We start from the raw sequence: 124031 nt of genomic DNA on the forward strand, positions 1-124031 counted from the left end.
ATTGATTTGGAAACTTTTGAATCTATTTCACCTGAAAATGTATGAGCAATTTCATGTGCAGTTTTTCCATATATTAAAATTTTATAGGGAAAAATAACCAAAGACCATATCCTATAGGAATAATGCTCCTCCTGAAACTCTTCCATGTTTAGCCCTTACCCTGCTAAATTTCATTAATGAACTAGTCCATCTTCCAATTTGGACAGTACCATTAACTATTAAAAGGGGTGCTTACCAAAAAGATACCGACTGAAAGGCGAACAGTGCAGATCATGATCTGACTGCACAGATGTGCATATTTATTTATTTTGTTGTGTTTAACGTTGCACTGACACAATTATAGGTCATGTGGCAACTTTCCAGCTTTGATGGTGGCAGAAAACCCCAGGTGCCCCTCCATGCATTATTTCATCACGAGCTGGCTCCTGGGTAGAACCACCGACCTTCTGTAAGCCAGCTGGATGGCTTCCTCACATGAAGAATTCAATGCCCCGAGTGAGGCGTGCAGGCTGATCATGATCTTCACTGGTCGCAAAGGCAGAATCAATAATGTCCAGCATGATAATGGTTAGATTTGCAAATAACCGGTATTTAAGGAATGTAAGTTTGAACATATTAAGACTTAAAAATGAAAGAGATTATTTGATTTGGCACTTTGCAAAAAGGTTTAAAAGTTAAATCATATTTCAAAAGCAAAATTGACAAAACTAAAAATGAAGAAAGCTTTCTATATTTATTAAATAAATATGCCTTATATACATTAATAGTACTAATATGAAATACATAATGTAATATCACAGAGTGTACAACATTAACTGTTACATTTATTTCTGGAAGCATACAGAGCAGGTTATTACCCTTTCTGCGTCTCTTTGCAGTCTTTGACCTTTTGTCACAAATCAGATAACATTCATGCATCTTTGTCGAAAGTAGGACAAGTATGATATAATCATCCATTGCATCACTTAGACAGAGGTTTCTGCGAGTTTATGAATAGAGAATAATTTTTAATACTTAATATTAAATTATAGCAATATAATGAATCATAAATTAGTATTTAACTACCCATACAGTACAATATTGCTTTGAGCCAGTGTCACATATCTATAAATCACAGGTTGGATTAGTACTGTTGTACAGTTAAAAGACACATCTGGAAGCTGCAATTGTGCATCTTTCTTAGCATACACTTTAATGTTACAAACAGCTGTTAATACAGATAATCTAGGAAAACACAGTGAACTGATTACTTCACCAAGAAATATATATAGATATAACAAATAATGTACTCTTATGTTTGTTTGTTTTTGTTGGGTTTAACATCACACCGACACAAATATAGGTCAAAAGGTATTTTTCCAGCTTTGATGGTTGAGGAAGACCCCAGTGGCCCCTCCCTGTAATATTTCATCACAAGCGAGCACCTGGGTAGAACCACTGACCTTCCCTTAGCCAGCTGGATGGCTTCCTCACATGAAGAAATCAACACCCCGAGTGAGGCTCAAACCCACACCGGTGAGAGGCTAGTGATTTGAAGTCAGCGACCTTAACCACGAAGGCCCCCATGTACTAGCATGTGTCAGATATGTATTGTTTAATAAGTGAAAAGGTTTTATCAAATAAAATGGTGAAAAAATAGCAAGTAGCAGACTTTTGCATGTAGTACGTGAAACTGGTCATTAACTGCAATGGTTTAGATGGTTTTAATCAATTGTTGAAGAAGAAATTATCAAATGGGGAGATTAAGCAACATTTATTCCAGATTTTCCACAATGTTGACACTTGTGTTTAACAAGCAAATTCGATGAATTGGAATCCCCCGCCGAAAGGGTCAGAGTTGAGGAACGGCAAAAAAATATATCCTGCAAAAGGTTAAGAATGTTACCAAGAAGCAAATAATTTCATTAGTCAAATCAAATTAAAAGAAAATGAATGGTTTGTTTGGGTGGGTTGGGGGGGGGGGAGTGAGGATACAACAGTTTACATGTTGATTATAAATATTGGTAGAAAACGAAAAATGAAAAAAAAAAAAAAAAAAAAAAAAAAAAAAAAAAAGGGGGGGGGGGGGGGGGGGGGGGGGGGGGGGGGAGGGGGAAGGGGGTGACCAATGTAAGGTGATGACCAGGTGTAGGTACACAACATCACATGTTTATAATAAATGTGCATGGAAAAGAATGGAAAAAGTTTAATGAAATTCTTCCAATTGGTTGGTTTGTTATGTACAGATCAGTGGATTTTTAAACAATTAAAGGGCAATAACTAAATGGAAAATTGACCAATCGAAAAAAAAACTTGAAGGGCATCGTCGCAGTATCTTGGTTCATGTCTATTTCAAGTTTGATGAAATTCTACCTGCTAGTTACTGAGAAATGGCTGCAGACGGACATTTTTCATTAAATCAAGGGCAATAACTCTGAGGGAAATTGACCTATCAAAAAAAAAACTTGACGGGCATCAGCGCAGTATCTTGGTTCATGTCTATTTCAAATTTGATGAAATTATTCCTGTTAGTTACTGAGAAATAGCTGCAGACAGACATTTTTTATTAAATCAAGGGCAATAACTCTGAGGGAAATTGATCAATCAAAAAAAAAACTTGACGGGCATCATCGCAGTATGTTGGTTCATGTTTATTTCAAGTTTCATGAAATTCTACCAAGTAGTTACTGAGAAATGGCTGCGGACGGACGGACGGACGGACTGACGGACGGACTGACGGACGGACAACGCCATTTCAATACCCCCCTCCCGATTTCATCGGCGGGGGATAACAAATAAACTATTACAAGGATCTCAGATGATTATTATTTGGCATCACTATTATAAATTCTAACACGGTCCGATTCATTTTCCTATTAAACAAAGAAGGCAGAAAACAGTGAATTATTATACAACAAATCACTGTTCTGACGTCACAATTATTACATCATGGCGTCTTAACTGCATAGCGGCACGCTGGAAAAGAAACCGATTGAAAATGGGCAAATTTTTAATGAATGTTGTCAAGGATGTACTTTAAAATTCTTGGTAACGTGTTAGAATCGAAATAATATATCTCATTTAGTGATTTGCTCTTGAATAAATCATTGTTTGTCGTTCAGATGCGTATTATTATATCACTCGAGCTGCGCCCTCGTGATATAATTCCTTTGCATCTGAACTCCAAACAATGATTTATTCAACGACAAATCACTGGATGAGATATATTATTTCTTAAGTATAACACATTATTTTATGATTTTTTTGTAACTTAAATTTTTTGCTCATTTTTAGTTAAATACCAATTAGTGGTGTTCTAAAAACAGACAAAGTACCAAAGTTAGCATGGCCGCCGGTACTTATGAAGTTCATTTTCACTTTACTGTATATTTAATAACATGCAAGCAAATGTTAGAAAATTCTCTGCATTATAACTTACTCCAGGATTCGTCTTCAACTCTTTAACTAGCCCCTGTGTGGTAGTCCTCAGACATTTTTCCAACATATCTAATGATGCTGATAATTCCATTTCCATTAAAACTACCTTGTTATCTAAAACTTTCCTTACAGGAAAACAAAATGGCAAGTTTGATGAGGACTAAAGCAAAATGCATGATAAAACATGTAAAGATGAATTAAAAAGTAAAACAAGTTTTTAAATCATAATTATGTCTGAAAAGTTAGCTTTCAACATCCATGTTTAATATACCACATTTCTACCTACTGTTTGATATATACACTATTAAAAGAAATTAGATATATATGTAACAAACCATTTGACAGAAAAAATATGTTCTTTGAACAATCGATATCTCTTTGAGTAAAACAGTATTATAAGAAAAAATATGGTTAAGAACTGCAAGCAGCAGTGAAAAATATAACAATTTTATGTCAATGACAAAGTCAAGCTTGCAGACAAACTTTGTAAGACAAACTTTTGAAAGTGCACACAGTACTCTTAAGAATTCCCTGCATAAGGTAAAACAAGCAGCCAGAGGGCCAAGACAGCCCAATATTGCTAATCCAAGTCCTAAATTGAAAGCACATAACCAAGCAAAAAAAAATAGTCTGACCTCATCAAAATCCAAACTTAAAATACATCACATTGGTATAAACATTCAAAATATAATCAACATTTAAAAAGAAATTATGCCATAAAAGAGGACAATTGATGAAAATAGTTTTGCAAAATAAGGCGCACATAATTCATGGTTAGGAGGTGGTGAAGAAAATGGTGAAATACATCTGTGAAATCAAGGATACAAAACTCTAGGTTATGAAGTCTGGTTTGGTCCATAAAAAATTTGACTGAAACCTTCTTGATATACACATTCTTTCATAAGGATTGGCAAAGAAAAGAAGGTGCCAGAGAGAAATCATATTGAAACATTACATTGTTTTGATTAATCAAGGGCATGTAACTCAAGACCAACTGATCTGACCCGCAATCAACCTTGCAGAAATAAGACACATTCTGTATGAACATGATCTGGACAAGAAGATTCTTGAGTGTTAAAATGGTAAAATAAACTTATTTCATTCATCAATGGCCCATCTGGTCCACTCTGACAAACATGTAACAAGTATCTTGGCACAATAACTCCAATTAACAACTGTAAAAATTCTGGAAAAAAGGAAATCATAACTTGTTGTCTAGTTCACTGTCATTTTCATCTTGATTTATTTCTTGCACATCTGTTACATTGGCTGAACCACTCTGACTATCTCCTTTATCCACTTCTGAATTATTTTTTGGACTGGTTCTGTGTTTTAGTTTATTTACCACTTGAACCTGCCACTGGTCATCTGAAATTGTCCTGGCCCAGTCTGGAATGTTTGATGTGGGAAGCTGGATGTTTGACATCACAGACAAGATCTTATCTGCATGATCTGTAATAATACATGATGTAAACCTTTTAAAACTGGTACTAAATTAAATGTGTATGATAAATACATGCATGCCTTTTGTTTCTTGTGTAATATTGAAAAAAAATTCAAATAAATATTTGGAATACGAAACCAACACCTATTTGCATTTATAACAGGTCCAGTACCAACCCTTTCTATTTCAGACTTCGACTGTGTGAATGACCAGCAAGAATGACAAATATTTAGTTTTTACCAGTTTATATTCTGGTAACAGTTGTCTGCTGCTACCATGCATTTGATTATAAGGTAATTCACTAATAAACAATCATCCTTACTTATGTCATCTTGTGCATGGCTGGTCAGCACTATTTATGTAAAGTTACTCATTTATGTAAAGTTACTAAGTCTTGCGTTGTAATGAGCTGCCTAGATACAATTGCTGCGACAAATGAAATTATAATTATTATCATGCTGCACAAGTGTTGAGTAACCTCATTTAAGGCCTAATTTAGGGTTCATGTATATTTGTTAATAAGTTTGTACAGTAATGTGACAAGATCATATAATAAATGTACTATTTACTTTGGAGATGGCTGATTTGCTTTAAGTGTAGGCCTTCTTCTTAATTAGAAAGTGGGCCAGATTTCGAACCCTTATATCGTACTTATTATAAATTATACTTCCAAATTAGATTTGTCCCTATTCCACTCTGATGGCTTACCTTATAGCTTCAAGCAATGAGATGAGTAACTTCAAGAAGTTAAACAGACCACACTACAAGTAGATACTATGTTACATACCAGGCTTACTAGAACAAGCTAAATCGTATGATGTGTACCTCTTTCACTATTTCCACACTGAAAGCACTTCCCATTGTATTTCATACATGTATTCATGTTATTACAAGACATCAACATTAAATTTTGATTTTTCTAAGCATCCTGTATTTCCCAGGTAGCTTACCTTTTTCTAATGAATTATTTGTTTGTCTCTCCTGATTCCATAAGATATCTTTTCTCTCTGGTCTTGGTAAATCAGGTACCTACAATCATGCAGAGAAAATATATGTGAATATTTCTTCTTCGGATGTGAACCCTTTGAAACTCCCCATATCTTGCTTTCTTTGCAGTCACCAGTGCTGCTGTGACATATATCTATTAACTAGTCAAAACATATTTTCGTTTTTGTCAGGTATAAAGTCACAAACATACAATTTCGGTTACTAGTATACAGCGACTTTTCCAGCTTTTTATGGTGGAGGAAGACCCCAGGTGACCCTCTCAGCATTGCTTCAGACATGGACAGGCACCTGCGTAGAACCACCAACCTTACATAAGCCAGATGGAAAGCTTTATCACATGAAGAATTCTACATCCAAACAAACATTTGGACACAAAGTGGCGACAAACAAGTGAATCAAAGTCAGAAGACTTAACTGCTCAATGACATTAACTAATCTTTTCAATAAATTCAGGTTTATTTCAAGTTTGTCGAACAGAAAATTAACTAGAGCTATCACTAAAGGTGATGAATGTACCCCCCGCATGCACTGACACAGTACTTTGCAATTTGACGCACACAAGATTGCATAATTAAGTGGACTGTATGTATATAGACTGTGTGTATACAGTATAGTAACAAAAAACAAAGTCCCATAACTATGCAGAATATTTATCTAAAAGAACGTAACAGGCACCATGTACAACTAGGGTTGGTACTGATCACTTGTGTGAAGTTTCATTAAATTGTGTGCAAGGGTTCGGAAGATTAGGCACGCATAAGATTGCATATGCAGACTGTATGTACATAGTATGTTAGCAAGACAGACAGACAACCTGAAACCAGTATACCCCCCTCCCCCCTTACAACTTTGTTGTCGGGGGTACAATCAGCCCAAACCTATTGTATTGCAAGAGTAATCAGCTAGAGCACCAAAGGAACATTTCTGTTAAATTATTTCAAAATCAGAAAAGTGGTTTAGGAGATGTCTTTTGAAGATTTTTATATTTTTATTTCTTGTAGCCTCTATGTGCATCCCACCGGAAAAGTTTGAAATCCAAGAAACAGCTAGGCCAAATTTTTTCACTTTCTTCCAAATTGTTTCAGAGGAGATGTCATTTGAAGAAAGTGTTGATACACTGTTGATGCTTATGGATGACAGTGAGTGATCAAAATAGCTCACCTTTAACATGTTGCACTCTGGTGGGCTTAATTGTTTCCTGAATTGTTTGTTATGAGAACGTAATCACATCAACGTCTTTTATGGGAGGGGAGTATAAAATGCTGTATTACTTAATAAACTAAAGCACTATCTATGTGTGCCAATTTTTTTTGTTGGGTTAACATCGCACCGACACAATTATAGGTCATATGACAACTTTCCAGCTTTGCTGGTGGAGGAAGACCCCAGGTGCCCCTCCCTGCATTATTTCATCACAAGCGGGCACCTGGGTAGAACCACCAACCTTCTGTAAGCCTGCTGGTTGGCTTCCTCTCATGAAGAATTCAACGCCCCGAGTGAGACTCGACTGAAGTCAGTGACCTTATACGGGTGTCAGGACTTGTTTGTAAGTGCCAGATGTAAAGGCAATATGCAAGAAAACAGCCTTAGATCTTGACCTTCATACTCACCTACTGATAAAGTTTAAAAGCTAAAGTCTCCACAAAAAGTGAACCTAAACAAAAAATTGAAAATAACCAATTTTTGTAATTAAAAAGGGCCATAATTCTGACAAAATGCAAGAGAGAGTTATGGTTCTAAATCTACTTACTAGTCTAATGAAAATTAAAAAATGTATAAAGTTTCAAAGCTATAGCTCTGACAGCATTCATAAATAAAAATGATAAACCAGTTTGCAAAGTGTCAAAACTATTCCTCTTATAGTATTCAAATAAAATGGAGAAATTCAAATTTTCTAAGTACAAAAATGGGCCATAATTCTATCAAAATGCAAGTTAGAGTTATGGTTTTTGGCTTACTTACTAACTGAATGATGATAAACAAGTATGCAAAGTGTCAAAGCTATAGCTGCTAGTTTTTGAGAAGACACTGACATAAAACAAGAGGGTCATGACGACCCTGGATCGCTCACCTGAGAAATATGAGCTACATGTTTCAAATGTCAAATTGATGATTTTTAGAAAAATTTTGGAAGATTTTCCAATGTACAATCAAGTAACCCCTGGGGCGGGGCCAATTTTACCTCGGGGGTCATGATTTGAACAAAGTTTGTAGAAGTCTACTAGGCAATGTTACATATCAAATATCTAAGATCTAGGCATTTATGAAGTTTTCCCTATGTACAATCAAGTAACCCCTGGGGGGGTCAAGATTTGAACAAGCAAATTCGATGAATTGGTATCCCCCGCCGAAAGGGTTTGTGGTCAGGAATGGCAAAAAAATATATCCGGCAAAAGGTTAAGGATGTTACTAAGAAGCAAAAGAAGCAAATAATTTCATTTGTCAAAATCAATTTAACAGAAAATGAATGCTATTTTTTGGATTGGGGAGGAGGGGCAGCGGGGGTGACTGGGTGAGGGTACAAAACATTGATTATTGTCATTGATCATCGATGTTGATTATAAATATTGAAATATGGATGGAAAATTAAAAATGAAAAAAAAAAAATGTGGGGGGGGGGGGGGGGATGACTGGGTGGAGGAGTGAGGTGGGGGAACAGTACAACTTTGTATGTTGATAAATATTCATGAAAGTCTGAAAAAAAAATAATAATAAAAAGGAAAGAATTTTTTTTTGGGGGGGAGGGGAGGTTGGTCGGGGGAGGGGGTGTGACGAAAGCAAGGTGGTGACCAGGTGTGGGTACACAACTTCACATGTTTATAATAAATGTTCACGGAAAAGAATGAAAGAAGTTTTATGAAATTCTACCAATTGGTTGGTTTGTTATGTACAAATATGTAGATTTTCAAATAATTAAAGGGCAATAACTCTTAGGAAAATTGACCAATTGAAAAAAAAAAATGACATACATCATCAAAGTATGTTGATTCATATTTATTTTAAGTTTCATGAAATTCTACCAGCTTGTTACTGAGAAATGGCTGCAGACGTAGATTTTTCAGTAAATAAAGGGCAATAACTCTAAGGGAAATTGACCAATCCAAAAAAAAACTTGATGGACATCACTGCAGTATGTTGGTTCATATTTATTTCAAGTTTCATGAAATTCCACCTGCTAGTTACTGAGAAATGGCTGCGGACGGACATTTTTGGGCATTTTTCATTAAATCAAGGGCAATAACTCTAAGGGAAATTGACCAATCCAAAAAAAAAACTTGACGGGCATCATCGCAGTATGTTGGTTCATGTTTATTTCAAGTTTAATGAAATTCTACCTGCTAGTTACTGAGAAATGGCTGCGGACGGACACACGCACGCACGGATGCACGGACGTGACGGACGGACAACGCCATTTCAATACCCCCCTCCCGATTTCATCGGCGGGGGATAACAAATTTTGTAGAGGTCAACTAGGCAATGCTACAAAACTGACTAGTCAGTTCTTTCCCCCTAGTTTTCCCTTCAAGTACTGGATTCTTTCGGTATTGTTATTTGGGATACAAAATTTAATGTCTATTCATTTTTCATTTAAATTTCAGATGAAACAGGTATTGTTTTTCATTTGAATAAACCTGCATGTTTCTTTTTTGTAACTTCAATCAATGTTTTTTTTGTCAAATCAAATTTTTTAACTTCTGTTTGATTGCAATTACTATTTAATATCTGTCAGGTGCTGGGAAGAAATTGACTGGTCAGTTCTTTCCCCCTTGCATATACTTGACCTATCAGGTGGGGGAAAAAATTGACCATTCCCCCCTAGCGTATATTTCACCTATCGGGTGGGGGAAGAAATTGACCAGTCAGTTCTTTCCCCCCTAGCATATAGGTGGGGGAAGAAATTGACTAGTCAGTTTTTTCTCCCCTTGCATATACTTGACCTATCAGGTGGGGGAAGAAACCGACCGGTCAGTTCTTTCCCCCCTAGACAGTACTTGACCTGTCAGGTGGGGGAAGAAATTGGCCGGTCGGTTCTTTCCCCAACTAGCCAGTACTTGACCTGTCGGGTGGGGAGAAGAAATTGACCGGTCAGTTCTTTCCCTCCTAGCATATACTTGACCAATCAGGTGGGGGAAGAAATTCGCCAGTCAGTTCTTTCCCCCCTAGCATATATTTCACCTATCAGGTGGGGGAAGAAATTGACTAGTCAGTTCTTTCCCCCCATGCATATACTTGACCTATCAGGTGGGGGAAGAAACTGACTAGTCAGTTCTTTCCCACCTACATTTGTAGCATATACCTGATCTATCAGGTTGGGGAAAAAATTGACTGGTCAGTTCTTTCTCCCCTAGCATTATACTTGAACTGTCAGGTGGGGGAAGAAATTGACTAGTCAGTTCTTTCCCCCCTAGCCAGTACTTGACCTGTCAGGTGGGGGAAGAAATTGACTAGTCAGTTCTTTCCCCCCTATATATAGTTAGTACTTGACCTGTGGTGTGGGTAGAAGAAATTGACCGGTCAGTTCTTTCCCCCCTAGCCAATACTTGACCTGTAGGGTGGGGAGAAGAAACTGACCGGTCAGTTCTTTCCCCCCTTGCATATACTTGACCTATCAGGTGGGGGAAGAAATTGACTAGTCAGTTCTTTCCCCCTAGCCAGTACTTGACCTGTCAGGTCGGTAAATGAACTTGACCTGTCAAGAGGCGAACTGACTGGTCGAATTCATTTCCCCACCCGACAGGTCAAGTACTGACTAGGGGGGAAAGAACTGACTGGTTAATTTCTCCCCCCCCCCTGACAGGTCTAGTACTTGCTGGGGGGAAAGAACTGACCGGTCAATTTCTTCCCCTTCTAGCCAGTAGTCAATTTCTTCTCCCCAACCAGAAAGAACTGCCTGGTCTGGTCAATTTCTTCCCCCACCTGACAGGTCAAGTACTGGCTAGGGGGGGTAAATAACTAACTTGTCAATTTTTTGAAAGAACTGACCGGTCAAATTCATTTCCCCACCCGACAGGTCAAGTACTGGCTAGGGGGGAAAGAACTGACTGGTTAATTCCAACCCCCCCCCCCCCTCCGACAGGTCAAGTACTTGCTGGGGGGAAAGAACTGACCGGTCAATTTCTTCCCCTTCTAGCCAGTACTTGCTGTTAGGTGGGCGAAGAAAATGTCTGGTCAGATCTTTCCCCGCTAGCCAGTACTTGACCTGTCGGCTGGGGAGAAGAAATTCACCGGTCAGTTCTTTCCCCGCTAGCCAGTACTTGCTTTGTCAGGTGGGGAAGAAATTGACCATTCAGTTCTTTCCCCCTAGCAAGTACTGCCTAGAGGGGAAAGAACTGACCAGTAAATTTCTTCCCCCACCTGACAGGTCAAGTATATGATAGGGGGGAAAAAACTGACTGGTCAATTTTTTCTTCCCACCTGAAAGGTCAAGTTCTGGCTAGGGGGAAACACTGACCGGTCAATTTCTTCCCCCACCTGGCAGGTCAAGTACTGGCTAGGGGGGAAAGAACTGACTAGTCAATTTCTTCCCCTACCTGACAGGTCAAGCACTGGCTATGGGGGAAAGAACTGACTGGTCAATTTCTTCTCCCCAACCAACAGGTCAAGAACTGGCTAGGGGGGAAAGAACTGATTGGTCAATTTCTTCCCCCACCTGACAAAACAAGTACTACCTAGTGGGGAAAGAACTGACTGGTCAATTTCATTTCCCCACCTGACAGGTCAAGTACTGGCTAAGGGGGGAAAGAACTGACCGGTCAATTTCTTCCCCCACCTAACAGAACAAGTACAGGCTAGGGGGAAAAGAACTGACTGGTCAATTTACTTCCCCCACCTTACTGGTCAAGTACTGGCTACGTGGGAAAAGAACTGACCAGCAGTAATTTCCTTACCTTAGAAGAAATTGAAACAGGAAAAAGGCAAATATATTTCTTATTTTATATGAAATTTAAATGAAAACCGACTATCGGAAATGAAAAACAGGCTAGTTAAGAATAACCAAGAATAACCAGTTCCAATTCACTAACAGGGGAAATAATTGACTAGTCAATTCTTTCCCCCAGGGAAGAAACTAACTAGTCAGTTTTTTCCCCGGGGAAAGAACTGACTAGGGAAAAACTGACCGTTACACCTGTAAACCGGGGGTCATGATTTGAAAAAATTTTGTAGATGTCTACTAGGCAATGCTACATGTCAAATATCTAAGCTCTAGGCTTTCTGGTTTATTTTAAGAATTTTTTTGAAGATTTTCCTATTTAAAATCAAGTGACCCCTGGGGCGGGGTCAATTTTAACCCCGGGGGTCATGATTTGAACAAATTTTGTAGAGCTCTAGGCCTTCTGGTTTTTTTTTGAAAATTTTGAAGATTTTTCTATGTACAATCAAGTAACCCCATGGGGCGGGGTCAATTTGACCCCAGGGTCATAATTTGAATAAATTTTGTAGAGGTCCACTAGGCAATGCTACATGTGAAATATCTAAGCTCTAGGCCTTCTGGTTTATTTTTAGAAAATTTTTGAAGATTTTCCTATGTAAAATCAAGTGAACCCAGGGGCGGGGTCATGATTTGAACTAATTTTGTACAGGTCCACTAGGCAATGCTACATGTGAAATATCTAAGCTCTAGGCCTTCAGGTTTATTTTTTAAAACATTTTGAAGATTTTCCTATAGAAATCTAAGTAAAATCAAGTGACTCCTGGGGCAGGGTCAATTTTGACCCCAGGGTCATGATTCGAACAACTTTAGTAGAGGTCCACAAGGCAATGCTACATGTCAAATATCTAAGCTCTAAGGCTTCTGGTTTTTGAGAAGAAGATTTTTTAAGATTTTCCTATGTAAAATCAAGTGACCCCTGGGGCGGGGTCAATTTTGACCCCGGGGTCATGATTTGAACAAATTTGGTAGAGGTCCACCAGGCAATGCTTCACACCAAATATCTAAGCTCTAGGGCTTTTGGTTTTTGAGAAGAAGATTTAAAATTTTTCCTTTCGGTTGCCATGGCAACTAGAGCTCTGCATGGAATTCAATTCTTTGAACAATTTTTAAAGAAGACCATCCAAGGAACATCCCTGTGAAGTTTCATCAAAATTGGCCTGTTGGTTTAGGAGGAGATGTTGTTTAAAGTAAAGTGTGGACGGACGACGGACAGACGTACACCGGACAGACGGATGCCGGACGGTGAGCGAACACAATACCTCACCCTGAGCACTTTGTGCTCAGGTGAGCTAATAACAAGAGCCCCGCCAAGCGGGGCAATATACGCCCGAAGGATTACATCATACGATGGGAGCAAAATTTAAGGAACTTGACTGTTGTAGCCCAAAGGAGTGGAACAACAAAAGGAAAACTTCAAAAAACAAATCTAAGTCCACAAAAAAAACATTCAAAGTCCACAAAAAAAAAAAATCCTTATCAGGTACAGGTATGTAAAAATACACCTAAAAATTAGAGGTACCATCCATGTTGTACCACAGAAAAGTGATCTCGGTTTTTCCCTACAGCCAATAATAAAAAAGTTTCAAGATAAGCTATTTATAGTAACATAAAAGGGAAGTAATTAAAAAAACAATTATTGTAGGCTATATACCAATAAAAGAATTTGTTCTTTGTTTCATATAAAATTCAGCTATTTCAGACCAATTTTGTTACAGTTTATAGATTTTCACTCCATCGTAGACCTATTTTCCACAAGATATTCATACTTTTGCTTCAAGAAAACGAAAAGAAAAAGGGGTGTTGAATAGTATGCAATGAAATGCAAGTCAGCTGAAGTCAGGTACCCTCATATTGTCGCATTCCAGAAAGCGGTCCGCAGAATAAACACCTACTTTCGTTTTCAAGTAAACAACTCAAAAACATGCGAGTATTAGCATGAAACGTGTCCTATTTTATGTAAAATTCATTCCACGAGTGAAATAATGCCCATTTGGTCCCCGATTTACGCGCAACTGCGCGAAAAATGGAAAAATTAGGATCTATTTATTAGGGACTTCTTTCGACTACACCACGGAAGCACATTTTGGACCGAATTACTGCATTATAACCTATAAGAGATATCTTTTTATCAAATTTCATAACATTTTCATCTCTATTTTCAAGAAAGATGTAATACCAAACATGTTAACAAGTTACATTGTGAAAATTCGAGATTTTAGAGAAATATAGACATTTAAGTGAGGCCACCCCCTACCCATTTTCTGGGCTAAATTTAGGCTCTGTGGTCGCTTCATTGTAAATTTTGGTAAAAGTTTCACCTGTATGCATTATTTTTCACTTTGATTCTGAAATATCATTCATTCCGTCATGAATATGACTCAAGTGGACCCATTTTGTGCATTTTCACACATTCTGGAGACAAAATATTGGCCTTTCTATTGCAGAAATTGCTGCCGAAATAGGCGCATCTACTCAAAATATGGTCAAAATTCAAATTTAATGATTATTTTGCATTGAAAACATCATTTTATAACATATACAATCGATTTAGGACTATGAAGACTAATTGTAATGTGTTTCTAGAAAAGTCATATTTCAGCTCTTATAGGCTATATACCAATAAAAGAATTTGTTCTTTGTTTCATATAAAATTCAGCTATTTCAGATCAATTTCGTTACAGTTTATAGATTTTCACTCTGTCGTAGACCTATTTTCCACAAGATATCCATACTTTTGCTTCAAGAAAACGAAAAGAAAAAGGGGTGTTGAATAGTATGCAGTGAAATGCAAGTCAACTGAAGTCAGGTACCCTCATATCGCCGCATTCCAGAAAGCGGTCCGCAGAATAAACACCTACTTTCGTTTTCAAGTAAACAACTCGAAAACATGCGAGTATTAGCATGAAACATGTCCTATTTTATGTAAAATTCATTCCACGAGTGAAATAATGCCCATTTGGTCCCCGATTTACGCGCAAATGCGCGAAAAATGGAAAAATTAGGATCTATTTATTAGGGACTTCTTTCGACTACACCACGAAAGTACATTTTGGACCGAATTACTGCATTATAACCTGTAAGTGAACAAAAAAGAGATCTGCCAAATAAAAACAAGAGCACTGCAATGCAGAGCATTATACACAAAGCAAAGTCATACATGACCTTTGACTCTTAAGTGTGACCTTGAACTTGAAGAAAGTCATCCGGAACATGCACTCTGCACGTTGTCTTGGTGTGGTGAACATTTCTGCAAAGTTTCTTTGAAATCCTTCTAGCAGTTCAAAAGTTACAGAGCAGACAGGAAACAAACTGATATGACTTTTGACCCCTAAGTGTGACCTTGACCTTGAAGCGAGTCATCCGGAACATGCGCTCTGCACGTGGTCTTGGTGTGGTGAAGATTTGTGTCAAGTTTCCTTGAAATCCTTCAAGGGGTTCAAGAGTTACAGGGCGGACACGAAATTGTTAATGGACAGACGGACGGACGCACTCACGGTATGATACTTAAGTGACTTTTCAATGTTAAATTTTAGCCACATAAACCCAAAAATTAGTCACATTAACCCACTTTTGGACACTTTTTAAAGTGACTGTCATATAAACAGAGTCCAAACCCTAACTTGCTAGACACTCAAGTACCAATTTGTTAGCACGGACACACGGACGGACAGACGGACACCAGCGTCATAACATAATACGTCCCTTCGGGCGTATAAAAATCTAAATCTAAATCAACACCGATGTCAACGATCAAGTGACAGCAATAGCTCACAGACTTTTTTTCAAAAATCAGATGAGCTAATAATAATTTCTGGAACATTTATCTTACATGCATATATCCGGGTAAGTTTGCAGTATTTGGATAGTCTGGATGTCTGACTTGATGAACTAACCCTTCTGGTATATTACAACCTACAGCTTCTGGAATACTGTCTGAGATATCTGCTGAATCATTGTCTGGCATGGGTTCTTCTGTCTTAAACAATGGTTTGGTAATGTCATAATGACAGCTTAGATCATATTGTAAAGTTTGGTGAAGTCTGAACATACATTTGTACATCCATAAAAGAATTTAATCCAACATTATTATACCAAACTTACATAGCGCTTTTAATGACAAAAACATTCAGACGTGCTTACATACAGAAGTACATATATATATAATTATATTTGCAGCCACTCAAACGCACCACATTCATCTACCAGTACAGATACATACAGAGCCGCTTATTGGCCTGACCAGAGGTACAGAGAGAGAGAAAGCACTCAGAAAAGAGAGAGTGAAAGTTTTGATTCAGGTATATATATGAGTAACCTAGCCAAGCTCTTTGCAAATAGACAGCTTGGTTCTATAACAAGTGCCCTGTAACAATAATTCAATGAATCATGCTAAGACCTCTTTCCTGGGAAGAACCAGTAATGGCCTCTTTGTTGGGTTGAATGCACTCCAGAGCATTTCCAGTGCCTGGCCCGGGATTTGAACCACGGACTCTATACAATGATATATAATGACAGTAAAGCATGTTAATACACTATTGTGGTTTTTAATCTAAATCTCACTGTTTTTTATTGTGATTATCAACATCACTACTTCCTTAAATTTCCTTTTAAGAAAGAAAACAGTTCTATCAATAAATAACAATAAATTTATTCAATATGGTGACAAATTGTTAAAATCACATTCTTTTTAAGTTTAAATTAAGTAAAAAGGTATCTATTATTTAACTGTCAAAGTAGTCTACTGGGAGTTAAATATTTATCAATGACCAGTAATGTAGTACCTACCTGCTCCTCCTCCTCCTCGGAGTCCAAGTCCAGACCTGTAGGACCACCATCCTGTGCCAAGGCCTGATAACCTATATAACCTCCATATCCTTGATCATCATCATCATCATCATCATCATCACTATCTGACATATCAACATTAATCATCACATCTGGATGCTCTACAATCATAGAGGTACTCAAGATTAATTTGATATTAATCAGTAGTTTCTTAGTCTTTATAATACTGTATAGTGTATTACTCAATTAGTATTTTTTCTACGAAAAGTATGTTTTAATATTGCATGAAATAACTTATTTACAAGTGACTGTATAAAATATGCTATTAATTACAACAAGAGGGCCATAAGGCCCTATATCGCTCACCTGTGTACCATTGCTCTTTATGATAACATAAAGTTTTGACATAGATCACATAGGCATACACATTTAAATATCATGATTGTCCGAGTCCACCTGATGGCATAAATGAAATTTCAAATCAGTATCTTCATTGGTTACTGAGATAAACCAATTTTAATTTGAAACAAAGGGAAGTAATTTGACATAAAATCAGTCCATAGTTATCTACCCTGATAGTCTCAGTCCAACTAATGACAATAATGAAATTTCAAATGAGTCCTATAAGTACTTACACTGAGATAAATCCATTTTTTTATTAAAATCAAGGGGGGTAATCATAAATTGGTATAATTATGCAAGTAGAAGATACAGAGTACAAGCCTTTAAAACAATATACTAGAAAAGTATTCATATTGATAAACGTTCAATCAAGAGTTATCTAACATGACTATTTCTTACCATGGAAGACAGATAACGTTTCAAACCAATCTCATTTGAAGCTGCTAAGGTACATACATTTACACAAAAAAATAAAGGGAGGTAATTTGTCATAAATTCAGTCAATATGTATCTACACTGATTGTCCAAGTCCATCTGATGGTATAAATGAAATTTCAGATCAGTATCTTCATTAGTTATGGAAATATACCCATTTTAATTTGAAACAAAGGGAGGTAATTTGGCATAAAATCAGTCCATAGTTATCTACCCTGATTGTCTCAGTCCAACTAATGACAATAATGAAATTTCAACTGAGTCCTATACTCAGGCCATACCAAATTGATTAATAGTTCTTTGGAAAATTTAAAAAAAAAATTGGAGCAAGCAAGCAAATTTTTTTTTTTCCTCTCAATTTTGATTTTTTCAGAGGCGGGTAGATTTTACATGGAGCGAGCGGGTATTTTTATTTTTTTTCTCCTGCTTGGACCCTAAAAGGAGGCATAACCAGCTATGATTATACATGAAGTTAACATTTCTTTAAGAATAACACAGAAATCAAACATTTACAGTGTGACTAACACAGTAGATAGCTTTTCTATATGTTTTAAAGACTATATGAATGGTTTTGCAAATAAATTCTTGCCAAAACTCACTGAATCAGTTTGTTTTTATTTTGTATTTATAATTACTAAGGGATGAGTGTCTCATTTTTAATTTTGATTGTTCTACATTAATTTGAAGGCGTGCCCATTTAACGGCAGAGGATGCGGAATATTTAAGACAAAACGGGCACCCAAGTGGAATAACCTATGTTCTGAAACCCAGTTAGATGGCTTCGACACATGAGCAACTTTGTGCCCCTAGTGAAACTCCAAACAGTAGAGGTGAGGGGAAAGTAATAAATCACTTGACCAATGAGACCAAACAGAGTTGGGCACACAAATGCTTCGACATTGCTCGAATCCCATTGGAATAATTTCTTAACAGATCAGGCTAGCTTAAGTTTTTGTGGTAGAGGTTCATTTCAGTCAAAAATGATATCAGATGGACAAAAAATGATCCCAATATCGCCACTCTTAAAAGTGTTATTTGTTGTGCTTTGATTGACCAAGAAATTTTTAGTTGGGAAGGTCTGTTTTTTGGTTTCTTCCTTTCAATCAATTCACAGCCAATTAATATACAAACAGGGAAAATTGGGGTTACAATACAACAGAAATTATCTTTATATCTACACTACTTATTTGAAAAGCTAAACATTTTTTTAAATTGAATATATGCATTTTGATAGAATATCTGACTGTCGTACTAAAGAAGTTACGTTCAAAATGATTTGGGACCCGAGACAATTAAATTTAGTGTGATGGATCAGTCAGGATCTGTGAACAAACTTTATTTTTAAAGAAAGCACTTTGCTTTGGCTCTAGATCTAACATATTGAACTAAACAACCGATAACAAATAGTTTGAAAACTTTATCTGAACAAAATTTCTATGTTTAATCCAAATATTTTTAATTGAAACCCCGTGCACGTCTTACAAGTCGGTCTCTGTTCTTCTCACTGTATTCTGTATTGAACAATCGTAGAAGGTGCCTACTTCATCACCTACCGGCACATTGAAGGCCAAGTGTGGCATTAGCACAGACACTCCAGATTTAAAACAAATGATGAACAACATCATAATTCCTGACTTTTTGAGTTTGAATCATCAACTACATGTATTACGAATGCATGAATTCCGATCAATATCACTTTGACACATTAAAACAGCGATAAAACCTGTCATTCCGGACAATGTAATCTGAAAAAAAAGAAAAAAAAATTCGGAGATTTTTACGTACGTGCGGGCCATAACTCTGGAAGTCATGAAGGGATCTGGCCAGTTTTCTAAAGGAACCGAGATATTATTCCAATACAAGTTGTGTGCAAGTTTGATTAAAATCAAATACAAAATGTGGTCTCTATCGTGTTCACAAGGAAATTGTGGACGAACGGACGACGGACAAAGGGTGATCACAAAAGCTCACCATGTCACTACGTGACAGGTGAGCTAATAAAAAAGCATCTCATTTTCAGCTGTAAAAAATTGCAGATATAATTATAGTTAATGCCCTTGCTTGTGTATAACAAAATTGTTGTGGCTTAAAAACTTTGGAAAAACAATTTCAGTGAAAGCAACAGTCATTAAAGTAAAAGACTGTGTCAGAAATTTGTAAATTTTAATAAATTTGTACAATGGTTAGTGAATAGTTGTTTTATAAACTGATACATATGCAGCACCACACATGACAAAAGATAACAACAGCAATCTGTAATAAACTTTTACTAACCAGCATCTTCAATCTCATTTTCATTATGTGAAGGGTGATCTCTCTCCTCATCTGGCTGAGGCACTGGACCCATCTTCAGCTAAATAATAAGTAAATTTACGCAGTAACTCCTCCTTGATTAACCTTTTCTTACATCTGGAAAATGAACCAAGAAGTGATATATAAACAGAACTATTGGCTGTTGCAACAGATCGGTAAATATCATTTTTGAAAACAATAACATAGATTACATGAATATTTAGATCTACTCTGACATTGATCAGGTCGGCGTGACGTCACTTCCTAGCAACCGATAAATCCGAGATACAGCAAGGTGAAAGTATCACGTAGCAACCCGTAGCGATTATAGTAGCGGTACGGGTCGCGATGTTGTTTTCGAATAAAATATATAGTGTTATTTCTAGAGCGACGCAGCGGGGCGCCCCGCCCTGCCCTTTTTTACTGCCGCCACGCTGCCCGTAAAATGTGCCCTGTTGCCTTTGATCTTATGCTAAATCCCGCCAAATTCCCTGTTGAAATGCCTCGACGATTTTTGATCAGCAAATTACGTCACGGCGAGTGCACACAGGTAATGAGAATCAATGAAGTGTTAAAACAAATTGATAAAGAGTATGGATCCTGTGAAATGTCAAAAAAGCGTGCGTAAGCTGCCAGCTGATTACCGAGCACGTGAAAAGTGCCCTAGATTTCTTTGGGCAAAATTTAAATTAGACCGTCGTTTAGTATATCAAGTATATATCAGTGCAGTTTGATTCTACTGTAATTTAAACTAGAAAATGCACACATTTTAATGATTATCGAAAGTAAAAGAAAGTTTAGAATGTCCGTTCACGAGTCTTATTACTCCCGATGTCGTATGCAATTTTTCCATATTTCCTTCAAAAAAGCTGACAGTCCGTGTATTTTAATTGATGAGAAACATCAAAATATGTGGAACTATCTCTGGTTTACCCAAGTGGGTCATTTAAACTGAGTAAAAACTACTTTCAGACAACATTCCGAAAGTGTACCAGTATCCGGATAGTATATTTTGGATATGCGATTTAGTAAACTTTAACCTTACTGTAATAGCACTTTTCTGTTAATGAAATATTGATGAAAGACCTGGTAAATACATTAGGACTTTTGATAATTATCAGTTCACAATGTGACCTGAAACAGGCCTTTAACTATGTTGTTTACAACATGATCTTGGTTTCAAGATTAAGCTTATATTAAGGCCATCCACTATTTCACATTCATATGAATAAGCTGACATTCTTGGTGACATTTTTAAGAGAAAGGCTTGAATGGTTTAACCTAAACTATAAAGTAAGTAAAAAGCCTTTGTAAACTTTGTTACTAGTTTTGGGAAGATTTAGCACTTTATTCTGTGACATTTCTTTTAAGTGTGCAATAAAGATAAATGGAATACATACATGTATTAACTATAGACATCTAGAAATGCAACTACTGCTATGGTAACCTTCACATCTAAAAGGGCACCCTGCCCCTTTCGGACAGCACCCTGCCCCTTTTTGGCAGCACCCTGCCCTTTTTGAGCTCTAGAAATAACACTAATATATCATAATACATTTTTATTTCTTAATTTTTATTTTTCCCTGTCCATTTATAATGTATTCCTGAAAGGTTTTTCTAGTTTTACGGGAAATTATTGATTTATTAGCGTGTCAATAATGGTCTAGTAGAAGTGACATATGTTATGTATTGTCAAGTTTTCGGCGATGTTGTTTTTCAATAAAATAGATCATAATATAGTTTTATTTGTGTTTTTTTATTCCCTGTTCATTTTTTTCTCTAATTTTACTGGAAATTATCGATTTATTAACGTGTCTAAACTCTGGTGGCAGAAGTGACATGTTGTGTACTGCCAGTTCTTCGGCCCTTCGGATGGCAAGATTCCATTTGCGTAATATATAAGTTATATCTATGTACATATACATTGTGTGAGAATCCTAAAAATGAATGTGACATTTATATTTTATATCTATTTTCTTTTGTATATATTCCAAAAATATTGTCCCTTTAAAAAAACAGATTCTATTTGAATGAAATATTTTGGAACTCAATTTTTTACATAAAACAATGGATGGATTATACAATTTTTGTATTATGTAATAAGGGGTTTATCACTATGGTGTCATTAATCTCTTTAAGGTATACTGTTATGCAAATAACAAAAATGTGCATCCACCTGCCAAGTGTCCAAATAACATAAGTCCCTGGAGGCATAGTGTACATCAAAGGGATAGGAACAGGAAATCAGTCTCTTTGATTAGTGATGGGCATCCAGGATCTGGACAGAACCGGTCAGAACTGGATTTTACCAACCTGCCACATACTTACTACTCGTCTCCATAGTGATCCCTGTGACTTATGATTTTTATACTGTGAATGTCTAATATAATTTGAAAAGTAGATCCCCCGGAAGCACCGAGAACAATGCAAACAGTGAAAATTGCAGACTGGGTTTGATTGAATCTGTTCATGAGCATTAATGGAAAATGCAACACTGCCCGCGCTCCCTAGCACCGGCTTTTAAAGCGGTATTCAATGTTCAAATTCAAATGAGTTGAAATCAATGATCCCAAATTTAAAGGACCAGAAAATATAACAAAACTGAGATGAAGTCGGAACGACTTTTTCAAGACTCTTCACTTATGAATTAAGACAAACTAGCTGTTCATGTTGTAGAGATATATGTATACTTTATATTTTCATATCTAGATCTATATTTTTTTTTAAGATTGTCACATTGAAAAAAAAACTGATTTTATAATAAATGAAATTTATATACATAATTGTTTTGTTTTATCCTATGAAATGCTGAAGAAATTATTAGAATAATCCTCTCTCCATTATTCATCACACATTTTTCTGGTTAAATATAGGTGTTAATATTACGATACCTGCTAATTAAATCCCACATTGAAGGTGTTGATAGAATGACAGTTAATGTTAATGAATCAACCTTTACAATTATTATCTAGTAACACATTTCACAAGTCCAAATTAGACCTAGTCCAGAGTTGACAGGGAGTGTTTAGAAATAATTTTATCAAAAATGAATTAAGTGAAAGAAGAAAAATATTGACAAACAATAGGCCTATTTATTAAAAAAACAAACATGAAATTGCTGGAAATGTATTTAAGACAAAAAGGTTTATGAAAAAATATTAATTGAGATTTTATAATTGGAGGCCATCTACAGAACGACTGGAATGGAGAGAGAGACCCATTTACCCAGTTTATTTTCACGTCCTTAAACTGTAAGGGGCTCGGATTTCTTGCGATTATTACGGCATGAATTAAATAAATTTATAATAAAAACTACGGAAGTGCTGACTGCAAATGTAAATATACTTTGCAGTTGGTATCCATTCAGAGCCGTCAGGATTTTGTCTGCCGCATGCACGACTCCATTTAAATCAGCGATGCATTGTTCAATTTCACGTCAGGAAACTAAAAGAACGATAGGTTTCTCTCTCACAAATGATTATAGGTGCATTCTGTAACATTGTAAATTTTTGGCATCTTTTTATTTTTCCATTCAATCACTTTAAATTAATAAAAACAATGATCACCCGTGATACACACAATGCTTTCACTTTACAAAATGGCGTCTACTTTCACCTCGCTCTTGTTGCTACGCAACGTTATCGGTGAAGTGCCCGGATATCCGACCTGATCAATGTCTAAGCTGTTTTCATGTTATTCACTCATATTTGTACATGCATACAACTGCATATTTGATGCATAACCCAAGGTCTACATCACGCCCTTCTATTCCGCGCTAGCTGGAACACTGCTGATTATTGGACCTCTTGACTAATCTATCACTTCTAAGTCCTGTTATCCGAATAGGAAGCATCCGAATGTGCAAATTGACTTAAAACTTCGTATCGTTCATCTGTATGACTATAACAGCAAACTAATGCATGGTTTTAAATATTATAAAGTTATTTCTTGTTTTGATACCTACAATTGTTACTGCATGCTGTAAATCATCAAATATTTGACTTGCGCAAAAATGGGTGATCTGAGTCAAAAAGACGCATTGAGAAATATATCGCGACTTGCAATAATGTATACGGCACTGATGTTCATCAAAAGCTATGTAGTGTCTAGTCTGTTACACTGATCTGTCTTATCGAATAAAGAGTCAGTTACAAGCCGATTAAAAACGTACAGATTTCTGTACGAATACCATAATCCACCGCGCGAATGCTAATCTAAAAATAGCCAGGCTTTCCCAAAGAGAAATGTGTAGCTCAGGTTAAACCTTAGTATTGAATGCATATAGTACATTGTCTTATTAATTCTGAAAGGATTGTTCAATATTACATAACACAAAAAGTTAAACCTACAACCATGAAGGTTTAAACAATACACATTGCAATAAGCGCTTCCAGTCAGCTATATTGTCCATGTTGTAGAATAGGTATAGAAATCTAGATCTACTGGTAACTTACTATAAATCATTCTCTTTGTACGCAGGTATCTAGTATTGATAATAGAATTGTAATTAGGTATAACTAATTGAAATCTTCTGCTGCAAAACTCAATGAATTAATGACTTTCCATATCCAGTGGTCAAATTACTAATGTATATCCATCATTTATTTTTTCTAACACATTCAACTTTTTGGGTTTAAGGATACTAAATTGTGTGTTACTTTCTTTATTTTTATTTATTTTTTAAAGAAATATCTAATGTTTTTGTAAATTCCATCTAGCAGCCGACAAAAAAAGAGATCTAAAATAAAAGGGAGCTCTGCCTGACGTTTACATCGATATATACACTCAGCCAATCAGCGATTGCTGTCTTTCACTAATTTTATACCTGGTGCGTCATTATCTGCGGCCTAAAGGCCGCAGGTATATTGGAATGCAACAAGTAGTATAGGTAGCAGTTGGTAGTTTCCAGCCACAGATTCGAATTGGCCAGGGTCAAAATCTGTCATTAGAGATAAAACTTTGAAGTGAAGGCAGTTTTGATGTTTGAAATATTTGTTGATGTGAGTTTGTGATTAACAAGTTTAAGAATGGTATGTTGCAGAAATTCTGGCAGATGCGAATGTAAGCTTGATGGCATCATTTTCATATAACTGCTTGAAATGCATATATGCCACTATCAGCATTGAGCGTCTCGTGAACTGTCAAATGTCATATAGGCCTCACACAGTTGAAAATAGTGAAAAAAGTAATCGGTTGACAGGTATTTTTGTCCAGCTCTGCAAGTAATACTTGAAACTGAGTACAGAATGCAAGTGGCCATTTGTCTCTATCCATTCCCCTAACATTTTAAGGCCAGTTGGAGATATGGCTAATTTGGGCTGAAATGTCATGTATTTTCGCGGGCTGAAATTATCTTTCAGGTGGCTTGTGGATTTAAAAATCTATGCTTTGTATGAAGTTTACTATGTATTTTATTTCTTCTTCAAGTAAGATGTAAACGGGTATCTTTTTATTTTCAGGTCTGCATCTCGTAAGATATCGGAAGCCGTCTGACTTGGCCACATCGCTCGGAAGTCCGAAGTACTAGAAAAAACCGCCATCTGCTACCATAGCACATGGGGACTGGGTGATTTCACGTGACTTTTTTCCGATATGTGATTGGCTTATCGCATTTATGGAACGCCGTTTTTGCAATATAGCTAGCACTCTATATGATATATAGAGAAATGTTTGTGACTTAGATTCCTCATTCATTATTTCATATAATTTATTCAAACTTTCAGCAATGATCAATATTGATACCTTGTTGTGCATAAGGGTTTTCATGTTAATTGCTCTTCAATTTCCTAGATTATGGTCCTGTGTTGTCAAGCAAGTCCAGGTGAAGGCATGAATCACATTTGTGAAAGCTCTAGTATTCCAATAGTCAAGAAATGCGACCAGTTGTGCTTAAAGTTATGTTATACATGAAAGGTAAATATAGTTATTTTTGCTCAAAACAAAACTTTCAGAATTAAGAAATACATAGTTCATATATCTACTTGTAAATCATGTAGAATGGAGTTATATTTCTTACATTAAAGCGTAATGGTATAATAGAAACAAAACAAGTACGTTATTCACCCATAAGTTATACTGTCAACAATTTCTGGTCTGTATAACTTATGGCCGCAGGAAATCTTTCGACTTGTAGTTCTTGGGTTGTAACAGTCGTTAATATGTAGTATCTAACGCGTGGAAGAGTCTATGTAGTGTCCCCATAAATCCAATGAACAACTCTAACTTTATCTGCGATTATGTAAAAAAGCAGTCAGCACCACAGGGGGTCCCCACAAGAAGATGTGTGCACTGGAGTTGAAAGAACTAATCCATGCATCAAAGGTAAATAGAAGCGAGTAGTTTGGCTGGAGCTTACCAATGCCTACTGCTCAGTACTATATATACACGCTGTTTGAGGTAGCATTGAACCTGTACCATATTCCAAACTACATCCAACATATACGACTTTGCCAGGAATCTATATATTGTAAAAAAAAATACTTACCATATCTTCCAGTGTGTGCACGAGTTGTAAGACCTTTTTAAAGCTGCATGAACAGGCTATAACAGATAAGTTAATTCCATCTTTTTTTTCCAAAATGTCATATCTTATAAAATTACCTTCTTACAAAACATCCTTTCTGCGAAAAGAGCACAGCTCTCACTTTCCCTATATTCCCCAATGTTATTGACAATGATATAAAATTTCATAGTTTTCAAATTTAAAGTTTATTCAATATCAAGGCTTATTCACCACTTACAAAGTTTAATTCTGACAAAACAAACAAAAAATATTACTGTTAAAAGGCTAGGGAATAACCTCAATATCTTCTCCGTATATTCCCCATGTATTGTTTTATGATCCATGATAAAATGGAGCAAGAGGATTCCCAGCATTCATTGAGAAAGATATTAAGCGCTGGACGTCACTGGAAACGAAAAGAAAACAACTGTCAGAAAAGGCGGTTCTGTAGTAAGTAAAATGGTATCTAACTGAGAGGTAGGTATACCAGTATATAGAAATTATGTATAAAATTAGTTTTAATTCTGTGATATACTGTATATATGCTCATCTTGACACTCATATGTCTTTTTAAAACGATGTATGATTATTTTATGGGTAAATGTGGCTTTTTTATGTTTGTAATCATGTACAATTTTGTAGAATAAAACTACACGTATATTAGTCTTATCTTACATTATCTTATATATTCCATTCTAAAAGTTATTAGCAATTGCAAAAAAATGTTGAAAATATTATATTTCTCCATGTGGAAGTATAGAATACATCCGAGCATATTAGTTAACCATTCTTATCTGGTGCTTGCTCAATCACACCGAGCCAGCAACATTTGCTTTTTGTCGTGTTTGGCGACCTGTGAAATTTCAACTTGTTCTTTTGATCTCTGAATTACATAAAACTCGTATAAATCTCGTTCTAACTTCATTATTGCTCATCGAAGACTTTTTTCTTTTGTTTTAATTGAGCTTTATTTCGATCTCTTCAGATCGTTCAGCATGACACAAATGTTGTTTTAGTGTACCGCTAATCTATTACGCTTTATCATTTCGGTGGTACCAATACTCTTGCTTTAATAGCTTTGGGTATTGTTAAGTCACCTATTCGATATGATGCCTCCTTTTTAATTGTTAAGTGTCTTTTGGCAGTTTCTATGATATGCAGGCTCCATAACCTCAGACACGCTCTCAGTTCCAGTTTGTTTAGTTCTACCAATTGTTTTCTAGTTTAGGGCCAAACCATTATTTTAACAGGGTGCCATACGCATTTTTTTTTTCATGGAATCATACTCTAGTGTATCATTGAAGGTTCCATGTACACCGCGGTACGAATACATCTGCAGTTGTCTCTAAATAATTTTTTGATACTTGTAAATGTGGAGTGTTTCTCAACCCGGGGTTAGGGGGCATGGTCTGTAGCTTGCATTTCTACTACCGTCCATGAACAGGCTCGATCAAACCGAGCCTGCATTTTCATTTATGTCGTGTTGGAGACCTGTGGTTTTCCACTTTTTCCATTTCAAGTTAGAAAACAATGCGACATAACAAAAAGCTTTTAAAAGCATTTTAATATACTGTTTCAAATATGAGCATTTTCAAAGTAAGGTATAAGGTCATTTTTGGTTGCGGGTTTATCCCGCAAACAAAGTTAAGTGTATTTCTGACAATCGTGTAGCATCTTTATTTGATTCCAAATCACAACTAAAGGAATTTGTTCATGTGTTTCACAAAGTAGTCCCATTCATGAACAATGCGGATGAATTATCAATGATCAAGCATTTCTTATTCATCCTCTATCCATTCACACTGGCCATTTAGATTATATAAGATTTGTCAATGATTAGGTATTCAAGCCCATGGTTACATCACTAACTTCCAGTATGTAAGGTCAGGCAGAGTTTATCTTAGATCAAGGCATATTAGTATTTGTTTCTTATACATGTATATTTATAGATTGGCATTTAAAATGAAAATAAACCTAGCAAAACCCGCAACCACCAGACATCTCAAGGCTTTGATTATACCTCGCATCCTAACTCAATACCCGTAAAACGGTACCTCCAATACACAAACGCTTTATTCCGTTTTAAAATGGAAACTAAACATATGCGATGCCCAGTTGAAGATGTTCCCAAGCTACATCATAAGGGGTTTACTTGGTTTATACATCATTGACAGATATCAGATTATTATGTTATACTGCAGTAGAGAAAATTATGCGCCTTTGTATTACATGGAAATACTTCATTCAGTTGTTTTAACAGAAATGTTCGTTACTGTTATGCAGGTACAGACACATTTAGACACATGTGAGATTTCATTTCTAAAGTCATTTTCATGCACTAAGTGTGATTTCACCTCCCTGGACTTGATGGCTAGAAACATGAACAACCAGGAACATCTATCTGAAGGGAAATATTTTTAATGAATGCAATAATATTCAGTAAAGAATTACGCACAGTTTAGAAAATTGCTTATAATGACTTTTTTAATTTGCCGAGATTCTTATTAATTCTTTAAATGAAATACTAGTATGAAATTAAAGAAATAAATTTATTATAATGAATTTTATTATGTTGTTTTTCCTTCGTATATTTGGACTTCAGGGTCTTTTCATTGCTTTGGTAATAGAATTTTTAATTACAAATTATTCAAACACGTTTTTTTAATATATTGCTGGAAAAGTTTTACCATTCCCCAAGTACAAAAATGAAGTTAGAAAATTGAGGAAAAATCTTTTTCAATACTAGTACACTTCATGTACAGAGAACAACAGAGAAAGATGTGCAGATGTACAATTAAAAATCGGGCTTCGGGTCAACCCTATCAATTCATTAAAAAGGAAAGATAAGATAGGAAAAATAAGATGAAATAAGATAATACGACTAGATCTATTCTGAGTCGACATTACATGTACAAATAATAGAAGCTTAATTTGAAGAGCTTTTTATCTGACTATATATAAAGTGTATGCTAATGTAAGGTGTCTGCAAATAATAATTGATAATTAACAGTGTAAAATCGTTGAAAACATGCTCATCGGATGATCCTACCAAATGTTGTTTAAAACTGGTTAAAGGAAGAAATAGTTACGAGGTGATCAGGAAGATGAGAAGGTGCCACGATTAAAACATCTTTAAAAAATCAGAAAATCACTCATATCAGATTTGAAATGACCTGGTTATCATATTTTTTCATGGAGTTATTCAGTTATCATTCAAGACAATATAATAGCACTAAAATATATAACAAAAATTTAGCTTTATCAACTAACGTACAAACAATATGTATACAAGCTCTATCTTTCTTGCAGTTTTTCCATTTTCTCATAACAAAACGGTTTACAGACTAATGTGTTTCTAGTTTCTAGAGGAAGAATGGCTTAATTTCCTGGGCAGATATGCTACAGTTGATACAGACATCATCATTGTGGGAGACATTAATTTCTATCTCGATATTCCATCAGACCGAGCTACTGTCAGATTTACTAGTGTACTTCAGTCATATGGCATGCATCAACATGTGAATGAACCTACCCATGCCCGCGGTCATACATTACCGCAGAATAATATCAGGTGTCGAGGTCATCGATCCAGGTCTTTGTGACAATACTTGTAATACTTCACAATACCATTATGCAATTCACTTCAACGCCTGTATCACAAAACCAGTTCCGGTTCGGAAGACGGCTTCTTTCTATTGACGTAAGCTCTTTCAAACAAGACGTCTCAGCATCCCTTGCATTGAATACATTTCCAGAAGGGACAGACGTGGATTAACTAGTGAGTGCATATTCAAATGGAATATTCCTACTGATAGATAAACATGTTCCCCTGCACAAAAAAAACTATCGTTCTTCGACCTAGCTCCATGGTATACAGACGAACTTCATAAGGCTAAACATTTAAAACGCAAGTTTGAGCGGAAATGGCGTAAATCTAAAGTAACAATCAACCATCAACTTTATAAGGACCAAAGTGCTACCATAAATAAACTCCTGATTCAGGCTCGAACTGACTATTCCTCTGATAAGGTAAAATCGTGTGGCACTGACCACAAAGGTTTGGCCAAGATAACCAAAAATCTACTAGGAGACAGTCATGATGCTGTCCGTCCTTCCAACTCATCCTCAACGAACTTGCGCAGAAGTTTGGTGACTTTTTTCATCGAGAAAACTGAAAACATTAAGAATGACATTATTTCGCATAGCCAAACTGATTATAATTCAGCAGATTTGAATTGTTCAGAACATCAGGAAGTAGCAAACTGTCTTGTTAATTTAGCTCCTGCAACGAAAGAAGAGGTAAAACAAATCATACAAAAATCTCCAAACAAATCCTGTGAACTTGATCTTTTACCAACATGGCTTTTGAAGAAATATCTTAATGAGCTCTTGCCGTTGATAACAAACATCACTAAATGCATCAATGGAATTAGGTTATGTACCAAAAGAGTTTAAAATTGCGAGGATAAGACCTCTGCTTAAGAAACCAGGTCTTGAACCAAATATTCTCAAATTACAGGCCTGTGTCTAATCTCCCTTTCATTTCAAAAGTCTTAGAAAAGATAGTAGATGCGCGTCTTCGGCGACACTTGACTGAAAATTAGCTACATTAGGGTCTGCAGATGACTCTCGATTATATCTATCCTTTAAGCCGATAGAAGCTGTGGCTAGAAGTGAGGCATTGCGCCGCACTGAGAGTTCTCTGGCTGAGATTTTCTCGTGGATGCTGAAGCTCAATGCTGATAAAACGGAGGTAATGTTATTCACATCAAAGCATAACTCTTAAGTGCATTGAACACGTCTAGGTGAAGGTCGGTGACTGTGTGATAAAATCCACAAAATGTGTCGGAAATCTTACTGTAGTAATTGACAACAGTATAGACCCTTGTTAACAGCCTGTTTACCTCACGGTTAGACTACTGTAATGCCTTGGTAAGTGGTATTCCAAACAGCACCCTTAACAAGTTGCAACATGTCCAGCGTTATCACTTAGACGCCCTGTCGGAATCATATAACACTGGTTCTGAAGGAACTCCATTGGTTGCCAGTGAAATGCAGGGTGCAGTACAAGGTTCTGATCCACGCCTTTAAGGCCAATCAGTCCCCTGACTATATAAGAGATATGACAAAAATGTATAAACAGGTCAGAAACCTAAGATCACAAGACACGTTGTCACTGGTTATGCCAAAAGCTAAAACCGTGATGTATGGAACTCGCAGCTTTTCGTTCACTGCTCCCAAGCTTTAGAACACCTTCCCGTCAAGCTCGCTGGCTGCTTTCAAAAGCCTGCTAAAACCCCACTTCTTTGTACAACATTTCGTTAACTGACCAGTACATTCTTTTCTTTTCATAACACAGCGTACAGCAGTATTTTATCCTAGGGTCACTTAAATACTTTTAAATATGTATGTGAAATACATTTACTGTTTGTGTTGAATGCGTACGTGTTTGTACTGTTTGCAATTTATTCTGTAAACCACTTTTGAACGTGTAAATGTGCATGAAAAAGTGTTCTATATAAATGTGATATGACATATATATATATTATGGACTTAAACTAAAATTCGAGATAATAAAAGTGTGGAAAGGGTCATTTTTTAGCTTATGTAAATTCTTACATATCCTTTTAAACACATTTAATCGTCTACCGCGTTTCTTACAAACGTCACAAATGTGAATCTCAAAATTATTTTGTAGTCAGTATGCTGACATTGCTGATTTGATAAAAGAAAAGTAAAAGAGCTTTTAACGAAAGTTTTCTTGCCAACTGCCATAGCCGTTGGAATTGATCAGGATTTGCCTGGGCCGAGTACTGGAACGACTTGGTACTTACTCATGTGAATACTGAGAACTGATTTTGTAAAAGTACTCGAGTATTACTTGAGTATTACTCACAGTGCTCATGTGTAATTTATGAGTACCAAAGAACAGATAGCTTAGGTTTCACTGGGCTGAAAGGCCGGACGGACCGTCACTATGCTCAAACTATACACACAGATTCAATTTACTAATGATTTTTAGCGCAAAAAGATGGTCACAAGAATATACTTCTCCATCACTTAGATATACACAGTTTTCTTTTAAATGATAGTAGTTTCTCCATTTCGTCGGATGATTTCTCATCAGCACACAAATGCATTTTGATGAAACTATTCCTAATTTTCACTTCATCTGTTTAGCAATTGATATTTATTGTCTTTAAGACAGTTACTTTTAATTTCTGTTGAATTTTGTTTTAAATTTCAAGTGCCTATTTAACAAAACGAAAGAGAATATTTATTATAAGAAACAGAAAGGTCACTGAAAATGTTAAATAAAAGCTGTTTTCCGGGTAAATCTCGTAATTTAAAAGTAAAAGCCCTTAAAAGTAAACCATTACTTCATAATTCTTACACGAAACATATGTTAATATAAAATAAATTATCAATTCTCAGAACAAACCATCACCGAAGGCCTTTGATTAAGCAAATTAATGTTAGGAATACTTATCTAGTGTTGCTAAACATAAATTATTATGATGTTCAAAGGTTCACCGTGTCAGATTAGTGTCTTTATTTTCTGTTTGATGCCTGTTTTCGTGTATTGTGATAATACCATCATTTGATTAAAAGATATAAATTTCCGAGATATAAAACTTCTAAGAGCTTAACGCAAAAGATCATAACTTCATATAAAATAAGATTTTAATTGAGAAATAAATCAGTTTTATGTAATGTATAATTTCACACCGACATGCAGGTAATTTTAGAGTATGAAGTTTGTCTTTTCGTAGAAATAAACATGAAATAACTACCTAAATAAGAGAGGAAGTATTTGGATGAAATGTCGTGTTGATAGTTTGTATGGCGATGTTTTGTCGTGCTCGACAGGTGCACCAGTTCTAATTAGTGAAGGCTTTATGGGGAGTTTTCTGTTCCCTGTGATGCACTGTAATGTTACTATTTTATCGACTAAGAACGTAAATAGTTTTATTTTTCAACCGGTTCGGCTTATGCTTATCAGCTAACAAATTAACAAAATCACGAGAAATTGAAAATACACAATTACGAAACACTTCAAAGTAATATCTGTCACAGAATAACTGAAGTCTCATTGCTATATTATATGTAACACAATACGTTTATTATTGAATGCCTAATTGATATATGATGTTAATAAACGTGTATAATTACCCTGTTACATCATTTTCGTCTTTGTGTAAATGACAAAGTATAATGGGACTAATAAGATTCTAATGTCTCGTCCATTGTTTTGCAGAAACAATGACACCTTAAACATTAAAGGGTTTGAATCTGCATTTCAAAATATATGCAGTCCGTGTATCGTAAACCATAACTCGCATATCTCATATAAAAGGTTTAAAAGAAGAAAATGTTATGGAAAATGCAGCTTTTGTAATTCAAAACTTTATAAACGAGCAAGCCTCTCCCTTGTCGCATGATTTTGTTACAAGAAGACATTCTCCATTTGATTTGAAGTATAGCAATATCAATACATTCAGATATTCTGGTGTAAAGCTCTTGAACTCACTGCCGAATTCTTATCTTTAAACTAATTTAGCAAATCAGTTTCTGTCTGGAATTGGATTAACTGTAATGTGCACCAAACTACAAGAAGGTATTTCAAAACCCGATTTTGTGAAAGATTTTGGGTCATGGTAATTTTCCAACTGTATTTGGTAAAATTATAAAACGTTTCATTAAAAGAGGTTACGACCCAACTGTTTTGAGACACACCGCATGTTTATTGTTCAACCCGTTTACAGTTGGACACTACCCTTCCCTCTTTGACTGTGTCTGACGGAAGAGGGGGTGGGGGGGGGGGGGGGGGACTCTGCGATATGCAGTTCTTAAATCCCACCTGGACTGAACTGTTTTGATTTCTGTCTTCTGGCCTGTTTCGTCGGGCCCTTAAGGGTGTTTCTCTTGATGCTCTGCCTTCTGCAAAGACATTGAGTACATACGTTTTTGGTCCTTAAGGTGTGCTTTTTATATAATTATACACGAGCATTTTTTGTGTTTTACATGTCTTGCCTTTTGTTTCGATTGCGTGTGTTAGAGATTCACCTGGCGGGTATTACTTTTATTTACACCGTCCCGTGCCTTTGGAACATGGTGGGGGTAAGAGTGAGGATGGGTGCGCACCATAAACCGGTTTAAGCTCCACAATGGTGTTTTTGCCACTGATCGTTCCAAGGCCGTGCCCAAGTGTGTTCTTTATTTGTTTGTTTTGTCCTCGTGTGTTTGCTTTGTATGTTAGTGTGTGTATTGGAGGCGTTGTGCACATCTGCGTGATGTGGGTTTCGTTTTGGGGAAGCTGCGTCTTTGGAACTTGGCATTCCCTGTTTGATATTTATCCTTGTTTTTTAGATATTTTCTGTATCAGTATATATACAAGCATATTTTTTCAGTGGTATATATACTTTGCTTATGTTTATATGTTATGTACACGGTTACCATTTATGTACTTTTTGTTTTGCATAGCGCATACAGGCAGTGTCAATCTAATCATCCGACATCAGATTTGCGGGGATACACCATTTCTTCTTTAACATAAGCCAACACCAAGTATTAACCAGTTCGTTTCAAATTAATTGGTTTTAGCAGGTGTTTAATGAACTGTTGGGTTTCCATCCACAGTATTAGCATTGTGTACAAAACTCTTATATGTTGGCTACATATGTTTTTTTAGTTTTTGATCTACTCATCAAATTTAATACTCCAAAATGGGTGAAATAGCGCACCAAGAGAAATTAAAAATAAAGTTTTCTTTACATAAAATATGCACATTCTAGTATCTTGAATTTGAGCGCCTTTGTTTGATCTTCAGTTTACTTACTATATTCAAGGTTAAATAGAAAAGTGTTTAGAAGAAAAGTTTAAAAGTAGCATTAAATATAAAAATTGGAACTTTCATGTGTGTCAGAGATGGGAAAAATATAACTGTGATAGGTTTGGTGACATAAATGTTTTTGCTAATAAAAGTGATATCTTAAATGTAATCTTACCTAATGTTTTCAATGATTTTGTAGAACAATGGCATCGTGATGTAAATCGTGATACTGCTCGTAACGGTGTAGGTGTATTAGGCTGTATTGTACATTTAAACAGAATTTTGAAGTAGAACAGTATTGTAAGAATATTTTCGAGTACATTTGCTAAGTTTAGGAGAGTGGTACAGCCCCAATGCATTTGTTTTAATTGTACCGCTACGGTTGAGGATGAACTTCATGTTTTACTACATTGTCTATGTTACAATACTATTCGTACAGATTTACTGTTAGAAGCTTGTAGAGTCAATAGTCTTATCTTATCGTATCGTATCGTATCGTATCTTATATCACGAGCACCTATTTATAACATCTCAACGACAGTTGCTATACTTTTACATTTGGGTGTTTCTGTAGTTAAAGAATATATTACACTGATTTGAAAAAAGATATAACAATCCAAGTGCAAATGATATATAAAGGTTTCAACCAATAAACCCTGTTTCATGAAACTTGAATGTGAAAGTAGATTTTTCTGAGGGGCGGGGTTGGGGCCAGGTATATTCTACTACTAAAATTATAGAACAACTGTAGCTACAGATACATATCTCTTATGTTTAAGCATCCGCCTGCAGGTTAACCAAAAATGAAGTCGCCACGGTTCACAGTATCCTCCTCATGTTGAAAATATTTACTGTCCCACTCAAAGCTGTTCGTTATTAATATGTTGCCATGTTCCATTAGAAATGATAAATTATCTTTGAAAACGTGTGCAGTCTTATGTTTTCAATGTTCATATTAATTGAACGTTAACTAGCAATTATGTTGTCTTTTTCCATGATGATTGATTTCTGCCATGTCGCGGGGCGAACGCAACAAAACGGGACAAACACGACAAAACGAGAATACGACAACACGACAAATGCAGAAAATATCTTTCTGTTGTTCTGTCAACACGACAGAATGACACTTCCTGTAACTGTCAAGTCTCCTAGCCTGGTTTCCGACTGGTTGTGACACTATCGCTCTACAAGTTTATGAAACGTAGAGAGTAAACACGTGCACCAGTCTATGCGTCTCCTTGTAGCAATTATCTCCCTTCTAAAACTGTTTGGTTTAATATTTGTTTTTTTTCTATAATTTTTTTTTATTTTGTTACAAACCAAATTTTCTAGTTAATTACATTCATCTGTAGTCTATGAGAAAAAAATTTTTTTGCTTCAAGAAAATGATATATTTTGTTATTGCCGGGACGCCAAAATCATCTAGGGAATGTTAAATTCTTCCGTAAGTATTGTTTGTAAACAGATACATTTTGTTTTTGGATTTTGTGTTATATTTCAAGGCACTTTTTAAAACAGACATCTCTTACAATGATTATAAATAAAGCTTTACGTGTAAGTTCATTGCAGATAAGCAGTTGTTGTGCGTAATGTCTGATGGAAGATACCAACACGACAACTCGAAAAAAAACACCCAAAAAAACTGTCGTTCTTTCATACTGTCGAGATAGTTGGGCGTAGACACGACAAAACGACAGAACGACAGTTTCCTGTCCGCCTATACGACATGTCGATAAATTAATTTACAAGTTGTTTTCTTTTCAGACAAGAATAAACCAAAACCAATTCAGTACAGGTTTTTGCATTAAAATGCACAATTTGTACTAAAGCCTGGGGAAAAATATACATTTAAATGTTTGGTAACAAGTACATATTATCATTAACAAAATCTATGTTCTATCATGTACTTTTTAATGGGAGCTGTATTAATGTATCTAACTTACCAAATTATGAAACAATTCTAGCTAAACATACAAAGGTTAAACAGAAAAGAATTAAACAGGTTTGTCAACCAGCTTGGTTTACAGAAGATATTCGACAAGCAATACTATTATAAGCATAAAGACTTTGAAAATTTCAAGAAAACTAGAAATAAGTTATCTTCTATGATACGGAAAAGTAAGAAATCTTTTTATAGCAACGCTGTAAAAGATAATAAATCCCCTAAACTTCTGTGGAAAAATCTAAAGAATATTACCAATAATGACAAAGAAAACCAACAACTTAGTATTCCTAATAAACTCATAATTGATGATAATGTCGTAACTGATGAGTTGGAAATATTAAATGCCCTTAACTACCATTTTGTAAATGTATCCCATATAATTACAAAAATACTTTTAGTTGATACAAATTTCACAAAATTTCAAAAATACTTAGATGCGAAATTGCGCCATGTACAGTTTGATATTGAATACATAACTCTATTAGATGTAAAAAATATCATTGACAAAACTTGACTTATCAAAATCTACTGGTCTTGACGGTATCGGACCAAGATTGTTGAGATATTGTGGAGATCATATTACTTCTGCAATTGCATCTATTATAAATAATAGTATATACAATGGTACTTTTCCTGATAAATTAAAAGAAGCAAGGGTTATTCCTAAATTTAAGTCAGGTAACAAACAAGACCCAGGAAACTATAGACCTTTTTCCGTACTTAATACAATATCTAAAATATTTGAACGTCACATTGCTACACAGTTACAGGACTTCTTTAAACGAACAGATATAATACACAAAAATCAATCAGGATTCAGACCTAACCACTCCTGCCAGACTGCTTTAACATGTCTAATAGAAACGTGGCTAAAAGAAATTGACAATGGGGAGTACGTAGGGGCTATCTTTCTTGACTTTAGGAAAGCTTTTGATATGGTGGATCATGAATTACTGATTTATAAAATGAAACTTTACCAAATCAGAACATTGGATATATTTAAATCTTATTTAGCTAATCGAACACAGACTTTAGAAGTAAAGAAGCTGTATTCCAAAAGAATGACAGTACAATCCGGTGTCCCGCAAGGATCCATACTAGGACCCCTTCTTTTCCTGATATATACCAATGACATGGCGTTAACTTCAAATACTACCAACATTGATCTATATGCCGATGACTCCACCCTACATAAATCCGCCGACAGTATTACAAAAATTCAGTCTGAACTTCAGTATAGCCTAAATAGTGTCCATAACTGGTGTAAAATAAATAACATGTCACTTCATCCTTCAAAAACAAAATGTATGGTATTGAGCACTAGAGTCAAAATAAAACATATTAAAAAACTTGAGTTAATTTTAAGACGGTTCGTCATTGAAAACGTGAAGTGTCAGAAGTTCTAGGTGTATATATCGATGAAACTCTGTCTTGGCAATCCCACTTAGTACCGTGGCCAATAAACTAAACTCAAAAATTGCTCTACTTAGAAGAATTGCATTTTCTTAACAGATGAATGAAACTATGTATTAATGCAAATTATGTCAACCATGGAGTATTGTTGCAATGTCTGGGGACTTTGTCACAAATCGGACACTGATAAAATTACATCTTTGCAGAGACGCGCTATAAAAATAATTACAAAATCAAAGTGTAGCAACTTTGATGAAGTATTAAGAAATTCAAAACTTCTATCTTTTGAAAACAGGAGATTGTCCTATATACATTTCAGATCTACTACATTTTGTTCATAATGATCATTACAGCCTGCGCTCAACCGAAAACATGGATCTTTCTATTGTTAAACCTAAAACGAACTACCCGAAACAAACATTTAGCTACAAAGCTGCACACATATGGAATTCACTTCCTTCTTACATTAAACTTCGTAATAATAATATAACTGCTTTCAAGCATGATTTAAAGAATTTTCTCTTGTTACAATAGTTTTTAGCAATTAATTACTTGTAATTACAAGAATTTTGTTGAATTGATGTCACTGTATTCGTTTCCAATAATAATAATATTCATATTATCTTATTATTCAAATCTGGAACTATTTATTATCGTATGGGACAGACTTTCTTTTTTGTATGTACCTTAATTGTCATGTATAATCTTTGTGACGCATGGTAATTCTTTTAAAACATAGTTATTGTTATATTACGTTTTTTAAGACTTCTTTAATTTGAGACATGTTTGTCGAGAAAATTTAAGTAATTCTGATATGTGTATTTTTGTATAAATGTTAAATTATAAATTGACTGTATGAGTGTGTGTATGTGTGAATGTATATCAGTTGAAGGCCATACTGGAAATAAATTGTATAATATCTGTATTTGTACACTTAGTATGTCACCCTCAGAAAATAAGTTATTATTTTTATTATTAATTGACAAGTAAAGTAAGGGCAAATGCCCAATCTGCTTTTCTCAACTTTGCAAAGTGAGTGTCCTTTTTTCAAACAGGGAAATACTTACTAATGCTTTACTTAGATTTTTACCTAATTATGAATTACTTCATATGAAATGTATTCATTATTACTAAAAAATTTAGTAGCTTTTAAATTTACTTTATTTATTAAATTTATATTGTGTTTTGACTTTGCAATTCTATGATACAAAGAAAAAATAAACGTAATTAACGTCTAGATTTAAATTTCATTAAATAGCCCAGACTCATTAAGTCACAGAAAGTTTTCATATTTGTCTCCCAACATATGGAAACATTATCGCAGTTTAAATAATAAAACCATCTGAAAGCCAGTGAGTGGACATTTTCAGACAAGACTAAACCAAAACCAATTTATTACAGGTTTCTGCATTAAAATGCACAATTTGTACTACAGGTTGTGGTAAAAATATATATTTAAATGTTTGGTAACAAGTACATATTTTCATTAACAAAATTTATTTTCAATCATGTACATTTTAAGGGGAGCTGTATAAATGTATCTAACTTACCAAATTATGAAACAATTGACAAGTAAAGTAAAGGCGAATACCCACTCTGCTTTTCTCATCTTTGCAAAGTGCGTGTCATTTTTTTCAAATAGGGAAATACTTACTAATGCTTTACTTAGAGTTTTAACTAATTATGAATTACTTTCATAAGAAATGTATTCGTTATTACTAAAAAATGATTTAGACTTATCGCTTTTAATTTTACTTTTTTTATTAAATTTATATTTTATGTGTTTTGACTTTGTAATTCTATGATACAGAGAAAAAATAAACGTATTAAACGTCTAGATTTAAATATCATTAAATAGCCCAGACTCATTAAGTAACAGAAAGTTTTCATATTTGTCTCCCAACATATGGAAACATTATCGCAGTTTAAATAATAAAACCATCTGAAAGTCAGTGAGTGGACATCGAACAATTATATGTCCCGCCTACCGCGCTTAGCATCCAATTGTCGCTAGCAGGTAACCAGGTAACGATTTAATAATGATAGCTGGGGTTTTCAAGTCTTCTATGAAACATTAAAGACTCTGAGACATTCAATAATTATCACAGCATTTGACGTTCAGCTTAGGCTTACTACTACGGCTAATGAATTTTGACGCTGGCAAAAACTTTGTTATTTTAAGACACTTTTTTTCAACGAAGACTTTTTTGTTTTAAGGGATGTTAACATCGTATTTTGGTAGATATCAGGCATATTATATGTTACCTAGTCAGTATCATACGATGGGAAGAACATTCGGTCCGGATTTAATTATACCGACCGTCCAACGCCAGCATTTTTATAATCCGCAAGAGCAAAGCGTATTTTATCCTGATCCAAATCATCTGCATCATAATCAACAAGAGCAACAGCAGCAGCAGCAGTCACAAAAAGAGGAACTTGGAAAGGCGAACACCCTAGAAAGAAAACAAACCAAAGAAAAATCGGAAAGGGAACATTTTAGACAAGGACAGAACAACTCTGAAATAAAATTTTCTATTGAAAGAATTCTTTCAAGCGAAGGTACTGGTAACTGCAGGGAAAACTTAAAAGAAAAGATAAAAGAAAAAAATGAAGAGGATGATGACGATGATGAAGAAGAAGCCGAATGTAACACTGAAGATATTAAGTCAGAGATGGACACAGAGGAATCGGTACATTATGAGTGGCTTCATTGTACAAGATACAAACCACCAAAACTGCAACGTAAGTTCTTTTGATATTTATTGTTGTTTTATGTAAAGTGAAATCTAACTACATGAATACATGAATTTGTAATGGTCCTGAATATAGTTTAAAGATGAATCGGCGAGAATTTACTAATATTTATCTTCCCATCATACGACCATACCATACATTTCTATATTGGTCAGTGAAATTGAGAACGAATTCACATGTTTACAAAGAAGTAAATGCTCATGATCTATAAAAATATCCTGACGTGAATAGTGTTATAGTCGTTTCGCCGCACTGTAGAGAAGTAAACATTAAATGAAAATGTCACTAAACTTGTTCCGTATAATACGTATGGAATCCCGGTGCGTGGTGCTGTTTGCTATTTGCTATTTGCTTTCTGAGTTTTGCTTTTTTGCATTTATGTTTGGCCTCTTGCGTTTTGCTATTTGTCTTTTGCTAGTTTTTTAATATATGCCTATAGCTATAAATAATAAAATCTGTAAAAAGATCCTTTGGAAGCAAAGAATGCAACCAAGAATAATAATAGCGGATTCGGTTTGACTGAGTCTGTTCATGAGATGTAATAAAATGTGCAACACCTCTCAGGCCCCCTTTAGCACCGGCTTATGCGGGACTCTATTACACATATGTTGAATGGATTCCATGATCCAAAAGGACCAGAAAGTATAACAACACAAGGTATCAACGTAAAGCATCTTTAAAAAAATAAAATCGGTAATATTTTGAATTTCAATAGCAGTGAGATCGGCTGCATTTTACGAAATCCCTATACAATATGTTTTATTCTTTTAGCGTTTTGATTTTTGGTATTTTTGCGTCTTGATTCTTGCTTTTTGTGTTTTGTGTTTTGCTTCATGGTTTTTGCTTTTTGCGTGTTGCTTTTTGTGCATTTTGGGTGTAGTAACATGTACATAACTGCGTGATATGGAATCCCGGTGAAAAACGCAAAAAGCTAAAAGCATGTCGCACCGGGATTCCATAAATACGGGATATATTTGAACTCATATCCAGTTGAATGTTATTATAGACTCGCATATCCGTATTGAACAGAACAACATTATTTATTTATTTATTTTGTTCGGTTTAACGTCGCATCGGCACAATTATAGGTCATATGGCGACTTTCCAGCTTTGATGGTGGAGGAAGACCCAAGGTGTCCCTCCGTGCATTATTTCATCACGAGAGGGCACTTGGGTAGAACCATCGACCTTCTGTAAGCCAGCTGAATGGCTTCCTCACATGAAGAATTCAACGCCCCGAGTGAGGCTCGAATCCAGAGAACAACATTATGTTAAATAAACTAGCGATATATAAGCGAAGTGAAATGGTATAATCCCACTTGCAGTTTATATCTATGTACATTGCTTAAATTGAAGTACCGACTTTAATAACAGACAATGTTTTTAAAGAACCTTAATTATCTAATACATATTTTCATTTATTTAAATGTCGGTGATATAACTGGATATTTTATGTTGAGGAATATTCTTAAAATAGTAAAAATTCATTCTATGAAATTTATCAAAATACAATTTCAAATCTTTTTACGGAAGTGCTAAATTAGGCAATTTCATTGTTGCAACACTCTGTCTACCGAACGGTATTTACTTGTATGTTCAGATGAAACAGACAAAAGTTAAGTAACTAAAAAAGTTCAATTAATTAAATTCATACTCCAGGTATAGCGCTTTTCATCATCGTTTCTTCTGTGTGGTCGTCGAAAATATTAGTTGCGATAACTTAATAATCAATACAACTAGTTATTGCAAAAAAGTCGAATTTTTATTCAGTTATAAGCCGTCACTGATTCAGTATATACTAGCTAGTTCTCATGATTTAGTTAAATCTTTGATAAAAACTTTAATTGGTGCCTTAAACATTTAGTTTCATAGCGCTTCTGTATTCAAGACTATCTGAACACAAGGTCAGTAGAAGTTACCAGTACGAAGTAATATCCTTTTTTTCATGTTTTGAGTTTTTTTTTATAGTGTGGTCTTTCCTAAACTTCTTATTCATATGAATCTGTCACCTGAATTGCAGGATAAAACGTCAAGTTATTCATATCTGTAGTCAGTGTCACCCGGGAACAAGAGCGGGGTTAAATCGATCGATTGAAACCCAAACAGGTCGCTCCAAGGCGGAAACCCCGCCTCGTTTATATGGATCTGTGTAGTGTTTTCTGATAAATGTTTATTGTTGTTCAACAATTAGTGTGTTCCGTGTTTGTTGGTTTGAGGGTTTGTAGTATTCCTGGGAAGGTCAAATATATTGTAGATGGCGTTTCCTGGGATTCCGTGTTTTTTCTTCTTATTCTTTACAAAATTTAAATCAGACTTAAAATGAACTGCTTCACTAAATTTACCTTTCTACATATGAAAAAATGAGCCGTGCCATGAGAAAACCAACATTGTGGGTTTGCGACCAGCAAGGATCCAGACCAGCCTGCGCATCCGCGCAGTCTGGTCAGGATCCATGCTGTTCGCTAACAGTTTCTCCAATTCCAGTAGGCTTTAAAAGCGAACAGAATGGAGCCTGACCAGACTGCGCGGATGCGCAGACTGGTCTGGATCCATGCTGGTCGCAAACCCACTATGTTGGTTTTCTCATGGCACGGCTCAAATTGTATTTAAACCAAATTCACAAAGACCTATAACAAGTCCCAGTTCAAATAAAAAGTTATTACAGCTATCGCCACAAAACGCACTACTTTATGATCGGACAAAGTAAAAGTCAATTTTTCATTTATATTCAGACACTATAGAATACAATAATACGTTTTTATTTTTAACTACATACCCGAAAGTACAAACGGGACATACTCCATCTTTAATATCTGTCTGTTTCGAGGCGATTTGGTGGTACAGCGTATCTGAACTCTGCGAGAACTGGTTTCATTTTTATAAAAGTAAAATTGTGGTATTATACCGCTCGTTGATAAATATTGTTATAAAATCTCATTTTTTCTTTTCTCTCAACATGTATATTTTCCAGTCCAGTACTGTTCAAATTTTCAAAGTTTACTTTTACAGATAATTTTGATAACAGAGTGCCAGTATGAGCTTGCACAATTATCTTCTTCCAAAATATTTGTTATTCTATACTGCTAGAGTTTACAATTTCTGCCAGAAATCAAAATTCTTAAACTCAAAACATGCTCAAAATTCATGTAAGAAAAGCATAGATATAATGACATGTCATTTGCAGCATAAAATTTGCATTGTCACAAGTTTTGATTGCTCTTGCATTTCGTCCGGCGTTGGTCGAACAAATTATGTACCATTTACCGCAGATTTATTTTTATATTGTTATGAAAAACTTTTAATTTGAGCATTTGTCCAAATACGCCGCTGCATTAGAACAAATCACACATCTGGATGATATTCTTTATACGGACACTTCTTTGTTTTGTCTATTTATATTCAGGAAATGCAGTTAGATAAAACTGGCAATAATTCGGATATCATTGCATCATCGCTCTATTTATGACAATACTTTACATAGTACAGTTTGTGACAAGAGAGGTAGTGATATATTTATTATTGTACATTTCCCTCTTTTGAGTAGGCAACATCTTATAGGGTATATATTTTTAATTTATACGATTTGTCAATAGAGTATTTCATAATGGACCTTATAAATTTACCGTTAACATTTTGCTAACTTTTACTATCGTATCAGCTTTCTGTATGTGTTTTGGTACATACTAATCAGGTACAAATCCACACATTCATTACTATATTGTTGCGGCATCAGAAAGCTGCGTTCTCGGAATGTGACTTTCACAATTAGATCTTCATTCTTGATTTCTTAAACGTTCTTCTCTTGTTGCTCTTTTTTTGCAAAGGCATTTAGGACTTGCATAAATGGTTCATTAAGTTCGTTCTGTGACATTGTGTCATTAAACTCAACTTGTTTGATCATTTTCATAATAATCGACTGCAAATAATACAACTATTTTTGTTCTTTTTTTATCAAACAATTTGAGTTATCTTGAAAACTGGTAAAACATTTTATAAGATGTTCGAGACCACAGAGATAATTCTCCGCGCCCACGGGCGCGGACTATTTGTGATGCCTTTTTGTGAGTGCAGTGTGCAGTGTATGTCGTAAATGAAGATTTTTTTCCTTTCGATTTGCAAAATTTCAAATTTTTATTTTAAATGTCTGATCTGTCCAATAATATGACATCAAACAATACAAACGAGAAAAATAAGTTTCACTAGAAAAAAGAAGCAGGAAAGAAATCAAAGTGCAGAAAAGAAAGAAATTTGTGTCGGACATCACTTTGAAAATTCCTTTCGTTTTAGTTTGATGAATGCACCAGATTGCACCAAAAAGAAGGTTACCTTTTTCGTGGAATTTTATTTTCTATTTTATTTCAAATATTGATTTATTATATTGTTGGCATTATCTTTTATTCCAACGGAATTCCGGATACTGCTTTTTAAAGATAATTTATGCTAATTTTTAAACATTTTTATTGTGTTACTTTTATTGGTACTGTATATAAGTAAGTTATATACAATTACTTCTGTATGAAAAAAGTCAGTAAAATCTTTGTGCAGGTATAAAATATATAAAATTTCAATTTCCAAGGAAAACCAGCAGTACACCTCTGAGTTTTTTTTCAATAATTTTAATTTTTCACTGCAAGCGCTTTCAATTGTACATATATTCAGGCCTGAAGTTTCACGCCCCTAGGCGAGATAAAATGATGTTTGTTGTGTTTCATTCATTGTACATCTTAGTCCTTCCTCATCATTTAACTTGAAAGTATCATATAGAGTCCACATTCCTGATCAGACATTTATCAGAATAATGGTCTTGATAACATCTGAGCTAAGTTTCGGATGAACAACTATGTAAATCTGAATTTAAGCACAATATTGTGTATACAATACATTTCATTCCATGTACCAAAACTTAGAAGTCAATTTCGCATATGGGTCATGATAGACAATAATTAGGTCACTAAATACAACAATAAAAGTCCTGCTCACACTGTAAAGACAATGTTTTTCTCCAACATTCATAAAACCCCATCAGAATGTCTGTTTGCCTAGGCTCTACAACAAAGGCACAAGTATCGTTATATCATCTCCTGTTCTATCAGTATTACATACACTGCTTTGTTTGGCGCGGGGTTTCCTTTTGCTGCATCTTGCAGCAACTTTCGTACTTGTAACCAATGGAAATGGGAAGATTCGATCATCTTTGAGAAATTCAGTAACATAACCGGTTTCAAAGTACAGGAAGGTCCTTTCATAATATTTAAAAAAAATTATTGTAATGCTGTAACCTGCAAAACTTTTAATTAAACGTAGTTGAATGAATAGTTGGCATATTCATATTTTATGAAAGCTGACGCAAAGACTTTAAATCAAAACAGCAAAATGAATGGCTAGAATCCATTTCATATATGATTGAAACGTTAATAGAAAAAGAACGAAGGTTATTTCTTCTTACGAAAACATTATAAGATAAAATTCTGATCTACCAATCTGTACAGAAACAAAAACGCTCTGATTTCCCGAAAAAAAATTACATACTGTATCTTGTCTCTCTAAACGTTAAAAGTACATTATTTGTTATTTAGTTTTACACTATTATATTGACCCAAGACTGAGTCAAGAGAGGAAGTAACTATACAAATGTACACCTTGTGCCATTTTATCATCATTCTACAGGAAAATATTTCTAAGACATTATATTCCTCGTTTAACTTTTCCCCTCATACAACAAATACAATTTCAACGCAACTTAACTGGAAAGAAACACTAAAGAAATGAAGAAATAATGTGCTAATAATGATGAAAAACAGTTACTTTGGCAAACTTATTACATTTTTATCATGCGAACGTCAGTATTTCGACCGACAACTTAAATTCAATTTTGTTTACTATTTTCAAAGTCAAAGGCTTGAGAAGACTGGTGAAGGCGGGTTTTGGCAATGATTGTGTACCTTTATATTACTCGCTGATAGTTGGGGTTAATAAAATCTATAAAGAGATCCTTTGGAAGCATAAAATGCAAACAAGTAAAATAATTGTAGACTCGGTTTGATTTAGTCTGTTCATGAGAGGTACTGGAAAGTGCAACACCCCAACGTCCTCTAGCACCGGCTTAAGCGGATTTCTATCACATAGATTGAGTTGAGTCCATGTTGCTTGGTTGCGTTCTAGGCTTCCGAAGGATCGCCTTATAGTTATTTTCAGATTGTATTCGTGTTGATATGTACAAGTGTTGAACCGCTGTGTACATGTATATATTTACACGTACTCCATATGTCCATGTGGGCGCTGCGATCTCTGAATGTGGCTTTCCCTGATGAAATTTTGTCTTTGTTTCAATGGTTCGATATTTCTTGCTGCAATAAATTTAAGGATATTATTAATTTTAGTGTAAATAGGCCTAGGGAAAATAATGGTAATGACAGAAAATAAAATTTCAAATGGTATCATATGTTTTGAATTAATTGTAACAAAAGTAAAGATAAATTGCCTTTGAAATATGATTTTGTCATTGAAAACAAAATTGAGACTAAATAAAAATCGAAGGAGCGGCTAGTCAAATTTTGATTATTTTGAGAATTATTATAGTAATAGCTCTGTCTTTAAAATGAAATATCAAATTATAATAGTGATGTAATATGTTTGTTAACTTGAAATTGATCTATTCGTAATAATACGATGCAAGTAATATTATTTCTACTGTTTTAGAGTCAAATTATCCATATAGACTATGACGTCTGTACAAGTACGCTTTGACAATGTACTTTGCCAGTGTGCGAGGTTTGTTATTAATCAAATAAATCAATTTTCCAGAATCAGTCTTTGAGTCGAAGTCAATTGTACCACATAGTTCACTAAAATATTCACGACGTATGTGTCTATAGAAAGAGCAGCATATCACAAAATGTGTCTCGTTTTCGATACAGTGGTCATTACAGAAACGACATATTCTGTCTTCTACCCTTTCCCCGATGTACCGACCAGTCTCAATACGTAGTGGTAGAATACCACATCTTAGTTGGGCGAGAAGGGATCGTTCATTTCTTTTCAGATTTAATTTAACATAATTTTCTGTCTCAAAATCTGTTTTGAATGAAACATAAGTTCTCAATTTAGACACACTCTCAATACCGTTTTTCCATATACAACTGTAATAATGATTTATCTTTGAGAGTGCTAAGTCTAGATTGATAACGGTTTTGTTGTTGAAAGACTCGTCAAGACCAATTAAGGATAACATTTCTTTTAAATCACTGCACCAATTATTTATACACAATCTGTAATCCATTTCAAATACATTTCTTGTCAATCGTTTCTCACTAAACGATAATAGTCTGTTTCAATAACGGATAATATTAATCCACCGTCTATAGTTTCCCGGAAACCATGCGACGTCTCCTGTGATGGCAAGTACAGGTGCGAAACGATGGACACCTAGAAAATATCTGATTGCCCGATGTTGAATGTTTTCGAGACATTGAAATTTCCGGTATCCCCAAGCGCTCGTCTTCAGATTTTGCCAATAAAACAATGTCGTCTGCATAAATTAATGTAGATATCTTTTCCCCTCCTATATCGAAACCAATGTTCAAATCATTAATTTCCTTCACGAGGTCGTTAATGAAGATGGAAAATAGTGTCGGGGAAAGATTGTCCCCTTGTTTTGCGCCAGACTTACAGTCAAACCACTCTGTCAGTTTGTCATTAATCCTAACAAAGGAGCTAGAATGTTGATATATGTTTCTAATAGACTTGTAAAGCTTCCCGTCAATTCCATTAAGAAGTAATTTAAAAAGCATCATTTCACGATTGATAAAGTCAAAACATTTCCGAAGGTCGATAAAGGCGGCGAAGACAGTCGAATTGTATCGAAAGTATCGAGAAAGCTAATATAGCTAATAAATGGCAGTTGTGGGCACTTACACAAAGGGTATCGAGAAAATAATGTAAATTATCGCAATAATATTTCCAGGAAACCTTCCACTATTGAAATAATCTTTTCAGAAAACTTCGCTTTATCAAGATAATTATTTTACGTATCGCGATAGCTACCTAGCTAGATATCTATCTCGTGACAGAAATATGCCACCATAGTTTGGAATATATTATTTCTAAACCAAAACTTTATGTTTTCGTGGCTTAATCCGTTTCGTTTAAGCAAGGAGTCATACTACTGAAATCCTTTGACGTCATTAATGATGTCATTAGTGAAGCAGTCGTGTTCAGGTTGGGAAAATCACGTAGAACAAAATAGTACCAATATCTAAATTATGATAAAAATGTGTCTTCCGGGGCTGAATTGGGATCAGGATTTTGGGTAAAAATGGGCATGAACGTTTGGTACGTTTTTGGTAATTATATCGAGATGGTACATGACCGTTTGCTCTGATCACTCCTTGTAATATAGATAATAATGAATGAAGACATGTAAGCGATGTGCGCGGAAAGTTTCATGCTTTTAGCTTTCATTTGCATAGGAATATTTATCTTCCTTGAATAATGATTGTTACACGAGCGTGTTGCTCGGAGCATGTAATGTAAAATTTATGTTTGGGGAGTGGGGCGAACAAAAAATATGTGTAAGATTTTTCAAGCTTACAATTTCATAGAAATATCGCCACTGTGATATCAATTAGTTCTAACGAATGATGTCGTGCTATTGAATTTTGCCCTTATACACGGGTATGAAACGTTACCTGCGGCACAAAATGTGCCGCACTGAAATGAAGGAATCGCGCTTCCGACGGCGCAGGCATTGCGCAGGATGTTTACAAAAATAACGGGCAAGGTGAGTAAAATTGAATGTTTTTGGTTATTGTCGTTTTACAGTAAAAACGTTTAAGAAATCGGGAAATGCAGCGGGATGTAGTTGTGTCTTGCCAACAAATCCATGCCCAGTTTGTGAAGAAATATGTAATATTGTTATTTTGCGCGTGTTTTTCATCGGTTACAGTAACATGAAAATTACAAAAGCAGTGAATATTCCGAGTCATTTCATATCCTGCTGAAAAAGGAATGATGTATTTCTCTAGTATATTATATAAAGACATGATACCTGATCGATTGAGTTAAAATACATGTCAAGGAAAAAGCATATCCCCTCGTTCTGCTGACTTTTCAGTCCAGTGCCACAGGCATCTCGATGGTGCCGCAGACATCGTGAGAGGCGCAGTCATCTTGAATACTATTGTAGTCAGTAGTACGTGTAATTTCAACCTCCTAACATGTATTGAAGTACAAAAATATCAATAACAATGTTGTTCCTCCAGTTATTATAGTAGTAAGACAAATCTTCTCAATCCGAACTTTGTAATATAAATAGCTATTTTAAAAAGTTTGCAGTATTTTTCTCACAGATTATGGGAATGGGGCCAGGGAAATTCACGTCATTTTGTATCGATTTGGGATTCATTTTCTCCCGTAAAATAGCAATATTCAATTACTAAACATCCGATTTGTAACAATTATTAATGCTTACAATTCAAAGCAAGGTATGAAAACCAGCATCGGAGCACAAAAACTGTCATAACTTTTGTCATTTTTCAACCAATTTTAATGTTTTTGATTCAGCATCGAGTTTTATTTTCTTTACAAGTTGGGCGTACTTTTTTATTAGCGGCGAGCAGAATTTCACGCACCCCCTCCTTCCCCCCACCCCCCTCCAAAAAATAATAAAAATAAATAAATAAATGGTGAGATTCGCAGTTTTGGCATTCCGAGAAAAAGGAACGCAATAAGACAAAAAAACACACACAATAAAAACATGAAATTTCTTTCGCTCATTTCGCGCCATGTTTTTCTATAACAGTATGTCAGCATACATTTCACTGTTAATTTCATAAGTCAAGATATTCAGATACGAACGAAGAATATTTAAAACGATACTGTTCCCAAGTTTTGTGTAGAAAAGAACCAATGAAAAAATTGTCCAAAATGTCTAATTGTTCTAATTATTTCTGAAATTCTACAAAAATATTAACGTATTTTACTTACTCTTTGTCGTTCAACTATGATTTAGGTCTGGGCACTGACTGTATATACATAAACTGTTCGTCTGATCATAAGGAAAAATGATTTTCTTTCTCCTTTTAATATACACTGAATGCATGTACATCCATCTGAAAATATAATATAAACAAGATATTTAACTATAATTTCATTGCTTCTTTTCCACACAAAACTTGGGAACGATATCGTTTTAAGGAAAGTTTCATGTTTTTACGTTGTTTTTTGTCCTTTTTTTGCGTTCCTTTTCTTCGGAAAGCCAAAACAGTGATTTTTCGCCATTTTTTTCGGGGGTTGGGGCGGGGTGGAGGGGGACGAAATTCAGCTCATCGCTTATCAAAATAGTACGCTCAAATTGTAAAAAAAAAAAAACAACAAAACTTGATGTTGAAACAAAAACATCGAAATTGAAAACAAAACAAAACAAAACAAAACTTGATATTGAAACAAAAACATCAAAATTGGTTGAAAAAAATGACAAAAGTTATGACAGTTTTTATGCTCCAATGCTGGATTTCATACCTTGCTTTGAACTAAGCATCAATAATTATTACAAATGAGAATGTTTGGTAATTGAATATTGTTTTTTTAGGAGAAAATAATGCAAATTCGATACAAAATGACGTGATTTTCTCAACTGGGAGGCACCTGGTCCCATCCCCGAAAAGAGCAAGAAAAAATATTGCAAACTTCTTAAAACAGCTATTAATATTACAAAGTTCGGATTGAGAAGATTTGTCTTACACAATAACTGGAGGAACAACATTGTTATTGATATTTTTGTACTTCAACACATGTTAGAAGGTCGAAATTACACATACTACCGGCTACAATAATATTTAAGATGACTGCGCCTCTCACGATGTCTGCGGCACCATCGAGATACCTGTGGCACTGGACTGAAAAGTCGGCAGGACGAGGGGATATGCCTTTTTCTTGACATGTATTTTATCTTAATCGATCAGATATCATGTCTTTATATAATTTACTAGAGAAATACATCATTCCTTTTTCAGCAGGAGGTGAAATGACTCGGAATATTAACTGCTTTTGTAATTTTCATGTTACTGTATTCGATGAAAAACACGCGCAAAATAACAATATTACATGTTTCTTCACAAACTGGGCATGGATTTGTTGGCAAGACACAACTACATCCCGCTGCATTCCCCGATTTCAAAAAGGTTTTTACCGTAAAAAGATAATAACCAAAAACATTCAGTTTTACTCACCTTGGCCGTTATTTTTGTAAACATCCTGCGCAATGCCTGCGCCGTCGGAAGCGCGATGCCTTCATTTCAGTGCGGTACATTTTGTGCCGCAGGCAACGTTTCATACCCGTGTTATAACCAGAAAAAATCCAGTATGCATAAGAATATCACATTCCGTGGTAATAATGAGAATTATTAATGATGGGCGAACGAAGTAGCCTTCAAATTTGAATTGTATAGAAAAAAAAGACAACGTAAAAAGCCCCCTTGGAAGAATCCGCTAGTGGACTTAGCCCCGTTATATCAATAAACCCTTCGTAATAATTTATGTATGGATTGAGTTGACTTTAAAATGAAATAAGAATGCTTGTTATGTTAATGCGAATACGCAGAGGTTGATGGAAAGAGTTTTTATTAAAACACAATGAACTTTGTTATATATTATGTATTTTGGTTTCAGTACAGCTGTTGCTGGTGAATATGTAAGATATCTTACGCACATGATAGCATCGAAAAGTTTGGCTCAGAATAATGAATATGAAAGGTCAAAGATATGTTAAGAAATATCAACGGAATATGTCGGATGTTATTCCACTATGATGGTATTGGCTACCATAACTGTGTAACGAAAGTAAGATTAAATTTCTACAGAAATGGATTTGGGCATGTTTGGGAACATCAGAATTACCAGAATCCAGAATTATTTGTCAGTATGTGCAGCGATCGTCTTTGATGTAAGAAAGTTATCTTAAAAATAAATGGTTATAGCACTAAAGAACATCTTCACACCTATTGATTACTGTGCATTTGTTTGTTTGTTTTGGGTTTAACGCCGTTTTTCAACAGTATTTCAGTCATGTAACGGCGGGCAGTTAACCTAACCAGTGTTCCTGGATTCTGTACCAGTACAAACCTGTTCTCCGCAAGTAACTGCCAACTTCCCCCCATGAATCAGAGGTGGAGGACTAATGATGTCAGACACAATGTCGTTTATCAAATAGTCACAGAGAACATACGCCCAGCCCGAGGATCGAACTCGCGACCCCGCGATCCGTAGACCAACGCTCTACCTACTGAGCTAAGCGGGCGGGCTGATTACTGTGGAAAGTCGTTATTTTGGTAAAGGCACAGACAGAAGATTTCATTTAAATTACAAAAAATGTTGTTAAAAATGTGTTTCACTTGCATTTGCTGCCACTCTCCTTTTACCATGAGTAAGTTATCATGCCCACTATAATTTTGTCCGCCGGTCATCCTTAGGCGGTGCTGTTATTTTTTTTCCTGCTTATGTGTGTGTGTGCGTGTGTGTGTGTGTGTGTGTGTGTGTGTGTGTGTGTGTATCTGTACATGTTTGTCATGGGCGATGCCACACAGTGTTGTTTTTTCTTACTTGTCTGTTTATCTATGTATGTTAATACATAAAACCTTATATTGAAATCCATAAATTGAATATGATATTGTCCTCCTAAAATGAAAATATTAATAGAAATATTGCTGTTTATATATGCAATGCTTTAAAATTAAGTTTGTCTGAAATTGAGAAAGTTTAGGTTTTGCATTATTGTATGTCTTACTTATTTCATAACTGTTGTATTTGTATCTTGTAGAAGATTTAGTAAAAAAAAAACAAAAATTTTTTTATTTTATTATAGCTAGGATCTTGGTCTTGCCTTGACCTGTCTGATAGTTGAGCATAACAAATTGATCTATATTAACTCTGTCCATGTCTTTATTATTCCGTTAAGGCAAGATACATGAACAGTCTTGTATTAGCCTATATCCATCAGTTAAATATTATATAGGCCTACAAATCTATTTTCTCGAAAACAAATGTTTTTACTCACATGAATGCTATAATACAGTTAACATTTACCCGGATCACCTACAATAGTAGTTGTTGTAAATGTTCATATCTGTACACGATATGTAACATTCACACGATTTCAGTCGATTTTGTGTGGCCAGTCAATAAAAATTCGATACGTTTATTCACTCTCTATCACTGTTTATCATATTGCAGGTTACATTATAATTATTTCGTTTTCAATGTGAGCGATTTTGCACATTTAATAGTCATAAAATAACTGTCTTTTGTCGCTCCGTTTAACTGTTTAGTTCTTGTCAGAAGTCAAATGACCTATTCATGACAGTATAATTTTGTATAAGCGTCCTGCTGTCAGGGCGTCAATCCTAAAGTCGATATAATCTCACTTTAGTCGTATAGACATTTTACTCATTGTTACTGATGAAAACCCTAACCCTTCCATTATGTAAAAGATAAATAAATGAATAAATAAATAAATATATATTTTGGGCAGATATGTGTATTCCGTAGAAAACAAAAACAACAGTAGACTAAATATGGAGGTAGGGATAAGCATAAATGTACACATGCATACCGAATGAGCTTATGTTTAGCAAAACACAAAAATAATAAAAACACAGATGTAGAAAAAGGACAGAAGCATATAAACAGAAGAATATAGCAGTGCTACGCCTAAGAACGGTCAGTGGTAGTGGGGAGACTACTAGCACCAAAAAACAAAGACAAATATCAAACAGGGAATGCCACGTACCAAAAACGCAGCCTCCCCAAAACGAAACCCACAGCACGCAGACCACACCACACCACAAACACACATACACATACACATACACGCACACACACACCAAAACCTTACTCTTTAACCAACACCAGTTTCCTAAATGAAAACATTTCCTAGCCAGGCATGATGCTCTTAGAACAGACTGTTTAATAGATTATTAAGAAATTTAAGCAATCTAAATTCGGTCACATGACATCTTTTGAAATATTTACAGTAGATTTTAATAAAATATTCAGATGTTAATAGCTATTACTGTATAACTGCACAAGGTAGTTCTTAATAACTTCAGAGCCATAGGCCCGAAGGTTATTATTCACACTGAAGGCACTTATACCATAATCGCGCAGGATAATCAAGCATAAATGTCTTTAAAGCCTGAACCTAACTGAATTTAATCTGATACATTTTTACATGGAACCGGTATGTATATAAACTACGACATTGATATTAGACAAAATGGAAAACAACAGGTCGCCTAACGCTTTGAATGAGCCTGTTCACGGACGGTAGCTCCAGCCCAGGGTTGAGCTGAACTTGACAGACTGGCATGTTTTAGTGTATACAGTAACATGTTGCTAACAGTATTGTTAAGGTTTCTTCATGTGTTCTAAAAATCCACCTGTAAGTACTGCTTGTGAGCAGAACGGCGAGTCATCTTTAAATTAAATAATAAATGCATAGTCGTTGGACAGGGTTCGAATAGACGACAAAACAGCACAATTTTTGTACTTTATATAGTAATATAGGAATTAATTATATATAACTGGGCGATTTTCTCCAACTCATGTGGCAAACTATTCACCACGTACGTTCCTAAGCCAGAAAAATGTGCGAAAGACATTCGAAATGAACTCAGTACATTGTTAATATATATGGCTATATGAAATTAAATAGTCCGTCCAGGATTTAATGTAACCTTCGTTCATGTTTCTTATATTTGTTAATGAAAAATGTCATTTTTTCCTAAAATACCAATAAACCGTGTATACAGAATAAGAATTAATTACTCATAAAATTGCAATTCAATGGACAGCAATGTAATTCTAATATGTCACTTGAGAATGATAAATAGTTGTCAGACGCTCATTTGTTAAAACACGGATTGACTTGAAAAAGACTGTTAACAAAAGACATTTTTCCTTTTGTACTAGTAATGTCACCCAGCTAAGACTAAAAGAGTCTTTTGATTCAGCGTATTAATATATGTCAGGTTTTTCAACCTCCTTTCATGTAAATTTTGTTTAAAACAATTACTCGTGATATATCACTGGACTTCCATATACTTAATCAAGTCTTATAATAAAACTCGTCTGAACGACAAACAATATGATTTCGATTCTAATACGATAACAAGGATTATCATCTACATACTTGACAAAATCCACCAAACATTTGCCTTTTTTTTGTTTGGTTTCTTTTCCAGCTCGCCATTATGACGTTTGAAACTGTGACTTACTAACAGAGATTTTGTTGCTTATTAACATACAGTTTAAGTCTTCTTTCTTTTTCATTCAATAATTTGTCGTTGATTAAATCATTGTTTAGAAACCAGATGCAAAGGAATCATGACGGCAGTGATTTTACTCAACAGCAGATCACTGCTTGCGATATATTATTTTATCTCGCTATCAAGGATTATCATCTACATCTTTGGAGCTATTAACAAATTGCTGCCTCTCTTTTCCAGCGCACCGCTTGTTTTGTTAAGTACGGATATATCGGGTCGTGTTAGAATTAATACGTATATTTCTTTATTTCCTCTATTGACGAATAAATCGGACCGTGTTAGAATACACAGGAAAATAAATGGGGTCGTGATAGAATGCTTTTTTACTTTTGTTCTTATATCAACAGTATTGCAACAGAGCGGACTAAATTGTGGAAATATAATAACTGGGTGTTTTTTTTTAATTCCTCTAGAATTTATGTACAGGATTTTGATATAACTAGTGTTGTTAAAATAATTGCACTTCCATATCATTTTACTTATCATTTATTCATTTTACGTGATAGAAACATATTGTTTACAGCAAATTTTAGACTAAAAGTGGCAAAGTTTTAAAAATTCTGTTTATTTTTGTTTAATCAGGTACAAGAAAAAAGGAAAACAGCAAAAAACGGAAGTTAGGTCGGAATCCACGTGTTCCTTTTACACAGCACCAAGTCGTCGGACTGGAACGGAAGTTTAGTCGTACGCATTATCTTAGCAGCATGGATGTAGCAGAACTTTCCTCGGCTCTTAACCTCACAGAAACTAGGGTATGAATTATAAAAGATTAAAATGAGCCACACCAGGAGAAAACCAACACAGTGTATTTGCCGTTCGTTCGCTTTCGAAGCCTATTGCAATTGGAGAAACCGTTAGCGAACAGCATGGATCCTGCAGGCTGGTCTGAATCCATGCTAGTCACAAATGCACTTTGTTGGTTTTCTCATGGTGTGGCTCAAATCATTATAGCGAGAAAAGCCGAGAACAGAAATGGTTTAAGATATTATGAAAACCTGTACTTAATTTCTACTTATTGCAATAGATTATACATTCCAATGAATATTTTTTTTTAATGAATAACATAAGGCAAATAAAGACTACAATAACAGCCACACAAAGTTTCAAAAAATATTTTGTTTTCTTGAAACCTATTGAGTTAGATAACAATAACTTTCTTCAACATTGAATTTTTTAAGATATTTTCTCATTGCGGAAAAAAACCCACCTTTTTAGTCATGTATCGGAGTAATAACAAAGGCTAGAATTAAAAAGTCTGCGAGACAATATGCTGTTTCAAGTTTTTAAATTGACATATCACGTCATGTTATTGTGTTATCGAATTACCGTCTAGACAGTAATTTTATAGGTCTTTTACAAAAGTTCAATTTCAGAAACAGTTAAAATAAACTTTAAAGAATTGCTGCAAAAGTCAAAATCTACAGCATAAACAATATAATGCATACATTGCTTCTCTTGTTTTATTAGATAATGCTGGTAGCAGTCATACAGAAATGTAAGACATTTCCAAAACTATAGATTTGCGTGATTTTAAAATATAACAACAAAGATAGAAACCCGTAAATATTTAGCGAACACAAGTACATTTAGCGTTATACGCAATTTTCAGGCTTTCTACTTGCATCGGCTAATACAAACACAGAAACGAAAAGATATGACATTTCATTATGGCAATTACACATATACCAGTACGACTAGTAGGTATTTCAGTAAAAGAGAATTTTCAAATACTTTATCAAGACATGTTGTTGATGAAAAGATATAATCAATGTCATACAGTGGTTGGTACTTACAGAAACTTTCAACTTTTTATTCGTAAAAAGCTATCACATACTGCATTTACTTTTGCAGACGAGAAAATGCATCGGTAAACGCCTTTAGATATTAAAACGGACGATAAGATATTCCGACAGAAACGTGGCCGTTTTGTTAAAACAAAAAATATTTACGACCTTTGATTTTTTTCAGCTTGATGACCTGAGGTTGAATATTGAATTTAGCCTATTAATACATTGTCACTAACAGACTACGTTTTCCAAGACTTATTCACAGCTACTAAAAGTTCCAGCGGCCAAAACAGTATAAACCTAAATATTTTATTTTCAAGAAAGTTAAGAAATGCAGGTCCTTGATTTAATTGATTTAGTTTTAAAGCTAATACTTCAAACATTAATATACACTGTGACTGAGACATATTAACAGAAATGACGTATGGCTCTCTACGTATGTTGAAATTATTTTAAGAGAAATTGAAGACAAAACAATCTTTTAATCTCCAAACAATGGCTGGTGACACAACACTAGATGTTCTGTATATTTTGATTTACATCGGAAAGACTAATTAATTTTCCTATTCAATGTTTCCGTATTTCTGGTATACATCCATCATAAGTTTGTTATGAAGGTATTCTGTATTAATAATGAAATAATATAAGTTATAATTTAAACTGTGTTGTAAGATAAAAAAACTAATTAATTAAGTTCTCTGCTTTTTAATACGCGTGATAAGTTATTTGGCATTTAATGAATATATCTCGTAATATAATGAGGCTCTATAAGCAAGGTAAAGCCGTTATTCATAGTTCGTTCAAAAGACGTACTTTCCTAATCAAGGTAAATGATATAAGTACTAAGGTCTGCTGAGACGCAAGTTGGTCACATATATATAAAGTTTTAGTTTAATAAGTCAAATTCAAAAGAGGTAAATTTGATATAAATTCAGTAAACACAAAAATCTGCTTTTTTTCAGATTAGTTTTCATGATTTATATTCTAAGGCTGACCGAAAGCCATTTACCGTTTTAGGGAATTAGCTAGACGTTTATGCAGTTGTTGAAATTTTGGGAAGAAAGTTAACTACATTTTTAATGTTTATTGTGACAATTCATTTATATACGTATCAAAACACTGACTTGGAAAGATGTAAGAGCTATGCGCTAGGTAATTTATTAATTTTGATTTCTTTGTTGCATCCATTCTTAATTATTCAAATGAAGTTTGAGGATTTTTTTGAGAGCGGAAACCAGGTTCGTCATAGTAAAAAAAAAAACTATGGTATGCGGGAATGCAGGCAGAAAGACAATCGGTTAAGTGAACACTCTATCAGGAAACCTTGTTCCATAGAAACTTTTTAAACAGTTATTTGTTCAATAAGCTCAAATAAATTATAACAGAAATATATAAGTTTTTTCTTTTAAAAAATGTTAATGAAAGCGTAGCCTTAAATGAAATAAAAGTGGGTTCAAGTACGAATTATGTAATTTCTGATGCACCGGCAATATATGCGAAAGTCATTCAGTTCAATGTTTTAGTTCGAAATAATTTCGAAAAAAGCACGCATCTTTATAATGAAATATGATCTTGGAACTAGTTACTATGTCTGTCTGTCATTTGCAAAAGATTGACTACATATGCTCGTCACGTACTGCTAAAAAGCGCAAATCCCTATGAACACTGTTAGCCGAAAAAGTTTTAATCTTAGACCACCTTCTCTAGCTAGAAAATAACAACACTGCTACCGTAGCTTGATATGTCAAAAAAGGCTCAGGTGCAGAGAATAAAAGAATGTAAAATTAGTTTATAGGAAAAAATATTCAAGCATGCCAATTTAGCGTCCTACGTTTTACGAAGAAATTGCTTCAAGGCTCCTCAGTCAACTCAATTAATTGTTTGGGTTATTGCTTTGATTTCTGTAACGCGTGTGATATTCAAGAATCGAATATTAGAACAAAAACGTTTCACGATCTTAAGACGAGATTTCAATTGAATATTTCTCTACAATAACTCAATACTAAGTTATTTTCGGAGTATCAGTTGACAGTATTTCCCAGGTTAATCAGTATTTGATTATAGGCATGAATTGTCTTTATGGGCTTAAATTCATTACAAAAAACGGCTAAGTTTCCTATACAATCCCATTTCATTGTCGCTTAATAGCATTTTATTCTCTTGCTTTATTCAGCTATTTGATAATATACATCCTTAAAACAGATGCTCTTCATAATTCTGCTAATCATCTGTTTAAATTGAATTATTTTTCCTTCGTTTGAAGCAGCCATCCACCGCGGTTTAAATTGTCTGCAATTCAAGAGCTGAACTAATATAGAAATGAGATGAATTGTAATCTTATATTATCTTGGTACCTGTTTCAATCTAACATTTGTACTACGTGTGGTAATCAGAATAAGGGGCATATAACTCGCAGAGACACCAGGTTTAAATCTCCCTTTCGATGGCCAAGTGATAGAGCGTCCGCTTCGAGTGCGGATGACTTCTATCCCCGGTCGCGTCATACCAAAAAAATGTAAGAAGATCCTTTGGAAGCGTAAAAGGCAGCCAAGCAAATTAATAGCAGACTCAGTTTGACTGAGTCTGTTCATGACGTGAAAAATGGTATCCATAGCTCCCTTGCTTGGCGCTCAGCAGTAGAGTGAAATTGGCTTCTGTTGAATCATACCCTCGCGGAGGTGAATTTCAAGAAGACTGTTATGTCGAGAGTAATTAATATAAGAGTTGTATAACTTGCTTTTCAATCGACCTTATAAATCAGTATAAACTAAAACTCCCTTTCCAATTAGAATAATTGTCTTCTCTTGACAGCTTTGACTTGGTAAAACAACTACATAGAGAGCTTAGATTGACCTTCCGTCTTAACTTAATTGTGTTCGAATATTGCATGGAGAATATAGAATAAACTCCAAATACTTATGGATTAATTAAACATAAACCATTTGAGACTATGCAACAAACCAGGACCAAACTCGACCAAATATGGTTTAGCGACAAAACTCCTGGAGACGGAAATTTACCGAGAAAAAACGGGTTTTACTAATAAAACTAAGTAACTCTAGCTTTTGCTATGACTGTGATATTGCATCATTCACAGTTTTAAATGGGTTCTTTTTACATTTTCAATATAGGGCATGTGTTGTTCAACAGATTGAGAAAGTTCCGACGATATTTGATATCTTGGAAGAACACTTGGTACTTTAAAGAAAATTATAGCTTTCTTCGTTATGTCTAATTTCTAAAATAAAATGAAACCGCATGCAGAAGGTGTCAAATTTTATATTTCGGCAATATCAAGACTGGGATAATTTGATGGAGCTATAACGGCCATTTTAATCTCATCTTTGCGTTGAGAGTTTTTCAAATTCTAATTAAATGCCTATTATTATGAAATTATAATCCCCGTTCAACTCGTGGAGAAATGTCTTTGGTGTCTAGTGACATGTTTATAGCCAAATATCACTGAGCAAGGTGATAATTAGGAATAATAAGAGGCCGGGAGTCTGCCCGAGGGCGGGCCATATAAGAACGGTTAAACGGCTGAACAGAAGGGGCACGTCAAAATAAACGCATCGCTCTCATGGTAAAATACAGAGTAAAATTAGCAAATCACTGCTTATAACAAATTGATGTAGTTCAGGTTGAATTACTCTTCATTGTTACGGTTCATTTTGCCCAGCACGATCTAATAAACAAGCCCCGTAAGATACAAAAAATTAATATTCAGTCTAAATCTAAGTATACCCATTTTCGATAATAATGCTAAATCAATGAATCAGTCTATCGTTCTTGTTTCAGGTGAAAATATGGTTTCAAAATCGTCGCGCTCGTGAAAGAAGAAATAACCACACAAAACAAACACAAGGTCAAGGATCTGAACAAGGAGATGGTTCTGATTCCAAATTTATGTTTGCGCCTTCTACATCCTGTTTTGGGCCTTCTATGGTTGTGTCTAATCCCGATTCTTCGCAGAGGTCCTTGCAACAATTACAAGAGGCAATCCAGCACTGCTCTGCATTTGCACCGATGCCTTATAGACATAATTCAAGTGGAACATGAATGTTGCCTTTAGCGTAATGGTACATGTGTCTGCTCTCTCTCTCTATATATATGTTTATGAAATACCTTATGCTTTAAACTCGTGGTATCAAGAATCACGTAAAATAAAAGTACTGGTTTTATGCTGTATTTTGTTTCCGGTTTTCAAAATAGGCAGAAATGAGTGAAAACAACAAGACAGTGTTATCGGAGCAAACTATTGACCTATCTTCCCATACATGTGCCCATTCTTCGCCGGGAAAGTCCACAACTTTTAGGATAGAATCAATCGCTAAATATCGTCTTGGGGCCCATGGTATGCTTCTTTTGCGGAAATCAATATATCGAATGACTTCAGACATGTTGCATTCTGTCATCATAAGAACATTCACCTCACTCGGGAATCAGACTAGCTATCTTTCAATTAATAGTCTTTGTTACCCAACGAACTGACCGATTATAAGTCAAAGTGAACTTGTTGTCTTTTCACTTTTCAAATTCCCGCTACTTAAACGCACTCAGCAACAATAACAATGCAATTAAAAAGCAATGACAATTAGGCACGGTATGTAAGTACCCATGTTAATATGAAACAAAGAAAGTCTCACGAACCGTATGCTCAGGAGAATTATCAAGGACCCGACGAAACATATTTTTTATCATAAGAAAGCATGTCATTTCGTAAGTGCATATTAAATAAATCATCACATTTATTTATATACATACAGCAATAGTAACAAATGTGCGTTTTGCTGTTTGATTATGTATAGTTTTATTACGGCATAATTAGTTACTAAATATAAGGTATTAAGGTACTTAAATCATTTAAAGTGATATACATACATATTTATGTTTTGTGTGCCGTGCAGAACTTTTTAGTGTACTTATATTTGTCGTTCAAATTTTGTAGTCTTTATAAATATGTGAATAACACATATAATTCTTTACGAAAGTAGGACGACTGATCTATATATACTTATCGCCACATTATCAATTTATTTACTATCTTTATCATTTCGTTTTTACACAACTCCTAAATTTTATGTATAAAGTTAAGGTCCTATCTTGACGGATCTTGTCATACTAGTATCTGTAAGCATTCACTTGTAACTGTAAGGTGTATTAAAATAATATGAGCCGTGCCATGAGAAAACCAACATAGTGGGTATGCGACCAGCAAGGATCCATGCTGTTCGCTAACGGTTTCTCTAATTGTAATAGGCTTTGAAAGCGAACAGCATGGATCCTGACCAGACTGCGCGGATGCGCAGGCTGGTCTGGATCCATGCTGGTCGCAAAGCCACTATGTTGGTTTTCCCATGGCACGGCTCATTTGAATGTAATATCTGTTTCATATTATTGTACTTACCATAATGTATGCATTATGCAGTCCTCTCAAAGGTAAGACAATATAAAAGAGGTCTTTTAAAGTTCAAGAGATTTTACATAATATGTGCATAGAAATGATGAACGTATCAAACCGAGAACTTCAGTGAGTGTCCTTGAATTTCATTCTGTATTTGAAAAGAAATCAACAAGAATTTATTGAAGAATGAAAAAGACTTTTGAAACATGTGCATATTTTTAAACTATTCAAACGCACATGTAATTGTGAGAGTATTCTTTTAAAAGTAATAGTATATAGTAAAAACTGACGGTTGATCAGAGTGTTGTACAGTAAATCAGGTTTTTTTTTGTCACAAGAAAGAACTCCGTTCAGTTTAGGAATTCTCAAACACAGGTGTGGCCAGTAAGCATTAAATTTGGTTCCGTACCATATAGACTATAATATATTGCAATGAAATGTTATAAAGAGTTGTGCGTAAATAACTGATTTAAATCACATATCTTTTGTTGATATACTTGTTTTAAATAATGATTATGTTGAAAAAATATGTTTTATGTCATGATTTATCGTTTGTCGTATTGGTCTGTATCTTCACATGTCATATATAATATTCCCATATTTTGAAAGAATAAAGTTTCGTTGACCAATTACCGTGTCTTCATTAAATTTACGAATGCATTTAGATACTGTTTCAGTTTTTCCTGTCTGTTTCATCTATCTATAATGTTTTCACTGTTTACCCTATGGGCTGGTTTGTCATTCAATTTGCGCAGTACCAGGATGTTATACAGGGCGAGCGGATTAATTTCATTACAATGCTGTAATGCATTCTTTGTACTTATTTTGTGTTCACTATTTATATTTTGCTTATACTACTGATTTCAAAGCGTTGTGTCGTTCGATAGGTTTAATATAATTGCAGTTGTTATAATAGTGTCGTTTGTTTGCGCCAAATATAACAGAAGGGTCGCGAATGAAAGGCCAGTACTAATCTGGTGAATTATTTGTATGATCATATGTTCTTCGTACTCAGCACTGGCCATAGCTGTCGCAGACATACTGCACACAAGCTGCATTCAAAGTTTCAGGTAACGTAAACAAGAGGAATTTTGACCGCGCTCTACAAACACGTTTATCCTTGGCCTAAGCTGGAACAACTGATACGACTGTTCGTATTAGACCTTCCTGTCCTAAGAGTAAAAGATGCAAATTTTAGGTTTTCTATGGAAATGACCCACAGTAGAAATTCTTACAGCTTTTTCGTTTTTCTTTATCTAAACGTCATTAGTGTTATGCAAAGCCATACAAAGATATACAATATTTTAGGTATTGTGGCATATTCTCATTCTGGCGCTCTCTAAGAGAGGGAACAGCTGCACAAAAAGATTAAAATAGTTTTCTCAACAATAAATTACCACCGCAATATAACCCCCATTAGCATAAAACTGATATTTAATTCCAGTGCAATATATTAAAGTGTGCCTGATATGCAAGTTGGCGTAATCTGGTTATTGCAATAAACCTATATAAATTACAACCGCTATTCCACAATTATGAGATTTATACATTTCATTTGGAAACAAATAATTTGAGCGACAATTTCTAAGAAATGAGAACCTGGAAATAATGAAAAAGATATTTACGGAGGTACACTGAGCATAGAAAGCCATTGTTTCAGTTATGCAAACACATCAAGCTGAACAACGCTTTAAATATATAGTTTAGGTGTTTAATTTCTTACATTAAAATTTGTTTTTATTGGAAGGCGAATTATAATTAAACGTCTGTTGAGATCGGTATCCTGACATATAGGCTATATTTGATTTTCTGCTACCCGTGGATGGCAAACCAATTATTTTTGTAGCAAGCGAATACAAAAATGTAAACATAAGGAATGAACGTTTTTGTGTGCATTTAGACGGATGTAAGCCACATTAGAACTTTCATCTTAAAATGCGAGCAAGTAGAAATAAATTTTCTTGCATACCGGACTGGCGTTTCTTGCACATCGGACTGGCGTTTCCGGTGATTTTACCCATGCCGGCAAAACCCATCTGGCACTCCTCGGCTAGCCTCGTTACCGCCCAATGCACAGGTGCCCTCGGGACGGATATTTCTATCCGATTCGTAAACAAATGACAGATATTATTATTCCGGTGATTTTACTCATGCCGGCAAAACCCATCCGGCACCCCCCATACCAGATGACTCTCGTGCTGTTATGACAACTAGCGATTCATGCATTGAATATGTAACATACGAAAAAAATCAGGTACCTTGATAGTTTCTCTCCGTTCCTTATAGTATATTTCTCGATTCAAAATACGTTATTTTACGGTAAGAACAAACCGTTACGCTACAAACGATAAAACTAAAGGGGAACTTTGTTATTGTGCGTCACTGAAACGTCATGACGTCACTTCTGCTTACGGACGTTAATTTCCCGCGCTTTGTATACATACTCTACTACAAGAAAGAGTGCATTTCTATTTGCTTTATTTATCTATTTTTTTTTTTTGTAAAATACGGTATGCAAAAAAATCTGTCAGAATAAAATGCTTATTTGTATACGATATGCTAGAAAAAATATCAACCGTTACCGCCTAATGCGCAGGTGCCCGAGGGACGGATATTTCTATCCGATTCGTAAACACATGACAGATATTATTATTCTTTATAGAACTTAATCAAGGCTATCTGATAGACAGAAACAATTACACGAAAGCCTTAAATTTCTTATAAAGTAAAAAATTAATAATTTCATTTTAACTCTAATATTAAGACAAGGGATGGAATATTCAGTCTCATGGTTACCTCAGAGACATTTTCATATTAAACTTTTCAAATTAATTTTCATATCAGTAATTACATTTTTTTCTAAGTTTATTCTATAACTGATATTTTAATTCCAATATTCCATACCAGGGTTAAATTTAATTAAATTATACCTGTGCCTTTGAGACAGTATTAAAAATAATCTCTTTGGTGAAGTATGCTGCTTTAATAATGTTTCATATATGATAGTTGCAAGCCTTTTCGTCAATATTTTCAATGATTTACCAATGTTATCTAGAGAAATTTTAATAATTAGAAAGCAATTTATTCGCTTATGAAATTAATCATTCACTCAGTACATGTAGACGGGAAAAAACAGAAAAATCACCGCAGGTGCATCTTCAGAGAGTTAGCAACATAAACAAATATGAAACAGCCCACAAGTACCGAAAGTAGTACAGTTCTGGTGTCTATATAAAGCCTGAAACTAAGTTATAAAAAATTCAAATTGAAAGGCCATAACTTAAAAATTCACTCCAATGCAAACTTGAAATATTGCTAAATTGTTCATAAGGAAACGATTTAATCAATTTACTATTTACCTTCCACGCATGCATATTAGTAAAAAGTAGGCCAGAAATCTACAAGGTCTACTACTGTTAAAAAATACAGCCCCCCCCCCCCCACTGCAGCAGTGTATTAAAATGATGTGTTCATAACAGATGTATTTATGAGAGTATAAAAACATTTTAGTAAAGCAAAAAGACAACGAGGGCTAAAAAGACAAATAATGGAATATTTTGAGATACCATCTTTGAATGCTCTATGGTTAAATTCAATGTTTATTGTTGGTACAAACACATGTTTTTTTTTCGTGTGATAACATTTGCAAAATCCGAACAATATTTTGTTTTGTTCTTGGGATTTATAGGAATACAGCCTTATATGTTAAGTGTCTACGATTTTAAGAAACATCTCTTATCGTATATTTTCTTCTAAAATTGGATGTATTGCACAAGAAATATTATTCTGTTTTGTAAATTTAAGCCATGTTTTTGGTGTATATCTTATAATAGAAGATTGACCTTATAAGTACAATGTGCTTTCGTCAATATTCTTTGCATGCAAAATGGTTACTGTACTATTGTTATTTGTGAAATTCATGCAATAAATATGTTTAAACTAAAATCCGAATGATTAGTTGGTGCCCGAAAAATGTCAGCGCTGTTTGACCACATTGACGTCATTTGTACTATGTAATATAAATCTGCTATAATACTTCCGTTTGAATTGTCTGTTATCACTCCAGGAGAACTACGTTCCAACGTAAGTCAAGTCTCATCGATTTCATGTGACATATCTCAACGACAATGTTACGGTGTCGCTTCATATGACCTTGTTGATTCATTTATTATGTGTAATAAAGCATTGATTCTACGTTTTCATAACTGAAAAGATGAGTTTTATGTGTGGAAGCAATATTAGTATTTGCAGAATTTTGAAACGAACTAGCTACATAAATGTTGCAAGGCCGCAACGATAACGGACAATATGTGACAACGTCTTACGTACAGTGTTGCAAAGTCTCAGCATAATAATACCATTTGAACTTGTAGAAAATTCATATTTACATTTTATCTTTAAGTTGGGAACCTTTCTTAGACACTTTCATAAATGACTGGATGACGGCTGAGCAAGGTACAACAATTCAATCAGTATGACAAATGTATTTGTGCCGCGCCATGAGAAAACCAACATAGTACGTCTGCGACCAGCATGGATTCAGACCAGCCTGTGCATCAGCCCAGTCTGCTCAGGATGGATGCTGTTCGCTGTCAAAGCATATTGCAATTAGAGAAACCGTTAGCGAACAACATGGATCCTGACCCAGACTGAGCGGATGCGCAGGCTGATAAGGATCCATGCTGGTCGCAAACCCACTATGTTGGTTTTCTCATGGTGCGGCTCAGTTGTCGTTATCATTTTACATATTATAGTCTTACGCAGGCTGGTGTAAAAGTATTTGAATTAGATGCATACAATTATATACAATTGCAGCATGAAAATTAAAACGTTAATTTAATGCTCTACAATAATACCATGGACTGTTGTAAGCTTTGTTCGTGACTTCTACACAATTGTGGTGTTCAGTTGAACCATTACTCATACACTCAGTTTTTTTTTTTTAAAAAAGTGTATACATGTTATTCATTTCAATGTTTACATTTTATGCTGAAAGTGGGTCAAGAACATGTAACGTTTTAATACTTGGAAGAACATTACAATTTTATACATTATTGCATTTCTTTCTTCCTCGTTCTTTTTAAACACACGCATTCCCTGAAAATTTCATTATTTCGCATTGTTTTCATCTCCCAATTCCCCTATAAAATTCACGAAACTTGTGTTTTACTACGAAACGCCATACTTATGCAGTTTATTGCAAATATAAGCATTTAATAAGCATTTATTTTAATCTCAGACCAATTTGCATTTTACTTTGTCCCTTTCTAAACAAATAACTTACTTTTCAACAATATCATTAAATCATTAGCTATCTATGTTCGCAGTGACTCGAGTATTTATACCTGATCATTTTACTAGGTTTGTTTAATCCCTTTGCTTTTTTAAAACTCACAATTAATTTAATGAGATATTTTTATTTTACTCTTTTAAATCCCGTATAGTTTTACATTTCCCCCTATTTCTTGTGAAAAGACTTGTTTTGTTACAACAGATTCCTTTAAAAAAGATCTTCTTTTAGAGTTAATGTATGATCCGCAGAGTCTATAAAAGAATTTTGTATGAATTTTACAAAAATCATTAAAATTGGCATTGTATATTCTGTGCGCCCATAGTAAGTTATAACGTGAAGGCCTCCGAGGCCAATGGTCGCTGACTTCAAATCACTTGCCCTCCTAACTATGCGTTTGAAAATAAGCTTTGGGTGTGGGATTTTCATGTAAGAAAGCCACCCAGTACGCTTGCAGTAGGTCGTTTGCTCTACCAAGATGCCCGTCCGTATATAAAATAATGTTCAGTAGGCACCTACGGCCTTCCGTCACCAAAAACCTTAATATCTTTTATCAGAGTGACGAAAACGCTTCATTAATGTTACTAAACCGGCTCAAAATAGCTTATACTGTAACGGCCGGCGGATGTCAGGGAAAACACACAGTTAATAACAAAGTTTAAAGTAAAGTTCCAAAATTTAATGAGGCACGAAATACGCGCTTAAGTTAACTATAGACTCTATGTCTATTCCTTTCAAGTAAGCACAATAAACAAATAAACTGTTCAATTTCACATTGAAATACGTATAACTTAATTAATATAATGTGGACACAGCTCAGGATATACAGTATATCGGAAAGACAGACGGATGACTTCAAAAGACTTACTGCCTAACTTGCAGTTTGAATTTGGCGCTCTTACGCAAGAACTACGTATACGAACAAAGTGCTGACGCCATTGTCCGCCAGCCAATATATAGCCTCCTGGGATGTGACCACGTGATGTAACTGACCAATGGCTGAAGGCCCGGTGATGAAGGCGTGTCCGGGTAAACCACTCAAATACAGACCGGGCACCGTTCTCCAATTAAATCACAGAACGGTGACCGGCCGGGATTCCAGGTCACCAGTCTCTCTACGGAGCTTCAGCCAGGGTTTCTCGCAAATCATGTATTAAATAAACAAGGTCTTAAGTGAAAGTAAACCTCAAACAATTCCTTGTTTCATAACAAGTATTTTGATATATAACACTCTAAGAAATATGAAGTAGTTTAATCACAATCATGGAAAAACACTTTGAAGCGGGGCTGTTAGCAGACGCTCAGATAGACCGGTAAGAGATTTTACATTGTCACATCAGAAAATCATAAAATGCAACAAATATGGCCTAAATCTAATCAAATCCAAGTGTGGCTGGAATAATAGAATGTATACTGTTGCTGTTTACATAGGTACCTTACACCTTACCAAGTAAATGTCACATAATCGTAAATATTTCTCTACCGGTCTGCAACAACAACAACAAAAATGGCAGCCTCAATGAAAGAAGCTTTTTGCACTGTAGAAAATCGTAAATATAAGAAGTTAAACTGTATATAAGGTGAAGTGACTTGACAATCTAAGCAGATATACTAATACTGTAAGTAAGTGAATAATTTCTGAGAGTTTACATGCGTTATCAGTAGAAATAAACAAGCTGGGAGCTGAAAAAATGTACATGTACAAAAACACAGTTTTGGGTTTCCTTACAATACTATTCGTTCACACTTATCAAATAGTCCGTGTTCACGTAAGAACACGTAATAACTGATACATGCGTACGCAGTTAATCAATACTGTATAGATTTTCCGGATCGTGAATTAGGTCTACTTCCAGAGCTTTGCTCAAAACTTAGGTATTTCGTTACAAATGTTTTCGTCATCATGTGCAGGCGTGTCACTGATTTTGTCCGCACATAATAATTATTATTACTTTCGAATGTATCAGGAACCTGAGACGTCATAATTCGAAACAAGGCGCAGGTGTCCTCAGGACGGATATTTCTATCCGATTCGTTTTTTGTTTTTTTTTTTCATATCATAAACAAATATTAAGCGTTTTATTCTGACAGATTATTTTTTACATATCGTATTTTACAAATGATAGAAGAATACAAGCAAATATAAAGACTTTATTTGCAGCACTCTTTCTTATAGTAAGCGCGGGAAATTTTCGTCCATTAGCTGAAGTGACGTCATGACGTTTCAGTGAAGCACAATAACAAAGTTCCATTTTAGTATTTATCGTTTCTAGCGTAATGGTATGTTCTTTCCGTAAAATAATGTTGTTTTGTTTGTTTGTTTGTTTTGTTGTTGTTTTTTTACCGAGAAATATACTTCATGTAGAAAGGGACGGAGAGAATCTCTCAAGGTACCTCATATTTCGTGGTTCACATAAATAATACCATATATAATCAATGCATAAAACGCTAGTTGTCATTAACAGAACGAGAGCAATCTGGCACGAGGTGTCAGATGGGTTTTGTCGGCATGGGTAAAGTCAACGGAAATGCCAGCCCGGTGTGCAAGAAATAGTTTTCCATATTGACGTTCTAGTTTCATATCGGGTGCGTGTCGTCAATTGTGACGTCACTTTCATAGTCATGTTTTGAAGTTATTTAACCACGACCGACATTTTCAGTTCAACTAGGGTTATTATAAAAAGATTATTCGATTTGCATCGAGAAATATGCATTCATTCTTCCTAAAGTCGCGCAGTATTTCTGCTGTAAAAGCGTGCATATTTCTCGATACAAATTTAATACAAATGTACCCTACAATTATATCCTCACTTTATGTTGCTTAGCTGCGTATGTGCGTCTAAAAGATCTGTTTGCACACTTAATTATAAATAAGATGTGCGCATGCAGTAGTATAAATCAACTCTCTGCCATCGCGTACATTTTGCTTTCATTTGAACTAATATATCTTTGGGGAAACCGTTAAATGGAAAACCGGATAGAAAATACTACACACTTTGAACTAAATCTGATTTTAAGTCACATTTAGACTTGCTGGTATATTTTACCCGAATATAAGTAATGTGTTTAGCCGCGCGACTTCGATGAGTGTCAGTAACACTTGCATATGTCGCGTTTAGAGTTAGTAACATCATCGGTTAGAATGAGGAACATAATATTAAATAAATATTGCCTGTTGATGAAAAAGCAGTTGCAAAAATATATTTCTAAGATTAAAACTGGCATTGCCTTCAATCGACCATTGACTGTCTGTAAGTATTGTTTTTGAAAACATGTAGTATATTTTTTATTCTGGAAAATAGCAAAACACTTCTGTTTTCTCAAGTAACAGACGACTGCTTTTAAAATCTAAATGTTTTAATCAATTTATGCGATGACTATTAAAACCTGAATACATGTTCATGCAAAGGCACAAGAAAATATAATCAAGGTAATTATTATAAATGAAAATTATATAAGCCGCGTGATATTGAGCGATACCGTAACTAGACATCGTGGAGATATGTCACATGATATCGTTGAGACATGATTTACGTTGGAACGTAGTTCTCCTGGAGTGGTTATAGGGCCATGATACGCTTCACCACTGAAGGGGCGTGTAACGGCGCAGAATCTATCTATTAGCACACGTGTACTCTTTTGTTAAAACACGCAATGTAAATGACAAAATGCTGTGCTAGAATGTACAAATAATACCTCAATATTAAAATCCTCACCAATTCCTCCACCATGACGTCGGTACGAACGGGAAAGAGCCACAGATATAACGATGTACCCATTTTTAGCTTGCGATACCCTGTGTATGTTTAACAACTACTTTTTGAAAATGCAAAAAAAAAAGCACTGCCACCTCCAACATAGCTTATCATGTGTATAATATATTGACCTCACATAATATACATAATAAACAAAATATCTTATTATATCAAATATACATATGATTTCACTGATGTAGAGGTCCGTTTCAAAATTTAACTACATGGCGATTTATCTCCTACATTTTCACATACCCCTATCTATTGATTGGGAACGCACTAGAGGTATATTTTAGAAAAAAATATATATTATGTAATCTCTCTATTTGGTGCTATTTAGTGAGCAGCTTTGATCATTTTTACTCATTATTGTTTATAAAATCATAATCTGCCACTTATCCTTTAACCTTTTTTTTATCAGACAATAATTTGATTTACTTTATTACTCTTTGATATGAAGTTATTACAATAACAATTTCAACATATACAATCAAAGGGAAAAAGGTCGGACAAGTTCTAACAACATTAGAGACTGTCCTTCCCTTTAGCTGTAGACCGAAAAAAAGAACACAAAAATATCATCATATAATATCGAGCAATAATAAACTACAGATGAAGGCTACTCGAGCATTTACAAGAGAAAATAAAACGACACACTTTTTCATGATGAAAAAAAAGTTCGATGTGATGATATGGGTCTCCCTGTCTGTCTGCGACGGACACAATATAATAAATGTATATTAGTCTAATATTAGTAAGATGTATGTTCAATGTTATTAGATCTATTGTCAATTACTATGTATTATTATATTTTATAAAGTTTTGCCCTTCGTTGAATATCAGTGAGTTTTCCTCTATTGTCAAATCTTCTTTACCAGATAATAATGCAATGATAGGGGCGTGGGGCTATAAATAGCTGATGTCTTTGATCTCAGAAACGATTGCATTTAAAAAAGAAATGCGCAGCATCTTCAATGACATAGCCACATTTACACTGAGATGAATCTCTCAAATGATTTTTAAATAGATCACCATTCAAACTACTACACCTGTTTCTAAGTCCGGCGAGGTAAACAGACAATGTCCTTACACCAGATAGGTAAAACACAGGAACTTGTGGAGGTTTAAATTTTTGTTTGAGGATTGTTTTAAAAGCGTTTAAAGAGGACGATTCTCGAATATTACTTTCTAGGTTGTTCCAAGCAGAAATATCAGATGGTATAAATGGTTTGGAAAATATTTCTGTTCTTCTTGCAACTGTAACATTATTATTATATTACGCTATATTGACCTAAGTTCTTTCAAACAAGACGTCTCAGCGTCCCTTGCACTAAATGCATTTCCAGAAGATACAGACGTGGATCAGCTAATGAATGTATATTCAATTGGGTTATCCTTACTGATAGATAAACATGCTCCCTTACGCACAAGAACTATCGTTCCTCGGCCTAGCTGTCCGTGGTTTACAGACGAACTTCATGAGGCTAAACACTTAAAACGCAAGCTCGAGCGGAAATGGCGTAAATCTAAACTAACAATCGACCATCAACTTTTTATGGACCAATGTGCTACCGTAAATAAACTCCTAATTCAGGCCCGAACCGACTACTTCACTGATAAGGTAAATATAATCTGAAAAGTAGATTCCTCGGAATCACCGAGGATAAGGCAAACAGTGAAAATTGCAGACTCGGTTTGATTGAGTCTATTCATGAGCAGTAATGGAAAATGCAACACTGCCCACGCCCCCTAGCACCGGCTTAAGCAGTATCCAATCTTAATTCTAAATGAGTTGAAATCGATGATCCCGAAGGACCAGAAAATATAACAACACTGAGATGAAGTCGGGGCGACTTTTTACGGCCGCCACACAGCACTTAACACCCGCTGTTGTGAAAGAAATATAATATGAAAAGTAGATCCCTCGGAATCACCGAGGACAATGCAAACAGTGAAAATTGCAGACTCGGTTTGATTGAGTCTGTTCATGAGAAATAATGGAAAATGCAACACTGCCCACGCCCCCTAGCTCCGACTAGATAGATAAAGTCGTGTGGCTCTGACCACAAAGGTTTGGCCAAGACAACCAAACATCTACTAGGAGACAGTCATGATGCTGCCCGTCGCTCCAACTCATCCTCAAAGGAATTTGAGCATTGTTCAGCACACCAGGAAGTAGCAAACTGACTTTTTGATTTGGCTCCTGCAACGAAAGAAGAGGTAAAACAAATCATACAAAAATCTCCAAACAAATTCTGTGAACTTGGTCCTTTACCAACATGGCTTTTGAAGAAATGTCTTGATAAGCTCTTGCCGTTGATAACAAACATCACAAGAATTTGTAACAGAGTTACCAACGTCCCCGCCCAAGGACATTTTTCACAAAACATACTGCATGCCAATACAGCATCTTGGCATGAACAAAAAATAACAAGAGTGCCAGAATGTCACAATATACACCCGTCATGTAGATGTTACAGTAAAACATATTCTGTATAAATTTGGTAGACAGTAAGCCAAAACAATGACATATATAATTCTAACAACCAGGTTAAAAAGTTTCAAGAATAAGCTATTTATAGTAGCAACAAAGGGAAGTAAGTTTTGTTTTTCTAAGACCACAAAACCAGGAAGAGATACCTTAAAAATACACCTAAGATTTAAAAGTAACATCTCTGTTGTACCACAGAAAAGTGGTTAGATTTTTCCCTACGGTCAATTATAAAAAAAAGTTACAATATAAGTTATTTATAGTTACAACAAAGGGAAGTTAATCTTGAAAAAAAGTTAAAAAAATAAATAAATAAATAAATTCTAAGTCCACACAATAATCCTTACCAGGTAGCGATAGGTCAAAATACACCTACAAATTGGATGTAACATGCATGTTGTACTACAGAAAAGTGGTCTCGATTTTTCTCTAAGGCCAGTAATAAAAAAGTTACAATATAAGCTATTTATAGTAACAAAAAAGGGAAGTAATTCTAATTAGGGATCTAGTTCTTGCGCATGACACTCTGTCTCATGATGGTGAACAATTGCGCCAATTTACATCAAAATCCCTTCATGCAAGAAGAAGAAATGCTCCGAAAAATGTCATTCTTGTATCTGACCTTTGCCCTCTAAGTGTGACCTTGACATTAGAGCTAGGGGTCTTGGTCTTACGCTTGACACGCCGTCTCATTATGGTGTACATGTATGCCAATTTATTTCAAAATATATCCTTCAAGGATGGCAGAGTTACGGACCGGACATGAAACAGACCCTGTTAACCTTTGACCGCTAAGTGTGACCTTGACCTTGGAGCTAGGGGCCTGGGTCTTGCGCATGACAAGTTGTCTCATTATGGTGAACATTTATACCAAGTTATTTCAAAACCCCTTCATGGATGGCAGAGTTATGGACCGGACACGAAACAGACCCTGTTAACCTTTGACCTCTAAGTATGACCTTGACCTTGGAGCTAGGGGTCTAAGTCTTGCGCATGACACGTGGTCTTGATATGGAGAACATTTATGCCAAGTTATTTCAAAATCCCTTTATGGATGGCAGAGTTATGGACAGGACACGAAGTGTGACGGACGGAAGGAAGGACGGAAGGATGGAAGGAAGGACGCAGCCCATTTCTATATGCCCCGTTGTTTCTTCGAAAAAGACGGGGGACAATAAAAACACCAATGGAATTAGGTTATGTACCAAAATAGTTAAAAGGTGCTTATATAGGCAGGGGACTGACTGTTTAGAGTCTTAAATGTGTGGGTCAGAATCTTGTACTGCACCCTGTATTTCACTGGCAACCAGTTGAGCTCCTTCAGAACCGGTGATATATGATTGCGACGGGGTGTCTTGCGAGCTGCCGTGTTCTGGACATGTTTCAATATGTCAAGTGTGATGTTTTGATTACCACTTAACAAGGTATTACAGTAGTCTAACCGTGATGTTACCAGGCTGCATGTTGACAATAAAGGGTCTTTGTGGCAACACTGGTAAGATACCGTCTGATGTGACCTATTCTGCGTAGTTGTGCATATCCAGCCCGGCACACAGAGTTGACTTGTTCCATATTCATACTGTTGTCAAATACTGCACCAAGATTCCTAACACATTTTGTGGATTTTATCACAGAGTCACCGACCTTCGCCGTGGCGTCATCAATGTAATTGGAGTTATGCTTCCATGTGAATAACCAGCAATGAGCCTCAGCATGTTGCACTGCATCCACAAGACAATTTTAGCCAGACAGCTCTCAATGCGGCGCAAAGCCTCACTTCTAGCCACAGCTTCTATCGTCTTAAAAGACAGGTAAAATCGAGTCATAGGCGTAGAAATGATGAAGAAGTCCATGACGTCTGCATATGGCACCAACGGGATTCCGTGTACATGATATAGTTCTTTGAATCAAGCACTGATCCCTGGGGCACACTGTATTTCATCAACATAGGCGTCGACAACTCAACATCAACGCACACAGTTTGATAGCGGTCACTAAGATATGATGACATCCATGCAAGTGATATTTCTGTGACTCCAAAATGATGTTCGTGTGTGTGTTACAGTGTTTGGTGGTCAATCGTGCCGAAAGCTGCAGACAAATGAGTAGCACAATGACTGTTACAGAATTGTGGTCGAGTGATGTGAGGATGTCTTTCTTTACCTTTATCGAAGCCAACTCAGTTGAATGAAACTCTGTACACAGACTGCAGTCCATCATGTAGCTTATTTTCACTCAAGTGCCGTTCAAGACCCGCATCTTCTACCTTTTCTAAGATTTTTGAAATGAAAGGGAGATTAGACACAGGCCTTTAGTTTGAGAATATTTGGTTCACGCATGAAAAGAGTGTTTTATCAATGTGGTATAATAATAAATTAATAATTATTATTATCGTTTCTTAAATTATATGGAGTAGTTTCTGAAACTTCATTTGGAAAGAAAGTATCAAGATAGTCTGGTAAATCGCCATTTTTGCTTTATACATTATAGTTCATTTTTGCATCAGTCGATGGTCTGATAACGATACCCACCCTATTTCTTGTAGCAACCTTTTAATCAAAACAGACTAAGTAATAGAAAGAGCATTGAAACTCGAGGGTAAACGATTTGTACGAGAGGGGCGTAGCCCCAGAGTATAAATCGTTTACCCGAAATTTTTAATGTTCTTCCTGTTTTGTATCATAGCCATCCATATATGGTAGTTGTAGGCGTTCCACATTGCCATATACAGCAGTTCAGTGATTACTTAAAATCCTTGCTTTACAAATGTGTAAAGCCCAGGTAAAATAAACTAATGCGAGAGCAGAAAATCATTAAGATACACTTCGCTGTCTACTGTTCCAGACATGCTGGCATACTTTCCTATCCAACAGTGCGGTAACTAGCGTGCGGGTATTAAGTACCTGCACACTTTTAGTTACCGCACCCTGTACTCAGTGTATACGATTTACCTGCACCAAATTTGTTAAGAAAAAACAACGAGCTATGATACAACTAACCTTGCAGCTTCGTACTGTAATTTTTCAATAATTTCCTTTTCGTATACGGTACAACTATCCCAAATTACACTGGCATATTCCAATATAGGCCGCATGTATCACATGTAAATTTAATTTAAAATTTCCCTGTTTAATTTGAATTTTAACAAGCGCATTGATCCTAATATTTTTAGGCAGATTTCGTTATATTTGAAATATGCTCATGCCAAGTAACGTCCTCATTTAATGTTAAACCTTAATAGCTATCAATGAAACGGCATTTGGGTATACGAAAAAATATGAGACAAATTACTACTAGTAGGTAGTAAAATTTTGAAATTGATCTGTACATGTAGTACGAGGTTACATTCGTAAATCAGTATCCCATATTAGCGCCAGTGAACTTGTTAAGCTCTTGTTATATAAAATTAATTGTTGTCATTACTGAAACATTTTCAGTTTTGACAGAAATACTGCGATGACTTTGTGTTGAATTTACAGATAGTTAAAAGAAATCAGTAACTAAGAATCCGTACCTGATAATGAAAACTTAAGATATTGCGTATAAAATAAATGTATATTCACAAAAATTACTACTCTCTTCTTCAATATTAATTGTGTTTTAATAACTATTAGAAATCTTTAGTCAAGGGAAACAACACGTTTTAACTCGATGTGCACGTGCTTACATTTACACATTCCCCTTTTTCCATGCGGAGTGTTGCTTGTGTAACTGCGTCAGATTTGGCCAGTATAACAAAAGCTATTTTTATACATAATTCTATTACAACTTTTACGGAATGAAATAAATACGAAAAATGTTTGAAAAAAATAAAAGTCATGCTTTGGCATGGTACTGCACTCGACTGACTTGGCTACAAATGAGAATCAGAAAGTGCTAAGGAGAAAGGGTATACAAGATTTTATTGTTAACAAAAATAGGATCTCTATAAAGGCATATAGAGATAAATATAAGCAATTCAAAAAAATACAAATTATGCATATCCTTATCCTTAGGACGGCCGTGTAATGAAGTATTTCGACCCCCAAAGAATAATGACCCCCGGTCATTATTCTATAGAAAAAGTGACCCCCGGTCATAGTATTATAACTTCCAGATCATAGTACTATGACTCCCCCACGTGAAGTAAACTGAACCCCACGAAGAATATTGACTCCCATGAAAACAAGAGATGTCCGTAAGACAGCGCGCTCGACTTTTCTCAGTGCTTGACTCTGAATTTGATCTTTGCCAGTAAAAAAAAAATCCAAGTTAAAAAGGGGCATAACTCTGTTAAAATTCAAAATATATATATGAGAATTGTGTCTCCTGGTGTAGACTTTGATAGTAAATAATTATTTTGAGTTTCAAGTCCAAAGCTTTAATAGTAACAGAGATACTTGACTTTATCAAAAAATTTAACAAAAAAATCTAAGTTAAAAGGGGCATAATTCTGTCAAAATTCAATCAGAGTTATGGGGTTGTTTCTCCTGATGAAGACTATGATGGTAAATAAGTATTTTAAGTTTCAAGTCAAAAGCTTTGATAGTAACAGAAATATTTGACTTTATCAAAAACTTTAACTAAAAATTTTAAGTTAAAAAGGGGCATAATTCTATCAAAATTCAATTCAGTGTTACGGGGATTGTTGCTCCTGGTGTAGACTTTGATAGTAAATAGGTATTTTAAGTTTCAAGTCAATAGCTTTGATAGTAACAGAGATATTTAACTTTATCAAAAACTTTAACCAAAAATTCTAAGTTTAAAAGGGCATAATTCTGTCAAAATTCAAATCAGAGTTATGGGGATTGTTTCTCCTGGTGTAGACTTTAATAGTAAATAAGTATTTTAAGTTTCAAGTCAATAGCTTTGACAGTAACAGAGATATTTGACTTCATCAAAAACTTTAACCAAAAATTCTAAGTTAACAAAAGCTGTCCGTAAGACAGCGCGATCGACTTTTCTCAGTGCTTAACTCTGAATTAGAGCTTCGCCAGTAAAAAAATCCAAGTTAAAAAGGGACATAACTCTGTCAAAATTATAATCAGAGTTATGGGAATTGTGTCTCCTGGTGTAGACTTTGATAGTAAATAACTATTTAGAGTTTCAAGTCAAAAGCTTTAATAGTAACAGAAATATTTGACTTTTAACAAAAAAATCTAAGTTAAAAAGGGGCATAATTCTGTCAAAATTCAAATCAGAGTTATGGGGATTGTTTCTCCTGGTGTAGACTGTGATGGTAAATAAGTATTTTAAGTTTTTCAAGTCAAAAGCTTTGATAATAACAAGAGATATTTGACTTTATCGAAATCTCTAACCAAAAATACTAAGTTACTAAGTTAAAAAGGGGCATAATTCTGTCAAAATTCAAACATAGTTATGGGAATTGTGTCTCCTGGTGTAGACTTTGATTGTAAACAACCATTTTGAGTTTCAAGTAAAAAGCTTTAATAGCAACAGAGATATTTGACTTTATCAATTTAAAAAAAATAATTCTAAGTTAAAAAAGGGGCATAATTCTGTCAAAATTCAATCAGAGTTATGGGGATTGTTTCTCCTGGTGTAGACTTTGATGGTAAATAAGTAATTTAAGTTTCAAGTCAATAGCTTTGATAGTAACAGAGATATTTGACTTTATGAAAAACAGTAACCAAAATTTCTAAGTTAAAAAGGGGCATAATTCTGTCAAAATTCAAAGCAGAGTTATGGGGATTATTTCTCCTGGAGTAGACTTTGATAGTAAATAACTATTTTAAGTTTCAAATCAATAGCTATGATAGTAACAGAGATATTTGACTTTATCAAAAACTTTAACAAACGCCGACGCCGACGCTGGGGCGAGTGCAATAGCTCTACATTTTCTTCGAAAAGTCGAGCTAAAAACGACCCCCGGTCATTTGGTCAAATTTAGTGATAACTCATGTATCTAAGGCCTAATTGCTGCATTTCATGCCCCCACTCGGGGGAGGGGGCATATAGATTTGGCCTTGTCCGTCCTTCCGTTTGACCATTAGCCCCAGATACCATCACTTGACACAGAAATCAGAGCATTCCGCAACGGGAAAAGGGATTCTATTTCTAGACGCTGTATCTTGGTGTATACATTTTTTTTCATGAAAATAACAATTCACAATACGTTCACAAAACACACCAGTGTCAATAATCCCTGCAAACTTCGGTATGAAGTAATTCTTCAGAAGAAAACTGCACAAGAAACTGCTAGCATAGAACTTAGTATTAACAGAAGTTGCAATACTTAGCAGTGGCAGTAAAGTACGGTAGCGGCAACAATGTAGGGTTAACGCACGTTTTTTTGTGTAACAACATCTGCAGAATCCCAAGGGATTGGTTGGTGCACGAGCCCGTAGGGCGAGTGCACCAACATAGCCCGAGGGATTCTGCAGATGTTGTTTCACGAAACAAACGTGCGTTATCGCTATTCTTGCATAAAACACAACTTAAGTGCTGGAAATATCGAAAAAACAAGACTATCCAGCTGACATTAGCCGATCGAAGTCGGCCGTTTCAGGTTGTTATGGACACATGTTTTATTTATGCATTTCCAGGGCATACAGAAACAGTGCGTATTTTATACATGTCGAACGGACATTCTTGTTGTAGTAATTTCTTTAATATTAAATATATGTAAAATAAGCATGACTTCCCCTTTTTCCGATATATCGGTAGGAACTTTAGCTTTAGAGGCTCGGAATTATGAGAAAAGGGCATAACCCTACACGGCATCCTGTCTTTACACAATTTGCAGGTGAGGTGCCGACAGAACATAATTCTGCTTTGTTTAAATTAATAGTCTGCCCCTTACGCTTTTTAAATGTAAATATTATCGTTTAATAGAAACTGGTATCAATACCTATATTCTTCATGTCGTTAAGAATGAAATCTCTAGGCCTATAACTAGAAAATTTTGCTTTGCACCCCACCCTATCGCGATCAAAGTTTGATAAACACAAAAATTTGAATTTTTCTAACATCGATATAATCAACTTAGATTGGATTTATAAACTCAAACATGGTTGGTGAGATCTACAAATAAATTGAAAAATATATAATAAATACCTTCTGTTCATCAAATGTTCATTAACTGTGGAAAAAATCCTTCAAACTTTACGCTTCGTCATGTTTATGCTTTACATTACACACCATCACTGTATCAGTAGACTGCATAGATGTGTAAAGTAGACACAAACATTTTTTAAAAGTTTTAGTGTAAGATTTAAAGTTAGCATGTCAACTTTCTCGACTCAAATTAATTTGGAAAACGAAATTGTATTTTTGTAAATTGTTGTTTGCCTATCATTTTCAGGGATTAAATCGCGGCGTGTTAACTTACTTTGAGTCTAATACGCGTAATAATACAATAATAAGGAACGTCAATTCAGTCGCGTATCAAGAGAGGTAGCGCTTATTACAAGTTAAAGTAAAGTTAGGTTGAAAAATGATATTTTTAATAAATATGCAGATGAAAAGATTTCATAAATCTCGGACCTTTCGACTTCGGCCAAAATTGATTCGGGATCCATAATTTGCTTACGTTGGACCCACAACAGCATATTCAAAACGTTCACCAACAGCGCGTGCTCACGAGAATCTCCTTGTTTGTACACGTTTTTTCCCTGTTTGTGCATGCCCAAAATCGGCAAAAAACAAAGGTTTTATGCAAGAATAGAAAGTAGTAGTAGTAGTAGTAGTAGTAGTAGTAGTAGTAGTAGTAGTAGTGGCAGTGGTAGTGGCAGTTGCAGTAGCAGCAGCAGCAGTAGCAGCAGCAGCAGCAGAGGAATAAGTGACAGCAACAACAGCAGCAGGAGAAGAAGAGGTAGATGTACAAGACGTATTAGTGGAAGCAGGTATTGTAGTAGCAGTTGTAGTAGTAGTAGTAGTAGAAGTAGTAGTAGTAGTAGTAGTAGAAGAAGAAGAAATAGTAGTAGTAGAAGAAGAAGAAGTATATGTAGTAATAGCAATATGAGTAGCGGCACCAGTAGTAGTAGTACAATCAAAATGTTAACTATTGGCAATGGAGGGTATTAGAGTTGTAGATCTAGTAAAATTGTCCGTTAAGCTTGGTGGGGGTCACTTTTTAATAGATATTATCGTCGAAAGTCTTTTTAGGAGCCGGTGTTTTACACGGAAAGAGTAACTTTTTTTAAATAGAATAATGTCCGGGAATCGATATTGTATGAGAGTTGAATGTAGTAATTTCGACAGTGAGTATTTTACATGGAAGGAGTCACTTTTTCTATAGAATAATAACCGGGGTCGTTATTCTATGAGATTCGAAGGGAGTCATCTTTAGGGAGTCAGTATTTTACTTGGAGGGGTCAGTTTTTCTATAGAATAATGACCGGGGGTCGTTATTCTATAGAGTTTTCAAAGAGAGTCAGTTTTTTTTATAAGGGGGGTCAATATTTTACAGGAAAGGAGTCAGATTTTCTATAGAATAATGACCGGGGGTCGTTATTCTATGGGGGTCGAAATACTTCATTACACCGGCATATTTTTATGCAATCTCGCCAGGCATATGTATGTTTTTGACAACACAGATTTTTTTTTGCTAATCAGCTCTTTCTAACGATTTGAAAATACCTGGGCTTTATTACGGCATAAGGGGTTCGTAACGGAGCAAGGGTATATTGAGATTTTTGAAACTTCGTCAAATCGTTTTGATGTTGTCTGAAAGTGTCAGTATATGCCTCGGGTGTAAGAGATTTCCGTATTTGAGAGCTGCAGACCTAGACATTTCCGAAACATTTTCTAAATGAATTTCATGTAACAAATGTTGATTCTAAAGAAGCGTGAAAAGGCCATCAGACACTAATATGTTTAATTATGTTACGGCCGCGGAAAGGATATAACACATATTTTTTTCCTCTAGTTTAGACGAATTCGATTGTTTTGATCAGCTAAATACTGATACAAGAAACTATTTTCTCGGTGACGTATTTTTGTCAGGTGACCTGAATTCAAAGAGAGGTCAAAAACTAGACTTCGTGCTAAATATTAATCTTGACTGTTACGTTGATTTACCCGATAGTGATCAGTATGTACTGTAGGGTTAACGCACGTTTTTTTGTGTAACAACATCTGCAGAATCCCAAGGGATTGGTTGGTGCACGAGCCCGTAGGGCGAGTGCACCAACATAGCCCGAGGGATTCTGCAGATGTTGTTTCACGAAACAAACGTGTGTTATCGCTATTCTTGCATAAAACACAACTAAAGTGCTGGGAATATCGAAAAGCAAGACTATTCAGCTGACATTAGCCGATCGAAGTCGGCCGTTTCAGGTTGTTATGGACACATGTTTTATTTATGCATTTCCAGGGCATACAGAAACAGTGCATATTTTATACATGTCGAACGGACATTCTTGTTGTGGTAATTTCTTTAATATTAAATATATGTAAAATAAGCATGACTTCCCCTTTTTCCGATATATCAGTAGGAACTTTAGCTTTAGAGGCTCGGAATTATGAGAAAAGGGCATAACCCTACACGGCATCCTGTCTTTAGACAATTTGCAGGTGAGGTGCCGACAGAACACAATTCTGCTTGGTTTAAATTAATAGTCTGTCCCTTACGCTTTTTAAATGTAAATATTATCGTTTAATAGAAACTGGTATCGATACCTATATTCTTCATGTCGTTAAGAATGAAATCTCTAGGCCTATAACTAGAAAATTTTGCTTTGCACCCCACCCCATCGCGATCAAAGTTTGATAAACACAAATATTTGAATTTTTCCAACATCGATATAATCAACTTAGATTGGATTTATAAACTCAAACATGGTTGGTGAGATCTACAAATAAATTGAAAAATATATAATAAATACCTTCTGTTCATCAAATGTTCATTAACTATGGAAAAATTCTTCAAACTTTACGCTTCGTCATGTTTATGCTTTACATTACACACCATCACTACATCAGTAGACTGCATAGATGTGTAAAGTAGACACAAACATTTTTTTAAAAGTTTTAGTGTAAGATTTAAAGTTAGCATGTCAACTTTCTCGACTCAAATTAATTTGGAAAACGAAATTGTATTTTTGTAAATATTGTTTGCCTATCATTTTCAGGGATTAAATCGCGGCGTGTAAACTTACTTTGAGTCTAATACGCGTAATAATACAATAATAAGGAACGTCAATTCAGTCGCGTATCAAGAGAGGTAGCGCTTATTACAAGTTAAAGTAAAGTTAGGTTGAAAAATGATATTTTTAATAAAAATGCAGATGAAAAGATTTCATAAATCTCGGACCTTTCGACTTCGGCCAAAATTGATTCGGGATCAATAATTTGCTTACGTTGGACCCGCAACAGCATATTCAAAACGTTCACCAACAGCGCGTGCTCACGAGAATCTCCTTGTTTGTACACGTTTTTTTCCCTGTTTGTGCATGCCCGAAATCGGCAAAAAACAAAGGTTTTATGCAAGAATGGCCCGAAATCGGCAAAAAACAAAGGTTTTATGCAAGAATGCATAAAACCTTTGTTTTTTGCCTATTTCGGGCATGCACAAACAGGGAAAAATGCAAGAATGGCCCGAAATCGGCAAAAAACAAAGGTTTTATGCAAGAATGCATAAAACCTTTGTTTTTTTGCCTATTTCGGGCATGCACAAACAGGGAAAAAAACGTGTACAAACAAGGAGATTCTCGTGAGCACGCGCTGTTGGTGAACGTTTTGAATATGCTGTTGCGGGTCCAACGTAAGCAAATTATGGTTCCCGAATCAATTTTTGCCGAAGTCGAAAGGTCCGAGATTTATGAAATCTTTTCATCTGCATATTTATTAAAAATATCATTTTTCAACCTAACTTTACTTTAACTTGTAATAAGCGCTACCTCTCTTGATACGCGACTGAATTGACGTTCCTTATTATTGTATTATTACGCGTATTAGACTCAAAGTAAGTTTACACGCCGCGATTTAATCCCTGAAAATGATAGGCAAACAACAATTTACAAAAATACAATTTCGTTTTCCAAATTAATTTGAGTCGAGAAAGTTGACATGCTAAATTTAAATCTTACACTAAAACTTTTAAAAAATGTTTTTGTCTACTTTACACATCTATGCAGTCTACTGATGCAGTGATGGTTTGTAATGTAAAGCATAAACATGATGAAGCGTAAAGTTTGAAGGATTTTTCTACAGTTAATGAACATTTGATGAACAGAAGGTATTTATTATGTATTTTTCAATTTATTTGTAGATCTCACCAACCATGTTTGGGTTTATAAATCCAATCTAAGTTGATTATATTGATGTTGGAAAAATTCAAATTTTTGTGTTTATCAAACTTTGATCGCGATGGGGTGGGGTGCAAAGCAAAATTTTCTAGTTATAGGCCTAGAGATTTCATTCTTAACGACATGAAGAATATAGGTATTGATACCAGTTTCTATTAAACGATAATATTTTCATTTAAAAAGCGTAAGGGGCAGATTATTAATTTAAACCAAGCAGAATTGTGTTCTGTCGGCACCTCACCTGCAAATTGTCTAAAGACAGGATGCCGTGTAGGGTTATGCCCTTTTCTCATAATTCCGAGCCTCTAAAGCTAAAGTTCCTACCGATATATCGGAAAAAGGGGAAGTCATGCTTATTTTACATATATTTAATATTAAAGAAATTACCACAACAAGAATGTCCGTTCGACATGTATAAAATATGCACTGTTTCTGTATGCCCTGGAAATGCATAAATAAAACATGTGTCCATAACAACCTGAAACGGCCGACTTCGATCGGCTAATGTCAGCTGGATAGTCTTGTTTTTTCGATATTTCCAGCACTTAAGTTGTGTTTTATGCAAGAATAGCGATAACACACGTTTGTTTCGTGAAACAACATCTGCAGAATCCCTCGGGCTATGTTGGTGCACTCGCCCTACGGGCTCGTGCACCAACCAATCCCTTGGGATTCTGCAGATGTTGTTACACAAAAAAACGTGCGTTAACCCTACATTTCAAGACACATTTATCGTGATAACCAAGTGAATGGTTTTGGTAACACTGTTTATTATCCCTTTGTAAGGAAAATGAGATCAGTGTTCTTTCATTATCTTAATAACAAGTTTTAATAATTTCCCTTGTATTTCACATATAAATGTATATACATGTAGTTTGACTGAATTTTGAAATCATTGTCCAGTCAACCTTTTCATTGAATATTGAGAAAAAATTTTCTATATGACTGATATTTTAACAAATGATAAAATTGCATGGGAAGACACAGAAATTGCGGACTTTATTTGATGAGAATAAGCATATATTTGATGAGATGTCGTTTAAGAATAGTACAGGTGATATTGATATCTATTATGTAATAATGATTTTTTTCAAAATTGTGAATGATGTTTCATATCAGGTAAATGGCAGATCCTAAACTGTGTTTAGTCGCTCACTCATTTTAACATTTTCGTCGTTTATACATTTTAGCTAGATCTTTTCAAAGTTACACACCTTTTTTTCTAACGACTCCAGTGTACATAACCGTTTCTCTACAGACTCAAGACGGTCATTTATTTTTGTAAGAAGTGCCTCTGGAACTTTGATGTAAAAGTCAGATTCAGAGTTTGAATTAAAGAAACTTTCCAAATTCAAAGTAGCATTTGCGAGATATCAATCTTCGTTATCAAAAAGAATATAATAAGACTCTTTCAAAATGCTACTTACTGACCACTTCGTCTGGTGTACTTGTGTGGCGACCTGATTTCTGTTCATAGCCATTGTCTTCTGAACTACATATTACTTCTTTTCGTTTTTTTTTTCTTATCATTTTTACTGTTTTTACCACCTTTTACCATAACTCAAACACAAGTATTGTATTATGTTCAAAATATATTTGCTTTGACTTTTATTCCAATCTACCATGTTCATTTATCAATCAAAAATATATATATATATATATATGCCCTCAGCTAAAATCAACCTTAAATAGTTTTTAAACGGGAGCGGTGGTTTAGTGGATAAGATGTCGGCCGCTCAATCCAGGAGTCGTGGGTTCGAGCCCCACAAGGGTCACGACCATGGCCTCTCATATGACACCAGTACTGTTTTTTCCAGGAAGCGGACTCGAGAGTGGTTCCAATAAGCTTGTAGCTTTCATCACAAACGAGCTAAAACAAATTAGTATAAATTAAAAAAAAATTCTCTAAATCATTTAGGATATCACAAAATGTAACTATGTAATTATAAATAGTGATATTATTAAACACACAATATTTTCAGACATCACCAGACATATTTAGTCTGGGTGGCTGGGAGACGAATGAGTATATCCCAGATTTAGTGCTGAAATAAAATGAATTATCTATGGATTTATGATATCACAAAATAGTGAATTAAATAGTAAAACGGCACCCAATGCGGAAGTGTGTTCTAATACATAGAAGCAGCATATCTGCTGCAGTACTTATCATACTATTTTCTGTTAAGTCTTGTACAAGTAGAATATTTGAACATTTTAATATCATCATGCTGTTGTATAGGTAGTATGTTACACTGATCTGTCTAGCAATACAGAGTCGTTAATAGGTAGTATAAACGCGCGGAAGAGTCTATTGCATAGGGTGCAATTTCGTTCCGCAGACAAAGATATCTAGCCGCAAAGTTAACAAGTGGAAAAAGTTTGCAAGCGCCTATTGACATTGAGGGTAATATTTCTGTAGTTTTTTTTTTTGCATAAAAGTGACTTTTACATTCTTCTGTTCGAATCTCTTTACACGCACTGAACACTAGTCTTATTTATATGTCTATTCATAATTACTCTGTGAATTATTCTTTCTTCTTCAAGTGAGGAAGGCAACGACCGCAGAGTATGTACTTTCGGATACACTCTTATTTAGATACATTCTGTGTGTGTAGGTACGTAGGTAGTAATTAGCCGCATGTGCCTCTGTGGGCCACTCGAATGTAATTCATATCAATATGTAGTACCATTTTCCTGTCTGGTAAAGGCCATTTTCATGCCAGATACAAGCTGTATTGATGCTTTATTGTAACTTAATTAGAGGACTGTCTGCGGGTGATTTTAAGCTACGTTATATGCTTCAAAAGTTGTGTGGAAGCTGTTTGGTAAAAGGTAGTGGCTAGAGAACCGGAATCGGTTCCCTAGACTGTGAACTTATTCGTCCAGAACCGGTTCTCTAAGCAAAATACCGTGCATAGGCTAGGGAACCGGAATTTTATTTCTATGCATAATGCTGTTGAAATCCACTTTGTTTCTTGGTAAGTGTCATGCATATTATTATCTTAATTAATTTTACCATGCCCTTGCATTTATCTGCGTTTATTGTCTCCAAAAGTGTACTCGCCGCATATATACTGTGTCTGCCGTATTGGAATGATATAAACTAGTACGAATGAATGCGTGAAAACTACTTCACAGTTTTTAAATGTTATTAGATTTTGCTTTAAACTTGTACTATATTTAAATTATTTAAATATAAAATAATATTGGTTTGTATTTGCGTCATTACATGTTTATAGATGAACAAATTAATTTAATTGCCCTTAAAACTTCATACAGATTCTTTGATCACTTTAAATACTCCATGGTTTGTAACACCTCGGCATTTCACGTTCTAAGATCTGTAATCAATACTAATTAAGGGAAATTACTTACTTTGTTTTAATCGTTTCTTTTATTGTAGTGTTTCCTGCAGACTCTTAAAGGGGCATGGTGCTTCCCTTGAAAAGGGGCACTTTTAACGCGCGGTTTGGCATTGAAAGGGCATTCATCCAAGAACGCTTGTCGGTGTCATTTTACATACTATTTTCTCACTGAATTTGAGAATCTTTCATATCTCAGATATGGGATAGATATTTTGTGGTATTCTTTATAATGCCTACCATGGCATGTGAAAGTGCTTTCCTTTCTTTTGTTTAAAGATGACACTGATGATTCATACTTTCAAACATTCTTATTCTGTTACCTTCATGAAGTGTTAGCTTGCATTTTCAGAGACAGATTTCAGGTGATAATTAATAAGCAACAAGTTTTATTGAACAACTATCAGTGCGCAACTTTATTTTGTCAATCATATCATTTCACCACTGATTTACGTTAAGAGAATAGGCAGTTCGTCAAATCTACATGTAATCAATGACTTTGTACCTATATTGCTGATTAAACCCATTGTTCTTCCTTGCCAGTAAGATTTAGACGACAGGTCGAGTCGGAAAGTTATATTTTGCTAGTGTTTTGGGCATGCGAAAACGAAAGTAGAATGCGACGTAAAAAGTATATGCTGTGAAATTTGCTAGATTAGATCGTCTGCCACTATTTTTATCACTCCACCGTTGCTCGGATGTTTTTGCGTTACATACAGTGACTGACTATGAATCTGTTGTTTTTTTTTCGTCAAATCACACATTATTCAGTAATATAAACATAAATGTGAATACCAATGGTTCATTGCGAGTAATAACTCAAAATTTCGGCTTGCTTGACGCATGTGGCTGTGCACTTTCATCTTAAATTTCGGCCTTATAAAGTCATTTTGACAAATTATTTACGAAAACAAAACTAGGGCCTTGCATTTTTAGTTTATTCATTTAAATCTCGATCAGTTTTTATAACTTAATCGCTTAGTTATCGGTTATTTTCATACCGATGTACGTTTTCAAATTTTCAAGATGGCGACGACTTCTGCATCGGCGCGTCATGAATGTGCTTCGTAATATTACAAATCAAGACATCGGTCGATTTTAATGAATTTGGTATCATTCTAAAGCTTAAGCGTTTATCTTATTATTTTTATAAATGATATCCGTAAAGGAATAAAATAAATCTTGTAGATAAAATCGATATAAAATATTTTGAGTCTGGTCAATTTTCATGGATTGGTCGGCGATCGGCAAACCTTCAATATTTTATTTTTAAAGGCCTAATTAGCGCATCGAAAATGTGCGATAATCAATCTACATTTTATAAGATTACAACCTTTTAAAATAATTATCGTTTAATTGACCGTTTCAATCATATCTTCCGTAAAAAGGCTACATGTTGCTTCTCCGTCGACGTGCTAAAAACAAACAAATTTTCATCTACTGTTCCCAATTAAACTATCATAAAACAGTAATTGATTGCATAATCCTGTCAGTTCTTAATCAGGGTCATTCACGGTTGATGCACCCACGTGTCGGCCTGTTGATCACAGCCGCTTATTGACGGTACAATACACGGAACATGGCCCGCGGACATTGGCTTTCCAGACAGGTTTTGAAAAGGCACTTGTCAAGATAAATATACAAGCTTCATAGAATAAAAGGGCACGTGGCGCAAACGGGCGGTTTGAAGGGCAGCTTGGCGGCACTTCAAACGGGGCATGGCGCTGCGCCATGTTAAAAAGGCCTGCAGGAAACACTATATTGTCATACCTTTTAAGTTTAATTAAATTTCAAGTTTATTTTGGCTCCAGTGTCGACGATTTCGCATTCATTTGTACTAGTTTATTTTATCATTTCAATATGGCGGACAGTATGCGGCGAGTACACTTCTGGAGACACAGTAAACACAAATAAATAAAAGGGCATAGCTTCCTGAAATAGTAAAATTAATTAACTTATTACAGCGATTTTTTTCCTTCTTTATAAAGGTCCCCTAAAAGGACCTTTTCCCAATTGAAAAATGCAATCTTTTTTCCCAATTATCATCCAAAAATTCCCCAAATGACCAAATTAAGTTTGCATTTTGACGATTGCGGAAGGAAAACTTAGTTACATTGACATTCACCACGATTTAACCAGTTAAACAGTTTGTTTGATGCTATTTACGTGAATTAAAGGAAGAAGCATTCTAAATGATGTTCAGCGATTTTTTTCCTTCTTTATAAAGGTCCCCTAAAAGGACCTTTTCCCAATTGAAAAATGCAATCTTTTTTCCCAATTATCATCCAAAAATTCCCCAAATGACCAAATTAAGTTTGCATTTTGACGATTGCAGAAGGAAAACTTAGTTACATTGACATTCACCACGATTTAACCATTTAAACAGTTTGTTTGATGCTATTTACATGGAATTAAAGGAAGAAGCATTCTAAATGATGTTATTAATTAACTATGAAAATTCCCAATCTGAGTAAAAACCCAGCTATTTTTCCCAATTTATCCGGTACCGGACCTTTTCCCAAAAGGGCAAAAGAAATCACTGTATTAAGATAAGAACATGCACATGATACTTACCAAAAGAAACAAAGTTAATTTCGCCAGTTTTATGCATAGAAATAAAATTCCGGTTCCCTAGCCTATGCACGGTACTTTGGCTAGAGAACCGGTTCCGTATGAATAAGTTTGCTGTCTAGGGAACCGATTCCGGTTCTCTAGCCACTGCCTTGGTAAAACGAAAGTGAAAGTAGGTATTTCCTGATGTCTACCTATACAATTTTAGCATTTTCATCACATGTGTCAGTCAAATCATTAATGACGATGGTTTCATTACATTATGGTCAACCCCATATTCTTTTTATGCCCCCAAAAGGAGGCATATAGTTTTTGAACCGTCTGTCGGTCTGTCAGTCAGTCTGTCTGTCTGTCGGTCTGTCAGTCTGTCCGCAATTTTCGTGTCTGGTCCATATCTTTGTCATAGATGGATGGATTTTCAAATAACTTGGCATGAATGTGTACCACAGTAAGACGACGTGTCGCGCGCAAGACCCAGGTCCGTAGCTCAAAGGTCAAGGTCACACTTAGACGTTAAAGGATACTGCATTGATGGGCGTGTCCGGTCCATATCTTTGTCATCGATGGATGGATTTTCAAATAACTTGGCATGAATGTGTACCACAGTAAGACGACGTGTCGCGCGCAAGACCCAGGTCTGTAGCTCAGAGGTCAAGGTCACACTTAGACGTTAAAGGATAGTGCATTGATGGGCGTGTCCAGTCCATATCTTTGTCATCGATGGATGGATTTTCAAATAACTTGGCATGAATGTGTACCACAGTAAGACGACGTGTCTCACGCAAGACCCAGGTCCGTAGCTCAAAGGTCAAGGTCACACTCAGACATTAAAGGTCATTTTTCATGATAGTGCATTGATGGGCGTGTCCGGTCCATATCATTGTCATTCATGCATGGATTTTAAAATAATTACGCATGAATGTGTGACACAGTAAGACGACGTGTCGCGCGCAAGACCCAGTTCCATAGGTCAAAGGTCCTTAACTCTAACATCAGCCATAACTATTCATTCAAAGTGCCATCGGGGGCATGTGTCATCCTATGGAGACAGCTCTTGTTTGGGTATGTTTTCATTGCCTAAAGACAGACCTTGAAGTTCAAAACTTGGGTAGTCTTGCAAGAAGTGAAAGGCTTGAAATGCTGAAAAAATATGTTTTGTTATTTTTATATAGAAAATATTTGTGGAGGCATAAAAATGGTACTAGCAGCTTCCTCGCTTGGAGCTCAGCATTAAGGGGATAGTGCTAGGATTGGTCAGCCCGGTGTCAGTATAATGTGACTGGGTGGGGTATCATGCCACGTGTCTACGGCGTGATATTCCAGTGAGGCAGCACTATAAAGTTGGGCATTGTGCTCACTGCTACAAGTAGACACCGTCGTTTATATGACTGAAAAATTGTTGAAAAAGACGTTAAACCCGAACACACACACACATTTAATACATTTTAACCTATAGCAATAACCACAGGAAAGATAACTCTTGCAAACACCTGATTCACAGTTTCCAATAAATGTGACCACAAAAGAATTTAATGCTTGCATTCGCTTTTTAAAGTTTAACCTAAATTATTGTGTTGCATAGAGGTATATACCAGGGGTTCCATTTGACCCGGGACCCCGGGTCCGGACCCGGGAGATTTTCAAAAGACGCTCAAAGGACCCGACATGATACTTGCCTGTGCGTCCTTCGGGACCTGGAGGCATTTTCCTTTGATAATCCTTTCTCTTATCATTCATTTCCTTCAGTAAAACTATTTCCACGACAGACACATGTATTCCAAAATAAACACTCGCGGCCATGCCCTCCTGCCTTTAATCTTCTGCTAAATCCCGCCCTTTCTCCTGTAGACATGCCTCGCTGATTTTTTTATCAGCAAGTTACGTCACGGTGAGTGCACATAGGTTAGAAGAACCAATGAAGTGTTGAAATTAATTGATAACGAGTATTGATCCTGTGTACTGTCAGAAAAGGCGCCAATTATTAAATTATCGTAAGCAGCTGATTACCGAGCATGTGAAAAGTGCCCTGCAAGATTTTTTCATGCCAACTTTAAATTAGACCATTGTTTAGTGATCATACCGTAATTTCAACAAGAAACTTCACAAATTTTGATGAATTCTGAAAGCAAAAATAAATTTAGAATGTCCGTTCACGAGTCTAATTACACCCGATGTCATATGCATATTTCCAAAATTCCTTAAAAAAACTGACTTTCAATGCAGTTTTTAATGATAAATAGCATCATTATTTGAGGAACTATCTCTGATTTAGCTTAGTTGGCCAAGTAAACTAAGCAAAAACTACTTTCCGATGACATTCCGGATAGTACATTTTGGATACATTTTTATAGAGTGTTATAGCACTGTTCTGTTATTAAAAATTAAATGAAATACAGAAGAAAAACCTAATCAAAATAACATGAATTTTGATAAATATTAGTTTACAATATGAGACTATATGACCTGAAACTGACATTTTTTATTATGCTGTAACATGATCTTTGGTTTATTGTTTTCTTAGGTAAAGATCTACGTATTACTAAATAAAAAAAAGTATAGTCATTCATATGGACGTGTTGGGACAGGACTCCTGTATTTTGGAAAAGGACCCTTCAAAATTTGGGCCCAAGGGTCCTGGGACTCTTGGGTTTTCAGGTCTAGTGGAACCCCTGATATACTGTATGATTTTTAAGACGAGAATGAGTGCAGATTGGAAATTATACACTTTTTCCCAAAGTGAAAGTACTATACATGTATTTGATTTTGAATGGGGCTAAATTTCATTTTCATTTCTTTACAGAATAGCTGCGTAATCTCTCTTAGAAAGAAATTAGGGAAATCCAGAGTTCCTGGATTTTGTAACAGTACAAACCTGTTCTTCGCAAGTAACTGCCAACTTCCCCACATGAATCAGAGGTGGAGGACAAATGATTTCAAACACAATATCTTTTATCAAATTGTCACGGAGAACATACGGCCCGTCTGAGGATTTAACTCATGACCCCGCGATCTGTAGATCGGCACTCTCCCGATTGAGCTAAGGGGGCGGGTACCATTTTACAAGATACATGTATACAATAGATCAAGCATATCATACTGTTTTAAATACTGTTGAAAATAATATAAATCAGTTTTGATTTAATAACTTACTTTTAAGTCAGAATTTTAGTTCCATGGACTTATTTTAACATCTAATTGTGATGTTATCCTGCTACATTGTGTATGTAAAGTGCCTTTGAATGCATTTGTCATCATCTGGTATGATAATTATCTCATGTAATCTTTAGAGTGTTTTTAAAGAATTCCACTGCAAATTGTTGTTTTTTTTTCATTTTTCAGTGTACAGTTTGAAATGGAAAAGTTTTCCTCTATGCTGAAGTTTGCTGTCTCATATTCAAGACTTAGAAGTTTAAAGACACTTCAGAAAAGGTTGTGTATTATACAGTGTACAGTCTGACCTGTACTAACGGTCACCTCTGATCAGCGGTCACCTCTGTTTAGTGGTTATTTTGTGACGCCCCCGACGGATTTTTGTCTATTTCATCACTTTATTCAGCGGTCACCTCCCATCCGCGGTCAGCGGCCACCGGGATCGCTTCCTGACCTCCTTATTTGACCTCTTTCAGCGGCCATGTTTCTCCCAAAACCAATTTTTAGGCGAGAATCGCTGAAGATACCGGATTTTTGAGAAACGTGATTGCTAAGTTTCACGTGACTTCACCACAAAAACAGCAAAAATGACATGAGCTTCTCAATTAAAACTGATAACCAAAGGTGTGATCCTCTTTTTGTTACGATCAAATGGCCAGTAATTATCGGCAATTAGCATGTCACCTCGTGTCAGTTTTGTTGTTCACAGTTTGATCTCGGTTAAAGATAATACTCGATCTTTAATTAGTATCATAATATTTGTGATTTTTTTTTTCATCAAAATACTATTAAATTTAAATGAAATTAATTTTGTTTGTAAGAAATATAAACCACTCGATTATTTACGGAACGGAACGGTAATCTTAGATTTTAGTGTAGACAGTAAGCGCGGAGAGTAGCTTCCCTTTACCAAAATTGCGAAAAACGTGAACAAACTTGTTTTGAAGTTTGAAAATCGTATGTGGCAATTTTTGTCGTAAAACACACGCCGGAGTTGTTGATTGCTAAGAAGACCATTTGTATTGCGAAGGCAAATGCACGTCAATGTATCCTGGTAAAATAATTAGCTCGTACAACGAAAATGAAATGGGCCTAAAGGCTATAGTCATGATTGAACACTGGTCAGAAGTCTAAAATATATATATACTGGCTGCCCCTCTGATCAGCGGTTACCTGGCTTAAGCGGCCAAGTTGTCTGTTTCCCCTGGCTGGCTGCTTAAGACAGGTTAGACTGTATATAATACAGGCAAATAAAACAGAAGTTGTCAAGTTTGGTCTGAGCAGTATGTGCTCTGGGTAATCTGTAGCGATCACTTGCCATCCATCCATTTTCCACTCACATTCTCTTCCAGTGCTGTCTCCTCTGCCCACCTGGTTAGCTCAGGTGGTAGAGTACAAGGCTATGAGTGAGAGGTTGGTTTGATCTGTGGGTTTGGTGTATGTTGTACATGGCTAAATAACAAAAGGCATTATGTCTAAAGTTACTTGTCTTCCAGTTTTGATTCATGTGTGGAAGTTGTCAGTTGTTTGCTGTGAACAAGTCAGTACTGGTGAAGAATCCAACCTGTCGTAGTTCAGAATGTAGCCTCCATTTTGCGGTTGTTGTCTCTATAAAGACTGGAAAATCAGACTTTATTTCTTGAGGAAACTTGCTGAAACTTAATGTAATAGGTGTAATTGAATATTTCCAGATGTTAAATAAAAACAGATTTGATAAAATCAATATACTTTAAAGTTTTTCTGTAAAGTTTTTGCCTAAACACTAGTGTCCTGGATCAAATTAAGAGTATAAAGTGACATAAACAAACTGGGTTTGGATTGTGAATAGGAAAAGAACTTCAGAGTGTTAGAAAGACACACCTTTTTCCAGAAAGCATTTTTGAGATTCAAATTTTTTTGATGAAATATTTTCTTCTTCAGTTGTTCTACTTATTGCGAAATGAGAAAAAAGGAATGTTTTAGACTTAATTAAGAAGTTTTCCACTGTTTAAAGCTTTCCAGTCATTGTTTATTTTAACAAAGTACATGTACTTAAATGTGATGTGCAGGCCTCATTTTAAGTCTTACCTTTTTAAAATTTTAGGTGCATATCATCCAGCTATAAGTTACAGTATAAATGGGAGCCTGATGATCTGGTAAGGGAACATCTTTTTTGAATAACGTAATTATATAGAAAGATAGATGGCATGCAGTTTAGATAGAATATCTTATTTTATAGCTCACCTGTCACGAAGTGACAAGGTGAGCTTTTGTGATCGCGCAGCGTCCGTCGTCCGTGCGTTCGTCCGTCCGTGCGTAAACTTTTCCTTGTGACATCTCTAGAGGTCACAGTTTTCATGGGATCTTTATGAAAATGGGTCAGAATGTTCATCTTGGTAAATTCTAGGTCAAGTTCGAAACTGGGTCAGGTGCGGCCAAAAAGTAGGTCAGTAGGTCTAAAAATAGAAAAACCTTGTGACCTCTCTAGAGGCCATATATTTCACAAGATCTTCATGAAAATTGGTCAGAATGTTCACCTTGATGATATCTAAGTCAAGTTCGAAACTGGGTCACGTGCCTTCAAAAACTAGGTCAGTAGGTCTAAAAATAGAAAAACCTTGTGACCTCTCTAGAGGCCATATATTTCACAAGATCTTCATGAAAATTGGTCATAATGTTCACCTTGATGATATCAAGGTCGAGTTCGAAACTGGGTCACGTTCCATCAAAAACTAGGTCAGTAGGTCTAAAAATAGAAAAACCTTGTGACCTCTCTAGAGGCGATATATTTCAAAAGATCTTCATGAAAATTGGTCAGAACGTTCACCTTGATGATGTCTAGGTCAAGTTCGAAACTGGGTCACGCGCCATCAAAAACTAGGTCAGTAGATCAAATAATAGAAAAACCTTGTGACCTCTCTAGAGGCCATATTTTTCATGGGATCTATATGAAAGTTGATCTGAATGTTCATCTTGATGATATCTAGGTCAGGTTTGAAACTGGGTCACGTGCCTCAAAAACTAGGTCAGTAGGTCTAAAAATAGAAAAACCTTGTGACCTCTCTAGAGGCCATATATTTCATGAGATCTTCATGAAAATTGGTCAGAATGTTCACCTTGATGATATCTAGGTCAGGTTCGGAAGTGGGTCACGTGCCATCAAAAACTAGGTCAATAGGTCAGATAATAGAAAAACCTTGTGACCTCTCTAGAGGCCATATTTTTCATGGGATCTGTATGAAAGTTGTTCAGAATGTTCATCTTGATGATATCTAGGTCAAGTTCGAAAGTGGGTCACGTCCCTTCAAAAACTAGGTCAGTAGGTCAAATAATAGAAAAACCTTGTGACCTCTCTAAAGGCCATATTTTTTCATGGGATCTGTATGAAAGTTGGTCTGAATGTTCATCTTGATGATATCTAGGTAAAGTTCGATACAGGGTCATGTGCGGTCAAAAACTAGGTCAGTAGGTCTAAAAATAGAAAAACCTTGTGACATCTCTAGAGGCCATACTTGTGAATGGATCTCCATAAAAATTGGTCAGATTGTTCATCTTGATGATATCTAGGTCAAATTCAAAAGTGGGTCACGTGCCATCCAAAAGTAGGTCAAATAATGAAAAAACGTTGTGACCTCTCTAGAGGCCAAATTTTTCATGGGATCTGTATGACAGTTGGTCTGAATGTTTATCTTGATGATATATAGGTGAAGTTTGAAACTGGGTCAACTGCGATCAAAAACTAGGTCAGTAGGTCTTGAAATAGAAAAACCTTGTGACCTCTCTAGAGGCCATACCCTTGAATGGATCTTCATGAAAATTGGTCAGAATGTTCATCTTGATGATATCTAGGTCAGGTTTGAAACTGGGTCACGTGCCTTCAAAAACTAGGTCAGTAGGTCAAATAATAAAAAAAACCTTGTGACCTCTCTAGAGGCCATACTTTTCATGGGATCTGTATGAAAGTTGGTCTGAATGTTCATCTTGATGATATCTAGATCAAGTTTGAAACTGGGTCAGTAGGTCTAAAATTATTAAAATCTTTTGACCTCTCTAGAGGCCATATTTTTCAATGGATCTTCATGAAAATTGATCTGAATGTTCACCTTGATGTTATCTTGTTATCTAGGTCAGTTTCGAAACTGGGTCACGTGCAGTCAAAAACTAGGCTTGTAGGTATAAAAATAGAAAAACCTTGTGACCTCTCTAGAGGCCATATTTTTCATGAGATCTTCATGAAAATTAGTGAAAATGTTCACCTTGATGATATCTAAGTAAAGTTCAAAACAGGGTCACATACCTTCGAAAACTAGGTCAATAGGTCAAATAATAGAAAAACCTTGTGAACTCTCTAGAGACTATATTTTTCAATGGATCTTCATGAAAATTGGTCAGACTTTTTATACGCCCGTTTGAAAAAACGGGACGTATTATGGGAACGCCCCTGGCGGGCGGGCGGGCGGCGTCCACAGACTTTGTCCAGAGCATATCTTCTACATGCATGAAGGGATTTTGATGAAACTTGGCACAGTTGTTCACCATCATGAGACGGAGTGTCATGCACAAAAACCAGGCCCCTAGGTCTAAGGTCAAGGTCACACTTAGAGGTCAAAGGTCAAATTCAAGAATGACTTTGTCCAGAGCATATCTTCTTCATGCATGGAGGGATTTTGATGAAAGTTCGCACAATTGTTCACCACCACGAGGCGGAGTGTCATGCACAAGAACCAGGTCCCTAGGTCTAAGGTCAAGGTCACACTTAGAGGTCAAAGGATACAAGAAAGAAAACTTTGTCCAGAGCATATCTTCTTCATGCATGGAGGGATTTTGATGAAAGTTCGCACAATTGTTCACCACCACGAGGCGGAGTGTCATGCGCAAGAACCAGGTCCCTAGGTCTAAGGTCAAGGTCACACTTAGAGGTCAAAGGATACAAGAAAGAAAACTTTGTCCGGAGCATATCTTCTTCATGCATGGAGGGATTTTGATATAACTTTGCACAAATGTTCACCACCACGAGGCGGAGTGTCATGCGCAAGAACCGGGTCCGTAGGTCAAAGGTCAAGGTCACACTTAGAGGCCAAAGGTCAGATACAAGAATGACTTTGTCCGAAGCATTTCTTCTTCATGCATGGAGGGATTTTGATGTAACTTGGCACAATTATACACCATCATGAGAGGAAGTGTCATGCGCAGTTCCCTTCTTTAGAATTACTTCCCTTTGTTGTTACTATAAATAGCTTATATTGTAACTTTTTCATTACTAGTCTTAGGGAAAAATCGAGACCACTTTTCTGTAGTACAACATGCATGCTACATCCAATTATGAGGTGTATTTTGACCAATCTCTACCTGGTAAAGATTTTTGTGTGGACTTACAATATTTTTTTTTTTTTGATTATCTTCCCTTAGACTAGTTGTTACTATAAATAACTTATATTGTAACTTTTTTATAATTGACCCTACGGAAAAAACAAGACCACTTTTCTGTGGTACACCTTAGATGTTACTTTCAAATTTTAGGTGTATTTTAATGTATCTCTACCTGGTAAGGAGTTTTTTTGTGGACTTAGAAAAACAAATGACTTACAATGATTACTAAACAACCACAAAATTAAAATTCCATTTGCAAATACAGGTGCTAGAGTAAAGAAATTTGCTGTGACGGGCGTATATTGTGACATTCTGGCACTCTTGTTATCTTGATAATATCTAGGTCAAGTTCAAAACTGGGTCACATGAGCTCAGAAACTAGGTCACTATGTCAAATAATAGAAAAAACGACGTCATACTCAAAACTGCCTCATGTGGGAAGAGGTGAGCGATTCAGGACCATCATGGTCCTCTTGTTTTATATAGATAATAAGAAATCCAAACATTTTTCTGCATATTTCCAGAGTAAAACAATTTTAATGTACAGAATGTTTTGGTGTAAAATGATTATTTTTGTCTAGCCCGCTTGCGGATGCGAAGACATAGTTGTCCAAATGGCTGTTCGGTGTATGTGCGTGCATGTGTGCGTGCGTCCGGATTTGTTTGTCCGGACCATAACTTTGACATGCATGGAGCAATCTTGTTTATATTTGGCATGAATGTTAACCTCAGTAAGACGGAGTGTCCTGCGCAAACCCCAGGTTCCTATCTCAAAGGTCAAGGTCACAATTACAGGTCAAAGGTCAAATTCAAAAATGACTGTCCGGAGCATTTCTTCTTCATGCATGCAGGGATTTTGATGTAACTTGGCACAATTGTTCACCGTCATGAGACAGAGTGTCATGCGCAAGAACCAGGTCCCTAGGTCTAAGGTCAAGGTCACACTTAGAGGTCAAAGGATACAAGAATGACAACTTTGTCCGGAGCATTTCTTCTTCATGCATGGAGGGATTTTGATGTCGCTTGGCACAAATGTTCACCACCATGAGACAAAGTGTCATGCACAAGAACCAGGTCCCTGGGTCTAAGGTCAAGGTCACACTTAGAGGTCAAAAGTCAGATATAAGAATGACTTTGTCTCGAGCATTTCTTTTTGATGCATAGAGGGATTTTGATGTAACTTGGCACAATTGTTCATTATCTTGAGACGGAGTGTCATGCGCAATATCCTAGAATTACTTCCCTTTGTTGTTACTGTAAATAGCTTATATTCGTAACTTTTTTATTACTGGTCATAGGGAAAATCAAGACCACTTTTCTGTAGTACAACATGGATGTTACATCCAATTTTCAGGTGAATTTTGACCTATCTCTACTGGTGAGGATTTTTGTGTGGACTTAGATTTTTGTTTTTTTAAGGTTTACGTCCCTTTGTTGTTACTTTAAATAACTTATATTGTAACTTTTTGCAATCTCTTTTTTATTTGGCATAAATGTTTGCCTCAATGAGACAGGGAGTGCCATGTGCAGCTCCTAGTCCTTTTGACAGCTGGCGGGCTCGACATGTTGGCCGTGGGCATTTAGTTATTATTTGCTTACAATGGGAGTTTCATACAAGGCATGCTGGCAGATCCCATTTGTTGACAAAAACATGACTGAATTAGCCGTAATGTTAGTTTTTTATGCCCCCGAAGGTGGGCATATTAAAACCACACTGTCCGTCTGTGCGTGCGTGAGTCCGTGCGTCCGGTAAATTCTTGTCCGGGCTGTAACTCTTCCATTCATTAAGGGATTTTGAAATAACTTGGCGTAAATGTTCACCATAATGAGGCGATGTGTCATGCGCAAGACCCAGACCCCTAGCTCCAAGGTCAAGGTCACACTTAGAGGTCAAAGGTTAACATGGTCTGTTTGGTGTCTGGTCCATAACTCTGCCATCCATGAAGGGATTTTGAAACAACTTGGCATAAATGTTTACCATAATGAGACGATGTGTCTTGTGCAAGACCCAGACCCCTAGCGCCAAGGTCAAGGTCACACTTACAAGTCAAAGGTTAACAGGGTATGTTTCGTGTCCGGTCCATAACACTGCCATTCATTAAGGGATTTTGAAATTACTTGGCATAAATGTTCCTCATAATGAGATGACGTGTCTTGAGCAAGACCCAGACCCCTAGCTCCAAGGTAAAGGTCACACTTAGAGGTCACAGGTTAACATGGTCTGTTTCTTGTCCAGTCCATAACTCTGCCATTGATTAAGGGATTTTGAAATTACTTAGCATAAATGTTCCATATAATGAGATGAGGTGTCATGTGCAAGACCCAGACCCCTAGCTCCAAGGTCAAGGTCACACTTAGAAGTCAAAGCTGTTTCTTGTCTGGTCCATAACTCTGCCATTTATCAAGGGATTTGAAAATAATTTGACACAAATGTTAACCATATTGAGAAGATGTGTCACACTTATGACCGAGGCCTCTTAGGTCAAGTTCACAAAATGATATGTGATTTTTTGCGAATACATCTGTGGCATTCTTGGCCCTACTTCGGGGGCATTTGTCACCAATAGTGACAGCTCTTGTTTTAATTGACTTTCTATCATACTATAATATCATAAGATAAGGCATAAAAAAATGTGTTTCCGGTATCCTGACCTACCCAAAATGTTTGGCCCGACCCTAAATGTTTTTATGGCCTTGGAGAATTTTTTTTCAACTTTTTAACAAAAAGTTGCAAAACTGCACTTTTTATGCTTTAAATGGTCAGATATTAGAATTCAACTTTCTGCTGCTCTAAAGGTATTACCCCCCTTACTTGTATTTATTTTTTGACACAAAAATAATTTCCAAAAAGTCCCACATAATAAAAAAAAATTCCCCCAAAAAAATTTACCAACCTATCTACCCTATTTTTTTTATACGCCCGAAGGGACGTATTATGTTATGACGCTGGTGTCCGTCTGTCCGTCTGTCCGTTAGCAATTTCGTGTCCGCTCTGTAACTCTTGAACCCCTTAAAGGATTTCAAGGAAACTTTACACAAATGTTCACCACACCGAGACGATGTGCAGAGCGCATGTTTTGGATGTCTCGCTTCAAGGTCAAGGTCACACTTAGGAGTCAAAGGTCATATCACTTTGTTTCGTGTCTGCTCTGTAACTCTTGAACCCCTTGAAGGATTTCAAAGAAACTTGACACAAATGTTCACCACACCAAGACGACGTGCAGAGCACATGTTCCGGATGACTTGCTTCAAGGTCAAGGTCACACTTAGGGGTTAAAAGTCATGTCAGTTTGTTTCATGTCCGCTCTGTAACTCTTGAACTGCTGGAAGGATTTCAAAGAAACTTGGCAGAAATGTTCACCACATTGTAACGATGTGCAGAGTGCATGTTCCGGATGACTCGCTTCAAGGTCAAGGTCACACTTAAGGGTCAAAGGTCATATATGACTTTGCTTTGTGTATATTGCTCTGCATTGCAGTGCTTTTGTTTTTATTTGACAGATCTCTTTTCTGTACTTACAATAATTTTTTTTTTAATTACTTCCCTTTTATGTTACTATAAATAGCTTATTTTGAAACTTTTTTATTATTGGCCGTAGGGAAAAACCGAGACCAGTTTTCTGTGGTACAACATGGATGGTACCTCCAATTTTAAGGTGTATTTTTACATACCTTTACCTGATAAGGATTTTTTTGTAGACTTCGAATATTTTTTTGTGGACTTGTTTTTTGAAGTTTTCCTTTTGTTGTTCCAGTCCTTTGGGGCTACAACAGTCAAGTTCTTAAAATTTTGCTCCCATCCTATGATGTAAGCCTTTGGGCGTATATTGCCCCGCTTGGCGGCGCTCTTGTTAGCATATTACTGGAAACAAACATTTTTTTACACCTAAAGTTAAATTTTCAGGCCATTTCTATTTTTTATATGGCTTAGATGTCAAATTTAAGGAAGCTACCTTATTTGCATTCACTATTTCTTTTATTTTTAAGAACATTATCTTTCTGCATTTTAATTATTTACATCTAATGATAAATAGAGAAGTAACTATGACACAGTCAAAAACAGTATTCTATAGGACTTGTCTGCTCTTAGTTTTGATAGATGCTCAACAATATAGAGTATCTTTTATGAAATATGAAATACTTTTTACAGAAATTTAATTGTAATAATTATGATAATTTCGTAATCGTTTTACATTTCTTGTGTGTTAACCTGATAAAGTTAATGTTTATTTTACAGAAACTGGAGCCTGACGTTCCAGAGTATGAGACCCTGAATATCAAAATTCAAGGTTATGACTTCCCAGTACTAGAGTCTTTCTCTAAATATGTCTATAGAGTAGCATCTAACATGGATATTGATTGTTCAAGGTAAGAAATTTACTTTCTCCTAAATGTGTAAATGTGTAAAAGTTTTTTTAAATTTATTGAACATTTTTCCCTGTTCTGTATAAGCTACATTTCTCATTAAAATGAGTTTTATATTAGTTTTATATACACATACTGAGGGTGTTGTGAAGTCCCTCTCTTGACTGTGAAATATTCAAATTTTCTAGATATGAATTTTGGTGGTTTTGGCTAAAATAGCTATTTTGTGGGTATATGAATTTGTGGATTATAACCTTGAAGATTAAATGAATGACATTTTATTTGTTCATACCAATTTAATATCATGAATTGAACCAACCTTAAAATCAATGAAAATTAGTGGCTGATGAATATTAATAATCATAGAAGATAGATAATTTTTACATATTGTGGAATTTAGAAAAAAGCAATGTCCATACATAAAGTATCATTATTTGTTTTATATGCCCTTTTATGTTAGATGCAACTCATTAACCTGATGTGTCCATTTATTTTACCTGAAGTAAATTCTGAGTGTAAAATTTCCATAGACCCAACAGTGATTAATTTGAATACTACAACCCGCCCGCTTAGCTCAGTAGGTAAGAGCGTTGGTCTACGGATCGCTGGGTCATGAGTTCGATCCTCGGGCGGGGCGTATGTTCTCCGTGACTATTTGATAAACAACACTGTGTCTGAAATCATTAGTCCTCCACCTCTGATTCATGTGGGGAAGTTGGCAGTTACTTGCGGGGAACAGGTTTGTACTGGTACAGAATCCAGGAACACTGGTTAGGTTAACTGCCCGCCGTTACATGACTGAAATACTGTTGAAAAACGGCGTTAAACCCAAAACAAACAAACATTTTGGACACTAATAATTTTTGTGCGATAATTGTTTTGAATATCAATTTTCTGGTGGTTATTCATTTTAAAAACCCTACACAGACAAGCTTCCAGCAACTGAGAAGACGTCTTGTCGAAATACACCCAGGGTGTTATTCATTTCTAAAACTCTGTGCTGACAAGCATTTCATTGAGCTTATCAGGTGACTATGACGCTTATAACCACTCCATAGAGTCCTTCCAATTTGGAAGAAAACAACTGATGTTTCTGTTGAAGAGTCTTAATGCTATTATTTTTGTTTGGAAAATATCTTGGTATAATAAAACAAGTAGCACAGGATGTCTTGGGTGATATGGGATATTGTTGACCTTTGAAAAACAATTACACCCTCACTGACACCTCAGGTTTTAATACTTTTCCCAGGTTTGACAATATCTCATATCACTCTCGCTGGTCTGTGTTATTTATGTATTATACAATTATTGCCTTTTGGTGAGGTAGATATGTGGATTTATCAGGTCGATAAATCCACATATTGACCGAACCTAAAAGGCAAGAATTGTTTTATTATTAAATCCAGCCTACTTAAATAAGTATTAAAATTGAATACAAATACCTGCAGCCTTTGGTCATTTTTTCGCACTTAATTGTATACGACGTTGCATTGTTTTGACATCAAACTGTGATGACGTCACAGCTGACGTCAATATGTGTTTTTGGCTCAGCCTTTGAGTCAATACTGCTTTTTATCATTGATCATGTGACTACATCTAGACCAATGGAAAGGAATATATATATATAGATTTAATAATACTATATATTTTCAGTGATAATTTACATGCACTGATATTCAATCTGAATATTATTTTCTTTTGTTAGATATCCAGTACCTGCCAAAAAGTTGGATATAAATTCATTACAGTTCCAATCGAAGGTTGTAACAGACTCCTTCAAACTTAATTATTATGAAAGAGTCGTGCAGGTAAACATTTATTTGCTTGATTTCTGGTCTATAACAGTCTTAAGACATTGGAAAAATGACTTTGTTAAAGGTTATTAGCACACCTGAGCACGAAGTGCTCAAGAGTGAGCTATTGTGGTCAGTGATTGTCTGTTGTACGTCGTCCGTCAACATTTTCATTTAAACGAAATCTCCTCTTCATCCACAAGGCCATTTTTCATGAAACTTTACAGGGATGTTCATTGGATGGTCTTCTTTAAAAAAAGGAAAGTTTTTTAAAATCTTGGCCAAAACCACAGGTGGCAGTAACGTACCTAGGATACAGTATGGGTCCATGAGCCATATACACATAAATATATTACAATTATAATGTTTTCTTAGAAAAAAAAATGCCAAAAAACCATTTTGAAAATTTTTTGCCCCTGTAACAATGAGCCATTAGAAAGGTCTTCATGTGCATATTGACATGTGCATTGCTTCCAGGTCGTAATTTTTTTGTCAAAAAAATATTTCTTTATAAATGATTTGCCATCTTTTGGGCAAGTGAATACTCTTTCAGAAAAATCTTACTTCAAAGCTCAGTTGTAAACCGTTTACGCACAACGAAAGAGCAACGGCATACAAAGCGGTAGTTTTTTCTCTATCCGAATAAATCCCACACATTTTACGCACGGAAGTCTTCCCCCTAAAACACATCAATTACACTGTGTCAGTTAAAAATAGCGTTACAAGTGGTCAGAATAGGCTAATTGCAAACTAACAAGACTAAAAATAAGGTTCAGTCCTACTTAGTTACTTACCAGTTGCTATTTCATTTGAATTTGGTAAATAGTCATCGTCTACCGTAGCTGCTTGTTTATATTCGGGTACAATTCGGATTTTATCACTACGTTTCAAATATGTAAACTGTCTCCGCCAGTGAAAACGTTCTTTACAACTGCTGTCTTGTCATCGATAATATTGGCAAGCGGAGGTAATTTGCGAAAGCGAAAAAGTTAAATAGAGAAACTGTAAGTAACAAAGTAGGACTGAACCTGATTTTCGGTCTTGTTAGTTTGCATTTAGCCTGTTCTGAATGGTTATAACGTTATTTTAAACTGGCACAGTGTGCTTGGTGTGTTTTAGGGGGAAGTCTTTGGTGATAAAAATATGTGAGATTTATTCGGATAGAGAAAAAACCGTTTTTACGCCTTTGCTCGCTCGTTGTGCGTAAACGCTTTGCAACTGAGCTTTGAAGTAAGATTTTTCTGAAAGAGTATTCACTTGCCCAAAAGACGGCCAACCATTTATAAAGAAATATTTTTTTGAGAAAAAAAATATGGACCTGAAAGCAATGCACATATCAAAATGCTCATAGAGACCTTTCTAATGGCTCATTGTCACAGGGGCAAATTTTCAAAATGACTTTTTGGCATTTTTTTTCTAAGAAAACATAATTGTAAAATATTTAAGTGTATCTGGCTCATGGTACGTTACTGCCACCTGTGGCCAAAAGCACAGGTCCTAGGACTTTGATATCTGGTAATTACATGTAGCATCATGTAGTGGTCCTCTGCCAAGATTGTTCAAATTATCCCCCAAGGGTCATTCCATAAGACTTATATTTGAAAATCTTCTTGTCCAAAACCACTGGGCCATAGGGCTTTGATATTTGATATGTAGCATCATCTAGTGATCCTACACCAATAGTTCAGATTATCTCCCTAGGGTCAAATATGGTGATATACCACCTCGGTAGCCTAGTGGTAGAGTGTCTGCTTTGAGTGCGGGAAGTCGTGGGTTCGATCCCCGGCCACGTCATACCAAAGATGTAAAAAATGGTACTAGTAGCTTCCTTGCTTGGCACTCAGCATTAAGAGGATAGTGCTAGGACCGGCCTGGTGTCAGTATAATGTGACTGGGTGGAGTATCATGCCACGTGTCTATGGTGTGATATTCCAGTGAGGCAGCACTATAAAGTTGGGCATTGTGCTCACTGCTACAAGTAGACACCGTAGTTTATATGACTGAAAAATTGTTGAAAAAGACGTTAAACCAGAACACACACACACACACACACTCACATGATTTATATAGACTTACATAGGGAAAACTTTGAAAATCCTTTTTGTGCAAAACCACATGGCCTAGGGCTTTGATATTTGGTATGTAGCACCATATAGTAGTCCTTTACCAAGATTGTTCAAATTATCCCCCTGGCATTAAAAGTGGCCCCCGCCCCGGGGGCACATGGTTTAAATAGATTCGTATAAGAAATATTTAAAAAATCTTGTCTCAAACTGCATGGCCCAGAGTTATTTTTTTGGTATGTTGGATTGTCTAGTGGTCCCCTACCAAGTTTGTGCAATTTCTTTTCCTGGGGTCAAAATGGCCTGTCTCAGGGCTGGGGTCACATCTTGTAAATAGACTTATATAAGGAAAACGTTTTGTCTAACACTGCAGTGTATAGAGTTTTGATATTTGGTGTTCATCATGGGCAACAATCAGAATTCACCTTGCTCTACTGACCTGCTGTCCTGTTTATGAAGCTACGGTAATGAGATTTAAAGCATGTTTAATTGTTTCCAGCAATTTGCAGTATTCACTTTTGGTGACTTTGACCTGTTGACCTAATTCTCTGATTATATAGTGGAAATTTTAATAATCTTCATGTTTGATATTGTCATATCACATCATTTCCCCAGTGTCTTACACCCCTCCCCCCCCCCCCCCCCCCCCCCCACTAAAAAAAACAAAAAAAAAAACACACATACACATTGCCTGCCTGTATTTATTTAGTAGAAACTTTTAACTGTTCAATCAAGCATCTAAACTCAAGTGAGCGATATAAGGCCATCATGGCCCTCTTGTCTAAACTTATTTTCTTAGTGTAATCTCTTAGTTACTGCCTCCAACCATCCCCCATTAAGCCCACTTCTACTCCTCACCTAACTGTCACATGACTGGACTCATTAACGGATTAAAATAATTCACCTTTTGCCTCTTTTTTTTTCATTTTTTATTAGCTCACCTGTCACATAGTGACAAGGTGAGCTTTTGTGATCACCCTTCGTCTGTCGTCAGTCCATCCGTCCGTCCGTGCGTGCGTCAACAATTTCGTGTCTGCACGATAGTGGTTTCATTTATGATTTTATTTTAACCAAACTTGCACACAACTTGTATCATCATAAGATCTCGGTTCCTTTCTTGAACTGGCCAGATCCCATTATGGGTTCCAGAGTTATGGCCCCTGAAAGGGCCAAAATTAGCTATTTTGACATTGTCTGCACAGTAGCAGCTTTATTTATGATTTGATTTTTACCAAACTGGCACACAACTTGTATCACCATAAGGTCTTGGTTCCTTTCTTGAACTGGCCAGATTCCATTATGGGTTCCAGAGTTATGGCCCCTGAAAGGGCCAGAATTAGCTATTTTGACCTTGTCTGCACAATAGCAGCTTCATTTATGATTTGATTTTAACCAAACTGGCATACAACTTGAATCACCATAAGATCTTGGTTCCATTCTTGAACTGGCGAGATTCCATTATGGGTTCCAGAGTTATGGCACCTGAAAGGGCCAGAATTAGCTAGTGTGACCTTGTCTGCACAATAGCAGCTTCATGTATGATTTGAATTTAATCAAACTTGCACAAAACTTGTGTCACCATAAGATCTTGATTCCTTAGTTGAACCAGCCAGATCCCATAATGGGTTCAAAGTTATGGCCCCTGAAAAGGCCAAAATTAGCTATTTTGACCTTGTCTGCACAACAGCAGCTTCATTTATGATTCGATTTTAACCAAACTTCACACAACTTGTATCATACAGATCTTGGTTCCTTTCTTGAACTGGCCAGATTTTCATGGTTCCAGAGTTATGGCCCCTTAAAGGTCCAAATTGGCTATTTGGCTTTTGCAGCATATAGAGACTTCATTTATGGTTCTATTGATACAAACTTCCAGAATAACTTCAACAACAATTATTCTTGGATTCCATGACAAATCAGATCCAATCATAGGTTCAGAGTTATTTTATATCTGATTACCTCCCCTGATTGTAATCAAAACGGATTTATATCAGTAAGTCCTTATAGGACTTATTTGAAATTTCATTATTGTCATTAGTTGGACTGAGCCAATCAGGGTAGATAACTATCGACTGATTTTATGTCAAATTACCTCCCTTTATTTCAAATTAAAATGGGTATATCTCCGTAACTAATGAAGATACTGATCTGAAATTTCATTTATGTCAACAGATTTATTTGGCAGATCCTTCTTTTTTTCACTTACAATAATTTTTTTTTAATTACTTCCCTTTAATGTTACAATAAATAGCTTATTTTTAGTAACTTTTTTATTATTGGCCATAGGGAAAAACCGAGACCACTTTTCTGTGGTACAACATGGATGGTACCTCCAATTTTTAGGTGTATTTTGACATATCTGTACCTTGTAAGAATTTTTTGTTCTTTTTGGTTAAATTTCTTCCCTTTGTTGTTACTGTCCTTTGGATTTAGATATTTTTTCTGCGGACCTTCTTGTCCTCAAGTGCAATGATAACAGGTGAGCGATATAGGGCCATCATGGCCCTCTTGTTTGCATTTTTATCTTGTTGCAGTATAAATGAAAGAATCATACTATTAAATATATTATCCTGTTGCAGTTGCAAAATCTTCCATCAACCAAGCTTCAAATTCTGCTGGAAATGATTTGCGGGAATACACCAGAGGGAGTTAATGTTACACTGAAGGAGGTAAGCAACTATCTCAAAATATGTAACAGGCATAGAGTATTACTTTTCTGTTAGTCTGTCCACTGTACAGTCTATGCTTTAGTGTTTTGCTTAATGACTGAACATGCTTTAGTCTCTTCTTTGAGTAACTAATGTTTAATAGTGCTACTAGGTTAAAAATCTTTAGCTTGTCTGATTTTTGAATTGTCGTCACTTGATTGTCAGCATCTGTGTTATTTAAATTTTTTGCTTAAGTCCACCTTTTCTCTCAATAACTATAAGAACTATAACTTTGAAACTTTGCAGACTTTGCTTGTTTAATCTTACTGTAGTCATTGAAACAGACCCTTTGACTATTTGAAGAATAAGGAGGCATTAAGAGGCCACCATTTCATGCCTGTATTTCAAAAATTTCTTAAGAAGTTAAATACCTTCTTCATTTCTTAAGGTATTCAATTGAAACATATTGTAGTTGCTCATAGTGACAATGTACATTAGTATGACAAGATTTGTAGTTCTACCTGCATCTAGAGGTATGCCCCTTTTTAACTTTGAAATTTTATTTAAAGTTTTACAAATAGTACAATAACATGTTTTAACATTTCAGGTAATAACGCAAGATTGTGTCATCTGTTCCCATAACTCTAATTTGAATTTTAACAAAATAATCCCCCATCTTGGACTTCAATTTAGCTTTAAATTTTGAATTTAAATTGCTTTCTTCAAAGTTAATGGGGATATTGGATTGAAATTTTATGCAAGTTATTGAGGTAAATAAAACATGGTGAAAGGTGCATGTTTCATAACTCTGAATTGTATTTGGGCAAAGTATTGCCCCATTTTGGATTTGGAAAATTTAGGATAAAGTTTTGCAGTCCGCAGCAAGTGCACATACTTCATTGAAACTTCACACAGATGCTGAAAAAAAAAACTGGACAAAATTACAGTGTTAAGTCCCTTACCTCTGTTATATAATGAATTTGGACAGTAAACCTATTTTTAGTTAAAAGGATGAACCTTCGAATAGTCGAGCATGCTGTCACGAGACAGCTCTTGTTCGCTAATTACTGCTGAAGTATAGTGACAGAAGTCATTAAAATGCATGAACTTCAAACACATGTGATATCAGCTGTTATTGGTATGAACAATGTACATTTCAGTCTTGCCGACTGAAAATAAAACTTATTTCAGAATACTTGCGTGATATCAGCTGTTATAGGTATGAACAATGTATATTTCAGTCTTGCCGACTTAAAATAAAACTTATTTTAGAATTTTCACGTGATATCAGCTGTTATAGGTATGAACAATGTATATTTCAGAATACACTAGAAGATGAAGAGATGTTATATATACCAGATCATCAGAAACGTAAAATAGAACAAATGATTGAAGATCTAGAGCTAAGGAGAGCCAAATAAAGAAAATCATTTAATTGTTGAGTAGAAATTTAGTGAATAAAATGATGATCTCAAAGTTGTCTTGTTTGTATGTCAATTAAATGTGACGTTTTATGTAATGTACTAATTAGCCCACCAGAGCACAAAGTGCTCAAGGTGAGCTATTATGACTGGTCATTGTCCGGTGTCTGTCATGCGTCATGCGCCGTGCATCAACATTTGCCTTGTGAACACTCTAGAGGCCACATTTGTGGCCCAATCTTTATGAAACTTGGTCAGAATGTTAGTCTTGATGATCTCTAGGTCAATTTCGAAACTAGGTCATGTTGAGTCAGAATCTAGGTCAGTAGGCCAAATCAAAGGAAAAGCTTGTGAACACTCTAGAGATCACATTTGTGACCCAATCTTTATGAAAATTTGTCAGAGTGTTAGTCCTGATGATCTCTAGGTCAAGTTTAAAACTGGGTCATGTTTGGTTAAAAACTAGGTCAGTAGGAACCTTGTGAACACTCTAGAGGTCACATTTGTGACCCAATCTTAATGAAACTTGGTCAGAATGTCTGTCTTGATGATCTCTGGGTCAGGTTCGAAACTGGGTCATGTTGGGTCAAAAACTAGGTCAGTAGGCCAGATCAAAGGAAAAGCTTGTGAACACTCTAGAGGCCACATTTGTGACCCAATCTTTATGAAACTTGGTCAGAATGTTTATCTTGATAATCTCTAGATCAGTTCCGAAACTGGGTCATGTGGGATCAAAAACTAGGTCAGTAGGCCAGATCAAAGGAAAAACTTGTGAACACTAGAGGCCACATTTGTGACCCAATCTTTATGAAACTTGGTCAGAATGTTAGTCTTGATGATATCTAGGTCAAGTTTTAAATTGGGTCATGTGGGATCAAAAACTAGGTCAGTAGGTCAGATCAAAGGAAAAACTTGTGAACACTCTAGAGGCCACATTTATGACCCAATCTTTATGAAACTTGGTCAGAAAGTTTTTCTTGATGATCTCTAGGTCAAGTTTAATCTGGGTCATTTAGGGTAAAAAACAAGGTCACATGGTCAAATCAAAGGAAAAGTTTGTAAACACTCTAAAGGCTACAGTTGTGACTCAATCTTTATGAAACTTGGTCTGAATGTTTGTCTTGATGATCTCTATTTTAAATTTGAAACTGGGTCATGTGGGGTAAAAAAACTAGGCCAGTAGGGCAGATCAACTCTGGTGAGCGATATATAGGGCCATCATGGCCCGCTTGTTTTTAGCTCACCTGAGCATGAAGTGCTCATGGTGAGCTATTGTCATCACGCTGTGTCAGTTTTGCATATGGACGTGCATGCATGCCTCCATCCGTTGTCGACAATTTTCTTTAAACAACATTTCCTCCAAAACCACAGGATGGATTTTGATGAAACTTGGCCTGAATGTTCCTTGGGTTGTCCTCTACCAAAATTTTTCGAACGGTTCTACTTGGTTGCACGTAGGTGCCACCAGAGCTAAAGATAGAAAATACTTCAAACAACATCTGTTCCCAAACAGCTTGTCCGATTATTAAATAATTTCACACAGATGGTCCTTGTGTAACCTTTGACCAAGACTATTCAAATTATTTAGAGTCGTCAAAAAATATGACCGTTAGGTGGCGTGGATACATTTCCCTATATGTATTATAGCAGAAACTTTAAAAATCTTCTTTTAAAAAGATATTACACAAATGGTTCTTGTGTGACCCTCTACCAAATTATTCTGATTCATTTAATAACATAGCCAGCCACCAGAGGGCATGGTCACTTTTACTATGTGTTTAGTGGAAACTATAAAAAATCTTTTGTGAAACTGCTGGCCCAATTTTAAAATAATTTTGCACAAATGGTTCTTGTGTGACTTTCTACCAAGATAGTTCAAATTATTTTGATTCATCGAAAAACATGGCAGCCAGAGGGGATGGTCACTTTTTCATATATGTATATAGTTGAAACTTAAAAAATCTTCTTGCATGAAACTGCTATCCCGATTTTTAGCTCACCTGAGCACAAAGTGCTTATGGTTAGCTATTGTGATCACGCTGTTTCCGTAATGTGTGTCATCAGGTTTGAAAATGGTCATGCCCATGTGTCTGTCATATATATAATAAAGGTTAATATAAAAGAGACTTTGAATATCTTCTCTGAATCCATAATAGCTAGAGCCTTGATATTTATATTTAACTCTTTTTTTTTTTGTTCCATCACATTATACAAACACATTTGAAGCCTTTTACACAGGTGAGCTCTTTAGGGTCAATGACCATCTTGTTAAAACTTATTCACACATAGTACTGTATTTAAAATTTTGGCCTCGTTAAGTTGCACCATGCCAGTGAATACTTAGTGCAGTAAAAGTAATTTATTAGTTAAAGATGAGTATTGAAATCGGTATCAGAAGTTATAAACACGTTCCAAATTTCTGTGCTGTACCTTGGCTTCAAAAAGAAGAAAGTAGGTCAGTAGGTCATGATTAAGACTGTTCAAGATCAGCATTGAAATCTGTATCAAACATTATACATGTGGTCCAAATTTCTTTGCCATTGCTTCAAAAACAAATGTCTATGTAAAACAAGGGACAATCCGGGCATGGCCTATATTGACCCCAGAGTCATAATTTGAACAATCCCGGTAGAGAACCACTAGAGTTTGCCACATACCAAATATCTAAGCTTTGGGCCTTAGACTACTCTAAATTTTTGGCCCAACCCTAAATGTTTTATGGCCTTGGAGAAAATTTTTTCTCAACTTTTTAACAAAAAGTTGCAAAACAGCACTTTTTATGCTTTAAACATGGTCAGTGATGTTAGAAATCAACTCATTGATGCTCTCAAGGTGTAATCCCCGTATTTGTATTCATTTTTTGATACAAAAATAATTTCCGAAAAGTCTCACTTAATATATATATATATAAAAAATTACCGACCTACCTACCCTAATTTTTTTGAGCATGTTACCGGAAACAAATATATATATATAAAAAAAAATACCGACCCAACTACCACCTGAGCCAAAGGCTCAGGATGAGCTATTGTGATCGCTCGCCGTCTGGCGTCTGTCCACACTTTCCTTTAAACAACATCTCCTAAACCATCAGGCCAATTTTGATGAAACTTCACAGGAATGTTCCTTGGATAGTCTTCTTTAAAAATTGTTCAAAGAATTGAATTCCATATAGAACTCTGGTTGCCATGGCAACCAAAAGGAAAAACTTTAAAAATATTCTTGTCCAAAACCACAGGTCATAGGGCTTTGATATTTTGTATGTAGCATCATCTAGTGGTCCTCTACCAAGGTTGTTCAAATTATTCCCCTAGGGTCAAATATGGCTCCGCCCTGGGGGTCACATGGTTTACATAAACTTATATAGGGAAAACTTTGAAACTCTTCTTGTCCAAAACCACAAGGCATAGAGCCTCAATATTTGACATGTGACATCATCTAATGGTCCTCTATCAAGATTTTTCAAATTATGCCTCATGGGTGAAAAGAGGCACCGCTCCGGGGATCTCAAGTTTTTCATAGACTTAAATAGGATTTTTTTTTAAATCTTCTTGTCTGAAACCACAAGATCTATGCCTTTGATGTTTGGTATGTAGCATTGCCTTGTGGTTCTCTACCAAGATTGTTCAAATTATGCCCCTGGGTTAAAAAGAGGCCCCGTGGTTTTGGACAAGATGATTTTTAAAGTTTTTCCCTATATAGGTTTATATAAACTATGTGACCCCCAGGGCGGGGCCATTTTTGACCCTAGGGGGATAATTTGAACAATCTTGGTAGAGGACTAGATGATGCTACATACCAAATATCAAAGCCCTGTGGTTTTGGACAAGAAGATTTTCAAAGTTTTTCCCTATATAAGTCTATATAAACAATGTGACCCCAAGGGCCGGGTCATATTTGACCCTAGGGAGATCATTTGTACAATGTTATTAGAGGACCACTAGATGATGCTACATACCAAATATCAAAGCCTTAGGACTTTTTGTTTTGGACGAGAAGATTGTTTAAGTTTTTCCTTTCGGTTGCCATGGCAACCAAAGTTCTGTATGGAATTCAATTCTTTGAATATTTTTAAAGAGTACCATCCAAGGAACATCCCTGTAAAGTCTCATCAAACTGGCCTGTTGGTCTAGGAGGAGATGTGGTTTAAAGGAAAGTGTGGACGGACGCCGGACGGTAAACGATCATAATAGCTCACCCCAAACACTTTGTGCTCAGGTGAGCTAAAAACAAACCGATAGCCCTTTTGAGATTCTATCATCAATCTTATTTATTGTCTTTAACTCACCTGAGCACAATGTGCTCGAGCTTAGCTATTGTGATCACCTTGTGTCTATCATTGTCAACAATTTGACTGCTAACAACTCTAGAGGTCATAGATTTGACCCAGCCTTAATGAAAATTGCTCAAAATGTTAAACTTATTAACAAAATCTTCTGATGACTTTGGGTCATCATTGATCAAAACTAGGTCACTAGGTCAGTTGATAGGAAAACCTTAACCTTTTAGAGGCCTCATTTTCTAATTTATCTTCGTAAAACTGTGTCACAATGTTATCTCTTAAACTCTAGATCAAATTAAAAGATGGACTGTTTCAGTTCAAAAACTAGGTTACTAGGTCAAGTCATAGGAAAACCTTGTAAACACTGAAAAGGCAACATTTTCTATTTTATCGTCATGAATTTTTGTCAGAAGGTTCTTAATCATATGGAGGCTTAATTCTATAGATAAACCTTATTGACATACCACCATTTCTGTGTACCAAATACCCATTGCATTTAAAATGAACCTAATTTTTTATCAGGGAAATCTAGATACATTTTAGGATGTCACAGAATATGTTTAATGATATCAATAAATTATCTAAGGATATCTCATTATATGTCTGATTTTGTGATATCCTAAATTCGATTTATTGTTATCAATAATTCAAACACAGTAGTGTTGTTTTACGATTTTAACTTATTTAATGATATCATAAAATCGATTTTAAGACATCCAAAGACTGTGTTAAGATATCTAAAATTCATTTAATGATATCCTAAATTCGATTAAATTATGTCACAAAATCGATGTATTTATGATATCCTGAATTCTATTTCAGGATACCTATAATTCATTTGAGATATCCAAAACTTATTATGGATATCATAAAATAGAATTATGATGTAATGGAATGTAATTAAGGATATCATAAAATAAAACTGATTTCATGCTGTCCAATAATAGAATTATAGATATGTATACATAATTTTTAAGTGCGTTTAATGATATCCAAAATTCATGATATCATAAATGAATGTGTGGTACCCATAAATGAATAAATAATATTACAGAATTTACAGAAAGAATGTGTAGTATTCCTAAATGAATTAGGATATCTATGAATGAATTAAGGTGGAGTAATAGTAAAACGGCATCCCATAGATGTCGATCATTAAAGTGAATAATTCTAAAAATGTATTTTTAAACTTGCAAAAAATATCACCTTGCATTTATGCAATGATGCCAGATGATCTTGATAACAGATGTGTTGGGAGATACCAACGCTTTCAAAGAGTCATTTCGAACAAGGCAGGTAGCTCCGTTGTTTTAATGTCATGGAAACCTGAAACAGCGAGTTTAGTAGAAAATTACATCAGTTAAATTTGAATTATATACAATGTGCTTTGGCCAGCTTTTAAATGTGTTTAATGAAGTATAAAGACCCTCAGAGCCTGAAAGTCAGAGGTGCCTTCTTTGAACCTGTTTAGGTATGTACTGGCATCTGGATGAAAACATATTTTCCACAGGCCAACTTGGTCTTCTGCGGTGTTTCTAACATACAGAGATAAAAGCGGATACAAGCCACACATTTTAAGGGGGTCCTTAGGGCTAAGTGGTTAAGGTCGCTGAGTTAAAATTTCTTGCCCCTCACCGGGTTTGGTTCAAACCTCACTTGGGGCATAGAGTTATTCGTGTGACATCTAGCAACACCTGGGGTTCTTCCTCCGCCGTCAAAAGCTTCAGGATTTATTAATACGTGTTGATTACCGCTGAACCTGGTCTAGTTTGTCAATCCACTATGGAAACAATTAACTTTAAACAAGCGATAATAAATTGAAATACCAGTAAGTATTTTATAGTGCAGTATATACAGTTTTGCTTGTATAAATGTCGCAATAGAATGACTTTTGTAATAAGAACATGGTAGGTTTTAATGTTGCATTATTTGATCTGCTTTGTTCCTATGCCTACATTAAGATTCCACTTTTAAGTTAATTTTTCATAAGTTAAATAACCAACTATGTTGTATTAAGAAAATACCATTCTTGTTAAGTGAGACTATTCGTCAGTTATGAAATCAGTACAAAACTTCGTTCGCTACGAACTTGTAGGACGCAAGTTGTTAGAGTTATAGCAGTTTGGCCATCGAAAACTTACAGTATACAGGAAATTTGCCTGGACACTTGACGATTGAATTGGATCAAAGGACTGTGTCGAATTATCCATTCGAGCGAGAGGTTGACTTTAAGTAAGTTAGTTTTTAGTTTTTTCCACTATTTGATTAATGATAGAATAGAAAACGAAAACGGTTTAAGACACAATATTATACATTTTTGCACAAAAAAAATCGTTCAGGATTTATTAAATATGTGTTTGATTTACCCTGAACCACTGGTTCCTATGGTTTTGTCAACTTACTTATGGTAAAAATTAACTTTAAACAAGCCGATAATAAAATGAAATACCAGTAAGTATTTTATAGTGCAGATAATACAGTTTTGCTTGTATCAAAATGTCGCAATAGAAGCACTTTTGTAATACAGAACACCTGGTAGGATTAGTTAAGGTGCAATTATATTGATCTCTTTTTCCTATGCCTACATTAAGATATCACTTTTACAGTTATTTTTCAACTGTTAAATAACAAACTATGTTGTATTAAAAAAATACCATTCTTGTTAAGAGACGACTATTTCGTCAGATAATGAAAATACAGTCAAACTTCGTTCGCTCGAACTTGAGGGGATCGGCAAAGTTTGTTAGAGTTATCAGCAGTTCGAGCCATCGAACAACTTACAGTATACAGGGAATTTGCCGGGACCTGACGATGAATTCGATCAAAGGGCTGTGTCCGAATTATCCAAGTTCGAGCGGACGAGGTTTGACTGTAGTTAAGTTTGTTTTATGTTTTTTCTCAACTATTTGAATAATGACTATATTTATTTTGAGCTGGTCATACATGTACCTAAATTTCTAGATTTAGCCCTTAACTTCTGAAACTTTTCTTAGGGAACGCCTCCAAATCTTCTCCAGTAGAAGGGGGTCCTTCTTAGCCCTTACCAAATTGAGAAGTTTGCAGCAAATTTGTCGCAAAGTTGCGGTAAATTTGCCGCAAACATTTTAGTTAACCAGAACAGAGTAATAAATGTTTGCAGGGGTTCGCCGGTAGCGGCGACCTTTCGGCAAACTATTCGGTGACTTTGCTGCAAACTCACCACAGACTTTACCGAATTAAGAGTTTGCCATAACATCGCCAGAAACTTTATCACATGATTTTGTTCACCAAAACGTCACCAGAATCTTTTATCTATATTTTCTTCTCTAAAACATCCGTCATATGATCTTTTAATTATCTGACCAGATGTGAAACTTTGCCAGAGGATTGCCAGAACAGTATCACATGACTTCTTCTTTGCTTTTATTGGCCGCATAGAGTTTGGCTCAGTTTTCAAACTGCCAAATGGTAGTTGAACATCGATGTATTAACATGAATTGTTTATGTTTCTTTACTAAACAAAAACTTCCACAAATAGATGGATAAATCACCGAAGTATACTGTATTTAATTCCGTGGATAAATGTTGCGATGTAAGGTTAGTTTTCACATTATTACGCATGCAAAAGCAGCATGATTTTTATACGGTTAGCCTTTGTTTATTTCAGACATGTGTCACCTAAAGACCATTAGATACAAGAGATTGCAATAAATGATTTAGTGAATCTGCAAATTTATTAAGACATCGATCTGCACACAGGGGATTTTTTTGCAAATCAGTTATCAGCTTTCACAACGGTTCCTTTAAAATATCTAAAGAGTTTCAAACCCATGTAAGCATAAAATATATTTACTAACGACATACTTTATCATAATGATCTCGTGCATTTGTATTTTTTCTTTATAATTATTTAGAAAAGATAAATCATTGTTATCAGATGATATTTTGCTAATTTAATAGACCTTTCTTACTTTTCCTGAAAATATATCCTTTGTTGTTCAAAACAAAAAGTCTGTTACTTTAGCGCCAAAAGTTTGCAGCAAATTTGCGGCAAACAAATTTGCATAATTGTTTGCTGCAAAGTCACCGCAAACTAATTTGCATATATAGTTTGCCAAAAGCTCGCCAGAACATTGCCAGAAGTTCGCCAGAAAGGTTTTGGCGAATTTGCGGCAAACTTTTACCTTGCAAATTAGGTTTGCTGCAAATTTGCTGCAAACTTCATTTGCATATTCATTTGCATAAATTGTTTGCGGCAAAATTTGCCGCAAACTAATTTGTATGGTAAAAGTTTACCAAAAGAACGTTCGCCGGAAGCCTGATATTTTGGTAAGGCAGAGTACAGAGAATTTTACTCCAGGAACGCCCTGGAAGCTACGTCTCTCGCTTTCCAAACACACCAAATACTTGATAGTGTGTAAATCTTAACCGGTCCGAAGCACAAACCGACTCAGATATGCGACACGGTCGTTCAAAAGTTCCAGTTTTAGTGAATTACTGGTAAACTTGGTAGAGTCTAAAATGTTAGTGTTGAAGTACATGTTAAATACTTTAAAACGTGTTCACTGCACATTAACAAGTAAATAAATATATATGTACGTACATTGAGATTAATGTACCTGTCTATCCCGGTCAACAGGTTATTATCTGACGCAATCTGATAGAAAATGTCAAATACTAAGACAATCTATAGAGATATATCTGCACGTTACACAGATACAAGCACTTTTAAAAGAAATCGCTCGTCTGAATTGTTTTAAATGATCTACCAAGGTCTTAATCAGTTCCTTTCATGAAAAGCAATAATACATGAAAAGTAACAAACAAAAAAATACAAATAACTCAGTCATTTTTTTAAAGTGGCATTTAGTAAACACAGCAAAATCTGAAAAGGCTATCAGAGATCTAGGACATGTAAGACATTCACGTTACTGAACAGTTGATATTTTCTCAATTTGCCTGGAAATACCCATCCTTCAATTATCTACTTCTGTAGTTTTTTCCTCTCCAAACTTTATACTGTCTACATCTTTTCTTGTCTCGCTGTCTTACATCACTGTCTTTTTCATCTATGTCTTACATTTGGAATGGAACTTAGCTTTTCCTAACAGATAATTATCTTTCCTTATTTTAGATCTGTTGCATTTCGCTGTACATGGTACATGTTCTACAGCTAATTCGTCTTTTAAGATATGGTAGTAGATAATTGTTCTGACGAAAATAAGGATAAAACCAGCTTCTCAGGTAAGATATGATTAATAACATATCTATCTTTAATCAATGCATTTTGTACAATAAATTGTGGGATCAAAATATTTTTTATTATATGCGCATGCGTGAAATATGGCGGACATAATTCAAATTCAGGTGGATCTATTTTCAATAAAATAATTAAATATATGCTAAAAATGGACTTACTGCATTAAGTACTGGATTAATCGCAAGAATAATACTGGACCTTTAACTAAGTTGGATTATAAAATGCATTCAAATGACAAAATCAAAGAAAACAAAGAAAAAACGGACGCTTTCTTCACCTGACAACACAGGTATTTTACCTGAAAAAAGGTCGTCTAATCCTACACCGTTAACTACCAACAATATGAACAATAATATGAACAATATGGCAATGTCTCGACCGTCATCAGGTTATATACAGCCCATGAATATGTCAAATATGGCAAGCATGAACTCTTATCAGACTCCCGCTGGTACTTTTTATACTCCTCCGCAGCAACAGTTCGCCAACAATCAACCTGCTATGCCGACAGTGCCTACAGTTTCTTCGCCCAGTCAAACTCAGATGTATAATGATAACTTTCAGCAGACAGTTATTGAAAGGTTAAATTCCATGGATAAAAGATTGCATAAATTAGACTCAATTGAAAATCAACTCACAAGTCTATCCCAGAAAATGAACTCTATGGAGAACCGAGTGTTTTCCCTGGAAAAGTCTGTTAGTGATACTAAAAAGAGTCTAACAGAAATTGAAGCCAGTAGAGCTATGGAATCACAAGTATATGATGAAATACAAACAAAACAGCGAGACATTGATAAAGCTTTGAAGTCTGAGCGCGAACGTGTGAGAAACATGCAATCAGAGTATGATAAATTAAAATCTGTCAATGAGGAGGTAATTGACCTACAAGCTCGCTCAATGAGAGAGAATTTATTATTCTTCGGTTTCGCTGAAAAACACAGTGTTGAAGAACGCCGTTCAGAAAATTGCACGCAGACAATTTTAAATTTCTGCAGAGATAATTTAAAAATTAGCGATGCACACGAGGTTGTAAAAATTGAACGTGCACACAGGATTGGAAAATATGATAACACTAAAACTAGGCCGATAGTGGTCAAATTCAGCCACTACCCGGATAAACAAAATATTAAACAAAAAGTATTCAATGATTTGCCCCAAGACACTAGTTACAGGGTGAGTGACCAATTCCCGAAAGCCATTCAAGATAGAAGGAAATTACTGATCCCTACCATGATCAAGGCTCGTGAAAATAACAAGAAAGCAGTCTTGTCATATGATAAACTGATAATTGACGGTAAATATTACACAATAGACACGGTGTCCA

At 35.5% G+C, this 124031-nt stretch overlaps 3 protein-coding genes across 7 annotated transcripts; 2 read left to right on the forward strand and 1 right to left on the reverse strand.

Annotated features, from left to right (window-relative positions):
• Positions 1-719: 719 nt before the first annotated feature.
• Positions 720-23799, reverse strand: LOC123530648 (male-enhanced antigen 1-like). Of its 2 annotated transcripts, none has more exons than XM_045311403.2 (6): positions 23680-23799; positions 19698-19832; positions 16587-16747; positions 15631-15777; positions 5812-5890; positions 720-4869 (listed from the first exon to the last, which is right to left on the reverse strand). In XM_045311403.2, the coding sequence occupies exons 2-6, from the start codon at positions 19768-19770 to the stop codon at positions 4619-4621; spliced, it is 711 nt and encodes a 236-aa protein (XP_045167338.2). In that variant the 5' UTR covers positions 19771-19832; positions 23680-23799; the 3' UTR covers positions 720-4618. The 2 variants fall into 2 exon arrangements, with proteins under 2 accessions (XP_045167338.2, XP_053373079.1); XM_053517104.1 differs by having other exon boundaries at positions 19698-19776; positions 23680-23740.
• A 16731-nt stretch (positions 23800-40530) lies between these two features.
• Positions 40531-64267, forward strand: LOC128546512 (homeobox protein MSH-B-like). Its single transcript, XM_053517108.1, has 3 exons — positions 40531-41153; positions 57068-57237; positions 62071-64267. The coding sequence occupies exons 1-3, from the start codon at positions 40628-40630 to the stop codon at positions 62329-62331; spliced, it is 957 nt and encodes a 318-aa protein (XP_053373083.1). The 5' UTR covers positions 40531-40627; the 3' UTR covers positions 62332-64267.
• A 20223-nt stretch (positions 64268-84490) lies between these two features.
• Positions 84491-113241, forward strand: LOC123530616 (39S ribosomal protein L48, mitochondrial-like). Of its 4 annotated transcripts, none has more exons than XM_053517116.1 (7): positions 84491-84582; positions 95737-95826; positions 97631-97682; positions 105134-105264; positions 106967-107069; positions 111697-111786; positions 113088-113241. In XM_053517116.1, exons 1-7 carry the CDS (start codon positions 84506-84508, stop codon positions 113184-113186), a joined length of 642 nt encoding a protein of 213 aa, XP_053373091.1. In that variant the 5' UTR covers positions 84491-84505; the 3' UTR covers positions 113187-113241. The 4 variants fall into 4 exon arrangements, with proteins under 4 accessions (XP_053373091.1, XP_045167335.2, XP_045167336.2 ...); XM_045311400.2 differs by lacking the exon at positions 84491-84582 and adding an exon at positions 88812-88868; XM_045311401.2 differs by lacking the exon at positions 84491-84582 and adding an exon at positions 88879-89030.
• Positions 113242-124031: the final 10790 nt, after the last annotated feature.

The sequence above is a fragment of the Mercenaria mercenaria genome, chromosome 1, assembly GCF_021730395.1.
Source record: "Mercenaria mercenaria strain notata chromosome 1, MADL_Memer_1, whole genome shotgun sequence".
NCBI classification, from domain to species: domain Eukaryota; kingdom Metazoa; phylum Mollusca; class Bivalvia; order Venerida; family Veneridae; genus Mercenaria; species Mercenaria mercenaria.

Excerpts from the sequence above, each read along its gene's own strand:
- LOC123530648 (XM_045311403.2), bottom strand. The coding sequence starts at position 19,770 with ATGGGTCCAGTGCCTCAGCCAGATGAGGAGAGAGATCACCCTTCACAT. Across the intron at positions 16,748-19,697 it reads AAATGAGATTGAAGATGCTG|AGCATCCAGATGTGATGATT; the intron begins GTTAGTAAAAGT and ends CTATGATTGTAG. Across the intron at positions 5,891-15,630 it reads ACTTACCCGGATATATGCAT|GTACCTGATTTACCAAGACC; the intron begins GTAAGATAAATG and ends GCATGATTGTAG.
- LOC128546512 (XM_053517108.1), top strand. The coding sequence starts at position 40,628 with ATGTTAACATCGTATTTTGGTAGATATCAGGCATATTATATGTTACCT. Across the intron at positions 41,154-57,067 it reads CAAACCACCAAAACTGCAAC|GTACAAGAAAAAAGGAAAAC; the intron begins GTAAGTTCTTTT and ends TTGTTTAATCAG. Across the intron at positions 57,238-62,070 it reads TTAACCTCACAGAAACTAGG|GTGAAAATATGGTTTCAAAA; the intron begins GTATGAATTATA and ends TTCTTGTTTCAG.
- LOC123530616 (XM_053517116.1), top strand. The coding sequence starts at position 84,506 with ATGTTTTATTTATGCATTTCCAGGGCATACAGAAACAGTGCATATTTT. Across the intron at positions 95,827-97,630 it reads TTAAAGACACTTCAGAAAAG|GTGCATATCATCCAGCTATA; the intron begins GTTGTGTATTAT and ends TTAAAATTTTAG. Across the intron at positions 111,787-113,087 it reads TTAATGTTACACTGAAGGAG|AATACACTAGAAGATGAAGA; the intron begins GTAAGCAACTAT and ends TGTATATTTCAG.